At 42.7% G+C, this 143,672-nt stretch overlaps 7 protein-coding genes and 2 long non-coding RNA genes across 16 annotated transcripts in view; 5 read left to right on the forward strand and 4 right to left on the reverse strand.

The window, feature by feature from the left end:
* The first annotated feature begins 22,830 nt into the window (after positions 1-22,830).
* Positions 22,831-41,021, forward strand: LOC134465022 (choline transporter-like protein 1). Of its 2 annotated transcripts, none has more exons than XM_063218411.1 (16): positions 22,831-22,914; positions 24,262-24,348; positions 24,661-24,803; positions 24,929-25,065; positions 25,159-25,243; positions 33,844-34,004; positions 34,147-34,236; positions 34,359-34,495; positions 34,622-34,808; positions 36,083-36,245; positions 36,386-36,542; positions 36,649-36,732; positions 38,172-38,309; positions 38,532-38,768; positions 39,100-39,159; positions 39,285-41,021. In XM_063218411.1, the coding sequence occupies exons 1-16, from the start codon at positions 22,891-22,893 to the stop codon at positions 39,381-39,383; spliced, it is 1,989 nt and encodes a 662-aa protein (XP_063074481.1). In that variant the 5' UTR covers positions 22,831-22,890; the 3' UTR covers positions 39,384-41,021. The 2 variants fall into 2 exon arrangements, with proteins under 2 accessions (XP_063074481.1, XP_063074482.1); XM_063218412.1 differs by having other exon boundaries at positions 39,281-39,399.
* A 540-nt stretch (positions 41,022-41,561) lies between these two features.
* Positions 41,562-50,520, reverse strand: aptx (aprataxin). The gene is made up of 9 exons (XM_063218415.1): positions 50,349-50,520; positions 50,011-50,141; positions 45,725-45,771; positions 45,582-45,635; positions 45,143-45,412; positions 44,981-45,043; positions 44,647-44,870; positions 43,153-43,256; positions 41,562-42,202 (listed from the first exon to the last, which is right to left on the reverse strand). Exons 1-9 carry the CDS (start codon positions 50,483-50,485, stop codon positions 42,054-42,056), a joined length of 1,179 nt encoding a protein of 392 aa, XP_063074485.1. The 5' UTR covers positions 50,486-50,520; the 3' UTR covers positions 41,562-42,053.
* A 15-nt stretch (positions 50,521-50,535) lies between these two features.
* Positions 50,536-59,705, forward strand: dnaja1 (DnaJ heat shock protein family (Hsp40) member A1). Its single transcript, XM_063218414.1, has 9 exons — positions 50,536-50,664; positions 51,754-51,891; positions 52,183-52,375; positions 52,490-52,594; positions 53,007-53,234; positions 54,014-54,128; positions 56,081-56,196; positions 56,565-56,665; positions 57,098-59,705. Exons 2-9 carry the CDS (start codon positions 51,760-51,762, stop codon positions 57,341-57,343), a joined length of 1,236 nt encoding a protein of 411 aa, XP_063074484.1. The 5' UTR covers positions 50,536-50,664; positions 51,754-51,759; the 3' UTR covers positions 57,344-59,705.
* A 110-nt stretch (positions 59,706-59,815) lies between these two features.
* smu1b (SMU1 DNA replication regulator and spliceosomal factor b) lies at positions 59,816-69,369 on the reverse strand. The gene is made up of 12 exons (XM_063220132.1): positions 69,262-69,369; positions 68,564-68,774; positions 68,288-68,440; positions 67,851-67,961; positions 67,287-67,424; positions 66,473-66,592; positions 65,995-66,111; positions 65,562-65,689; positions 63,430-63,556; positions 63,131-63,298; positions 62,040-62,192; positions 59,816-61,320 (listed from the first exon to the last, which is right to left on the reverse strand). The coding sequence occupies exons 1-12, from the start codon at positions 69,285-69,287 to the stop codon at positions 61,222-61,224; spliced, it is 1,551 nt and encodes a 516-aa protein (XP_063076202.1). The 5' UTR covers positions 69,288-69,369; the 3' UTR covers positions 59,816-61,221.
* A 736-nt stretch (positions 69,370-70,105) lies between these two features.
* On the reverse strand, positions 70,106-74,267 carry LOC134465026 (stabilizer of axonemal microtubules 2-like). 2 transcript variants are annotated; one of them, XM_063218416.1, is made up of 4 exons: positions 73,854-73,949; positions 73,262-73,416; positions 71,915-72,117; positions 70,106-71,172 (listed from the first exon to the last, which is right to left on the reverse strand). In XM_063218416.1, exons 2-4 carry the CDS (start codon positions 73,387-73,389, stop codon positions 70,181-70,183), a joined length of 1,323 nt encoding a protein of 440 aa, XP_063074486.1. In that variant the 5' UTR covers positions 73,390-73,416; positions 73,854-73,949; the 3' UTR covers positions 70,106-70,180. The 2 variants fall into 2 exon arrangements, with proteins under 2 accessions (XP_063074486.1, XP_063074488.1); XM_063218418.1 differs by lacking the exon at positions 73,262-73,416 and having other exon boundaries at positions 73,854-74,267.
* Positions 74,268-74,278: 11 nt separating this feature from the next.
* Positions 74,279-81,427, forward strand: rps6 (ribosomal protein S6). Its single transcript, XM_063218419.1, has 6 exons — positions 74,279-74,379; positions 75,668-75,799; positions 76,008-76,218; positions 76,577-76,723; positions 78,997-79,154; positions 81,285-81,427. Exons 1-6 carry the CDS (start codon positions 74,374-74,376, stop codon positions 81,378-81,380), a joined length of 750 nt encoding a protein of 249 aa, XP_063074489.1. The 5' UTR covers positions 74,279-74,373; the 3' UTR covers positions 81,381-81,427.
* Positions 81,428-82,421: 994 nt separating this feature from the next.
* Positions 82,422-85,322, forward strand: LOC134465029 (uncharacterized). Of its 3 annotated transcripts, none has more exons than XR_010038102.1 (3): positions 82,422-83,192; positions 84,115-84,191; positions 84,603-85,322. It is a non-coding gene; the product is annotated as an uncharacterized LOC134465029 (long non-coding RNA). The 3 variants fall into 3 exon arrangements; XR_010038101.1 differs by lacking the exon at positions 82,422-83,192 and adding an exon at positions 83,239-83,393; XR_010038103.1 differs by lacking the exon at positions 82,422-83,192 and adding an exon at positions 83,574-83,594.
* Positions 85,323-88,542: 3,220 nt separating this feature from the next.
* On the reverse strand, positions 88,543-91,331 carry LOC134465030 (uncharacterized). Its single transcript, XR_010038104.1, has 3 exons — positions 90,561-91,331; positions 89,562-89,619; positions 88,543-89,139 (listed from the first exon to the last, which is right to left on the reverse strand). It is a non-coding gene; the product is annotated as an uncharacterized LOC134465030 (long non-coding RNA).
* A 9,833-nt stretch (positions 91,332-101,164) lies between these two features.
* The window catches only part of LOC134465031 (high affinity choline transporter 1-like), a 46,012-nt gene continuing 3,504 nt past the window's right edge, over positions 101,165-143,672 (forward strand). Inside the window, exons 1-4 of one of the 4 annotated variants that reach the window (XM_063218424.1) lie at positions 101,165-101,253; positions 140,411-140,622; positions 141,099-141,212; positions 141,994-142,149. In XM_063218424.1, coding sequence (XP_063074494.1) covers positions 140,439-140,622; positions 141,099-141,212; positions 141,994-142,149 — 454 coding nt within the window. In that variant the 5' untranslated portion in view covers positions 101,165-101,253; positions 140,411-140,438. Of the gene's footprint in view, positions 101,254-135,142; positions 135,423-139,504; positions 139,822-140,410; positions 140,623-141,098; positions 141,213-141,993; positions 142,150-143,672 lie in introns of those variants that run through there. The other 3 variants (XM_063218425.1, XM_063218422.1, XM_063218423.1) reach the window with 3 other exon arrangements.

The following is a 143,672-nucleotide window of genomic DNA, read 5'->3' on the forward strand; positions in this document are numbered from 1 at the left end:
TGAATTTCTCCCTCTCTAGCTCGCTTTTCAAACTACGTGGCTCCTCTGTAGGGTAGACTCTACATGTTTCCAGTCATTATTCATGTAAGCCTTGGTCTATTTCTAATGTGAATTCCCATGGTTTTATTTTTGCTTGCTTTTTTAACTACATATTGTGTGTGTGTGTGTGTGTGTGTGTGTGTGTGTGTGTGTGTGTGTGTGTGTGTGTGTGTGTGTGTGTGTGCGCGCAAGCCCACCCTCGTAGACTACCTGTGGGTGTGAATATTGTCCTCTCGATTAATGTTTAGATGAACTGCACATTGGAGCCTGGTCACATGCAATTTCAGTCTTTTGTTATACTAGGCTACTTGTTCCATAGATTGTTGACAATAATGTACTTAAACTTTGGCTTTGCCCTGGTTTGCCACATACAATAGAGTAAGCATGTGTCAGTTATTTTTGATAACTTTTTCTAACCTATATTGTCTATTTTTACTTGCTTTGGGGACAGTAAAGTGAGCAAAAGTGAGTTGTGAAACTTAACTTATTATTTTCACGTAGTATAGGCCTAATGCACAGTGGCATGGTCACTTGATAATATACTATATATGATCTCAGCTACCTCCTGCATTTCTGTCAGTGTGGTCCGATGTGTTTTTGGATGGAAAACCAGAGATGTTAATTCTTTGTCCAATATGATTTATTAATCTAATAGGGGCCTACTTGATATATCTAAGATAGTCTATAGAGCATACAGAGCTCTGGGTTGAGATTTGCTCCACAACAGTGATCCAACCAAATATTTCTCCAAATACAGGTTTATACTAACATAGTTTTCATAGGCCTATCTTTCATATCATTCAGGCATTCCATCTTGTCCAGAGGTCTCCATTGCCACCCCCTCTCCTCGCCTTTGGGCAGCATGGTAAGTGGTTAGGGCGTCACACTTGTATCCCAGACATTGCCGATTTGACACCTGACCTGGTGGGGGGAGTAAGTAACCAGTCCTCTCCCCCATCCTCCTCCATGACTGAGGTACCAACAACAACAACCACTGGCATACCAACACCCTGTCATGTCCACGTGCTCACAGAGTCTTCACATAATGTTAAACTCATACACACAGAAAAACAGATTTTATTATCCATCATGGTGCTCTTTCCCGAGGACTTTCAGCCCTCAATTTCACCTTCGACCTTGCCTATAAAAAAGTCATTCCCTCTCTTTACACTTTATTTGATTTCACACTTAGGCCATCCGCACACCGGCTTCGCTAAAGTTCGGAGCACTGCTCTGCCAACATTGGATTCCACTGTTTTCTATATAACCCCACATCCTGGTGCAGATACCCAGATATCCACGGACATCTGTGCCAGTGCGGTTGTATTGAAAACAGTGAAATCAAACGCTGGCAGAGCAGTGTGCTCCACACTTTGGCAGAATCGGAATTTGGAGGCCCTAACCATCATATGAATACAGAATCAACCTATGATGTGATACAGTTAGTAGGCTACATAAAATGACAACATGCTTAGTTTATGACAATAACAAGATTAATTTGGTTTGTGACATGAAGACATTACTTATCTCCACCCATTCTGATATAGACTTATTGTATAATAATAAATAATAATAATAGGGCCTACATTTTATTTTTGAGCGCCTTTCAAAATACCCAAGGACACTTTACAATCAAAACAAATACATAACAGTAGAGAAAGTATAACAAAGCTTCAGTGAATTAACAATAGGAGAGTAATTAAAATTCAAAAATAAAATAGAAATAAAAGTAACTTACAATAAAATAAATGTTTTTAAAATAAGAAAAAAATAAGTAGAATGCATTTGAAAATAAAATACAAATGAGGGGGGGAAATAATATGTAAAATAAAAAAGACTGATAATTAAAATAAGTGGAAGTGCCTGTCAGTGAAGTTAAAAAGCAGAAGTGAAAAGGTGTATCTTTAGCTTAGATTTGAAAGTAGATAGTGTAGAGCATTGACGAAGTGACAGTGGAAGAGAATTCCAAAGTTTGGGGCCAACAACACTAAATGCCCTGTCGCCCATGGTGCGCAGGTGTGTGGAGGGAACTGTAAGGAGGAGTGAGTCAGTGGATCGTAGTGTGCGGGTGGGATTGTATGGGGTGAGGAGACTTGTGAAGTAGGAGGTTGCAAGGTTGTGCTGGGCCTTGTATACGAGGAGGAGAATTTCTGTATGAGATTATCAACAGCCTATATCCTCTAGGGCAGGGGTCCCCAAACTTTTTTCTCTGGGGGCCACACTATCGTTCCTGACTGTGATCAGGGGCCGGGATCAATCATGTGGGCTCATGTGGGCTTTATACTAGGAAACTGCCTGTTATAACCATAATTTCTAGCACAAAATAGTTCATCATTACAAGTGATTTGCAAAAAAGTGAGTACTTCACATGTTTTTCAATTTGAAATACCACAGGTATTCCTATTAATTTCTAATGTAAAAGTACCAAGGAAAGGTTAGAAAAATATGGTGATTGACAGTTTATGAGTGATACAATAGAAATGGTAGGCCTGTTTATATTACAGTGAGATGAGAAACTATCAAGACAAGATAGGATTGCTTCTTTGGGGCAGTTCAAATGGTGAGGTGCAGAGAGGTGGAGGGCCGGTCAAAGGGGCGTGGCGGGCCGCATCCGGCCCCCGGGCCTTAGTTTGGGGACCCTTGCTCTAGGGGCCTAGTCTTATGTAGGCCTAGGCTATATTGTTGGCTATCCAGCTATTCTACTCCAAACTTAATACCATAATAAAAAATCATTAAATATTTACTGTGTTACTAGAATATAGAGAGCATGGTGTCCAATCCTTGAGTTTTACAGTTTTATTTGTCTAATAATAACTGTGATCAAATGAATATTTAAATGATTACACCATTCGGCCTACACCAAATTTTGACCCGACAGTAACCACAACAAACCAAGAACTCCCTGTCCCCCTTGAATCATCTCTTTTGTAGGTTATGATGACCAGATCCATGAAGTTTCCTGTGATTTTCCATGGTCCTTGTGATCGGATCGTATGTCTGTTGTCATTTAATTGGTAACTTTGGTAACTTTATCTTCTTGAATAAGATGTTTGTTCATAGTTTCTTCATAGATCGGACTGTGTGTGGGCCCCTGATACAGGCCTACATGGGGCCTGGTGACTCAGTCCCACGACGCCCCTGTTCATGAGGATTTCTTATTGAGAACCGGTTGGGGCCCGATTTCACCAGAGGTTCTTGTCTGTTGTAGGCCTACTAGTGAGGCGCGTGTGTGTTGCCCCTTTAAGAAAAATGTCAATTTTGCCAGTTTTGTCTCATCTATGAAGAAAGAAGAAAAAATGTTGGAGAATTGAGCGATAATACCCTCACTTTTGGTGACTTTATCTTCTTGATTAAGACGTCATCTTCTTAGAAATTAAGCTCATGCCAACTTGTATGGTGGTGTGTAGGCTACGCTATGTTATGATGTTTAGTCTGCTACATGCTGGAGACAGCCAGCCAATGAGGAAACCGAGAACAGTTGCCGAGTAAAACATTTTGAGTGCTTCAGAGAGGCTATTGAGCCAGACCTATATCAAGGAACTGCATGCGCGTCTGAAGAAGTGTTCACCCTGAATTCAGGCTATTCGACTAGTTCTCGGGTATTTAGGAGCTATAGCCAGTTTGGTGGTTAGTTAGATGGCCATATAGCCTACGTCTTGTGGTGTCTCCTGTTCAATCCAAAACCAACCGGCTGCGTTTGCCTGTTTTCTTCTGCATGCTATAAGGGTAGAACATGTATTATAGCCTTCAAGCCTAAAATGATTTCGCTAAAAACAAAGGACTTCACAGTGTCCATGTGGGCAACAGCAATTTATGTCCGATAGTAACCTCGGCGCACGGAGGGGGAGGGGAACGATGGGTTATATTATTAAATTATAGGTCGTTATACGCCATTTGGATCATTTCTGCAAACAAAGAGAGATTTTCACGTATTGCAGTCTATGTGGAGTTTTCATTAATATAAGGAAACACGGACAATGAAGGCTGCTCCAACGAGGCGCATCTCTTGAATGACCGAGAGTAACCTCTTTAAGAGTCGTAGGAACTAGGTGAAAGGCAACATGATGTCACTGCGTTCGAGACTGTAAGCAGCCATCCAGGCTATGTTATGGCTACAAACAGTACTTGGTAGCAGGAAAAGGGTCATGTTTGCACTGGAGAGCTGTCATGTGATCTAGGCTATATGTTGTAGGCCTATTTGATTTTCTGCATATAATCACCGGGTATAACAGAAAGGCAATCATCTGGAGTAACATGATGGGGAAAATATTAGGCCTATGATAGGCTAGATAAAGAATCAGAATCTGTTTTTTTAACGATTTGGCTGTCTTGGAACTGATGCTTTGTATGCATTTATCTGCAGTTTTGTGTGTAAATGTGAGTTAGGCTAGCCATGTTGGTGAATCGCAATTCTTCTACATATAGGCCAATATAGTCAGGGAGTGTTGTTTTACCCCTTTGGAATCAGAAAGAGTCATTTACGTCAAATAGGAATTGGCATATTGCAAAGGCATAGGAAATAAAATCCTGCAAGCGGATGCAATATAGATCTGTGAAACCCTTACTGAGGGTGATCATTATCCCTGTATGAATTGATTTGTCAGGATCCGTTGCTTTCTACAGTGACATCTGATCTTCATTCATTACAAAATAAGATTTAGTCACATTGAAGAGTAGGCTACACAGACATCCTATTCCCATAGACCTATATTTGCAGAGCAAACGTATTTAAAATACAGTTCACTTTCACTAACATGTTCAGCAGTCAAGAAAAACAAATACTTTGCAGCCAGTCATGCGCGTTCTGATGGCGAGTGGCATGTGTGGCTGAATTGCCAACAGCTGACAGGACAGCGGATATACAAAAGACAACAACAAATGGTTTGAAGAGAGCCTGAGTTGTATCCCATGATGGTTGGGGGTTGGGTTGGGGTCCTTCCCTAACCACATGTGCCAGCCACAGTGAAAAAAAGTCATGAGGCATGTCTATGAGGTAGGCAGGTTTTTTTGTGTCAATAGGGGCCTCTAAAATATGCTGACAGAACACAGTGGATAGTTGATGGGTTCCTCTGCAATGTCAGTCATGTAATGAGATGGGACTAGCAAATTAGAAAATGGACCAAACCAGACTGTGAAGTGACTCATTTAATTTGGCAATGACCAAGTAATAGTGCATCCTGGGCCCTGTGTTATGTCATAGTAGAGTAGTACTATGGTAGTTAACTTTTCAATGTCTATTTAGCCTACAGCGTGCTACTGAAGGTATGGCCTGTATTAAGGGGCTACTGAATGTAACTCTATGTCTAACACACATGCATTGTTCTTAATTCAGGTCCAGAAACGTTTCACTGTAATGTTTAAAGGCCAATGTCTAAACACAATGTACAAGTGTTATTTCAACTGGATCATAAATAGGTCAGTGAAATTGTCTATAATGTTCGTTACAGGCAGGCTTCACTTGATGTCACCCACTCCAGAGAGGGCTTGACCCTTCACCTAGACCAGGGATTCCCAGCCTTTTCCAACTTGGGGCCCACTTGAAATTTGCACAAATGTTTGGGACCCACCTCTGGCCCAATAAACAATACAACTCAAATCAGTGCTTGAAGTTGGGGATGATGATTTTCATCATCATCAATCTTGTGCTCTGCATTTTAAAAGTGGTGGGAGAAAAAAGTATACAGTATGTCTTCCTTTGTCACAGCCATGGTCACTATATTTGGTACTGCTGGGATTGTCGTAAAATCAGGGTTCCTGCACTTCCTTTTGGATGGTATTTTCGGACGATCAGGGTTCCTGCGCCTTTTTATTTCCACTTCAAGCACTGACTCAAATAAATAGTCAACATTACCACACACAAATATTACTTGGATTTTTAGAAAATTATTTCAAGGCCTACCTGGAATAGCCTACCTTCAGGGCCCACCAGTGTGAGAAAGTGTGGGTCAATTAAAAGAATGGTGGAAGCCTGAAAGAACTGGCACCTTCTATTGTGCACACTTGCAGGCATTTTGTGTTACTGCACCAGAAGCTATCTGATTATGCGTGCTGCAATTCCGTCCCTTACTGAATGGAACATTTGTGCACATTTTGATTTTGATTAATTTCTGAAGGAAACACGAAACACCATCCATCCAAGCAGCCTTTGGTTTTGACAAAATAAATACCTAAAACACAGTGCCTGCAAGCAACTGCAATTCACTACTCACCATGCAAAATGCATCCCTGTGTGTGTGTGTGTGTGTGTGTGTGTGTGTGTGTGTGTGTGTGTGTGTGTGTGTGTGTGTGTGTGTGTGTGTTGTGGTGTGGTTATTAAAAATGGTGAAAAAAGAGGAGAAGAAATAAACAGGGAAAAACGACAAAGTGCTGTGCAGTGTGGCCCAGATTAGAGACAGCGCCATCCACCGAACAGTGTACGTCTTTCCACAGAGGAGAGTCGATTGATCCCAAAGGACCACCGGAGCATGCTGAACTCACAGGCAGCACGTGATGGGAGGAGCTAACATAGCTGTACATCCCCTTCTTCTCTTTATACTCCAAAACATGCAGTGTCCCATCCCAGTAACCAGTCAACGACTTAGAGTAATGTCTATTCATTTATATATTAATTCAATCACTATAGTTTGGATAATGGTATTATACAAAAATGTTTTTTTGAAGATTATTTGAAAGATACTGGTGGTGTTGTCGTCTGCCTTAGTTAGCCTATATACATGTGTGAATAGGCCCTATAGGGCCTACATAAAACACTGCTTGCTTTTTGAGAGCTTTTACATTTTTATCAACAAATACAATAACAAACATGTCAGTTTAGTATTACTTTAGTATTACTTTAGTATTCAACATTCGATATAAACCAAGACTTATCTTTTATACACCTTTATATACTCTGAATTAACTCCAAAAACACAAAACCTTAACTGACCTTGAAACCATTAACCACCATTAACCACCAAACTATTTCATTTTTTTGTCTACATCAGAAATAACTTGCTGAGTTTGAAGTCTCAACTCGGCAACTTCTCCTATCTGCATTGCTGTCTGTCTGAATAGAGTCACTGCCTTACTATACCCCAAAGCTTTCAATAGATAAGGGACTGAGATGGCTACTCCATGGAGCAGGGGCAGAACACTGGTACAGTATTGTGATAGGGGGCGGGAGATGTGTAAGAGGCCCCCTTCTGACACATGTCGTGATGGACTCATAATGGGCTATGAACAACGTGTATAATTGTTGATAAATGAGTTTGCTGTTCAGCATAGAAATGTGCATGTTAATGGCGTTGGGCCCACGAAATGGGGCCCTGGCAAGATGAGGTGAGGCCCGGTTGTTCCTGGCCCCTATGCCCCTCCTCTGCTCCGCCACTGCCATGGATCAATTCTCATTAAAGCTTTTGGGTTATAAGAAGAATGTGGTAATGTGAGGTGACTCATTATATTGCATGAAGAGTAAAAGGTTGATCCACAATGTTTTTGATTTATTACTGCAGGGCTTGACATTAACTTTTTCGCTTGCCAGCCACTGTGGCTAGTGGTTTTCCCAAGTCACTAGCCATCCAGCTTTTCTACTAGCCACAATTCTTTTTTTTTATCATAACCTCAGAAGATGAGGTGGTTAAAGCAAGAAGATGAGTGCATGGGTTTCTACATGGAAATGAAACCTAGAAACGGAGTAACTGATTTTGAATTGTAACTTCAATACAAAAAACTGATACACAAGGGGCAAAGTACAGAATATACGCTGTTCTGATATGTCATACTATAGAATTAGCTACCTGCCAAATTGGCTAGTGACACTGAAATTGTTACCAGCCACAGCCAAGTTTTACCAGCATTTGGCCGGTTGGCTGGTGCCAGTGCCAAGCCCTGTAGTACTGTACCAACATATGAAATGAGTGTCTAAAATGTTCACATAATTTGCAGAATTCCTCTTCACCCCTTTTTCTTTGCCAAACAGGTCCAAGCTAAGATGCCATCAATAACTCCCTCCCAGTCAGATGATCATCAACAATTTCACCACCACCCTGCTGACATGAAGCAGCAAAGAGGGGGTGAAATCAAATTGCGTGAAAGCTTAGAGACAGATTTCAGGCAGGAAACAGGAAATCAAACACCTTGAACCACAACCTCATTTTCGTGTTAGCTAATGCTTCATCTCACTGTGCAAGGTTCAGCATATTCATGCACATTTATGCTTACACTTAACCGCAAAAAGTAAAATGCAACAACACAGATATTTTGACATCATCTAAAAAAACGTAGTTTTAACACACATTTTACCAGTGTTATATTACAGGTCTATCTTGAATCTGTGCCCTCTTATAGGCCTATCTATATTTACTTAAGTATGTATCCCCTTTCAAAAACTACAGACCACACCACATGAAAATCACTTGAATAGACAAAGCCTATTCTCAGTTATTTCATTAATTAACCCATTATGCAACATGACACAGCGTTATAAAATTGCTGTTACCGGAATGGCAATGACCAAGTCTTAGTGCATTACCTACGGCCCTGTGTATGTCATACTTTGTACATATAATATGTCATATAGTAGCCTATTGTAGTAGCTTACTATGGTAGTTAACTTTTCAATGACCATTACAGTGTGGTAAAATATCAAGTGTTGGCAGCATGTTTGTGTTTGGTTATGGGATGGTCTATGAAGCCTTCTTCTTTTCTAGATCATTTGGAAATAGCAATTCTTTACACCAAAAATGGTAATTTATCACCACCTGCTGGTGTATCAGTGTAATGCAAAGAAAAAACACTCGCACGCGAGCAAAACAATAGCAGTCTAGCTTGCATAACCAAATCAATTACCGTATTTTCCGGACTACAAGTCGCACTTTTTTTCATGGTTTGGCTGGACATGCGACATATACTCTGGTGCGACATATATATGTTTTTTTTTTCTCCACGGGAGAGCACTATGTGCGCAACTAGGCCTATGTTGTGTTGCTTAATACCACTGATAGAAAAAATGTTACAACTTAGGCTACCACAACAAAAAATAGAATTTACAATGACGACTGAATAGAAATATAGCCTACCACCCAAAAGAAGTTAATATAGCCTACTGCTGAGTTCAAGCTGAAAGTAAAGTATGCAGCCGAAAATGGCAATAGGGCAGCTGAACGAAAGTTTGGATGCAATGGAAAACTGTTTGGGGACTGGAGAAAAGCGGAGGAAAATGTGCTGATGAATACAGGACAAATGTGTTCTCGAACAACGCGCGCGCTGCGAGTCAACGGTCTTGTTACGGGCTCCATGACATTGCCAAAGAAATGAATAGGACTTTTGCGGAAGTCAGGGAGCTCGTGGATGTATCGCGTTATGCAATGCAATCCCCTCTCGTGGATTTATTTGCGCTATGCAACGCAATCTCCTCTCTATCCGAGAACGAGCGTCTGTGTTATTAAAGACAGTCAGCCGACTTCCAGGTGAAAATCGGTCATTTCCGCGAGTTTCTGACAAACGAGCACAACGTGACACTACCATAGGCTACACAATACTGGATGAAATCTCCCTCACCTTTGATACCGTCATGGGCTGAAGTCTCAGAAAAGGGGGTAAAGAAAGGCGTGCTCTGGAGACGGAACAAGTTGCCTCGAACCCTCCCACGGTCCAAACGCAAAACAAAGCCGAAAATTGAATGTTGTTCTGACTACAGGGCAACATGGCGCGTTATCACTGTTTATTCCTCTTTTTCTTTTTATGGTTTTATGGCGGTTGGCAAACCATCTTAGTTGGTGCATTACCACCACCTCTGAATGCGTTGCCACTGCTTCAGATGCTGGTTTAAAACAATGCCGTCTTTGAGCAGCAGCTTACCATGCGCCAGTTATCACAACATAGATTCCATGGATAGAATAACCTTTCAAAAATGTGCGACGATTAGTCCGGTGCGACGTATATATGTTTTTTTCATCTTCAAAATGCATTTTTGGGCCGTTGCGACTTAAACTCCGGAGCGACATATAGTCCAAAAAATACGGTACATTTTTCATACAATAATAACAAGCTGATTCTCCCTATCAACAGACATGTTGAAGAGCAGTGTGCAAGGATATAACACAAAACATAACATAGACCATGTCCTTTTTGCTAAGAAAGGGCATCTGGGAGCAAGAGAGAGGCACCCATTTCTCATCCAAACAATTTATATGCCTAAAACAAAAGTGTCTTAACCCGTTAAGACACAGCATAATACATTTGCTGTTAAAGGATTTATCCGGAGTTGGAACAAGTTTGCCTGATTTTTGCATGTTTGGGATGAAATACAGTCACTCTAGAGCAAAATCAAGGCAAAAGGATGCGTTTTGAGAAAGTTTGATAATATCACGTTAGCCTCGTTAGCCATATCAGCTATGCAATATGAAAGATGCGGGCATCGTTTTTCGGCGGTTACACACATTTAAAAAACACAACATTTTAAAGTCTTGCACAGCTCAAAACAACGTCACACTTACCTCATAATATGTTGAGGGTATCCACACATAAACCAAAGTGTCCAAAGTCCTTCATGTATTCTTGAAAGGTCTGCAGAATGTGTTTTGTGAAGCTACTACCTTGAGAATATCTAAATTACAGTCAAGACAACTATTTGACACTAAAGCCCACCAAGTAGATTCAGAGATAATCTCTCTGGTAGATTGCCGAGTGCGTCACACCATCAGCTATGATTATTTCCCATTGAGAGTAAATCTATTTACTGTCAATGTTATTTCCATAGCGAGTAACCACAGCTGATGGTGCGACGCACTCGGCAATCTACTTGGTGGACTTTAGTGTCAAATAGTTGTCTTGACCGTAATTTAGATATTCTCAAGGTAGTAGCTTCACAAAACACATTCTGCAGACCTTTCAAGAATACATGAAGGACTTTGGACACTTTGGTTTATGTATGGATACCCTCAACATATTACGAGGTAAGTGTGACGTTGTTTTGAGCTGTGCAAGACTTTAAAATGTTGTGTTTTTGAAATGTGTGTAACCGCCGAAAAACGATGCCCGCATCTTTCATATTGCATAGCTGATATGGCTAACGAGGCTAACGTAATATTATCAAACTTTCTCAAAACGCATCCTTTTGCCTTGATTTTGCTCTAGAGTGACTGTATTTCATCCCAAACATGCAAAAATCAGGCAAACTTGTTCCAACTCCGGATAAATCCTTTAACAGAGTGGCATTGACCAAGTCGTAGTGCATTAGTAAAGTCCCTGTGTTATGTCAGTATTGTAGTACTACACTCTCAGAAATAAATATACAGAACTCGTCGCTGTGGCAGTACGCTTGGGAGTACCATTGCGTCGCGTGATTGGTACCTCAAAAAAGAGATGACATACACATCGGTCAAATTACCCCTGGGGCAATAAAGGTATATTCATATTCATTCATTCATTGCAAGAAACTGAACGCACCTCTTTTTTGGGGTACTAATCAAGCAACGCAATGGTACTCCCCTTCAGGGTACTGCCACGGCAACGAGTTCTGTACCTTTATTTCTGAGAGTGTATGGTAGTTAACTTTTCAATGACTATTACAGCGTGCCACTGGAAGTACGGCGTGCATCAAGGGGCTATGATAAATCATAGGCCCTACAGAGCTATGGGTTCAATCGTCTTGCCTTGACCAACAAGAAGGCTGTCAATTTGGATGTTTAAGAACGGCACAACTCTTTTAAAAACAGGCTGTACACTAAAACAGTTTTCATATCTAATCAAATGTGATTATGTGTGCATTCAGGCCTTCCATCTTGTCCTAGGTACTCCATCTTTTCCTGGCTCCATGGTCTGGATTGTTGTCAGCTCTCCCATTGGATCTCAGAGATGCAAACACATAGAACAATAGGCTACACAACAACACAGAAGCACCATGATGCAGACATATAAAAACAAATATGCCATGCATACACAGAGTCATACATTCTGCAATCTCATTGCGCTGCCCATAATGACGATAAAGGCCTTCTGTCCTATTTTATTCATACATACTGATACAACATAAAACACTTTGCTATGTGCTTATTAACCCCCATGCTTCCCCATTTCCCCATAGAGCAAGCAACACTGCTCCTCTAGATTCAATTTTATGATTAGGATTAGACACAGACAGCTCCTCTCCAAAAAGCAACTTCTTCCCACTGTCCAACTGTTGTGCTACATATATTCTTATGATACCAAGACTGCAATTCCTTTACCTATAGGTAATAGTTACAGAATTTGAATGATCTTATAGGATAAAGGCACCAGCTATAGGATAAAGACACAAGCTACATGTTAAGTGTAAGTTTGCTTTCCTGGTTGTGACAAGCCTGTGCAAGTTGCCGGTCCGTTGAAGTTGCTCTGTGTAATATTTTTAGCTGATCCTTTCCAGAATTCATTCTGCCCATTCATAAATGTTACTTATTTCACAAATACACACCACACACCACCATAAATGACTGGGAAAATTTATGACTGGGAAAATTGCACTTTTCATACATAAAAAAGGGGATCTTCGCTATTGTCCGCTATTTTGAATGTCCAGAAATAGACCATTTTAGCGGCAAAACGTACTGTACTTTGGTCATACTTGCAAATATTAGTTCAATATTTAGTAAAATAAAATATAACAACACAGTTTCAATGAGCACTCTGGCCACCATCCTACACAGTGCACCTTTAAGTGAAGTGAAGTGAAAGCCCAACTGGGAAACTTCAACTTCCATTGTCATTGTGACACAGCACTCCACAGCACACAATTCTTCACTGCACACAACGGAATTACATTTATGCCTCACCCGTGCAAGGGGGCAGCCCCCAATGGCGCCCCAAGGGAGCAGTGCAGCGCGACGGTACCATGCTCAGGGTACCTCATTCATGGAGGAGGATGGGGAAGAGTACTGGTTAATTACTCCCCCCACCAAGGTTGCTGAACAGGGCCTCACAGGAAAGTGCTTAATGTTCAGTCTCGTTGGAACCGAGGTGCACATAAGAGCAGAGATATCTGAGCACATCAACTGACCAAAAGAGAAAAAATTAGCAGACTGATGATGAAAGTAATAACTAAGTTGGAGCACACTGCAGCTTAGTTTTCAAGACTTTATTTTGTGCATACACCCGATCAACGTTTCGGTGTTGCTACACCTTCTTCAGAGTCACTTTTTTGACTATGAAGGAAGTGTAGCAACACCGAAACGTTTGTCGGGTGTGTGCACAAAATAAAGGCTTGAAAACTAAGCTGCAGTGTGCTCCAGCTTCTCCTTTCCAGTGATGTCTGTCCCACTGTGATGCACCTGCAAGCAGAGTGAGGGATGATGCGTAGAGTCCCAATTCTACTAATAACTCTAAGTGTCACAAGACATTCAGTTCCTTTGACAACTCCCCACAGAGTTCATGCCACACTGCTACCTTAATAACACATGGATGGGCCCTGCCGTGGCCAACCAGTGGGACACTCGCCTGCCATGTGGCTGACTCAGGTTCTATTGCCGGCCAGGGTCTTTTGCCGACCCCTCCCCATCTCTCTCCCAATTTGCTTATGTCCACCTCTCACGCTGTCCTATCAAATAAAGTCGAAAAAGACAACAACAACAAAAACACATGGATGTTCACAATGGAGCAGGTACTATTTATGTCATAGAAGGTGTCATTTAAAGTATATGCATTAGGCCCTGTCATGGCCTACCGGTAGGGCACTTGGTTACCACACCAGTGACCTGGGTTCAATTCCAGCCCAGGTTATTTGCCAATCCTCCCCCATCTCTCTTCCTGTCACCGTCTCCTACTGTCCTATCAAAAATAAAGGCAAAAAGCCCTAAAGAATATATATAAAGAGGTCATGTGTTGGACTAACAAACTCATTTTAGATAGCTGAGGGCTATGAATCATCCAAAATATTGTTTTTATGGTGTAAGTTGCCTCTGCCTTGGGCCAACATTGATCAATCAAACGACCACTCTGAAAAATTGTCTGTGTGTATGTGAATGAATGTGTCCAAGAAATAATTGTAAATTCATGTATGAGTAGCTTAGTTGTGTGTGTGTGTGTGTGTGTGTGTGTGTGTGTGTGTGTGTGTGTGTGTGTGTGTGTGTGTGTGTGAGTGAGTGAGTGAGTGAGTGAGTGAGTGAGTGAGTGTGAGAGAGAGAGAGAGAGAGAGAGAGAGAGAGAGAGAGAGAGAGAGAGAGAGAGAGAGAGAGAGAGAGAGAGAGAGAGAGAGAGAGATTATTACCAATTATTTAAATCTTATTTAAAGGGACACTGTGTGAAATTTTTAGTTGTTTATTTCCAGAATTCATGCTACCCATTCACTAATGTTACCTTTTTCATGAATACTTACCACCACCATCAAATTCTAAGTATTCATTATGATTGGAAAATTTGCACTTTTCATACATGAAAAGGGGGATCTTCTCCATGGTCCGCCATTTTGAATTTCCAAAAATAGTAATTTTTAGCTGCAAAAATGACTGTACTTGGACCATACTAGAAAATATTTGTTTAATACTTTGTAAACTTCCATGTAAAGATCAAATTTGTCAATAGGCAGCCCATTTTCAATTCGCAGCATAGTTGCAGTACCCTTTTTGACCATTTCCTGCACATGGTCCCTATAAATGTTTTTAGTTAAACTGCACATTGGAGACTGGTCAAACGCAATATCAAACTTCTGTGCTAACTGCTAACCCTGTTACATAGATTTTTGACAATAAAATACACTTGAACTTGAACTCTTCTGCTGTCTGCGCCATCCTACCAAAGCTTAGCCTGATTCTCACCATCTGTGTGTGTGTAGATCTGGAATCCCCTGGTGGAACTCCAACACACAAAGAGGTCTGGGAGACTGTAGCAGGATTCCATTTCTACAGTAAAAAAATAATCTGAGCATTTATTGCTTCAATATCAATGACAACTCACATTGAGGAGTCGTAGGACAGATTATAGACTATACTGTCCTACAAAGGAAAGTGCAGTAACTATTCCAACATTGAAACTGAGGAAAGGGCCTTCAAAGTATTGGTATTAGGTTGAATATTGCAGTTACTGCAAATCTGACATAGCAATATCTCAAAAACGGGACATTTTTTGACCATATGGCTTCGTCACGATAGAGGAATTCTAAATCTGACCATTATCAGTCTCTAAACTCAATTCTGACAAAATACGTAGTTTCTGCACTTTACCTTTGTGGGGCAGTACATTGACGCTTAAGATTTCAACAGAAAACGTTTTTGAAGGTATTTGTTGGTGGTAAGGACAGACAGAATGATAGATAAAGGCATGCTTTCTGAAGGCGGAGCCAACGCGGGCTGTCCCAGAAGTAGTGGAGCTCATGAAGCTGCGCGGAACTACAGGTCGGGCAAGAGCCAGGCAAGGCAACTTCAACCAAAAGTGCCTGGGTCATATTTCTCCCCCAGTCCAGCCTGTTGTGTTGATCGTAGGATCGTGGTTAGACCAACTTGCCTGGCAGAAATATAGGTGGGTTCGACGGGGTCTGGGATCACACCTGTGCTGGCATTAACTTTGGTCAATTCAGCGTTAAATCTGTAAGAATTTATTGTATAACTGCACGTTTTGTTAAAAGGGAAGTTCGAGAGAAGCGTAATGAAATTTGGCATGCTATTTATTACCACCTGCACTCTGTTCTCCACGCGAAAAGATACACACGCCTATTTAACCAGCTGCATCTCATTCTCCGCTCTGCCATTTGGTGAAATTTCAGCACACTGGAATTTGGAACGACCCTTAATTAACTACAGCATTTATTCTCCACTCACCTGTCTCCAGTCATACATTTTCTTTCTCGCTCGCACCCACCACTAGCCTGGTCCTAACCATCCCATAACTACCATTTCATTTCGTAGGGGAGCCAATACTGCCCGGCGCCCTGTACTCCCGAGCTCGAGAATGTTTGCTGCATAGACATTTCTCGGCCGTGGCAGTACTTCAGCACCACGGCCAGCGATCTTGCCCAATATCTATCTCAGCTTCTTGAGTGAGGTGGTCCTGACCAAAGAGGCTTGAGACAAAAGGGCTTACTCACGTCATAACAACGTAGTATGAAATGATGGCGAGGGGAGTCCGGAAATGTTATTCTTCTTCTATGGTCAGTATTGGAAGCATCAGGGAAGCATGCAATGACACTTCCAGGAGGGTCGGAGTGTGTAACAGGTCATAGGACAGCGTGAATTACCCCCAGCAATTACTGCTGACCAACAGCTGCCGTTAATTTGGCCACAAATTATCCATCATGGTGTCGCCCCCCACTGACCATGCGCAAGGGAGTACGGAAATTGTATCCATCGCACCCACTGACCAATGACCATGCGCAAGGGAGTTAATTTTCCATCCACTCGTGTCCTCAGGCATCGCCCCCGTACTACACCATGGCCAATGCATTTCCCCAGAGAGATTGTTCTTCTGTTGAGTTCCCTATCGCAGTGGACTGCGATCTAACACATGGGACGTGACGTATGCACGGATCCAATCGAAGCACTTTCTACTCACGCCGAATGGCTGAGAGGCTGTCAGTCATCCCCTGGGCCCGCCCTTAGGGCATAAATAGCTGGGTATGACGCAGCCTCGGCCTCTTTCAATACTTCGATAGAAGTGATCCGTCAAGCAACTAAGACTTTTCTCAGATTCGAGTTTCAACCGTGTGCTTCAACTCTTTCAAGCCGGTGAGTGGATTTTCTCTGGTCACAGGCTTTGGGTGCCACGAGTTGATTTTTGTTTCTTGTATTTGGCTATTAGCTTCTAGCTTGCAAGTGTGCTACCTCTGTTAGCTCTGCTTGCTAGTTGTTGCTACATTAGCTAACTGGAGCATTCACTCGGTAGTTCTCTAATAGTTCGAACCGATTGTGAGTGTTAACTGTTTCTCTTGTGTCTAGGATGTCGAGGCTGCTTTACCCAGAGTGCGGGCAGAGCAGGGACTAAGGGGACCAGCACCGATTTTGCATCGTTTGTCTCGGCAGAGAACACGCCGAGGCAGCGCTGTCGGGCGGTTCTACCTGCGAATTCTGTGCTGAACTGACACTCGCTAAAATCACTAAGCGCTCGGCTTACTGGACTCGCAGAGAGGCGAGAGAAGCTGCTGCCCAGGCTGAGGAGATTCCCACAGCCGAAGGCAGCACAGATCACGATATGGAGGGGCATGACTGTCGCGAGCCCGCCACAGCCAACCCCGCTCCCACCTTGCCATCTGGCGGGAGTTCACGCCACGAGGCAGCAGGGGAGCTAGCTGCACCAGCCCCACATGCAAGAGTGAGGTCGCACCACGAGGCGGTGGAGTTACCGCGTGGCTTCCACGACCAGCCCCTGCCAGAGCTGGTATTTGGGCAGGAGTCGGAGGAACAGCCAGAGGACTTCAGTGATGCAGAGGGGTATTATGGTGAATATGAGGAGGAGGTGGTCGAAGAGTCCCGGGCATCCTCGCCCCCGGTAGGTTCGAGGACACTGGGTCTGCAGCTGCACGAGGTGGCTACCAGGGCAGCTAGCAAACTGGGCCTCCCTCTCCCCACCCCCCCCAGCCCAGAGATGTCGTTGCTGGATGGGGAATACTACGCCGGGCCCCAAACACCGGCGCCCTGCCCAATCCCGTTTTTTCCAGAAGTGCACAGGGAGCTAGTCAAGACCTGGAGCAACCCCTATTCGGCCCGTGCCCCAGTCCCAGGCTTTGCTGCCTACATGCATATGGACCAGGCCAAGGAGTGTGGATATCTCTCCTTCCCACCGGTGGAGGATACGGTGGCGAGTTACTTGTCGCCCTCTTCACCTGCATTGCGCCTGGGCCGCAAACCTCTTCTGCCGTCTCCAGTGGCCAGACTCCAGGCCACTCTCGCTGAAAAGTCCTACCTGGCGGCTGGACAAGCAGCATGCTCCATCAACACAGCGGCGTTGCTGCAGAGATATCAGGCCAAGCTACTCACGGAGCTGTCTAATACGCTGGATGCTGAGAGTGAGTTGGTGGTGGAACTGCGCAGGGCGACTGACCTGTCTCTCCGCCTCACGCGCTGTTCATCTCAGGCAGTGGGCCGTGCTATGGGGGCTGCAGTAGCAACACAGCGTTCTCTGTGGCTGTCCCTGGCACAGCTGTCGGAACGGGAGAAGGCCCCACTCCTAGATGCCCCGGTGAGTGCTGAAGGAGTGTTTGGTGATGCTGTGGGGACAATGACTGCTAAATTTGAGGTGGAGCAGAAAAGCCGGGAGCTTTCATGGCCTGGATGCCACGCAGCAGAGGTGAACCCCGGGGCCCCCCGGGTGGACCAGCTCCAGCTCCTGGCATGAAGCGGGGGAGTGGATCCCGTTCTCCAGCTCTTCCAGCCAAGATGCCGGCAAGGAGAGGATGGCAGCGACACCCGTTTAGGCCGCCGCCCCAGCCTCAGCCACAGGACTCACAGCCAGCACCCCAGCAGCAGCAGCAGAGAGCGCCGTTCGTCCCGCGCCAGACTACTGCCCGCCGTGGTGGTGCGAACAGGACGCGGACCTGAGGATCACGTCCTGAAGAGAGGGGGGGGGGAGGAGTTTTCCCCTCAGCGAAAAAGGACTGCCCGTTGCTCACATGCACCGCTCATGTCAAGCACGTTGTGCCAGTTTCCACAAGCACTACACACACAAACAGAAAATGTTTTGTCCCCCTCTCTGCATCCAATATTAAAACAGCATTCTCTCACCCATGTTTACCTAAACAGTGTGACAAGCTGCCCTCAGAGCTTGACCCCCTCCTTAGACGGTGCGGGAATAAAGCCGAATATAGACAAATTGACCTGAGCGGGGAAAACCCCGACCAATTGGTCTAGATCAAAGATTAAAAGGTTTGGCGATGAGCGGGAGCGTCCCCGACCAATTAAAAGACTCCATGCCATGCCTAGAGGCATGTGTGGAAAACTGGCGCAAATGCGCACAGGCATCACCCTGGGTTTTGAAGACTGTCTCAGTGGGCTACACAATTCAGTTTGCTCGCCCCCCACCAAAATTCAGCGGGGTGACTCAAACAATAGTTCCGGAGGGTCAGGTCCCTTTCCTACAGGAGGAAATAGACTCCTTGTTGTTGAAAAAGGCAATAGAGATGGTGCCACAAGGGGAAGAAAACGCAGGCTTTTAACAGCCGGTATTTTCTTGTCCCGAAAAAAGGCGGGGGATTTCGGCCAATCTTAGATTTAAGGAGGCTGAACAAATCACTCATGAAAAGAAAATTCAGGATGCTGACCAACCGCCAGCTCCTTCAATTTGTGAAACCAAACGACTGGTTTGTAACCATAGACCTGAAGGATGCATATTTTCACATAAAGGTGGTGCCAAGGCATCGGAATTTCTCAGATTTGCATTCAGAGGGAAAGCATATCAGTTTTTCGCGTCTCCCATTCGGTCTAGCCCTATCCCCTTTCTGTTCACAAAGTGTCTGGAAGCGGCAGTCGCACCATTACGCCAGCAGGGGGTGCGCTTGTTCAACTTTCTAGACGACTGCCTTCTTTGCTGCCACTCGCAAGAGTTAGCTGCACAGCAGGCCAGTCTTGTGCAGGCACACCTAGGCCAGTTGGATTTGTGATAAACAGGAAGAAGTGTGTTTCTCAAACCAAAGTCAGACTTCACAGTTCCTAGGCATGACACTGAATTCTGTGACTATGACAGCTCACCTCTCTCAGGAGAGAGCAGCCGCAATCAAGACCTGCGTGGCCCAATTCAGAATAGGCCAATGGGTGTCATCTCACCTCTGCCAGAGGCTGCTGGGAATGATGGCAAGCAGCAGCAGTCTCCCTGCCAAATGGGGCTACTGCTGCGCATGCGGCCTTTTCAAATGTGGTACCTGTCTCTGAAGCTCAACCCCTCCAAAGACAAATACCGCAAAATAGTAGTCAATTCAAAGTGCAGGAAGGCCCTCACAATATGGAGATCCTCCCAATTTCTCAGTGCGGGAGCGTCTCTAGGCATAGTGACGCACCGAGTGGTGATTACGACCGACGCGTCTACAACTGGTTGGGGGGCAGTCTGCAACGGGAGATCGGTGAACGGTCGTTGGTCTGCAGCCCAGGCCAAAGCTCATATAAATGTGTTGGAGCTGCAGACAGTGTTTCTAGCCCTACGGTATTTTTTGTCAGTGGTGAAAGGCCATCATGTTCTGGTGAGGACCGACAACACCACGGCCATGGCATACATAAATCGCCAGGGGGGCGTGCGCTCCCTGGCTTTACACCGGTTGGCGAACAGTTTACTGCTACGGGCAGCAGATCACTTGTTGTCTCTCAACTATGGAGCGGACCTACTCTCAAGGGGCAACCCGCTGGCAGCAGACTGGCGTCTCCATCCTCTGGTGGTCGATCAGGTATGGCGGCGGTTCTACAAAGCCGAGGTGGACCTGTTTGCCACGAGACAGAACACACACTGTCAGCTTTGGTTCTCTCTGGGGGGAGACGACCCACCTCTGGGGGTGGACGCACTGGCACATCCGTGGCCGGGCGGACGTCTTTATGCATTTCCTCCAGTGCCTCTAATTCCTCAGGTGCTGAGCAGAGTCATGGAGGAAGAGGAGAGAAAAATGTTGTTAATAGCCCCCTGTGGCCGAACCGGCCATGGGTCGCAGAGTTGAACAGGATGTCAGTACAGCCGCCGTGGGAGTTGCCCTCACGGAGGGACCTGCTGTCACAGGCGGGAGGATCCATATGGCACCCCCGGCCGGAGCTGTGGCAGCTCAGGGCCTGGCACCTGAAAGGGGAAGGCTGTTAGCATCAGGACTATCTGAGGCAAGTAGTCAATACTATTCAGAGTGCTAGGGCTCCATCAACTCCCTCTCTCTATACGCTGAAATGGCGTTTATTTCGAGCAGTGGTGTATCTCACGGGGTCATGACCCCATCAACTGTGCTGTAGGTGTCATATTAGATTTTTTGCAGCACATGTTTGATGATGGTAAGGCTGCCTCTACACTAAAGGTGTATGTGGCAGCTATCTCTGCTTGTCATGTGGGCATAGGTGGTGCAACACCTGGTAACACCCTCTGGTGTCACGATTATGGCTGGGGTGAGACGGCTCAGGGCCCCTCGCAAACAGCTGGTGCCCTCATGGGATCTGTAGTAGTGTTACGTGCTCTTACTGGGCCTCCTTTGAGCCCCTGAGTGAGGTGGACATGAAGCTTGTTTCCCTAAAGACGGCTTTCTTGCTGGCCCTGGTGTCAGCAAAACGCATAGGTGATATTCAAGCTCTCTCAGTGAGCTCGACTTGTATGCAGTTCTCCGGAGCAGGTGATAAGGTCATTATGCGTCCAAATGCCGCATACAACGCCCAAGGTATATCTACTCCCTTCCGTAATCAAGTCATTGAGTTAGTCAGTTTCTCACCTCCTCCCTTTGCATCAGCAGAGGAGGAGCAGTTGAACAAACTGTGCCCGGTGCGGGCTCTGCGTTGCTATGTGGAGCGCACCAGGTCTTTCAGGCAGTCTGATCAGTTATTTTTGTGTTTGGCACTCAGGCTAAGGGTAGGCCACTGTCAAAACCAAGCCTATCACGCTGGATAGTGGAAACCATTGAGCTGGCTTACAGCAGCCAGTCTCTGGAAGCTCCAGATGGACTGCGCGCTCATTCGACTCGAGGAGTCTCTTCTTCTTGGGCCCTACTGAAGGGTGTCTCCATAGAAGAGATATGCAGAGCAGCCAGTTGGAATTCTCATCACACATTCATTCGTTATTACATGTTAGATGTGAGTGAGCCTAGTTTTCTGCAGGGTGTTCTGGGAGCAGTGAACCTGTGATTACCCAGATTTACAACCCTGTTTGGAAGTGTAACAAATGCATAACATGTTGGTCTCTAATGTGCTTAATCACCACATATTATCCCTGCATTTACCACTATTAATAATAAGCCCATAAGGTGGGTGCTTAGGCCTCCACTGTAATTCACGCGTGATGGGATACGGTCCCATGTGTTAGATCGCAGTCCACTGCGATAGGGAACGTCTGGGTCATGACTATGACCACGGTTCCCTTAGCAGGGACCAGATCTAACACTGCGTTGCGATTACAGTGCCTTGCTGGGCATAATGCTCAGTATTGAAAGAGGCCGAGGCTGCGTCATACCCAGCTATTTATGCCCTAAGGGCGGGCCCAGGGGATGACTGACAGCCTCTCAGCCATTCGGCGTGAGTAGAAAGTGCTTCGATTGGATCCGTGCATACGTCACGTCCCATGTGTTAGATCTGGTCCCTGCTAAGGGAACCGTGGTCATAGTCATGACCCAGACGTTTTTGATCCTGACCCTGCGGACCCCGTGAAGCACTTTAATGATCAGTCCACCGCGTGGATAGCCACTCTCCTACGAATGCGGCACGATCACGAGAACTCCGTCCTTCAGCGCAGTAGGCATAGGCCTACATGCTTATCCAAAGTGAATTAATGAATAGGCCTACAGGTAGGCCTAAAGATCCAGGTCATAAAAGTAAAGCCCTGGGGCAACTCTTTAATTAAGTCCTTTGTTAAATGGAAGAAATACCACCTCAAAATGGACATTACAACAGTTCACAACATGTTTCAGTGCGTAATTAAACGCCACACGCACTGACAAGAACACTGCACAAGTGCACCATTTGAGAAGTGCTGCAAGAACTGTAACACTATAACAACTAGGCAACTTTCATTGAAGTGTGCAAAAAAGCTTTGGTTTCGCGGTTTCCGAACTAGGCTGTATTTCCCATCGTCCTATTTGTGTGACGCATGCTGATATAAAAACATACGCCGTTAGAATAACAAAGAAAACACAGTAGGCTAACCATAGGCCAGTGGTGGCGATGTAGGCGCGGACTTTCCCCCCAAATAAAGCACGAAACTGAAACAAGCGGCGAAGGCGGAAGTGAAGACGCCTATTCTTCCATGTAAGTCATGGGGTGTTTTGGCAGCAAAGAGGTAAGCTATAACTGTTCCTAGCTAATTATGTGTTACCAACTCCTGCTATGTGCAAGTGTAAAGTTATGTTAAGGATTATGAAGTTAGCTGTGCACTGTCTGTTGTAGGCTAACCCATATTCTAGGCTATGTGGTTGGTTGTGGTCGATTGTGGGGAGAGGTGACACCGGCTGAGTGCGGCGGGTGGAAACGAAACGCCCAATATGAATAACCGCATTGAAAATCAAACATTTACTGTCTTGAGCATGTGATTTTTTAACGAAAACGGACCCAGTAAACCTCTTTATTTCTTCTATTTAACTTGCTATTAGGCTACTGATTTATAGCGTTTGTGAAGTTTGTCCACAGTAGGCCTAGCCTACGGGCAAAGTTAAAATGCAACTGACGAGAATAAAGAGAATGTAATTAGAGGCTCCAGACTATGCAACTCTGGCATGTATGAATGGATATCTATTTGAGCAGACTGACGGGGGCTATGCTCATTTCTGCAAACTGAGGCTGGATCTCAAATGGTGCACTTGTGCACTTCGGGCACTATGTTTTAGTTCGTAACTAATACGGAATGCGCACTGAAACATGAACACTAAAGTGCACAAGTGCACGATTTGAGATTTGTCAGTATTTGCTTTCGTTAACATAAAAAGAGCATTTCCAAATTCCGTCTCCATGTTCTGTGACTATAGGCCTACTTTCGCTAAAACTATCCTCACTGTTAACAGTGTTGAATCCACAACCCCCACCAATTCTTGAGTTAGTCTAGGTCTACACAACTCTGTAATTAAATTCAGTTTTTCATTTGATACATGTGCAACTGAGCCAAGTACTTTCCTACTTTCCTTTACTCTTGCACCTTGTAATCTACACCACTTCACTTTACTTGTATGACCATTGATTGTACTTCTGCTGCTGCTTCTCTCTCTCTGTGTGTGTGTGTGTGTGTATGCGTGTGTATGTGCAGTTATTGTCCATCAGTACAGTCTTCTTATTGCACACTGTGTGTGTAGGTAGGCCTATTGCACATGTCGATATCAGTGTGTGAGTGTGTTATGAGTGAATGTGTCATAGAAAGAATGTAAATGTGTGTGTGTGTGTGTGTGTGTGTGTGTGTGTGTGTGTGTGTGTGTGTGTGTGTGTGTGTGTGTGTGTGTGAGAAGAGATTATCCATGTCTTATTTTTATGTTTTAGTTTGACTGCACATTGGAAACTTATCAAACGCAAATTCAAACTTCTGTGCTAAGCATGTTGCATAGATTTTTTTTATTTTTTTTTACAATATAGTACACTTGACTTCTGACTTCAACTCGTCTAGCCAATATGCTCACTATCTGTCCATTCACTGTCATTTCAGAAACGGACTGAATGGTCTCCACAGGAGGAGAAAAGTGTTACTGATATACCATGGCTCATCCTCTTCATCTTCTTTTGTATTGGCATGGTAAGTATGGGAGGCTGACCGACCGCACTAGTAGTTAGTAGTAGCACAATAGTAGTTGTAGTAGCCTAATAGTAGTACATGAACACAATAGTAGTTGTAGTAGCCTAATAGTAGTACATGAACATATACATCCTACTTACATTCGGGATTTGCCCTATTCCTTGGACACAAAAAGAACCACACACATGAGAACAGATGTTTGCACTGTACATAGCCCGGCTTCTGAAGAAGCCCCCTTGCTTGCATACTTTATTTAGGATACATTTTTCTCATGTGTTGTTGTATTTTGGTGTTATTATTGTTGCTTTATAGATGATAGTTGCTGGAATCTCTGTTGTCATGGGTGGAAGCTCCAGACTCATTAATGGATATGACAGCTATGGGAACATATGTGGCAAGAACAACAGCAAGATCCCAAACGTCACGCTAAGTGGCCAAGATTTCACACGCAGAAAGTGAGTCATATCAAGTGGTTCTCAAGTGGTTATTCTATCTACTGCTGTTTTACATCTGGTCATTAAGTATGAGATCATTTGAGTGTCTCTTTTTTAAAATAGAGATGTTAATTTCGTGTCTGTAGGTATGTGTTCTTCCTGGATCCTTGTAACATCAACCCTTTGAAGCTAAAGATAAACTCCATTGCTCTGTGCGTGTCATCATGCCCACAAGAAGAATTGAAAAGCTATGAGGACATCCAAAACTTTGCAGCCATCAATGGTGAGGGAATGGCCATGGCATTTCTTAAGGTCTGACTGTGTGGGCCCAGCTTTGCCAGCGGATGTTTGTTGTAAACACTGTTTCTATTTTTAGGCTCAGAGACTTGTAGATATGACATTGCCCCCAAAGACTACCCCATCAAGAAAGACGGCTGTCCAAAGTTACCAGTGAAGCCCAGGTATGGTACAGAAGATGAAGATTTCACAATGCCGTCATTTCAAAATATTAGTCTGTTAAACTTGTGTTTTCCCCCACACACCTCAGCTGGCAGGTGTGTAGGAGATGACCAATAGGTCACTAATCAGAAAATTTGAAAAAAAAAAAAACTTGCACACTGCACTGACCATTTTGCTGTTTTCTTGCTGTTAATGCACAATGTTTAGGTTCAGGTACATTTGTGTGTGTTAACTGTACAGTATATATATATATATACAGTTGAGGACGATATTATTAGCCCCCCTCCTGAAATTAGACATTTCTCTTGATTTCTCAGTAAGAATTGCCATTATTCACCGTTTCTGTTATTCTGGAAACAAATACACTGATGGAGATAATGTTCAATGAGTTGAATTTGGATTTTTCTATTGTTACGATGAGTTTAGACAAAAAATGGCAAAAATGACAAGGACAAAATTATTAGCCCCCTGATCATTAATAGTCAATATGGCGCCATTTATGAACCAAAACTGACAACAAGCTCTGATAAGTTGCTACCTAGGTTGGCTCGTGCCCCACTAGGGATTTTGGCCCATTTCTTCACTGCAAAGTGTTCTAGCTGGTCCAAATCGCATGGATGCTGAGCATAGACATTAACGTCTGGGTCATGACTATGACCACGGTTCCCTTAGCAGGGACCAGATCTAACACATGGGACGTGACGTATGCACGGATCCAATCGAAGCACTTTCTACTCACGCCGAATGGCTGAGAGGCTGTCAGTCATCCCCTGGGCCCGCCCTTAGGGCATAAATAGCTGGGTATGACGCAGCCTCGGCCTCTTTCAATACTGAGCATTATGCCCAGCAAGGCACTGTAATCGCAACGCAGTGTTAGATCTGGTCCCTGCTAAGGGAACCGTGGTCATAGTCATGACCCAGACGTTCCCTATCGCAGTGGACTGCGATCTAACACATGGGACCGTATCCCATCACGCGTGAATTACAGTGGAGGCCTAAGCACCCACCTTATGGGCTTATTATTGATAGGGGTAAATGCAGGGATAATATGTGGTGATTAAGCACATTAGAGACCAACATGTTATGCATTTGTTACACTTCCAAAAAGGGTTGTAAATCTGGGTAATCACAGGTTCACTGCTCCCAGAACACCCTGCAGAAAACTAGGCTCACTCACATCTAACATGTAATAACGAATGAATGTGTGATGAGAATTCCAACTGGCTGCTCTGCATATCTCTTCTATGGAGACACCCTTCAGTAAGGCCCAAGAAGAAGAGACTCCTCGAGTCGAATGAGCGCGCAGTCCCTCTGGAGCTTCCAGAGACTGGCTGCTGTAAGCCAGCTCAATGGTTTCCACTATCCAGCGTGATAGGCTTGGTTTTGACAGTGGCCTACCCTTAGCCTGAGTGCCAAAACACACAAATAACTGATCAGACTGCCTGAAAGACCTGGTGCGCTCCACATAGCAACGCAGAGCCCGCACCGGGCACAGTTTGTTCAACTGCTCCTCCTCTGCTGATGCAAAGGGAGGAGGTGAGAAACTGACTAACTCAATGACTTGATTACGGAAGGGAGTAGATACTACCTTGGGCGTGTATGCGGCATTTGGACGCATAATGACCTTATCACCTGCTCCGGAGAACTGCATACAAGTCGAGCTCACTGAGAGAGCTTGAATATCACCTATGCGTTTTGCTGACACCAGGGCCAGCAAGAAAGCTGTCTTTAGGGAAACAAGCTTCATGTCCACCTCACTCAGGGGCTCAAAGGGAGGCCCAGTAAGAGCACGTAACACTACTAACAGATCCCATGAGGGCACCAGCTGTTTGTGAGGGGCCCTGAGCCGTCTCACTCCAGCCATAAATCGTGACACCAGAGGGTGGTTACCAGGTGTTGCACCACCTATGCCCACATGACAAGCAGAGATAGCTGCCACATACACCTTTAGTGTAGAGGCAGCCTTACCATCATCAAACATGTGCTGCAAAAAATCTAATATGACACCTACAGCACAGTTGATGGGGTCATGACCCCGTGAGATACACCACTGCTCGAATAAACGCCATTTCAGCGTATAGAGAGAGCGAGTTGATGGAGCCCTAGCACTCTGAATAGTATTGACTACTGCCTCAGATAGTCCTGATGCTAACAGCCTTCCCCTTTCAGGTGCCAGGCCCTGAGCTGCCACAGCTCCGGCCGGGGGTGCCATATGGATCCTCCCGCCTGTGACAGCAGGTCCCTCCGTGAGGGCAACTCCCACGGCGGCTGTACTGACATCCTGTTCAACTCTGCGACCCATGGCCGGTTCGGCCACAGGGGGGCTATTAACAACAGTTCTCTCCTCTCCTCCATGACTCTGCTCAGCACCTGAGGAATTAGAGGCACTGGAGGAAATGCATAAAGACGTCCACCCGGCCACGGATGTGCCAGTGCGTCCACCCCCAGAGGTGGGTCGTCTCCCCCAGAGAGAACCAAAGCTGACAGTGTGTGTTCTGTCTCGTGGCAAACAGGTCCACTTCGGCTTTGTAGAACCGCCGCCATACCTGATCGACCACCAGAGGATGGAGGCGCCAGTCTGCTGCCTGCGGGTTGCCCCTTGAGAGTAGGTCCGCTCCACAGTTGAGGTGACCTGGAATATGAACTGCTCTGAGAGACAACAAGTGATCTGCTGCCCATAGCAGTAAACTGTTCGCCAACCGGTGTAAAGCCAGGGAGCGCACGCCCCCCTGGCGATTTATGTATGCCATGGCCGTGGTGTTGTCGGTCCTCACCAGAACATGATGGCCTTTCACCACTGACAAAAAATACCGTAGGGCTAGAAACACTGTCTGCAGCTCCAACACATTTATATGAGCTTTGGCCTGGGCTGCAGACCAACGACCGTTCACCGATCTCCCGTTGCAGACTGCCCCCCAACCAGTTGTAGACGCGTCGGTCGTAATCACCACTCGGTGCGTCACTATGCCTAGAGACGCTCCCGCACTGAGAAATTGGGAGGATCTCCATATTGTGAGGGCCTTCCTGCACTTTGAATTCACTACTATTTTGCGGTATTTGTCTTTGGAGGGGTTGAGCTTCAGAGACAGGTACCACATTTGAAAAGGCCGCATGCGCAGTAGCCCCATTGGCAGGGAGACTGCTGCTGCTGCCATCATTCCCAGCAGCCTCTGGCAAAGGTGAGATGACACCCATTGGCCTATTCTGAATTGGGCCACACAGGTCTTGATTGCGGCTGCTCTCTCCTGAGAGAGGTGAGCTGTCATAGTCACAGAATTCAGTGTCATGCCTAGGAACTGTGAAGTCTGACTTGGTTTGAGAACACACTTCTTCCTGTTTATCACAAATCCCAACTGGCCTAGGTGTGCCTGCACAAGACTGGCCTGCTGTGCAGCTAACTCTTGCGAATGGCAGCAAAGAAGGCAGTCGTCTAGAAAGTTGAACAAGCGCACCCCCTGCTGGCGTAATGGTGCGACTGCCGCTTCCAGACACTTTGTGAACAGAAAAGGGGATAGGGCTAGACCGAATGGGAGACGCGAAAACTGATATGCTTTCCCTCTGAATGCAAATCTGAGAAATTTCCGATGCCTTGGCACCACCTTTATGTGAAAATATGCATCCTTCAGGTCTATGGTTACAAACCAGTCGTTTGGTTTCACAAATTGAAGGAGCTGGCGGTTGGTCAGCATCCTGAATTTCCTTTTCATGAGTGATTTGTTCAGCCTCCTTAAATCTAAGATTGGCCGAAATCCCCCGCCTTTTTTCGGGACAAGAAAATACCGGCTGTAAAAGCCTGCGTTTTCTTCCCCTTGTGGCACCATCTCTATTGCCTTTTTCAACAACAAGGAGTCTATTTCCTCCTGTAGGAAAGGGACCTGACCCTCCGGAACTATTGTTTGAATCACCCCGCTGAATTTTGGTGGGGGGCGAGCAAACTGAATTGTGTAGCCCACTGAGACAGTCTTCAAAACCCAAGGTGATGCCTGTGCGCATTTGCGCCAGTTTTCCACGCATGCCTCTAGGCATGGAGTCTTTTAATTGGTCGGGGACGCTCCCGCTCATCGCCAAACCTTTTAATCTTTGATCTAGACTCAATTGGTCGGGGTTTTCCCCGCTCATGGTCAATTTGTCTATATTCGGCTTTATTCCCGCACCGTCTAAGGAGGGGGTCAAGCTCTGAGGGCAGCTTGTCACACTGTTTAGGTAAACATGGGTGAGAGAATGCTGTTTTAATATTGGATGCAGAGAGGGGGACAAAACATTTTCTGTTTGTGTGTGTAGTGCTTGTGGAAACTGGCACAACGTGCTTGACATGAGCGGTGCATGTGAGCAACGGGCAGTCCTTTTTCGCTGAGGGGAAAACTCCTCCCCCCCCCCTCTCTTCAGGACGTGATCCTCAGGTCCGCGTCCTGTTCGCACCACCACGGCGGGCAGTAGTCTGGCGCGGGACGAACGGCGCTCTCTGCTGCTGCTGCTGGGGTGCTGGCTGTGGGTCCTGTGGCTGAGGCTGGGGCGGCGGCCTAAACGGGTGTCGCTGCCATCCTCTCCTTGCCGGCATCTTAGCTGGAAGAGCTGGAGAACGAGATCCACTCCCCCGCTTCATGCCAGGAGCTGGAGCTGGTCCACCCGGGGGGCCCCGGGGTTCACCTCTGCTGCGTGGCATCCAGGCCATGAAAGCCTCCCGGCTTTTCTGCTCCACCTCAAATTCATTGTACCCACAGCATCACCAAACACTCCTTCAGCACTCACCGGGGCATCTAGGAGTGGGGCCTTCTCCCGTTCCGACAGCTGTGCCAGGGACAGCCACAGAGAACGCTGTGTTGCTACTGCCGCCCCCATAGCACGGCCCACTGCCTGAGATGAACAGCGCGTGAGGCGGAGAGACAGGTCAGTCGCCCTGCGCAGTTCCACCACCAACTCACTCTCAGCATCCAGCGTATTAGACAGCTCCGTGAGTAGCTTGGCCTGATATCTCTGCAGCAACGCCGTTGTGTTGATGGAGCATGCTGCTTGTCCAGCCGCCAGGTAGGACTTTTCAGCGAGAGTGGCCTGGAGTCTGGCCACTGGAGACGGCAGGAGAGGTTTGCGGCCCAGGCGCAATGCAGGTGAAGAGGGCGACAAGTAACTCGCCACCGTATCCTCCACCGGTGGGAAGGAGAGATATCCACACTCCTTGGCCTGGTCCATATGCATGTAGGCAGCAAAGCCTGGGACTGGGGCACGGGCCGAATAGGGGTTGCTCCAGGTCTTGACTAGCTCCCTGTGCACTTCTGGAAAAAACGGGATTGGGCAGGGCGCCGGTGTTTGGGGCCCGGCGTAGTATTCCCCATCCAGCAACGACATCTCTGTGCTGGGGGGGGTGGGGAGAGGGAGGCCGAGTTTGCTAGCTGCCCTGGTAGCCACCTCGTGCAGCTGCAGACCCAGTGTCCTCGAACCTACCGGGGGAGAGGATGCCCGGGACTCTTCGACCACCTCCTCCTCATATTCACCATAATACCCCTCTGCATCACTGAAGTCCTCTGGCTGTTCCTCCGACTCCTGCCCAAATACCAGCTCTGGCAGGGGCTGGTCGTGGAAGCCACGCGGTAACTCCACCGCCTCGTGGTGCGACCTCACTCTTGCATGTGGGGCTGGTGCAGCTAGCTCCCCTGCTGCCTCGTGGCGTGAACTCCCGCCAGATGGCAAGGTGGGAGCGGGGTTGGCTGTGGCGGGCTCGCGACAGTCATGCCCCTCCATATCGTGATCTGTGCTGCCTTCGGCTGTGGGAATCTCCTCAGCCTGGGTAGCAGCTTCTCTCGCCTCTCTGCGAGTCCAGTAAGCCGAGCGCTTAGTAATTTTAGCGAGTGTCAGTTCAGCACAGAATTCGCAGGTAGAACCGCCCGACAGCGCTGCCTCGGCGTGCTCTCTGCCGAGACAGACAATGCAAAATCGGTGCCGGTCCCCTTTGTCCCTGCTGTGCGGGCACTCCGGGTACAGCAGCCTCGACATCCTAGACACACCAGAGAAACAGTTAACACTCACAATCGGTCCGAATTCTAAAGAAAACTACCGAGTGAATGCTCCAGTTAGCTAATGTAGCAACCACTAGCAAGTAGAGCTAACAGAAGTAGCAAACTTGCAAGCTAGAAGCTAATAGCCAAATACAAGAAACAAAAATCAACTCGTGGCACCCAAAGCCTGTGACCAGAGAAAATCCACTCACCGGCTTGAAAGAGTTGAAGCACACGGTTGAAAACTCGAATCTGAGATAAAGTTGTAGTTGCTTGACGGATCACTTCTATCGAAGTATTGAAAGAGGCCGAGGCTGCGTCATACCCAGCTATTTATGCCCTAAGGGCGGGCCCAGGGGATGACTGACAGCCTCTCAGCCATTCGGCGTGAGTAGAAAGTGCTTCGATTGGATCCGTGCATACGTCACGTCCCATGTGTTAGATCGCAGTCCACTGCGATAGGGAACCACAGACTCTCAGTGGGATTGAGGACTGGACTATGAGCGGGTGATTCCAATATCATGGTTTTAGTGTCCTTGAAGAACCTCTGAACTAATCTAAATGTATGATTAGTTACAATGTTGTTGGAAGACCCAGCAATCCAGATTCAGACCCAGACTCCCTGTGTCTGAGGCTGAATAACAGACTAAACCTGATGCCCTTCCACTAGGTGTAACTGTGGAAACTGCTTAGCCTCATTAGACCAAAGAAGCATTGGACACCTGCCTAGATGATTGTTATTGACCTGGCCTCACCTGGAGGTTTTTTCCCCCCGAAGAGAGACAGTTGTTAGGGCTTGTCATCATATTGGGCTTTGGGGCCATCATCACAGAAGAACCCCTTGACTAAAGGCAGTGCACATCAGAGTGTTATTGAGCTTTGCCTGTGAACATTTGAAAGTCAAAAATGAGTTTTGAACGTCTCTGCTTTCATCTGATGATATTCAATTGCACCTGCTTTGATGCATGAATTCTGCTTCTGAAAGGGATAGGCCTTGAATCGCTATAAGATGGTTTCCACAATTAAACATGGTGGTGTATGCATCATTTTGTGGCAGCCTCAGCCACAGGAAACCTTGTGTGGGTGTACGGCACCATAATAACTGAAAATTATGATAGAATGTGGAAAGTGACCTTGCAAAAATATGCTCATAGAGGGAGTTAAGATCTTCACTGGATCTTTCAATAAGATAATAACCCAAAACTTGCATCCAAAATAGTTCAAATGTTCTTCAAGGATACTAAAACCATGGTCATGGAGTGGTTCAGACCTCAATCCTTTAGATAGTATTTGAAGAGTGCTGAAAATGAATGTCCATCCTCAACATCCATGGAATTTGGACCAGCTTAACTATTTGCAATGAAAAAATGGGCCAAAATCCCTGGTGGAACATGTGCCAACATAGTTAACAACTAATCAAAGTGCCTGGTGTCAATTTTTGTTCATAAATGGCACTGTATTGACTATTAATGATAAGGGGGCTAATAATTTTGTCCTTGCCATTTTTACACTTTTTTGTTTAAACTCATTGTGAAAATGGAAAAGTCCAAATTTAACTTATTGGATACCAGCTCCATGGTGTATTTGTTTCCAGAATAACATACATTTATTAATAATGATTATTCTCAATGATAAATGAAGAGATATGTCTAATTTCAGGAGGGGGGCTAATAATATCGTCCTCAACTGTATGTATATATATATATATATATATATGTATATGTATATGTATATGTATATATATGTAGGCCTATATGTGTGTGTGTACAGTTTATTAGTCTGAGAATAAATGGTGCACGAGACAGTGGACAAGTACCCCCTTAATGCATGTCGTACCTCCAGTGGCACGCTGTAATAGTCATTGGAACGTTAAAGGGGCTCCAGGTAGGATTAAAAGTTTAATTAATCACGGTCCCGAGTCAGCCGATACTTCTGCGAGTCATTAGTAAGTGAACGATGGCTCTCGCGACCACTTCCACGGTCCACTGTCAGAAAACCCCAAATGCAAGGAAGGAATGTCGTGGGAAACACTTTTCATTTGAAAACATCGCTTTGCATACCATATTCAGATTTGTATCAACTGCTGGCATTCAGTGATTACAGCAAGTTATTCAAACAGCGTTTTTTTCATTACGGTGTAGATTTTGAGACAGGCATGCCACGAGCACCGCACAACCGATGTCATCCTACCTTGTGCCCCTTTAAGTACCATAGTACTACAATACTATGACATAACACAGGGCCTTTCATTATGCACTGTGACTTGGTCATTGCCATTCTGGTAACGGCTTGTCTTAACGGGTTAACTGGTCACAAATGCAGAACGTCTGATTTCGGTGTATTCCTGGACATGTGTGTGCTGAGAAAGTAGAGAACATGCGCTCACACGATCGCCTAATGATTCTCACAGTTCTTAACTGGGTGCTGAATCCCACATAAATGAATGAAGTTCGCAAAGGACAGCACTCTTCAGAGGCCTCTGCCCGAAACGTTTGTGGGCGAATAAACAGAGAAAAAATCTGAGGAGTGCTGTCCTCAGCTTCCTTCATTCATGTGGGTGCTGAAGCACTTGAATCTTTGCTGAGCCATTCGCTTCCTCCTCTTCCCTGCAGCAAGCAGCGGTTTAATCGCTGTGTTCCAAAGGACATCAGCTGCTATGCTCAGTTTGCTCAAGCCATAGTGAATTCCGTCAGTGAGAACGTACTTCAGAAGGTTGCAACAGGGATTTTGGCTTCCAAGGAGATCATCTTTGGACTCTGCGTACTATCTGTTGGTATGATCAATACTTCTGTACCTGACTCACTATAAAAATGCTAGTGCATGGAAGAGCACACCTCTTATGATGTTGCCTTAAAGATTTAACAATTGACTATGAAATCTAAACATTCTGTGTGGTGTATGATTTCTCTCCATAGTTCTCTCTGGCATTCTCATGGTGGTTATCAGATACATCTCTGGCGTTCTGGTGACGATTATCACCGTGCTGGTGGTCTTAGGCTGCATAGGTATGATCACCATAGTTACAACCACGCTTACTGTACCTTATGCTTCCATTACATCAAAACTTTATACACCTCAAAATGCCTATAGACCCTGTTGAATTTCTTTCTTCTTTCTGTCTTTTTAGCCGGCACTGCCGTGTTATGGTGGCTGTATGTCGACGTCAGGAAGTCTGCTAGTTCCACTGACCCTGTTGAAAAAGCAAACGCTGAAGACAACAGCCAAGGCCTCCTTGTCTATGCAATCATAGCTACTGTACTCACGGTAAAACGTTTTGTTATCCGTTCTATCGGTTATACGTATATGTACTCTGTTGTTGATGTTGTTACGTTCACCTGCAACCTTTACGGTTACTGTAACTGCCACTGACATTATTCTGATATCTTTTAGGTGGTGCTACTGCTATTGATTTTTTTCTTGAGGAAGCGCGTGGAGCTTACTATAGCTTTGTTCCACGTGGCAGGCAACGTTTTCACACATATACCACTTCTAGCCTTGCAGCCTTTGTGGACCTGCTTTGCCCTTCTACTTTTTTGGGTCTCTTGGCTTGCAGTGTTTTTGTCTATAGGGACTTCAGGTGAGATTCCAGCTTAACTACTGAATATGATCTGTATTGTAATATCACTTATTAAGTTACTCGATGCAATTTCACAACTATGTGGACAAAAAATTATGTAGATCATCGTGTTCGAAGACCACATATGCCATTTCTCACTGTGTGCTTCCCCTGTTATGTTAGTTACACCCCATCAGACACTGTTCCCCTGCATTAGTCACATATGCAACTCTACTGTAGTCTTCAATCTGCTTTTAGTGTTTTGCAGGCGTCTTTGCTTAGTCTGCGACTGGTTCTAAATGCAAAGAAAACAAAGTACATGGTTTTCACGCATACTCGCTCATCATTATCTAATGTTGAAGTGTCCACTGCTGATGGCACCTTGTTAGAGAGGGTTAAAACAAGTACTAAAAGCAAAGTATTTAGGGATTTGGCTTGATGAAAAGTTGAACTAAGTAACACATATTGACCGTCTTAAAAAGCTTAGATCAAAACTGAGTTTTTATTTCCGTTTGAAAAAGTGCTTTAGACTATGGTGACATTGTACATGCACGCTTCAGTTCCACCTCTTTTAGAAAAGCCGGTAGTTTACCATGCAGCGCTATGTTTCATTAGTAATGCAAACATGAGAACACTTCACTGCACACTATATGAAATGGTAACATGGACTTCACTATCACTCGGGAGAAAAAGCCATTGCCTCATTTTTATTGTGGAGCCATTGGTTGGTAAACTCCCACCATACATCAACTGCCCTCACACCAAACCAGTTCCTATGGCACTAGGTCAGGAAAGACTTATTTTAGTCCATATGCCCCACATGGTTGGAATAACCTTCAAAACATTTTAAACTTGGAATCTGCCCCCTCTATATATACTTTTAAAATATTTTAAAAACAACTCAAGTACAGAGGAGTGTCCCTGTTTTTCTGTGTTTGTTTTTATATTACTCTGTGTCAGTTCAGTTTTGTGGTCCCCTGTATTCTTGTCTGTTGTGTGCTTGCTTTTCTTTTTTTACTACTTCGTGCTTGCCTGCCTTGTTTACTAGCCTTTGTCTAGTGTCTATCTGCTTGCACCCATGTCTGATATGTGTATATCTTATGCATATCCTTGCATGTGCTGTTTTGTTTGTCTTTTAAGTCTTATGCATTTGCCTCCTCTGTTTGCTTGTCTTAATGGCGTCTTGGCCAGGACTCCCTGGAAGAAGAGGTTTCATACCTCAATGGGACCTGCCTGGTTAAATAAAGGTCAAACAAACAAACTGTGACCTCATCCTGTCAGCCATCTCTTCACAGGAAGCCCTGTGAGTAACGGAGTAACGGTGGTGTTCAAGCTCTCTGAGCCTCTGCAGTACACAATTTGGTACCATGCTGTAGGACTCATTTGGATCAGCGAGTTCATACTGGCCTGCCAGCAGATGACTGTAGCTGGCGCTGTGGTCACCTACTACTTCACCAGGTGAGGAGTGTGGGATGCAACATTTACTACCAGGATGGGTTTTATATCATGTGGCTCTTCACAGATTTTTTTTACGAAGTTGTTTATCTTGCAGTTCTTAGAACATTTTACTTAAGCTGTCTATGTGTCCTAATGAACAGAGACAAGTCTCAGCTCCCAGAGACACCCATTCTGTCATCAATGCTACAGCTGGCACGCTACCACTTGGGAACTGTTGCTAAAGGGTCCTTCATCATCACTTTGGTGGAGATCCCACGCCTGATTCTCACCTACATCCACAACCAGCTGAAAGGCAAAGTGAGTAAAAAAATAAATTAAAAAAAAGCAGGAACGCTGGAGGGTCCAGTAGAACACGCTCAGCAGGAACATGTTAACTGCATTCTGTTGTGCTGTTGTTTTTCAGGAGAATGCCTGTGCTCGTTGTATAGTTAAAGCATGCATCTGTTGCCTGTGGTGTCTTCAGAAGTGCCTGACGTACCTCAACCAAGTAAGTGGTTATCCATTCTTAGTAGCAAAGGTTTCTGGACCGAATTTTTGTGTATGATAACTAAGCGATTGGGAATCCTTCTTTCCTACAATGTCAAGATAACTTAAAGCAGCATTCATATTCACATACAACTGACAATGCAATTACAAGTAGTTATAGCTATTGAAATTGAAAATGTATATAAATTAGTGTTTTGTTTACGAAACAGACTCCAAAAACGTTGTTTTGGTATGGTCATTTTGTGAATAAAAACAAAATGCGACCATTTTCCAAACATTAAATCCTAGGAGACTTGGACTTGACTTAGCATTGGTACAACTTGAGCTTGGGCTTGACTTGGTTAAATGTGTCTTAACTTAGCTTAACTTGACTCAGACTTGAAGGACTTGAGACTTACTTTTGACTTGCAAATTAGCGACTTGGTCCCATTTTTAAACGGAACTACAGTGTATTGAATGCCAACAAGACCATAATAAAAGATGTTGAAAGATGTTATTACATGAAAAGATTGAATTATCAAAATTGCAGGTATGCAATTCTTTCGGAATGTGAAGCTCTGTAAAAATTAATGTCTAAGTTTATGAGATCATGAAATGCCCATTGTCAATAAACACACTATGACCCTTTAACAATGACAGCAGTTGAAAAATTTACCATATTTCACTTTTTTAATTTAAAAAAAAATCTTGTTGTCGTGTGCACACACTCCAGGCTACACGGAGGAGCTTATATGATGGTAATGGGGTGCAATAGTGCCTTGGTTATGGTCTTCTTACTTTTGTGGAGCATTAAAATGTCTGTTGAATAATGTATACAGATTTTAAACGGCATACGGATAATAAGGGAATAACAATAACACACCTGACTGTGTAATAGCTGAGCAGCCTGCTGCCCTATTACTTTAGATACCTCTAATAGTAGGGAGCACATACTAACACAGTTGCAATTTGTTTTCTAGATTTTCTTTTGGTCTTTTTTTGGACTTTTTTAGTGACAGGACAGTTTGAGAGAGACGGGAAACATTTGGGAGAGAGACACGGGGAAGGGTTGGCAAAGGAGCCGGGCCGCAATTAAACCCGGGTCGGCCGTGTAGTAGACAAGTGCCCTACCGTTAAGCAACGGTAGGGCCAAAACAGTTGCAGTTTCTATCCTGTTAAATTTCTATCCTGTTGGATGCTAACACCCTCAAATTAGCACTGAGAGTCTGCGGTTGAAGCATAGCTTGTTTGAAATCCATTGTGGTGGGGTTGAAAGCCAAAGAAGATGAAAATTGTGCTAATGTCCAAATAGGCTTATTTACGAGCCTAGCTGTACATGACCGTACAAATGCACCAAAACACAGATATAGCCTATACATAGTTCTGCCAATGTTGTGGGACACCATTTAACTTGATACAAAGTGTTCTTGCTTTTCATTACTGTTTTGCTTTACCATGTAGAATGCATATACAGCCACTGCTATCAACAGCACAAGTTTCTGCACATCTGCCAAAGATGCCTTTATTATCCTGGTGGAGAATGCGGTCCGAGTGGCTGCCATTAACACAGTGGGGGACTTCATTCTCTTCCTTGGAAAGGTACTTCATTTTAGTGAGAGAAATTTTGATGTGTGGAATGTATGTTTTGTTGCCTACATAGCGAATAAGTGTCTTTCCATTTGCATTTGCAGGAAGTCTTGTGTACATAATTTAAGAGATCATGCAAGTTCATAGAATGACTTTGTAGAACATGAGCTTTGCTTGCTAAACACATTTTCTTAACAAATAATACTAATAACACTAATAATTTAATTGTTGCAGGTGCTTGTTGTAGCCTGTGTGGGACTGGTGGGTGTCCTTACCCTAAGGTACCAGCAGGAGTACACTCTGTGGGTGGTCCCAGTAGTTATTGCCTGCCTATTTGCCTACATGGTGGCCCACTGTTTCCTGTCCGTATACGAGATGGTAGTGGACGTGCTCTTCCTCTGCTTTGCTATTGATTCCAAGCACAATGATGGGAGTCCAGGCAGAGAGTACTACATGGACAAGGCTCTGATGGTGAGTGGGGGTGGGGGCAGCAGGGGCATATACTATAAAGCTGGTTCAGGAGTAAACCAGGTGAAGAGGTAATTTCCTAAGAAGATGAGGACTCCAGGCTCTTCTATTAGTGATTTATATCTTAACCTAAATCACCTAATAGAAGAGCCTGGAGTCCTCAGGCACTCCTATTAGATGCTTTACCTCTTAACTTAACCTGGTTTACTCCTGAACCACCTTTGTAGTATGGGCCCCAGGACACATAGGCCAACTGCAGTAAACAAGTAAACAAATGTAGCATTGTCTGTTCTGTGTGTAACTGAGAGTGCTCTTTTATTTACATTATGTATAGGAATTTGTGAAGAACAGTGGGAAAGCAATGGAGCGAGATGCATCCGAAAATACACCAATGGTGAGTTTTCCGTTGTGCATGTGGGAGTCTATTCATCAAAATACTATTTCCAATGAAGCTGTGAATATACTGAATATCTGTACAGTTTGGTAACCACATATTTTCTTGTTTGTAATTGTAGGCAGAGAGGGACACATGAGCCCCAGGCACACATCAACTTGCCTTATTATCATCGACTTTCAAATCTCTTCGAGACTTGGTCTGACCAAGAACATAACAGTTAACATTTCCCAAACGGCATGGGTGACCCGCCTCCCTTGGTTTGCTTCTGGTTGTTTGCTTCGCAACAAAGTAGGAGGAGTTCCCGATTTTTGTGCAGCTCAGAAACAATATTTGTATTGCTCCTGGCCTGACTAAAAGCAACGCTGGAGGTGTTACGTCACTAGGAGGGCACAGCCTAGTTACACATCAACCACAACTGCCAAAATTTTGAAGGAAACAAGTAAAGAAATCCATAATTCTTCACATCAGGCAATATTAACACTTGTGCTTTCAAAGCCAGATGAGGCCTTGACATTTTGTAATCATTTTTTATATGTTCACTTTGCAAGAAAGCATTTGTTTTGTGACTTGGCATTTCTTTTTATGTTATTTAAGTTACTTTTTTTACACTTTGAGTTGTTCCCTTATTTTAAGTTTCTTAGTCTAGTGCAGTGTTTCTCAACAGGGGCTCTACAGCTCCCCAGGGGGCGTTGGGAAGTCCCAAGGGGACATTGAGAGGTGGCGGTACTTGGTTGTCATTGGTGCATTAGTCCATGTATATTTTTTTTTCAGGGGGTGTTTGTTCAAAAAAGGTTGAGAACCACAGTGAATTTGTAGCCAACAGGCAAGACAAAAAAAATGCACTGGTCCTTTGCCACAGAGTCTGGGGCTGAGTATCAGGACTTTTTATTGCTCAGTCCCTTGCAATTCCTCATGCCATTAATAACACATAAAATGTTTTCACTTCTTATAGGGTTGCCATAATTGCAACAGACATTCTAATTTTGTTTGTTATGGCATTCCAACATGTACTGTAGCTTGAAACATTCAATATTACAGCTTATTATCATCCCAATTTCTTAAAACCACATAACATATTCAATCTGCATCATGCATGCTTGTTTCCAGTCCATCATGAGGCAGCGTTGTTTTCAAAGCTAGAATTTTCCTAATGTCATTTTTTTGGTCAGCTGACGGTTCAATATTTGGGCTATGTTGTGTCAGTGGTCTTAAAGGTACACTGTGTAGGATGGTGGCCAGAGTAGGTATTGCAACTATGTTGCACATTGAAACTGTGCTGTCTACTAATATTGACTAGTATGACCCACGTTGTACAGCTAAAGTGTATTTCTAGAAATGCAATATGAAAAGTGCAATTTTCTCATAATGGATATACCGGTACTTAGAATTTGATGGTGGTGGTAAGTAATGAAAAAGTTAACATTTGTGATTGGGCAGCATGAATTCTGTAAATAAATAAACTACTGAAAATATTACAGTGTGCCTTTAAATAAGTTGATAGAGTTGTCTTTTAATGAGTTTATGTTGAATTGTTTGGGGTTTTTTTTACGTTGAATTACCATTGGAATCCTACAGAAGTGCTTGAATTTTTATAATTGTTGTAAACTGTATAATACACTGACTGATTGGTTGGCTGGCATGTGCTATTTAAGCCTTGGAAGACAATTAATGCCTCTATGCTGTTTGTTCTGCTTTCTAATTAGAATTCTGCACAGTTAGCAGTTGTGGACTTAACCTTTAACTAGTGTTATATCTTTAGCCAATGTTAAATGTTAAAAACTGCAGCTGTGCCTTTCTGGTGTACTCTACTGTACTCTAGTCATCTCTAGCAGAAATAAACATTGCTCTGACTTCCCCTACAGTCTATTACAGTCTCTGACTCACCACGACCTAGGTCACTGGATCATTTCCTAAGGAGCTAAAGCTGCTCTAAGATTCATTAGTACTGAGGGTGCTACCTATAGTCCAAAGGAGGCGATTTTATATTTATACATTATTGTATTCAGTTTGAATACAGTTGAACCATATCTTAATTGAAATTGTAGTTTTTGAGCTGGAAAACTTAATGTGTGGAACTGACTTACTATTGAATTTACTTTTGTCATTTTATTGTAACCATGGAACCAAATTATAAGGCATTTACCGTATGCATTGACTAATGGCTATCAGCCAAACACGTTTCCCCCTAGTTATTTTAGGTACTCATTTTAAACGATTTTAATGTATTATTGAAGTACATTGATGTTATTTCATGAACTAATTTCAATTTCATCAATATGGCGTGTTCTGCAACCATGAAGACAATTAGTTGCACAAAAACCACATGAGGGCAGCACTGAATCATAACAAGAAAAGGACGTTTCAGCTTGATTGATTTAGGTAGAGTAACCAAATCCATATGCAACGGCCTTGCTCAGGAAGACATAATTTTAATAACAAATGTGAGCAGTAAAAAAAAAACATTCATCATATCCAGCTGTGACAAAACTAATTTAAGAGATAATCCACCCCCAGGTGATAGTCACTTACCGGTACCCAACTTCAGGGACTGCATGCAGTGACTTCACCTGGTGGTGATGTGTATCTCTTAAAGTTTAAGTTCAATGTTAACAATTTACAAACAAAAAAAACTGACATCATCAACCACTGTAAACAATCTGTGCGCAAAATGACATGAAAATGACCAGTTCAAAAAATCCATTTAAAACAATGAATTAACATGAACATAACCTCTGAAGGTTGGTAAATGGCACTTTACAAATAACCAAAAAATATGAATACAAGAAACTCTTAACCTAACAATCAATTGCACGCAGCTGGCGAGCACATAATTCAGAAATATAAACAAACAAAATTAAACAAAATCTGAAAGGGGTAAATCAGGGAATCACTCAAGAGTGGGTTTTCAAATGCTCCTTCAACTTGGGCATGTTGGCTTGTGGTACTCGGCATACATGGCAGCGCAAAGGAAGATTTAGCATCTCAGTCATCCCTTCCTGTACAGCCACCTTTCCATCTCTCTCCAGCATTGCAATGACTTCTGTGGATGCAGACACAAATGCAGGTTCTGATATTATAACAGCGGTGTTCAAACAGTTGTCAATATTAATAAGCTGTAAAACACTTGCTATCAACTGGGCAAATGCACTGCTCCAAAAAAAAATCAAAGGAATTCCAAAATAAGGCAGTGCAACTCCATGTCGATCATACTTCTGTGATATAATATCAGCCTGTCGCCAGACAGTAAGCAATAGTTATTGTCAATCCATTTAGCCTGTTTTGCAAATTTATCAAGTAATGGATAGAAATTAGAGGGAATAACCAAAATAGTTATTCGTCAGGTAGTGCCCACAAACCATTTCTTTTTTTATCCTTTCTGGTAGCCCTTCTTAGCCATATGCATTTTGACAGTTTCACAGCCCTGTAGGTAGCACGAGGCAGTGTCTATTATCCACGGAAGTTGCTCAGGTAGTGCCATTCATCCAAGATGACACATCGATGTGTGCTGTGGCATGGTTTGCCGTGTCCACCAACACAGAGTCCAGAGCATGGAGGAGATGCAGAGGCCATACGACTGTTTACAACCTAGCAGTGGTATTGCCACCTCCTTCGTTGTGCCACGTGACACAGAAAGACCGCTGTCAGAGCCATGAAAAATGAGCTTTGTCACTGCTCTGTAAGCATAGGCCCCACGTGTGGACACCAGTGGGGCCTTTGCTTTAAGAGCGGCACCAAAGCTCCTTTTTCATGGCTCTGACAGTGGCTTTTTTACAACAAATGTTAAATTTGCACAACAGTACGCAAAATGGATTCACAATGAGGGTTCCAAGCTGGACAGGCTCTCACAGAGGCATGATTGACTTGGAGTTGCATTGCTTTGTTTTGGTGTTACCTTTGTTTTTGGAGACGTATATGTTATATGCTACTGGACTAAATCATGAGAGACGAAATCATGTGTGGTTGCAGTGAAATAGTGCACAACAATCTTACCTTGGGATTCAATGAAGTAATCGGTTGTGAATGAATTCCAATGTTTCCGTGTTTTCAGACATGGAGAGTCAAAGTCTTGGCTGATGACATGAAGGTGGACATGGCTGTGAAAAAGGACAGACCATTTCAAACATTACTTAATTAAATACCTACGTATATACATTTCCAACAAGCTAAAAAAATTGTCTCACGAAATAGAACAATTATAGTAAAAATGATTCTGGTAAATATAGAAAGCACCTTCCATTCTTAGTTTAAAAGTGGGGAACTGATACACTGTTACAGTGTAATTGGAACCAAAATAATGATTGGCTTGCAAAAGCAATGACACATACACAGTTTAAAGCAAGGCTATTCAATTAGAACTTAATTTGTGTCACATTTTCCAATCAACAACGTATACTAATAGGTGGTAAATGGTAATAGCACTTTGTATGTTAAATAAAACACCTGTTGAGCTTGAACCTGTTGAACATGAGGTGCAAAACTAAGTACACCCTAAAGTCTCAGGGAAATACATGTAGATACATTTTAGTAATTCAACAAGCATTCAGGTAGTACTCATTAGAGTTCTCCAGCAGATAATTGGCTGTAAAACAATGTTACGTCGTAGAGCACCTTCCTACTGTAAGCAATTACACCATATGGAAGAGAGAGGACAAATGTCTGACAATAAATAAAATAATTTTCTTCACACCAGAATAATCAAAGTTTATCCTTTGATACTTATCAGTCAAAACTATCTTAAGTGGTCCAGAACAGATGGACCTACATCTGTCTCACAGAGACGTCCAGGTGGTCCACAGACTTACCTGGTCCTGAGCTCAGCCTCATTACTGCAGGTGGGAGATTTGTTTTTTAGTCAATATTTTTGTATGGAAGGATTTCACAAACAAATCTCAAACGTGCACACACACCTTACACGACAACATGCAGCAGAGGCATGTCGATATATTAAGAATGTAAATTGAGTTAGGGATTAGAGAGGAAGGGAAACTCCGGTTCTGGAGACTTGCGAATGGGGTTTTACTTTTGAAGCTGGCGGCCGTATCTGGACCGCAAATGTAATACCTGGTTTAATGGGGCACAATGTAGGATGACGTTGTTTACGTGATGCCCGTGGAATGTCTGTCTCAAAATCTACACGTCATGTGAAAATGCTGTTTAAATAAATTCACTGTGAGAATGTTTTTAATCACAGAATGCCAGCAGTTGATACAAATAATACGGTATCTAAAGCCATTTTTCATATGAGAAGTGTTTCCCACAGCACTCGTAGCGCTGTCTAAAGTTACATTTGGGGTTCTCTGACAGCGGACCATGAAAGTGGTCGCGAGAGTCATCTTTCACTTACTAATGACTCAAACAAGCATTGGCTGACTCAGGACAGTCATTAATTAAACTTTTAATCCTACATAGAGTCTATTTAAAGGTTTACTAATAAGTTACTTTTCTATGCATTCTATGTGCATGTGTTTCAGGTCTGACACTCACCTCATGCTTGGGATAGCATGGTAGCCCATGCGGAAGCTGAGGTTTTTCTCAGGGCACTGGTCCACCATCCTTTGGCCAACACGCTGCATGTGCACCAGTAGATCGCTATGTGTCTCTCGAAGAGATTTCAAGTTTGAGATTGCCTCCCATGGTAGCACTAGCCAATGGTACTGTGCCTTTGGGTACTTGTCCTTAATCACGACCACTTGTTCATCCTTATAAACCTGGTAAAAACAAGTGAGCAACCTTTTTACAGTTTCATGTCTTAGGGCACTCAATAACAACTTAATAAGCATCATGGATATTTCCAAAGGGGGAAAAATCATATATATACCTGCAGTTTTGGATTTTGCATAGACACCTTAAGGCCCTGATTCCAAAATCCTCCACGACCTTCCTGTTACATTGAATGGGCATCATATCAATTACCATGAATGACAATGCTATGATCAAATGCACATCAGTGACAATGTTTTAAAGAATATGCGCTTATTACCCCATGGTCATCAGCTGCACTTGGTCCACCTAATTTACGTGGCTCCTTGTCTCTCGGGACACACTGGGCAGCAGTGGGTTTTGAGGGAGAGCTGCTTGCATGAAAGGGCTGCTCTTCTCTGTGTACCTTGCTAGAAGAAACAGCTTTTTCTTCGTCTTCACGTGGCCGCTTTGTGGTCTTGCAATCGTTCCCAAAGTCTTCAGTGAACTTGATCTTGTATGTATAAAACTGGTTTACCATGAAGAGGGTCTGACCAACCTTAATTTTCACCTGACAGCAGAGGAACAGCAGACATTAGGGGCACAGATATGAAAACCACACTTAAGCATAACAGTGTTTGAAGTGACTTTTTCACTTAAACAACTACATGAACATAACTCAGTCCAGCAAAAGTTTTTTAAAAAGCATATATAGATCTATTTTATCGTTTGTTTTTTACCTGATTCCCTTTCCCGATGACCGTTTCATCGACACTGGTAGGATTTGCACCCAGCTATACAATACAATTTCAAAAACAAGTTAAAAATCTGGATGCATGATCAAAAATGTTACTAATTTGATGGATTTGCTGTTGACACTGACCTGTTTCACCATGACATATCCCTTGTTGTTGTCCGCTTTCAGCTCAACTAACGTAGGAGTTAGAAAAATAAAGATTTAGTTAATTAGCCCCTTACTGCAGGACGTACCTCCAGTGGCACGCTGTGATAGCTATGGAAAACCTAACTACCATAGTACTACAATACTATGACATAACACAGGGCCTTTAGTAATGCAGAACGACTTGGTCATTGCCATTCTGCCTACAGCAAATTTATAACGCCGTGGCTTAACGGGTTACGTCCTCGCCAGTGTTCCAATATTGCTAAACAAAAAATAATAAGGGAACACCATAACAACACAGTGCGACTCCAACTCAATCATAACCTCTGATAGATCTAAAACATCAGCCAGAAAGAATGAAAATGGAGAATTGGTTTGTGGATGCAGATCACATGCAGAATGGTTATTTTTATCGTGTCTTGTTATTACCCATCATTTGTACCAGTTGCCTATTGAATCTGCACAACAGTGGTGAAAAAAAGGGATTGGACAAAATAATGGAAACACCGTCATTTTAGTGTGGAATGTTTCATGGCTCAAGTGGACCAGCTTGTTGGCCAATCTTCATTCATTGCACATTGCACCAGTAAGGCGAAGTGTGAAGGTTCAATTAGCAGGGTAAGAGGGTCAAAGACGAGACGTGCATTTTTTTTGTTCCGCACTCATTTAACTATCAAAAAAGTAAATTAATGAATTTTGAATGCTATGCTGATAAACAGCATAGTCTGGTGTCTCATTTCAGTAACATTTAAAGAAAAATAAATGTTAATGTATGTGTTAAATAATCTCATAAAGTGCAAAAACGTCATTCAGTGTAATGGTCCGAACTTAAAAATCATCAATACATCCTTGAATAATTATGCAAAATGACGAACAAAATTCTTTTTTCACTCTCTGAGCATAATTCTAGAAGTGTTCTTGTTATTGTATCAAAAGCACGTTTCATTACCATTTTGTTTTGATATTCAAATCATCTGGGGACTTTTGTCCGGATTTTCAATTCCTTGGATATCATTCAGTGTAATAAGATCAACATGGTGCTTTTAAATCATAATAAAAAGTAATAGTCACACACAATATGTGACATCATCAAAAGGAACCCTAGGGACCCCTTAAGTGATGATGCAAAGGGAGAATCTTGTTCTTCAATAGTCAAAAAATCTGTATTTTTATCTTGTGGTAACAGCGTCCACAAAAACAGATGTCATTCAGTGAAATGTCAAAAAACACTTTTATACTCAGATATTCATCCAAACAAGCATATTTTCTAAATAGACATAGTAAACATTGTGGGTCAAAGTCATTGTCTCATGTAGGTGACTAACTGTGTGCTTGTAAAAAGGTGAAAATAAGGTGAAAAGTATTTGGTCGTCCTTCAGTGTAAGAGATGTCATTCAGTGACATGCAGTGTAAGGGCCATTTCATTCAGTGTAATCAGTTCATGGTTGTATATTAAGAATCAAAACGGCAATATAAGTTGCAATATTACTCTAAGATAAAATAATATGATGATACTACTTGAAATTATGACTTTTATTGCTATTTCCATTATAAACTTGTTATTGCCATGTAGCATCCATATTACTGGGTAGATTCTGGGATTTTGGAAGTTGTACATGAATTATTAGAACACCCTAAGTCACAATCCCCGAAATATGCAGGTTAACAGACAAAATTTTCTTTTTTATTGTTTTAGGCCTAAGTAGTAGCCTACCTCTAAGCTTGTGATCTTGGAAGTTCTTCAAAACACATTTTAATGCCCCAATATTAAGTAAAATAGCAATTATTTGACAACATCTATTTCTGTTGTCACTCATTCAGGACGTTGAGTACTGTAGTATGATGGTAACAATATGATAGCAATGAAAAGTAGCTGTTTATATAGGCTTTTTTGCCAAGGCATCATTCAGTGTAATAGTTGTGGTCATTCAGTGAAATGCACATTTTTATGTTAAAATAAAGTCAAATTCTTACGAAACTTATTTGTTTAGCACAACAAATGCGGGGGCATACAACAAATGAATAATTGTGCATTTTAAACTGATTTTCTCTTCAGTGGAAAAACTTCTTAAAGCCAAATGGGTGAAATGCACTCGGTGAAAGACTACAAACACTGCAAAACTATTTGCAAATGCCTTTTACTAGAAATTTTAGGTTTGATGAAGACCTTAAATATAGGCCTTTACTATGGTATGTAGCTTATTTCAGTTTTTTAACGTCATCTATATGTTTTTTGCATTATCAACTGTTTAACACCGTATTACACTGAATGACATTTTATGGGTGAAAATGGGGTAAAATGCATGTTCCTTACTATTTTCTGAACAGAAAATAATAAACTTAATCACTCTACACTCCAATGTACCCAAAAAAATTGAAGAACGGTGTCAGGGACCAGTTTTATTTTTTGGAGTCCTAAAAACCCTGTTTCGTCTTTGACCCAAGAGCACATTTTTGCTCAAAATGTGTACACAACATTATAGGTGACATGTCAGAGTTCAAAAAGGAGCAATTCTTGGTGCCCGTGTAACTGTTGCACCTTTGACAGAGACAGCAAGTCTTTCTGATGTATCAAGAGCCACGGTATCCAAGGTAATGTCTGCATAGCACAAGAGGAACCTGTCTGAAAGGGATGTTTGGGTGACCAGTCGTGTATATTGACCCTGTGGAGCTCTCGATGGACCGTTCTGGCGGGAAAAGGAGAGCTGAGTTGCACATTTAATTCTAGTGAATTGGATTGCTGTGGTTTTATGTTTTTTGGATACAGTTCGGGTTAGCACCCAAACATCCATTTCAGAGAATTCAGACAGCTTCAGACAGCTTGATACATCACAAAGGCTGGATCTCAAATGGCGCACTTGTGCACTTCAGGCACTATGTTTCAGTGCGTAACTAATACGGCATACACACTGAAACATGGACACTGAAGTGCACAAGTGCACCATTTGAGATTCAGCCAAAGACTTGCAGTCTCGGTCAAAGATGCAATAGCTACACGCGGACCAAGAATTCCTCCTTTTTGAACTCTGATATGCCCCCCATAATGTTGTGTGCATTGCAAAATTTTGAGCAAAAATGTGCTCCAACCCTGCCAATTGAACAGTCACACTTCACCTTACTAGTGCAATGTGCAATTAATGAAGATTGGCAGACAAGCTGGACCACTTGAGCCATGAAACTTCCCACACTAAAATTACAGGTGTTTCCATTATTTTGTCCAAACCCTGTACATACGCAATCAGTGTCGCTTCCTAACTGGACAGGCTAACTTCACAAAATAATAATTGATTTGGAGAGGCATTGCCATGTTTGGTGTTTTTAAGCAGTATACAGGCTTTTTCAGCCATCTTAACATGCAACAAACTTTTGACAACTGCCACCAAGCAACCCGACACTTCAGTTTTGAAGACACTACTATGGCACTGACACCATTACAAAACCTTTTTAAGAGGACATGTCTTTCCAAAGGTATGATACATGTTGGGTATTATGGGGTGTATGTGCTGTCACTTTTTAGAAGAAATTAAGCTAAATATTGTAGTTCTTCAGTATTGCAACAGTCATATTTAGTATAAATACTTCAGTGATTTGGGTCATGTAGTCTCTGGGTACATCCCAATATGTGTCCTTGCCTCCTCCACTTGTGCTTGTCTCCTCGTCCCGCCTCCTGGCCCCTCCTCCGTGGAGAAAACGATAAAGTTTCCCAGCTGTCAGCCTCGCCACAACAACTTTTGAGGGACTGTTTTTCATTCACCATCCCAATTGCAAATGAGAAAAAGACTTTTCAATTGAGCTTTTGCAAAATATTGAAATATAATGCTGTTGTCAGTGATGTCATCATGACGAGAAGCAAGTGGAGGAGGCAAGTGGAGGAGGCAAGGTCACATATTGGGATGCACCCTATGATCATAACATGGTGAGGACACAACCAAAATGGTAAGAGACTGGATTACTGAAATCTCAGTAACACACACACACACACACATCAGGTCTTGCGAATCCCAACAAGTATGTTGAAATACTACAATGTAATACTAACGCCATTTTGAGTGAGCCATTCTCAGAAACTAAACAAGAAACTGAGCTATGTTTTCTCCTATTAGACATGGACTGTTTGGACCACAAGTCAGGGACTGTTTCAACCACTCAACTGATATGGAACAGAAGCAGGCGTCAAAAACAAAGTTGCTGCTAGCTCACATCGATTAACTAGTTTGGTCAAAAACTTTGGTTATGCAATTTGAGCCTATGTCGTTTTCGCGTACCTTGTTCCCTAGAACATTTCTTATCATGGATACGCGTCTCAGGGCACCGACCCAACACCACTGGTTTCATGTGGGGTAAGGAGATGGGCTCGTGACACCCATCTGCCGACACAAGCCAACACGAGGGCATCCTATGGGCAACAAAGAAACGAGTTAACACATTGCACCATAGAGAGACATGCTACACATATTACCGGTAGTTCTAGGCCTACCACTACTAGCCCTCCAACAAGTAACTAGCCTAGGGTAACCGCCGGTTAGCTACAATGCACTTACAACCTCAACGTTAAACGTTGTGTTGTGATGCAACAACCGCGTGTAGATGAAAAGTACATTACTTGCACCGACTGCCTGTTTTTCTTCGTTGACCACGACGGCTTGAGCTAGGACTAGCTGTGTCCTGAAAAAAACAAGAGCAACTACTACTGACTTCGCACACGTGCGTGCATTTACCAAGTTGTTGTATTGTTTTCATTAGCTTGAGCTAGATCATGCTACGTCATCATCAGAAGGCGGTAGTTCGCGCAGACTCGGATACGCTGAGAAAAAAGGGAAAAGGTCGTATGCGGAGTCGCAGGTGGGTCAGAAAGAAGATTCTGGAAATCTGTCACCTCTTTTGTTTGCCAGCGTTGTACTGAACGATCTATTCCACAGGTGAGATTTCTGACAAGCGATATTATTATTACTTTTAATTCTACATCGGTCAACGCTTAATTCTGACCATGAATACCATCGGTTTCTTCCCCGAGTTCGCCGTGGTGTGATGTGTGATGGGTGGCTAGCACTAGACAGCAAGTAGCTAGCTGCTCTCTTTTCAGGCCAGCTCTCTAGCTTCACAGTAAGTTTTATTCGATAAAACGTGTGCCTCATTTTCAGTGACATCCCATCTATTAATCTTACGTCCATCGTATAAAAGATTTTGCTAGATCGCTTAACATTCCATGAAAGAGTCAGTACCACAGGGCTGTGTCAGTACCTACAACATGATTATGCTATATGAAGCTAGTAGCAGATCTACCCAAAGATTAAACATAGTGAATAATTGTGAATTTTGACATTTTGATCATTTTTCAATTTAGCGTCATGCTGCTATATTGGTAAAGTAATATTGTCAATTGGTACTTTTTTACGAGATCAGCAGCCAATGGTTGTTTAAGGTTGTTATGCATATAAGCTTTGAAGCTGGCTAGCAAGTAAGCTGTCAATAGCATTGATACTTCCAGTGTTCCATAGTCATACCCAGGGGGAATGTTGTCTGTTGACATTTTGATGCTCAGTAGGAAGGAACCATTCGACCCACTAAGATAAAATTTGAAACAACATTTATTCTGGTAGATGCCGCCAAGACTCATACATTGTTTTTAATGTGCATAATGGTGCATGTGAAGAATTATCATTCCTAATAATTTGACTAACTTTGGTATGCCATGTACATTTCTATGCAAGTTTTTTTGGTGCCGTATACATTTGAAGAAGGATCCTGCCCACCATAACAATGAAAAACCAATAAAATGATAAAATGACCTGTTGTCATGATCTGTTATGTCAATATTTTAACATCATATATAGTAGACATGGCACTCTTTTCCAGAGGGGCTGGAACCCCAAAACCTTAACTGCCTTATTTTATCTAGTGGCTCAATGTACTCGATGTCATGTCACCATATATAAAGGCTATGGAAAGGTTTAGTTGAACTTCTACTTAGTGACCAAAAAATATGACTGTCCGTCCCTTCTTTTTAGGCTAAGATGGTGAAGGAAACGGGATATTACGATATGCTGGGCGTGAAGCCCAGTGCCTCTCAAGATGAATTAAAGAAGGCTTATCGTAAGCTGGCCTTGAAATACCACCCGGACAAAAACCCCACTGAGGGGGAAAAGGTAAATGCGTTTCTTTGTTGTTGTTTTTCCCCCTCTTTCAAAGTGTAGTAAGTAGTTTAGTAATTCTTAATTCGTAAGCTCTCGGTTGAGATGAAAACTCGTTTTGGGGGTCAATGAAAGTCTGTCTTAATGCATGTTCCACGAACATAAAGGTGCCCAAGCGGCGTAGAAGTACTTTGGAATATGTTTGCCTTTTCCCCCATGTTGACATTTGTGAAACTCAATAAATGATAGCATAAACTTTGTGAATTTGAGAAGGATTTAAATAACCCCATATATCATCTCCTCTAGTTCAAGCAGATCTCTCAGGCATATGAGGTGCTGTCCGACAGCCAGAAGAGGGAGGTGTATGACCGAGGTGGAGAACAGGCTATCAAAGAAGGAGGCAGTGGAGGTGGTGGAGGCAGAGGTGCCTTCAGGTCGCCCATGGACATCTTCGATATGTTCTTTGGTGGAGGAGGGAGAATGCATAAGGAAAAAAAAGGTTAGATGGATATTTACAGTGGGTCCTCTATGATGAAGAATTGCATATTTCTTCTTTGTGTCATTTCAGGTAAACATGACATTTATTTTAACTGTTTTTGTTTTGTTTTTTTAGGAAAAAACATTGTCCATCAGCTTACTGTGTCTTTGGAGGAGTTGTATAATGGAAGCACAAGGAAGCTAGCTGTCCAGAAGAATGTAATCTGTGAAAGATGTGAAGGTATTCAACCTAAGTAATAAGGATGTTTTTACAGTGCATTACTCACACAATGGCTACGTTACATGAGACATTCTATTTGGAATTAGCTCACTTTAATTCTGAATAAAGATTAATTCCGCTTTGAAAACTTAATGTTAAGACTTCACAGTTTGGAATGAAATGAAAGATCAAAGTAAACTCGGCACTATTTAATTCTGATGAATTATTAGTTCAGAATTAAGAATGTCATGTAAACGTAGCCAATGTGTTATGTTGGCCTGCAATTGGTTATCATCACATTATGTGATGCATATACGTAACGTACATACAGCTGTTGTGGTGTTTTCAGGATGTAAAACTGAATCTTGAAACGTAGGGCATGTTCGCTCAGAAGACTCGGCTCATTCCCTGGGTGTTTGTGTTCCTCTGCTAGGCCGTGGGGGTAGAAAAGGAGCCCTGGAGGTATGTGCCATGTGCCGTGGCTCTGGCGTCCAGGTGCAGCTGCACCAGCTAGGGTTCGTTATGTTGCAGCAGGTCTCTGCTGTGTGTGGTGCATGCCAAGGCCAAGGCCAGCGCATGAGTCACAGAGATCGCTGTAAAACCTGTGTTGGGCGAAAGATCCTCCGTCAAAAGAAGATCTTAGACGTCCATATTGATAAAGGTGAGACTTTTTTCTCTTGAGTATATGATCAGCAGCCTAATGCCTGTTTTATATTTTATTATCACCCGGTGAGCAGACGGAACGTCTTCTGATTGGCTTAGCAGGTGTCCATTATTCCCCGAGAACAGGACACCTATGATGTCATGTGGGCGTGCGGGAATCTAAGCTGCTTCTTTTCCTAACTTTCTGACGAACTGCCGTTACTAATTCTAAACTGGCGGTCACTATGGTCAAGACCCAGTCGTTAGTTCCATCGCATTTGGTTGGCAAGTCAAAACCCAGTCGTTTTTCCTATTGCATTTGGTTGTCAAGTCAAAAACCCAATTGTTAGTTCTATCGCATTTGGTTGTCAAGTCGCCCCAATTTTCTACACGCGTCCTTACACACTTCCGATAAGGGCGCGTCTCACTAGATTAGGAAGTGGTGCCCATAGCAACGAACCAACCGCAGTGGTTTACCTACTTTCTCACGAAGCCTTAGATCAACCTATTAATAAACTTATACTTAAATGCTGGCAACCGGGTGATAAGCGGAATAACGGCATTCGAGGTGTTCCGATATCGAGGGAAAATGGACTTGGCTCCGCCTTGTCCATTATTTCCCTTGATATCAGGACACCTCGTCGGCCGTTATTCCTTACATATTAATATTATCTGAACTAGCTTTATTAACCAGTTATAGTTTCACATGTGAAAAAAACGTTGGGCCACTTGATGTGCTGAATCTCCTGTTCACAAGAGCTCTGAAGACTTTACATTCGTCATTCATTTTATGTGTAGGAATGAAAGATGGACAGAAGGTGGTGTTTCATGGAGAAGGGGATCAAGAGCCGGGATTGGAACCAGGTGACATTATAATAGTGTTGGATCAAAGGGAACACCCTGTGTTCACCAGGTAAGCATAAATGTCACAAGTTCTTATTCATCCAGTTAGGGCTGCAACTAACGATTATTTTAATAGTCGATAGATCTAGTCAAGATTAGTCACGATTAGTCACTAAGTCAAAAATACTTGCTCCAACCTCCGACAAGCCTTCCCGACCTCTAGCGCAGGGAAGTGAAAACATTCTTACAGCTCACAATGAGCTTTATATCATGATGGTAACTTATTTACTCCAAGATACAAAGTCCAATTCATACGTGCTGGCCAATTTTAGGTTTCAATAAAGTAATAAAGCATTAGTAAAGGAAGTAAAAAAGCACTGAATTAAATGAAACGATTAGTCGACAATGAAAAGTATTGTCAACAAATTTTTATAGTCGATTAGTCACAATTAGTCGACTAATCGTTGCAACCCTACATCCAGTTCATTTTAATGAAGAGTTTAGTTGTAGTAGTTCAGATCTGTTTATTGGAGAAACCAAACTCAGTTCACAAATACATGGCACAACACAGGAGTGCAAATACAGGGCAGGACTCAGCAGTATATTTACTGATTCAGGAAAGGATACTCTTATTCAAACACACTGGAGTATACAGTTTAGACGGAAGTGAAGGAAATATCATACTGTCTAGAACAGCCGACTTTGAAAAGGAGAGGGGTGCTGCATAATATACAGTTGTCTGCTACCTACCATTCAGCTCCCAGCTTCCCATTTCAATGATTGTAGGGTAGGGCACGTTCTATCAAATAACATTTTCATCACAGTTGCGGGGTAAATATTACGAGTGGGTATCGCCAACCACCTCCCGATACGATGCGCATCCCGCTATAGGGGTCACGATACAATATCTCGCGATACATGTGTATCGCAATATTTTAGACCTTCATTTTTTGTTTTTATTCATTTTTCTAGAAATTAGACATGAAGGACCAAATGTTACTTGCTTTTGTACAGCAACAGTAACACTGTAATGAATGTAAAAGACTGCCTTCATAAAACTGCCTTCATAGGTCTGGCAGTTGCTGTGTAGCTTTCAAAATTCTATTTATGCTATTAAATGAAGTATCGATACTGACACCGCCGATACGATATGCGTATTGTGAAGAGGCCCGTGACGATATATCCCGATACGGATATTTTGAACACACCCCTAGTAAACATGTAGGTGAGGGGTAACATAGTCACGTGTGACCTGTACTGTATTCAAATAAGTAGTAGTCTTCTAGGTTTGCACTTCTTTTTAACATGTAAAAGTAAGCTACTTTCACCAACTAATATACCAACTTGTTTTATATTTTCTTTAAAAGGGAATCCATTTTATTTGTGAGGACAAAGCATAAAACATTTTACAGACATTGCTCAATCATCGCAATGCCCTGAACATGTTTTGGGAGTATGTGAGGCATTGCCTAATTGTAGGTTAAAAGGGCATGCCATTCACTCTCAATTGAGTATGACTGCAAAACAAATATTAGTCTCAGTGTACTTGATCAATAAGACAGGATTTGAATTCTGCTTTGTTGCACACATATCATGTGTGTTTGGAAATTGTCCCAGTTTTGAAGATATTATCAAGACAACAAAAAGTTGTCAGTTATGAGAAGTTTACTTAAATGGACAAGAACAGAATTTATTATGGTTTTACTGGCATTGTCACCCCCTTTTAAATGGGAAGACTGGTCGCCTTTGCTGTTGGAAAGTTTTGCAGGAATTGAGCGGAACTGTTCATTTATCTCTCTGTTTTGTACATGTTGAAAGTTTTTTAACGCCAACATATTAAGCCTGGTAGTTACCCTGAAAAATGTTTAGCACTGGGTCATTCAAATTCTTGGGGCTTCCCAGTGGATTAAGTCTGGGAACCACAGCTGTAGGCTATGCCAAAGTATATCACAAGCCTAACCTGCACATTCACGCCATTGTATTGTGCTGGTTATGTTACTAACACATGCATTTTGATCCTAGACAAGGAGAGGACCTGGTTATGGCTATGGAGCTGCAGCTTGTGGAGGCTCTTTGTGGGTTTCAGAAACCTGTGCAGACACTGGACAACAGGACTCTTCTGGTCACGTCCCATCCAGGTATTTCACCACGCCATGCCAGCCCTTGCCTTATGTGCCAACACTTGAAGGCCTTCCTTAAAACTAATGTCTGGGCAGCATCTTGTGCAGTTCAAAACCCATATATGTCATTCAGCATTAGCTCTAACGCTGCAGAAGAGTAAGAAGGGCTGCACCCCAGGGCTGTACCCTGCAATGGCAGCCTAGAGCTAATGTTCTTACAAGACAATGGCTTGAGGCACATTCTGGATGTCTCGCGGCACTGTGTGACTGAAGCAGTATCTAAACGCTACTGCTGTTAAAGTTTGATGTCTTCTTTTAAAGTGTGTTAAGCTGTAAAGGCATCTGGATGCATGTGTAATGTATGTGTGTATGTATGTGTTCTTTAGGAGAATTGATCAAGCCAGGCAATGTGAAGTGTGTCCTGAATGAGGGAATGCCTCTACACCGCCGTCCTTATGAGAAAGGCCGCCTCATTATTAATTTCACAGTGAGTGCTATTCTTTCATTTCTTCCTTCCGAGAAAGGACATTTACTCCCGCTTCTTGGTTTGATTTACCGGTGACTGGTTCTCTCATATACTATTTATAGGCCGACCAGTTTATAGTGCTGGTGCCCGCCCGCACAAGTTGCGTTCAGGACTTATTACTATTATATCATTTATATTATTATTGTTACCTTGAACAACCTGCTGACGTCCACATTGTCATCACGCAGAAAAGCTTTTTTAAAAAAAAAAAAAAAGATATATTCGTATCATCACAAACCAACTTTGCAGTTCCCGAATACTCAGATTGTTGACATTTTGACATTAGAAGCGGGAACGGGCACCGCCACGCTACGCTAAACATTTAATGCGGTTCTGTTGGGGATGTAAGTTAGGGCATATACTTACATACATAACTTACTTTGACCTATGCAGGTGGTGTTTCCGGTGGAAAACTTTCTACCCTTAAACAAGTTGAAGGAGCTGGAGCGCTATCTGCCTGCGAAACAAGAAGCCGATGAGCCCGAGGCCATGGACCATGACCTGTACATCTGTGCTGATCTGGAGGACTGTGACATGGCTCGGGAGCGCCGGCACCAGCGGCACTACTACTACGTGGAGGACGATGACGACTTCTACCCAGGTGGTGGAGGAGGAGGCGTGCAGTGTCAGACATCGTAGGTCCCCTGCGTCGTCTTGCCAGCATTCACACAACTCCCAGCACAGCACATCTCTGTGAAGCCCCCCCCCGCCCCCCAGCCCTGCTCCTCTCTTAGGCCACCTGGAGTGCTATGACCTGAAAGGTGTGTCAGACCTGACCTTGACTCATCCAGCCATTCTAACATGCCGGTGTCATTTTATTTTCCTTGGAACAGTTCAGATGACTGGTTCTGTAGTGTGATAAAAGGTATGGAAACCGTCAAGTTAAACCTTACTCACTCACTGGTGTGAGACATCTGAATAGCCATGCTGCCTGTCACTGATGGAATGAAATTAACTGCAGTAGTCCTTGACTAAGAAAAGACATTGTGTTGCGATTCATTTTTTTTTTAATGCAAAACCAATTAATTTTGTAAATGCAAACCTGTTCAGCAGGTCAAATTATTAGTTCCACTCTGTGTGCAATACATTCTTTTCTCCCTTCTGCATTTCCCCTTTTTTTGTGTTGTGGTGCCATTCCCGGCTCATGTACCAGTGATGAATTGGGCATAAGCTTCCTCGTGTACCTGTTCATGGTAAAGTATCTTACCCTTCTCACCCATATGTCCATGAGAGACCTAGTGCCAGAGACCTAGTTTGCCTGCCTTTCAACGCATGGCGTTTAAGGGGGCTTGCGTAGTCCACACATCCGACCTAATGCATATGCTTCCACAAGTCTCTACACATCATTGCGTTTTGGTCAGCATTATGTATGGACGCAAATGCATCCTCTTGGGGGGTGAATAACGCACGTTAAAGGACATTGGCTTGTGTTGATGGCGTTGTAAACCCCCTAAGTTTGGGCAGGCTATAGTCTGAAATGAGCCTTCTAGCTGTTCATTAAGAATTCCTGGTGTATATTCACAACATAGTGATGTGCTAGGCATAAACACTATCTGGAATAGCCTGCTTTTTTTTTTAAGAAAAGGAAAATGTGTCCCCTTTCAGCAGAATTTCCCTGGTGTGGGCCATAGAAATGCATCCTTACTTTTTAATCATACTTCCTTGGTTAAAGCATATTCATAACGCTGAATATAATTCATATTACTGCTGATCAAAGATGTGAATTATTCAATGGCAAGACAAACTAATTTACAGTTGTTGCCTGTAGGGTTTATTTGGGCTTAAGTCCACACCCAAAGTTAACTGAAGGAGCGATTTAAAAAAAAAAAAAAAAACACTGCTATGACGCTGTGCTTGAGAATTGGTAATGGTGAATGGCTGCACACATGAGTACTGTAAATTACCCAATTTCCTGAAAATCACCTCGCTTAGTCATGTTGTAAAGTCAATGTATTTTGTATATTTTGCACCAACCAATGACACAACTGTAGGGGTTGAAATAGAATAATCCTGAACCAGTTGTGATCCCACATCAACAATTTCTTCCTCAACATTACCATCACTTCATCTCATATTAATTATATTAGTATATAATATATGCACAAACGACAGAATATAACTTGTACAGTGAGAGTAACCTATTTCATACACTTTTGGACCGCCTTACTCAGTTTAGCATAATTTAGCATCCACCTTTTCTAGGAAGGCCATCAGGCAAATTCAAAGAAAGACAGGGCAGTGGTTTTGTAGTCTAAGGCTTGAGAAGAGTGTAGCCTTAAACAAACTGATTTTGTAAGCCAAATTGATGTCAGTGCTCTTTTTTGCAGTGTTCATTAAAACAAGGGCTTGGTGCCATTATGTGTTTGTCCAATGTCCAGTGAAGTTCAAATCACAGAGGTGGTCTTGTCTGACTGTGATGGTTTTTCAGGCTTTGAAATGTTGCATTTGTTTGCACATGGGTTAACATTTAAAATGTGAATTCATTCATTTTGTGTCACGAATAATGCCCAATGTGGTCTGTTGCCAAGTAGTCTTCAAAATTCGTACGTAGATGCAGACGTAATTTTAACTTCCCCATTTCCATGTTTATACAATACCATGCCTTGTGGACTGCTCCTTTGAAGTATATGAATTTCTTTCTTCTCTAAGTCCAACATTGGTTAAAAACATTATAATATTTATCATTTGGATGATTACCTCAGTTCATTGTGCCTGCGCTGAAGCCTTACTGTTTGCGGTCACAATTTTGAGATGCTCAACGCATCAAATTGAAAAAAAGACATTTTCTTAAAATTGGAAATGAAATTAATTGTTAGTAACATGGCTTCGTACTGAAGTTACTTACACTTTAAATGCAGGGCTGGTTATGCTTCTTTTTCTAATCCTAAAGCTGTGTCGTCTTTCATATGTGTACATGTTAATTTCAATTCTGTTAGGACCAATAACTTATGCATTTATATGTTTTTATTTATAATTAAATGAATTTCTGTTTATACTTGGATTTTTGTGTGTGTGTACGTTCTTTCACTCTATTTGATCCATGTACCACAAAGAAAAAGCACCACAGAACTTAGTAAACACAAAACACAAGGCCTTAAGCTTCAAGCCTTTATTGAGCTGCAGACCTATTACAGTTTAAACCTGAGAGCTTGGGGTGAATTTCTCACGTATATAAAGAGCTTTTAACATTAAATATAACCTGGCTGCTATGTTGACAATACTCCTTGAGAGTAAAAGTCTTACAACAGACACAATGCCCAACATAGTTTCTGTCTAAAGAAGTACACCATACAGTAACTTTACACCATAGAAATAAGAGGTAATAATTACACAAGCCTATCCAAAGTTAAAATTATATACATGCCAGGTGTATACTCTCAGAGCATGTGAATGACCTTGGCCTATTTAGTAATGTTTGGCAGGATAATGAAGTTTGTCACTGATCATCATACCATTAAAGATTGCACAGCATCATTCGGAGTCAATGACTTGACTGCTTATAGGTAATTCCTTCAGACCAAACAGCTGCCGCGGGAAAATAATTTGAAACACACTTGTACTGAATCCAGTCAGCAATACAAGTCAAACAAATAAATGAACATTTGTTGAGACACAGAAGGGATATAGTTTAACAACAACAGGCGAACACTACTGAAGCAGGCACAGAAGTATAATCATCACCTATAATACAGTAGACCTGCGTTAAAAAAAATCTAGGGCACATTGAATCTACACCCATGCAGTACAGATGTGGCATGCTGGTCAACATCGTGATGTCAAGTGTTAAAACACACAGGCCCCTAGCATAGGCAGTATAGCTAGGTTTCACTTAATTCAGCTGTTGTGTCATGCAAGGCCTCAAAAACATAATCAAAGATCACATTATTCTCCAGGTATTAAGGTTGAACATCATTTCTACTTCTCATGAGGGTCCCATTAACAAAGCCATCTTTGGTAGCAAAATGCTACCAAAAGGCAGACAATACTGTAGTAATCTTCACATACCTTTTCAAGACTGGTGGATTTTTTCCCAAGACAATTTTGAACTTTGATATGATGTTAGCTAGTAACATAGTAGTAACATCAGTATTGGCCATTCATAATATTAGGCTCACTTAAGACTCACTTATGTCCAGGTGTGACGATTTCTGAGGTGAAAAAGTTGAATGTTCTCAACCATTTACAGAGTTGTCATAAGCTCCAAGTGATAAACTGTCCACCACACTTGTGAATTCAGTGTACAGAAATAAGCCATCACAGCTCTACTTCATCTCAGAGTTCAGACTTCACAAGGATCACAAGGAACCTCCATATGAGATACCTTTTTGGGAGAGCAGATATTGGATTACATTTTCACAGATTCCGAGTCATAGTTTGGGCTATATCTCAGACACCCACTTGTAGTTGAAGTAACGATTTGAACACAGGAGTTCTCTGGGTCCTGGTTGGAGACACTATCCAAAATGAGTGAGGAAGGGGGCTTTCCTTCCCCAGATTACCCTGCTATTCAAAGCTATTTAGGGCTTCCAAACTTTCACTAAGCCATCCTCACTGTAGGTCGCAATTATGTTCTGATGAGGGTGATGAGTTATGCCAATGACATCTTTATCATGGACCTGTGGAAACACGGAAACACACACACACATACATTTTATGGTTACTCACATAGGGGCATCATTCATTACAGCAGATCTGTGTAATGCTCTGTGCGCTTGGTCTCTTTTTGTTAATTATTTTTTTTGTTAATGGTGCACTGTGTAGGATGGTGGCCAGAGTAGGTATTGCAACTATGCTGCTCATGAAACTGTGCTGTCTACTGCCAAATTTGATATTTGCATGACCATTTATTAATATAAAAAACTAATACTTACTAGTAGGCCTATGACCAAATTAATGTAAGTTTTGCAGCTAAAAATGTCTATTTCTGGAAATTCAAAATGGCAGACAATGGATAAGATCCCCCTTTTCATGTATAAACAGTGCCATTTTCCCAGTCATAATAAATACTTCGAATTTTATGGCGGTGGTAAGTATTTATGAAAAAGGTAACATTTGTGAATGGGCAGCATGGATTCTGGGGGGGGGGGGGGGGGGGGGGGGGGGGGGGGGGGGGGGGGGGGGGGGGCGGGGGACTACAAAAAATATTACACAGTGCACCTTTAATGCAATTTTAATTGATCTAAGCTAATTTACTTTTACCCAATGAATTCTAATTTATTCAAATCAAATTCCTATCTGTTCAATGGAAGACTGTGGCGGCAGGCATGGTAGTGTGAGTGTGTGCTCAGGCTCAGGGGCTCCAGTGTGCAGCCCACGTGCAGCAGGGCTAGCGTACCGTCAGACTCCTCTCCAGCCTGCCGGTGAGCATACTGAAGCAGTACAGCACCAGGTCCTCGCCCACACAGTGGATCCACTCACCACGTGGAGACAACGTGCAGCACACAAAGTCCCCGCCTTCCCGCTTACCCGAGCTGAAACTCCGCACAATCTTGAGGAGGAAATGTGGGAGGTAAGGGGAGAGAATCGGGAGAGAGGGATGATGACAGAGAACATTTTTGACTTGCCCAGAAGGATTGTCGTCGGCGTGGGAAGTAAGGTGCTGTTTCCACGAAGCCGGATATTTTTAAAAGTGGATTTTTTTTCTCCTGTTTAGGTGGAAACGCAACATGGGGATAAAAATAAAAACTCCATAGTAACAGGTGCATTTTAGCCCCCTAAATGGGATATTTTTAAAGTCGGATTTTTGATATGTGGGTTTTAAAGCTCTGTTTACGTGGAAAAGGGAGGCCCAAAACCAATGCGTTTTCAAAAATACCCTGCACGTGGAAACAGCACCTTAGTCTGTCTGGGAATTCTGCTAATGCCCACAGCACTTTGCAACAGAAGCAAATTGGGCTCCTACTGTCATTAATAATACACCAATTTATTTAAAATACTGCATTTGGTTTTATTTAAACCTTCCAGAAATGCAAGTAACACTACATTTCAAATAAAGACAGAAGTATTTTTTAAAATGTTCGCTGCAGAATGTTTATCATGGAGATTTAACACTTAAATCTAAAGCCTGCCACTGTTGTAAAATAGTAATTTGATACAGGTTACTTTCATCCTAGTGTTTGATCAAAATAGAATAGGATTCAAGGATATTTATTTGTCATGTACATAGAGACACTTTCGTGTCACTTGTAATGAAATGCATGGCCGGTGCAAAACAAGTGTGCAGAAGAAAGGTGAAGAAGAAATAAAATAAAAATAAAAGGTGTGTGTGTGTGTGTGTTCAATGAAAGAAATTGGGAGGAATTCAGTAAGAAAATGGCATGAGGAAAAAAAAACTCTTTCTCAGTCTAGAATATCTTTATATTTGTCATTGTCACGCGCACAAGAAACTTAGCATTCCTTGTTGATTGAGGCAAAAAAATAACTCACCTGCCCTTTCATGTTCATGACCACCACAGTGCTGGATCGGTTGCACACCACAAACTGCTCGGGGTTCTTGGGCAGCAGGAACATATTATTTACCATGACATCTACACCCGCTGATGAGCCGGGTGACTTGAAAGTGCTGGTGCATTCACATGTCTTCACATTCCAAATCTGAGCAAAGGAAGGGAAATAAACTTACACATTAATCCCTTCTTCATCAGGCAAAAAATATCCATTTGAGTGCAAAAGATGACATTGTAAGCAGAGCATTGTGACAAGGTAACGTGTGGCAGGAAGCATACCTTTATAATTCCATCTGAGGACGCACTGATGATGTGATGCCCATCCTTTGTAAAAGTGGCTTCACTGATGAAGGACGTGTGGCCCCTGAATTCCTTCAGTGTCTTGCCTGACTTCAGCAAATGAATCCTTTAAAAGTAAAACATTACAGGCTCATGTGCATCCAAAGTATCACAATTAGCATTGGTGGCATGCAGTCACACATAGCATTGTGCAAATGTCAAGCAACAAATGAAATGAAGAGTTCAAATGCAAAACCATTTCTTTTACCACATTAATGATAATTTCTAGGTAATGTCATGTCACACTATTCAGACAAAACTGCTAAACTGAAGATGGACACAGCTTTTCATATATTTCTATATATGAATTGTAAATGTATCTTTCTGGGGGCGTGCATCTGAACTTACAGTAAGTGAATTGGAGGGTTGCTATAGCAACAAGCTCTGTCTTTCCATCCACCCACTAAGTTTAGACATCCCAAAATAATCTGCTGAGAAAGAAGCAACTCCAACCAAATATGTAATACCCATGCCACCTTACACTATTGCTTCATTTTGAACATTCCTTTCACTGGTGATGCTTCATTTACCTCTTCTGCGACACCCATCATTAACCATTACCTATCATCTCTGCTGTCTTGCCAAATAATCATGTTAAATAAGTATATGTTATGGCAGACCAGTACGGAAACGTATCCACACAACACAAATTACAAGGTATCTCTGACAGTTTCAGAATGAGACACTAAAGCAGCTGGGTGCACATGCAGCCTTGCAGCAGTGGCACGTGTCCCTCCGTACTCTGGTTTGGTGTGATTAAGGATGGAGGAGCGCCTGTTTGTCAATAATAACTTCTGCATCTTTTGTGAACTGCTTAGCATGGTGCTCACATCTGCTTTGGTACTGAGCTGGCACTGAGAGGAAGAGCAGCGTCATTATCCACTAGAGGTGCACGTGTCACACCACGCTTCCACCCACTCGCAGCGCGTGCTGCCTTGCAGAAACACTTCAAGAAAGGACAGAGGAGGAGAATAAAGCTGCCATCTTCTCAATAGACTGTGGATTTTTTCCCCCTCCACAACGTAACATCCCATTAGCTTTACAATTTCTGAACTTGTTGATGTAGCGAATCTTTCAGGGCTCTAAATTAACACCAGCCAACAGGCAAAAGGCATATGAAATCTCAGTTCAGCTGGTAGAAAATACCAATCTGCTAGATACTTTCACCCATTAGTGAGTGTGTGTGTGTTAAGAGCAACATCTACTAGCCATTTTGGCTGGTGATGAAAAAAGTTAATTTAGAGCCCTGGTGTCTCTTAATATAGTCAACCATATGTGTAGTTCAATATTTAGTCTCTTTAGTGATACATCAAAAGTCTTTCATAGTGAGTTACAGTCTTGCATTGTTACCTAGGTCACCAACAAAAATAACTTACATCCTTCCAATGTACACTATATAACCTTAAAACCCCTTAGCGCAGCACTATGGCTCTCTGCAATGTCACAGCAATGTTGTTATGATGTAGTTAAGCATGTTCAGCAAGTGAATAGGGTCGCCGGCGACCCCTGCTGCAGTAAGAGGCTACACAAGGCTGTTCAAAGTCACACTAACTACCACCCAACTCTCCTCACCGACAACTGTCGAAACCTACTTTCAACATATTGCTTTTCACATGTGAGATGGCAGAGTGTAATGGGTTAGTCCACACAGTTATGCCCTTTGTACACCAAGAGCGAACTACGCTAACTGAGCGCCGGAAATCATAGAGGGTAAGCGAACTGGGCGACCAGAGCGAATTTGCCAGGGACGAAGCAAACTAAGCGACCAGAGCGAATTTCAACGATTGAAGTCAAGCCAATATTATGGTAATGAGCATAGCTATGACGTGGTTTAGCAAAAACAATTGGAATGTTCATTTCTCCGAATGTCCCAGGCTGTCAAGCCAGAGCCGTTATGTGATTAGCTAAATCAAGCATGTCAATGTCATGTCCAGAACAAATAAAGCAAATTCATAAAGCAAACTTCTTCAGCAACCTCAGCTACCTGGGTCGCGTAGGCCGCCCTTGGTCTACACGCAGCATTACTGAGAGGAAGAGGAACAGAAATCAAAGTATGGTAGTCTGCATTTAACCTGATAGTCTGGTCAAATGAAGCACTCAGTAGTTGGCTGTTGTCCTTGCAAAAGTTGAGACAGGTGACTCCTTTGCTATGCGCACGCTCAAACCTTCGAAGACACTGGCCACTATGAATCCTCCATACCTGCAGTGACAAGGAATATCCACCAACATCAGTGCCAATTTTAGCCTGTCAAATATTACATTATGTACCTCGTAATCAAGCAGACAGTAAAATGTAACACATATGTAATAAGTATATGCTCAGGGCCATATGAACATTTTAAATACTGCTGTTATGACATAAACCGGAAGCATATAATAGGAAACAGGCTTTCATAGTTCATAGTATGCCAAGATTTGTTGTGTCATTACAACAATATTCGCCATCACTCAAAGCTTAAAAGTTTCACAATGTACATTTTGGCATAAAGACAAAAGCAGTCTGACCTTGACCTTTCCATCCTGTGCCCCAGACGCTAAGACTTCAGAGTCATGGCTGAAGGCCAAACACAGCACTGCTTCCTCCATCCTCATGAAGTTGTCTTGGGCCTGGTACTTCAGATCCTGAGGACCACATCCACACTGAGAGATTCAATATACTGTATACCAGCTCAAACACAGCCTACTATATGATTTTATAGCAGCATTTCAGATGAATCATTTTGTTTAACGGTGAATAATTTATCACATGGCCATTTAAGTGGCAAAAGATGTGATCTGGAATGAAGCCTTTGGACTACCTCAATGAACTTTTTTGGCCTTATTTGCCGTTACATGTATTTGCTCTTTATTGAACAAACGTGTTCACTGTATTTTGTATCATTCTTGGGTTTCAGGGGAGGTGGATTCAAACACCATGTTTGATTCAGGTGAACTGGTAGAAAAACAAGCAAACAAAAAAAAGAACACCTCACTCTTAATGTACCTTTCGGATTTTTCCAGTTGTGAAGTTCCAGACCTCGACAAAACCATCAATGGACCCCGTGATGAGGTACTGGCCATCAGGAGAGAACCGCGCACATTCCACATGGGATTTCTGTCCAAACTATAAAACATATACTAAAAACCTCACATGCAGTACATACTAATATTGTATACTGGGGTAAAGGGTTATTTCTGTACATTATAGAAAAAGTTTGAACACAGAAATACCGTACATCATAGACACTCTGCAAAAGTCTGGATTAGGACATGAGAAAAGAGATTCTACCCAACCCTACTTGGGAGAATGATAAGATTTAAGAAACAGATGGGCTAGCTCTATGGTACCCCTCCAGCTCTGAGATCTGCATGAAGAGCAGGGAAGGAGAAGAGCAGGGAAGGAGAAGAGCAGGGAGGGAGAAGAGCAGCGAGGGAGAAGAGCAGGGAGGGACATCCATCAGGAGAAGTGATTACTGGGGGTGGCAGCCAGAGACGCCGAGCAGAACTGCTTCAGGCCAGTAAAGTAATTATACTTAATGTGTGTGTGTGTGTGTGTGTGTTAGTGCGTGTGTGTGTGTTGGTGCATGCGTGCGTGCGTGCGTGTGTGTGTGTGTTAGTGCGTGCGTGCGTGCGTGTGTGTGTGTTAGTGCGTGCGTGTGTGTGTGTTAATGCGTGCGTGCGAGCATGCGTGTTTGTGTGTGTGTGCGGCACTGGCGCACGCCAATGACTGCAGGAGCAATCTATATGCTTGTTGTTTGGAGCAGACATTCAGCTGGGAGAATGACTCAGCTCAGCCAGTGTGGTGTCGAGAGGGTTACCTGGATGTGGCAGATGAGCTGTGTAGGGAAGCGCTCCTCCTCCTTCTCCTCCATGTCCTTCATGGCTGCGTTGCCCTGTGTCACATCAATAGTCATGCCAGGATGCAGCGTGTCCTGCGTCTGTTGATATTTGACTGACTGGGCGCATGATAAACAGAAGAGAGCAGAGGAAGAAGAAAAGGGAAGTAAGAAGAACGGAGAAAGAAGAAAAGAACAAGCGAATAAGCAGTTGGCTTTTACATCTCAATTAAAAATATATACTGTATTTATCAATGATACTAATTGTGACATGACAAGAGATGGGGTGAGGGGATGTGTGAAAAAAATGAAGACTTAGAAATGACAGCAATTTAGCGTTTTAGCTTTTGTTTAACACAGAGATATAGTGTTAGAAGATTCTATTTGAAACAGCATCTTGTTCAGTGGCACTGGAATAGCATATCTACAGTATCTTGGATTGTGATCAAATTTATATGAACACTAGTGATAGGACAATAAGTCCCATTATAATTGTTCTGGCCATTTGACTCTAACACTGAGATGAGGGTGATGACATATACCCACCTGTGAAAGGAGTCCCATGAGACGTGACGGGGGCACCACGCTGACCTCAGCTGCCAGAGCATGGGCAACTGACATCCTCCGTTTCTCCTTGTTACTGCCATCTGGGTAGGCCTATACAGGGACAGAGGGGACACAATCCTTAACAGCAACCTGCATAGCAATGCAAGAAGTACATCTTTTGCGCTGATGCAGATATTCCATAACCTAGAATGACCTAGCCTCTAAGTGCAGATGGGGTCGCTGGCAGGCCTATTCACTATTTGCGGAAAATACTCAACTACGTCATAATAACATTGCCATGACATTACCGAGAGCCTTAAGTAACATATTAAGACATAGCCATTACAATTTCGGTGACAGTAAGGTTATAACATAAGCTCTGCGCTAAGGGGTTTAATGAGACGTCTGACTGGCGGCAGTGAAAAATGTATGCACACCTCCCGTGTGTCAAAGTAAGGCTGTGTTAGAAGGTTCTCCAGGTGGACAAACCGGTCTGGATTAGTCTGCTTCAGGTAGATCATAGGGTCAGTTTGCTGCAGCATTGACTGGGCAGCTCCAAGCTCTCTCATCTCAATGAGTTCCAAAACCACCTGTGGAGAGAAATTCACATTTCTAAAATGCAGACTTACCAAATTTGCACACCGACCGTTAAATATTAGGCTATTCATAAAACTACAGACAATTTCGCCGTAGTTTATCTGTGGTCCTCTTACCTGCTCATACAAGTCAATGAGGACTCTACTGGGTAGTTTCAGGTGCTGGATTGCCAGTAGCACAGAGTCCCAGTGGCCACTGTTGATGTCTGAGACGAAGCTATCGATGCTGTCTACTGTGTGAAGGTACACAGTACTCTCCTCCTGTAGGGTAGCCAGCGTGCGGTGCAAATTGTTCTCTTTCAGGTACTGCATGATGAGACGGACCACGCTGATAGGTAGCATTAACAAACCAAAGACAATGAGCTTTATCATCAGACAACAATACTCATGTTCATTTTGTTCTTTGTTCTACAGCATTCCAAATCTATAGGAGAACCATTATCATCACCATGTTATTATTATTACTTCTACTACTACTATTATTATTATTATTATTATTATTATTATTATTATTAATAATAATAATAATAATAATAATAATACCAAATAAAATAATTTCAAATAAAATTGGAAAATCGTGGGAAAGTTGTTCTCAGAGAGAGGACTGCGTTAATACATTTTAGACTGTAAAAGGCTACTAACCGGGGTCTTCCCCAAAGCTTTAAAGCTACTCAGCCCCGGATAACTCTTGTTGATTCAGAACTCTGTATTGCAAATGTCTCTATAGCATAGCCTATTATTTAAAAATAAATACAATCTCGCAATATAATTTTAGCTACATGTTTCAATTTAAAAAGAAGCATAGATGAACTTACTCCGTCGTTTCAAAATCAAGGGACATGGCTACAGCTCTCCGCAATGTCTGTAGATAGAATTCCAGTGATGCGCAAGACAGCGCGGTCCAAGGCTTCTGTTGATATCCAGACACGTGAACACTGCAAGGATGTGCCCGCCCAATACACGTGTTCTAGTGTTTGACGTTTTGCGTAGACCCCCAAACTCAGCCTCCTTCAGTGCGGAATAGTGGGTTTCATTTGTTCAAGGGAAATTAACTTGTTAAACACACGGCTCCACCAGCGAAATACGATCTGCTGCGCATTACGCATAACATCATTAAAACAATAGGCTACTTACATTGTTTGTATTATTTCATCTCAATTGCATTTTTTGTATTATTTCAACTCAATTGTATTTGTTATAGAGGCTACAGTGGTCTACAGACATCAGATTCAATCAGAGGGTTCGCGTTTTTACACTTTGAGTTCACGTGCTTCAGCTTGGTGAAAGGAATCACTTTTGTGTGATGGCATGGTGTGCACGTGAGCATCCTGCGATTCTTGAGAGACGACTGTCTAGAGATGCCAAAGAGGAGTAATGTCCAAATCATTCACTTATACCACCAGCCATACTTCTGCACAGCTCTCAGACATGGCCAGAGTCAGGCATAGTGATCCTGTGTTGAAGAATGCTTCTGATACCTTGGAATAATCACAGAATTAGGCCTATCAACCGAGGCATGCAAATAATAATGATGCAGCTATTGTTCAGAATAAGATGTTGATTATTATAATAAATGTATTCTTACTCTGTGACCATTGTTTTATATATATTTATTGTAGTTTTTATTTGCTTTTAATTGAACAGACAAGTGAAGTCGAATTGCATTAAAATGGGCGTTAATTTATTATAACCAGTAACCAAATGTACTTGCAATGGTGGGGTACCTGTATCCAGCTACAGCCTACCAGGAGTTGATAGACTGGACATGGGCCTGATATTGCGTTCTCCCAGTGGCCAAGTTTGGCATAGCACAAAGCCATTCTTACCCAAAGACACAACCTGTCCCTCTTGCCGTTGACTGTAAATCCCTGGGAGAGGCTGTGCCTTCTGCTCTTTAAATGTGCTGCGGTAGACTGTGTCACAATCCATCGTAGATGGGCTCATGATACTCCGAACTGGTTTAAAGCTTTTGGCGGGCTCTGTTGCCTTTCCTGTAAACGCAGCCTGGAAAGTGGAGATGCCCTCGAAGGCAGCACAAGGCTGGCGAGCAACTTTAGGCTTACAGGACGTACTCTTCTCTACATCCTTCCAGGCTATGAAATCATCTTGTGCAGTGGTGCGAGCCTCAAAGCGCTTCTTCCTGTTAGGGGATTTATTAATGCTTGGCCTCGCAGATGATGCAGGGCGGCCTGGAGTGCCCTTAAAGTCTCTACGGGTCATGGATGTGAGCTCCACATCACCCGTCTCCGGTAGTGAATATGTTGCTTGTTTGTTAGCGCATGAGGAAGGCCTGACTGCTGCTGTCCATGCCTGAAACTTCTCTTGGCACTCACTTTTCCCATCAAAAGGTGTTGACCTGGGCTCCCAGGCACCCTTTACCTTGCAGCACTTAACAGGTGATGATGATCTTTCACCTGTGAAGTCCTGGCGATGAACAGATGTGGCTTCAAAAGGAGCGCTGCTGGGTCTAAAGGGAACCTTTTGCTTGGGGAGATACTGCTGAACTGGGTGCGGGACATACATCTGAGAATAGACACTCTTGCCTTCAAATGGAAGTGACTCCATCAACTTCGGTTCAGGTTTGAAGCTCTTTCGTCGGCAGTTCTCTTTTGGTCTGTAGTCGGCTTGGAAGACGGTGGTCATGTCAATACTCCCCTCGTTCATTTTCAAATTGTCAACTTGCTTGTAGGGGATCTTTGGTTGTGGCTCCCAGGCATGATATGCATCTTTGAAAAGAGAATTGGCATTTATACTTATGCTTTTATGGCCTGGTTAGTTACTGCATTATGTAACGGATGCCAGCTAGCAGAGTGCAGCGTAGAAGAGCGTTAGTAAACCTCCCTCCCGAAGCTTCATACAGTAGAGCACTGAGCTATTGGTCTGGACCTTTAGCTCAGCAGCTTCGCGCTGTGCCTCCCATGCCCGTATTGGAGCATTGAAAGGTAGGACAATAATCACCTTTGATACATTGTACTGTATTGACAAAATGTAATGTTTCACCTGTGCCTACTAGGGCTGCACAATTAATCGAAAAATAATCAAAATCGTGATAAAATAGGGTAATCGAATTTATGATTTTAATCGTGATTTAATCGTGGCAATAAAGACCTACTTTTGAGAGCGTCCTTGAAGCCAGAACATACTGACAGGCTGGTGTTTCTGGCCAGAAATCTGTCCACTTAAGTTTCATGCTATTGCCTTTACATAATTATTACAATTCATTTTATTTTGCTCATCCCGTATGTAATTAATTCTTGGTTATATTTCATCTTGTTATGATTTTCAAAAAATCTGCAAAAATCAATAATCGTGATTAATAATTGTGATTATGATTTTGACCAAAATAATCGTGATTATGATTTTTTTTCCATAATCGTGCAGCCCTAGTGCCTACTGTATCATAATCGTCTTGTTCCAAACCAGACTCATTTGTTTATGTTTGTGATGACATTTAACATGGGTACTCACCATTATATGCAGTCTGGGTATCCATCTTTGTGATGGGTGGCTTGTATTCATCAACTATGGAGGTGGTGGTGGTCTTAGAGGCAGGATATCCTCTAAAATCCTTCAAGTATGTGGTTTTCAAGAGCATGACTCCCTTTCGCTCATAGGTTTGGACAGGTTTATGTGAGCTATGTCGTTGGACTGGATGAGCAACATAGTCTGACCTGGAAAGCAACGTAGAAGCCACATGGAGTGTTATTAAAGAGGGAAAATACGGTATACTGAAAATCACTGAGTGCTTACATAAACTGCAACTACAGATAGCCTGGTTAATGTTGTACTTCAGCAACTGTGTATAGTCCTTCAAAAATGCAAGACAAGGCCTTCAATACGCCTAACACATAATCCTTCTCCCCTTGCTGTAGCATGGTGCTGTTCAGTGTGTCTTAGATCCATTGTAAATTTTGAACCATTTGTATAATCAGTCATAAGAGGACGAGAGGCCTGACAATCAAACTGAGTCTTTTAAAAAATATTGGTCAACATGAGAAAAAATATCAATGAAAAGATAAAAAACACTATTTGAGGCACTCCTTACTAAAGTTTAAAAAGCCTTTATTAAATACTGGCTACATGCATGTAGCCAGTATTTAATAAAGGCTTTTTAAACTTTAGTAAGGCGTGCCTCAAATAGTGATTTTTATCTTTTCATTGAAGTTTGGACGCCCAAGTTCTTTTTGATGAGCACCCTTTTTTACTAACTGGATACAGGACCCAGTGAAGCATTCCCTTTTCTCTTTTATGAGAAAAAATATGTTGTGGTAGAAATTGGAAAAAGCATCCAAGTGTAACGGATACCAACTAGCATAGTTTGGAGGTAGAACATTAGTAAACCTCCCTCCCGAAGCCTCGTGTAATATATACAATAGGTCCTGGGTTCGAGCCCCGAGTGGTGTACGAGTACTAGCGCAGGATGACCTCAGTTACACAAGGTCACCTGCTAAAATCTCCTAAAAAGGTATAGCATGTGCCTTTTATGTGCCTTATTTTCAGAATGTATGCTGCCCACTTCATAAATGTTTACTATGTGATACTGACCAAAGTACAGTAACTTAAGTTTTCCAGCCAAAGATGTCCATGACATGGGAATTCAAAAATGGCGGAAATGGAGAAGAATCATCTGTTCCAAGTCAAAATGAATACTGATGGTGGTGGTCGTCTAAATATCCATGATTCATAATTGTGAATGGTCTATAGAGCCTATAAATTCTGGAAATAAACTTCAAAATAGGCTACATGGGCCAATTATAGAAAGAGTTTTTAATTCACTATGAAATTACTACACCTGCTGTTGCCACAGAAACTCACTGGAAGGTACTTTTAGTTGATAGTTCCCCCTCCAGAGGTTTGTACTCCTGGGGAACCTTTTTGGAGTTTCGTTTAACAATGGTTCCATCGTAGTGGAACTTGTCCCTGTACTCACTGAGTTGGTACATTGTGGATAACAAGTGGCATGCTGTGGCCTACAGAAGTAGAACAAAAAAACATTTGATTTGATCACATAGATAAATAGGGCCTATGCCATACTCAAACTGGCACACAAAAATACTGGTTTTGGTACATTTGGGATTCCAATATAGGAAAGCAAAAGGCTGCAGGAAATAGCTAGGGCCCATTTAATAGCCCATTAATAACACTGCAGTTATAATGTCATTGTTTTGCTCAGATTATGACCACAAATGCATAGGCCTACCTATAAATTGCACTTGCAGGCTACTTTGTAATTTGATGCATATAAAACTCCTGTATTATCCTTGTCAGATAATGTTCTACTTGCGAAAAGTTTCCAACTGGGAAAACAATGAGTAGCCTACGAAGTGCTTTCTGTAGGCCAAGGGCTATGTCAAGGGGTTATGCTAATCTGGACACAGACTTTCCAATATAGCCCTAGGCTACTTACCCCGCAGGTAGGCCGTACAGATCTCACAGATCTGTCATGAACAGTGGATCTTCATTGCATCTTCTCATTTTTTTCGAAATAAGGCCTCCACCCAACTTTTACTTTCTTTCGGCTGTAGCTCTCCAAACAGACGTCATAAATATAAAATCGTCCTCAATGGCTACTACCATTATTACATCGACACTGTCGCTCAGATTGTCGTGACATTAAATTAATATTTAGGCCTATGTATTTGTTTGATTTTTAGTTTCAAATAGCTTTACACGAAGGTGAATGGATAATACAGAAAGGCTCAAAACAGCTCAGTGCATTTACAAGAGCAATACAACACCGCAATTCGAAGAAAGCGGGAGATTTTGAACAAAACGTCACCTGTGAAACGATAAATAGGCAAATATGATTGACACTGGTTGGCTACCGTGGCTCTCTTCTCGCGAGACTGTGTGTATAATTGCTTATGTGAGAGTAGGGATGCGATATCCGGTCTCTTTTTGGTGGCGGACTTCAGCCTGAACCCAGGATGAAGGTATGGGCCCGCAACTATGCAATTTATTAGCTTTCTGTACCTTTTTGGCCCGTAATATGTTGGTGTATGTTGAAGACGAGCTAAATGGCTTTCTAATCTTGCCTGACTTTTTGCGATATATGTCTTAAATCATTAAGATGGCCATAGATTGTGTTGGGATGTTCGCAGTAGCTAGCATTGTCAGAAACATGGCCGCACAGTGGAGCAAAATGTGCGACTCAGAATATGGGGACCGGCTGCGAACGTGCGCTTTTTAGACATATGTCTGTAATGTAACAATTATGCCCCGTGCTGTGCCAATGCTGCGTTAGTGAATTTTCATTTCAACATTGCTGTTGTGCTATGGTAACGGAGCCGATAAGTTTGCTAGCCAACTTCACGTATCTGAAGTGAAGTGGCTCGCTAGTTAGCTAGCTAACTGGTTTGTTGTTCTGGCAAACAATTCCGGTTATGGACTTTCTTGAATCGAGATTTTGCTACGCTTTTTTTAAATGCAAATGTTCAACCTAAATATCTAGTATTGTTAATTGAATCGTCATGTGTGAGCGTGTTTTATAGGCTAGAGCATCCTTTGACTGTGTAGAGACCACATCACTCCAGTAGCCTACTTAGGTCACTACACTGGCTACCATTGAGCTAGGCTTGTTAAAACCTTTTAAGTGTATTGTTGATGCACAATATAAATTGTGATGATACATTTGGCACCCCAGTAGACCCTTCCTGGCTGTTCCGTAGCCTCTAAGGGGGGACATGAGGTGCCATATAAACTGGATCTAATAACGGATAGCAACTTTAGCCTGACTTTGTGGCTTGGTTGTACTGAAATGCTCCCACATTCTTTACTTTTGCACTACACTGGTTACCAGTGATATTTAGAAATGGGTTTAAAACTCTTCTGATGCCTTACATGGCGTAGACCTTGCATATATTGTAGATCTGATAAACCGGTATCATCCTATGATGTCTTAGGTCGTAAGTGTCCTCTGCTGGTTGTACCTAGGGTCACATCTAGAAAGGGTGAAATGGCATTTAGTCATTATGCTGGTACCAGCTGCCTGTTCAAAGTAGAACTGCTGGAATAGTAACTTGTTCGAAAGAGCAATTAAAAGCAGCATGGTCATGGTTTTCAGTCATTAATGTTTGTAGTTATGTGAAATCGAATGGATGTTGCAGTAGGCCACATTAAAGCCATAGCATTATTCAAGTACTTGTTGAACGCTTGTTGGCATTGTAGTATATTTGAACTTGTTTACTGCACCCACCTAATGTATTCCCCCTTTTCTTTTAGCTGAATATCTCATTCCCAGCCACGGGCTGCCAGAAGCTCATCGAAGTTGACGATGAGCGCAAGCTGCGCACCTTCTACGAGAAGCGCATGGCCACCGAAGTGGCTGCTGACCCCCTGGGCGATGAGTGGAAGGTAAGCAGAATTAAGGTTCTTTGGTGCTCAAGTTAAAGTTCTCTTCGGTTTCGTTTTTTGTGCAGTCCAGGTTGCACGTCTATGGCTGTCACTTGTTCATTTATGACTCCCCGACTTGTTCACAACCCATAACCGGACAGCGTCCCATGGTTCATTTGTGTGCTTTTCTCATGTCTGGTCCATTTGTATCTTTTCCTCATCTTCGTAGGGTTACGTTGTGCGCATCAGTGGTGGCAACGATAAGCAGGGATTTCCCATGAAGCAAGGTGTGCTGTCCGCTGGCCGTGTGCGTCTTCTGCTGAGCAAGGGACACTCCTGCTACCGCCCTCGTCGTACAGGCGAGCGCAAACGCAAGTCTGTCCGTGGATGCTTAGTTGATGCCAACCTCAGTGTGCTCAATCTGGTCATCGTCAGGAAAGGTATGATTTCTTGCTCTGCATCCTGAGCCAGGCTTGTTCAAGCCTTTTAAGTGTATTGTTGATGCACAATCTTAAATGTGATGATGCATTTGGCACCCCAGTAGACCTTTCCTGGCTGTTCCGTAGCCTCTAAGGGGGGACATGAGGTGCCATATAAACTGTGGATCTAATAACGGATAGCAACTTTAGCTTGACTTTGTGGCTGGTTGTACTGAAATGCTCCCACATTCTTTACTTTTGCAGTCTGTTACAAAAGGACGCTGAAAAGCATGTTCAATTGTTAAATAACGATTATAAGCATGCTTGTCTCTTCAAAGCGTACTGTAGCTTGCACAATTGACCCTGCTGTCCTGCACAGGTGAGAATGACATCCCCGGACTGACTGACAGCACTGTGCCCAGGCGTCTTGGACCCAAGAGAGCCAGCAAGATCCGCAAGCTCTTCAACCTGTCTAAGGAGGACGATGTCAGGCAGTATGTCGTCAGAAGGCCTCTGACAAAGGAGGGTAAGGCTTGATTAGTTCTACCTTGTTTATACTCACAGCTCTTGGAAGTATAACCAAGTGGAAATGTGTCTTCCTGCCTCTAATGTTGATGATGCTCAGATGGTTGTAATGGATCAACCATGTAGTTGGCCCTGTTCTGATGAGGAATAATTGGTGCGGCATGTGGCTTTCAACTGACATGATGACTTTGGATATAGAAACTTCTCTTTTTACACAATTACTTTTCATTTTAAAGTTTATGCCAAGATGGGATGGTCAGGATGGCTTGTTGGTAGATGTCGCTTGTTGGTAGATTTGGTTACGAGACCTGTGGTTTGTTTAACATTCCAGCTTCCTTTTTTCTGCCTTTGTTTTGTATTAATGTTAAATGGCTGAAGCTTGAATTGATTTTTGTTGCAGTATGATGAGCACAGTGTCTGAAACACCCAAAAAGTCAGTTTAAGCACTGTAGTTAAGCTTTATTTGGTACATGCTAATGTATGAATTAGACTTTGTAGTTTGGGGCAAGAATGTAGAATCTAACTGGGTGGTGTATGAGCAGGTACTTTGGATTTTTTTGCATGAATTAACACTGGTGTTAAGCTGGCAATTTGAATGACTGCTGAATGTTGGTAACAATTCATTGCTAGCCAGCTGCCAATCAGTCAAGGCAGCTTTTATTGTCAGTTTCTTCACATGCACAGGTCATACAAGAGAAATTAAATTACGTTTCTCTCCATACCATGCAAGGACATACACATGCGCACAGGACTGACATTTACAGACTGACATTAAAGTGTCATCAAGGTGCCAGCTTCACAATTATACACTTACACAAATGTGGCAAGATGTGATTTTCTGTACACCTACAATGCATTACAGAAGTTCAAATTAATGGGACAACTGATGGAATCATTGCCATGTACAGAACTCCACAGGTACTTAGCATGATGTGCTGATGCTAGTCCTGCATTTGAATTAATGACTTGTTCTCAGTCTTAAAACTTTAACATAAATGGTCATTGAAGTGTTCCTCTGGATTTATGGTTTCCTCACACCCACTTTTTTTACGTTGAGCGCTGCTGGTCTTTGGAATTGTTGCAGGTGTCACTACTTTAGGGTACCTTTTTAAAAAAAATAAAAAGTTACCAAATTGGTGTTTTGGCTTAGTTCGCTGTAGTTTTAAAGGTTTTTGGGGACACTTAGTCCTTACCCCTGTGCCTATGAACTTGGCTCCCTACACTTCTGGTTTTATGCTCATCAATGACGAACTGATTTTTTGAAAAGAGAAGCTTTTGCGCTCAATGATTTTGGTGAATTAGCAGATCCACCCAAAAAGTTTATTGCATGTTAATAATGCTATGATGGCATCAGTTGACATGACTGACTACTCCTGAGTTTCACCTCTTTAAAGTTATCACTGTAATGAATTCACCTTCAGTGCAAACAATCTGTGCGAACGAACTCAAGTCAACATGTCGGCCAAAAACTCACTCCTGAAGAACACAATGCTAAAGCTGGCGTTACACATTCAATTGAATGAGAGACTGAAGCTTCGGTTTCTTAGCACCCCAGTAGATCCTTTATGGTTTTCCTGTAACCTCAAAGGGGGGACAGTGTGGTGCTATATAAGCCGTGGAGTTGCTTACCGGATACAACCTGATTACTATACAGGCTGGTTGTAACTTGTTAAGCTCTCTCAATACTAAACTTAGATGCATTTCTCAACCATAGTTGCTACTTTGTTTGCAATGCAATTTTCCTTTGGGAACTACCCAAGTTGCTAACTGGCTAATGACTACGTTTTTGAGAAACAACCCCCTGAATTGGAGGCAGTATGCACTGGGATGTCCTGTCGGGTTTCCACTGCTTATGGATTTGTACTTTGAGCTTCTATAAAGTCACTGCTTCAAGAGTGATGTGTGCTTGGTCAGATAGAAAGGGGCTTTCACACTACTGTTATGCCTCTTCCGCTGCCGGTTTTCTGGTAGGTCTACAGCTTGACAGTGTGACTCGCCTCTTTTTGCTTTTTGAATATGCACGACAAGGCTCAATTGTAAAGCAAAAAGTGGTGGCCGATTTGCGCTGTAGATCTACCAGGAAAACGACAGTGGAAAAGAGGCATTTGTTACCTTAAAAGGCAGACTCGGTACCATCTAAAGGCTGTCTTGGCCATGATGATGCAAGTAGTGCAGTTCAGTTTATAGCTGCATGATGTCTAACGCCATATCGAGGCTTGCAATTGTGGCATTGTGCAAAAAATATTCTAAACCTCACTACAATTTGTGCTTTAGGCAAGAAGCCCAGGACCAAGGCTCCCAAGATCCAGCGTCTGGTGACCCCACGTGTGCTCCAGCACAAGCGTCGCCGCATTGCCCTGAAGAGGTCACGCACCCTGAAGAACAAGGAGGAGGCCTCAGAGTACGCCAAACTGCTGGCCAAGAGGATGAAGGTATGTCTATTTACATTCATAAGGTCTTTACTTGGTGGCAGACAATTCCGGTTATGGACTTTCTTGAAACGAGATTTTGCAACGCTTTTTTAAATGCAAATGTTCAACCTAAATATCTAGTATTGTTTATTGAATCGTCATGTCTGAGCGTGTTTTATAGGCTAGAGCATCATTTGACTGTGTAGAGACCACATCACTCTAGTAGCCTACTTAGGTCACTACACTGGCTACCATTGAGCCAGGCTTGTTCAAGCCTTTTAAGTGTATTGTTGATGCACAAAATAAATTGTGATGATGCATTTGGCACCCCAGTAGACCCTTCCTGGCTGTTCCGTAGCCTCTAAGGGGGGACATGAGGTGCTATATAAACTGGATCTAATAACGGATAGCAACTTAAGCCTGACTTTGTGGCTTGGTTGTACTGAAATGCTCCCACATTCTTTACTTTTGCACTACACTGGTTACCAGTGATATTTAGAAATGGGTTTAAAACTCTTCTGATGCCTTACATGGCGTAGACCTTGCATATATTGTAGATCTGATAAGACCTAAGACATCATAGGATGATATCGGTTTAAGTGTCCTCTACTGGTTGTACCTAGGGTCAAATCCAGAAAGGGTGAAATGGCATTTAGTCATTATGCTGGTACCAGCTGCCTGTTCAAAGTAGAACTGCTGGAACAGTCACTCGTTCTAAAAAGCAATTAAAAGCAGCATGGTCATGGTTTTCAGTCATTAATGTTTGTAGTCATGTAAAACCGAATGGATGTTGCAGTAGGCCACATTAAAGCCATAGCATTATTCAACTAAATCTGTCTCAACAGTGAGGACAAGTACATTGACACACTTCTGATATATTTTGACCTAAGATGCTGTCGTTTCTGAACTGGTTAAAGGGAAGTGGAAGGCTGCCACCATTCTATTGGCTTAAGCTTACATTTATTTTCTAGAGAAGGCTGCATTTATATTCCTGTTAAGGTATTATTGCTTCAGGAATGAGAATCTGTCGGGTCTAACTCAAGTGATGCCTGCTATCCAGAGGCAAATTTGAAATATTCGAAGGCTAATGGTGGTGGTTGTTAGATGAATGTTGGTTGGTTGATCTTTTTGAGTTCTGAAGGAGGGCTCAATTGGCTGATGTGTGAACTGTGATTGGTTGCTGTTCATTTACAATATAGTTAAATTGAATGGATTCACACAAGGATCAGCACTTTGATATGCTCATAAATTTGCATTTGAGCAGCGAAGGATTTGTCTTAATTCTCGCTCAGGAAAAAAATGCACCTGCTACACCACCGGAGTTGCTGATCGGGTTGATTTTTCTGGGTTGTCATATGCTTACCCAACACATTCATCCAAAACAATTTAGTGGCTTAGGTGCAGGGTATTGTTTACGGTCAATGAAAAAATGTGGAGTTGGGTGCCTTGTGAACCTTTAACTTGTATTACAAGGCCATCTCCCTGACCCTTAGGCCACATCTCCCCATTTATAATGATGTGTTGGCAGTATTGCTTTGGTTTGGAAAAGGGCATTTCTGACAATGAAAAGGCCTTTTCACACCAGAACTGCTGCCATTGGCAGGATGGAAGTGATTTTACTGGTGGCAGCAAAAATACATGGTATCAGATCTGTCCTTCCACTCAAACATGGCGGTAGAGGCGTGGAAGATGGCTCAGTGCCGTACTGCCCTTGGAAAATCTAACGAGTGGATTTTTTGACAGCGGTGGTAGGCGGTGTCCCGTTGAAGGGGTGGGGAGGTTGGATTTTGCATACACAAACGTGGTCAGTGTGATAGTCTGGTTAGAACACACCGCGATCTTCTTGCTGCTGCCACGCTCAGATGTGAAACCTGCCCATGTGAACTGGTCTTGATCAGCTGCTTTGCCTTGTCATACTTTGTAAATAGTAATTGGTCCCATTTGTCCACAAACTTCACAATGTGACCTTGATATCTGACAGATCTTCACTGATGTATATTGTGCTTTTAGTAATAAAAGAATCTATGGCATGTCATCCACTAGTAGCGGCAGGTTAGGTTATATTTGTCTGTCCTCTAGCTAACCTGTCATCGCTGTATTGCTCTTGTGTAACAGTATTAACTGAGCCGCTCTTGTTTACTCTTTTTGCAGGAGGCCAAGGAGAAGCGTCAGGAACAGATTGCCAAGAGACGCCGCCTCTCATCCCTGCGTGCATCCACATCAAAGTCAGAGTCTAGCCAGAAGTGAAACATGCACATGTAAATCAGAAAATAAACAACTTGGGTGTTAACAAATTTTTTTGACTTTTTATTTATACAATCATGTCTTTAGCTGTATAGCATTGCTGTCTTAGGCCAGTGTTTTGAACATGGGTCATCTGATGGAGTTTAAGTTTTGGGTCTTGATTTAGGCAGTACTGCAGGTATACCAGCAGGGGGCTCCCTAGACCTGTGGAGCTCAGTTGTATCTTATTATTTAATTGAATTATTCATAAAGGCAGTGATCTGATGTGTAGATTCTTTTACCCATACTTCCTGGAGCTGACAACCATAATACCATTTAAATCCTGGAAATGTCAATGTCAACTCCTGCCAATTTCAATGTGCTGTTGTATTGCTCACGCTACCCTTGACTTGTCAGTACCCGGTGACGCTGCAGTTTTTGGCCCAGCCCTTTCCGAGATATGAGCCATTCTAATGGGGGCAACTTTTTTTTTTTTTTTTAATGAGCATAGGTCTACTCCAAATATTTTCTCAAAAGGAATCTCTGTTTGATAGCCGTCTGCTGATGTTGCATAACCTTTTGGATGTTTTTGGGAAGAAATAATGGTTTTTTTTGTTTTTTTTTAAATGTAAACAAAAGTTTCCCCCATTAGAATAGCTCGGAAAGGGCTGAGCCAAAAAATGCGACGTCACCGGGTACTGACAAGGGTAGCGTGAGCAATACAACAGCACATTGAGATTGGCAGGAGTGTCCTATAAGTATGAAATTCTACATGCGTATTGTGCCATGCCATTCACTTTGAAAGTTAGAAATGGACAAAAATTAGAAGGAACTTAGCTCAAACTAATGGGAATGCTTGAAATTGGTGTTTGAATGTGTGACCCAAGCAAGTCATTGACTTTCCATGCCAATGTAAGTGAGCTGACAACTGTGACACTATTATTATTGTTTGTCAGACATTCTTATGTGGAGAACTGAAAATCAAGTCCTTAAGATGTTTTCCCAACCTTTTTTGGCATGAGACTACATTTTGACATCTTAAATTTCTGGGGACCCCATGCCTATGGAGAGAGATCAGTTTCAATATTAAGAAATGAATGTCACACCACTCACCAATATATTTCGTGATCCACAAACAAATGTAATAACATTCGCAAATATAATTCATACATTTCATGATCCACAAACAAATGTAACAACATTCACAAATATAATTCATGATGCACAAATGAATGTAACCCCATTCACAAATGCCAGCGCAGTTCTATTCATTTGCAAACCGGTCTACATATATTCGCAAACCCTATACATATTTATGACTTCCATTGTATTTGTGTGTGGATTTTTGAGACTGTCCTGACGGTATTTGACACACAAATGTGCTCAGCCAATCACATCAGCCGGCGTTCGAGCGTAAGGTTGAAGACATTGCGCTTCTATTACGCAGAGAAGGTTACTAGTGCGAAGCCACCATAGATCTGTATAGAACTACACCGATCCGAGGAAATAACCGGAAGTAGAGTCATTACTGAAGTGCTCCATGACGTAAACTCGGAAGCGTATGAAGTTACTGACTTTCACATCATCTTTGTACAAATATGTCTGGATCTGGACTAACGTGTGCTGTAATCGGATGTCACAATAACAGCAGAAAGCTAAAAATGTGGAAAAAGAGCGTATGTGCGCTTCATAGTCCACAGTTTAAAGAGGATTGTCCTTGTTGTGTGCCCTACGGTGTACACCGCTTCCCCGGCCGTGCTGAGGATGAAGACATTCGCAAGATGTGGATTAAAAACGTACACCGAAAGGACTTTGCCCCCAAACAAGTATTCAACGGTATGTATTTATTTCTAGGTGGTTAGTGTAGTTAAGTATTGTAAGCCAGTGTCTATGTAACATAAACTGTTGGCAACAATTATTTCGCTTGGCTAGCTAACGCTAGTTACGATTATTTAGCATTCTTTCATTAAGACCTAAGTTTCCCCAGGAGTGGGAAGAGCATCATTAGCCCCATGGTTATCTGTGCTGTGTGTTATGGTACATTTGTGTGCTTATGTTCGATTATTTGTGTATGTGTGCCCTTTGAAATGAAAATGTCACCCTGGCAACTTAGCTAATTATTTTGTTATGTTAGCGAAGTTTTGGCAAGGCTAGCCAGGTTACACTGACTTCAATAAGAAGTCAGGCTAGGTTTTGGTAGCACCATGAGCCCCATGGTTATCTGTGCTGTGTGCCATGGTACATTTATGTGTTTATTTACGATTATTTGTGTATGTGTGCCCTTTGAAATGGAAATGTGACCCTGGCAATTTAGCTCATTCTTTTGTTATGCTAGCGGAGTTTTGGCTAAGCTAGCCAGGTTGTGTGACTGACTTTAATAAGAAGTCAGGCTAGGTTTTGGTAGCTTTTGTTTTGTTCATAACCTAGCCCAATTTTATTTTCATCTCATAAATCGGCCAGCATGTTTGTATTTGTAATAATGTTTGCCATTCTATTGGAAATAAAGTGGTGGGGACAAGCTAGTTTAATCTCAAAAGTGGTAGGCCTATGGACATGTCCCCCAACACCCAGACTGAAAATAACCTTTCCTCAACAAAAGATAATTTTCGCTATCCAACCTCAGTGTACATGTCTTGCTTTGTCCTGTATTTTGTCTAATGTCTGTGAGAATGACTGCAGCCATGGCAAATATAATTTTCTGTTTCATGTGTAACAGTCAAATATATTTTTTATCTCATCTTATTCCCACCCTCCTTAGGTGTGTGGAGTACACTTCCCTGACGGCAGACCAACGCAGGAACACCCATATCCCATAATATGGGATATGAATATAGTGTAAGTTTACATGTATATAACAAATAACTTAAGTGCTTTTTTCTTAATTACCTTAACCATATGTTGTTAAAGTACTTTTGGAGCGATTTGCCTACAGACGTTAGACTCTCTCCCATCTGCCACTTTTTAATCTAGGCTAAAAAAAAATAAAAAATAAACACACACACACATTTTCTTAACTTAGTTATTGACTCTTAGTTGTTATGCTTTCTCTCCTTAAGGCTCTGCTTTTATGTACCTACATTGCCTTTCAACACTTGTCTTATTATTCCATGCAAGAGTCTACATCTGCTAATTGTAATATAATGCAATGTGAAGTGAGATTTAAAGTGTTCTGTAGGACAGTGGCGTTGTAATTAACTGTTTTAAAAGCTGTTGGCGTTTTTTGTTCCTTCTTATATTTATTCTCAGAAAGCACCATCATGTGGAAGACCACCCCCTAAGAGGAGATGTCTCCAGCCCCCAACAGAGAGACTTGGATTAATGTTGAGAGGATTATTGTTCAATACGGTGTAGAAACACTTGGTTCAGTTATATGTAGATATCTATCATCTTTCAAGAAATCCTTCATCCCCTCAGCTGTGACCATACTGAACAAGAGATGAACTGTCCAGCTGCAGCATGCATGTATTGTGTGGTCTTGTCTTTTTTTTTTTGGTCAAGCCTTGTCTAATGTCTGTGAGAATCACTGAAGCCACGCCAAAGACAATTTTCTGTTTCATGGGTGTAACACAGTGTTTCGCAACCTTTTTTTAGGCGAGGCACCCTTTCAGTTCATGAAAAATTTCAAGGCACCCCAAACCAACAAGCCATAACATGGCATTGCATCCCATACCACACAAGCTTAGAAAAGTAGCACATTTGGAGAGGTCACACGACCTACGTTCGAAGTTGCAGCTGACTAGGGCGACCTATATTTACTTTATTGTGTGTAAATGGCAAATGAAAGATTCCACTGACTAGCATTAACTTATGCAATATAATACATATTTGTCTAAATTGATTATTTATTTATCAGCCACGTTTCCGTGGCACCCTTGGGGGTGGCCCGCGGCACCCCAGGGTGCCCCGGCACCCCTGTTGAGAAACACTGGTGTAACAGACAATAAAGTTGTATCTAATCTAATCATATCAATGAGAATCACTGCACCTGACAAAGGTATGACATACTGTATACTGTAGGCTTAAGTGCTGAAGAAAAATGAATTAACCTGGCGGTTTTGAAATGTTTATTTACACAGTTATTAAAATGCATACAGATAGTGCATTTAATATAGTTCAATACTGTGTGCTTACTTGATGGTTTTTTATATGTGCTGAACTGAAAAACAACCTAGCTACTTGTGCCCAATATCCAACTGCAGCATTGTAGTTGCAGGTGGGGGGTGATGGTTGTTCAAATTTGACACACACCTTACATTGGTCCACTTTACAAATGGCCCCATACACTAAATGACACTTGCTGGTGTGTTTTTTACTAGGCAACTTGTTATTAATCACTAATGTTCTTAATGTCATTTCAATGCAGCTCTTTGTGAGAAATCTGGGCAGCCATGGCCTAGTGCAGGGATGTCAAACTCAGGCCCGGGGGCCAAATCTGGCCCGCAGAGTCATTTCATTTGGCCCGCAAGATCATTTCAAATGTGTATTACAGTTGGCCCACATACACCATTAATATATAGCATAATAAGACCTGAACATAAAATGTAATATGTCACAAAAATATGAGTGGGCATAGGCCAGTAAAACAGCTCACACTACTGCAACAGAGTATCTGCAGGCACATTTGAACGACGATGGGAATCTGTTTGTGAAATTTAATGAGATTAAGTGTGTTTGCACAATTTTAGGCCGTTGTAAATATTGAGTTTGGCCCGCGACTTTGTTCCAGATTTGTATTTTGGCCCTCTGTGAGTTTGAGTTTGACACCCCTGGCCTAGTGGTTAGAGAGTTGGTCTTTCAATCTAGGGGTTGCTGGTTCGAATCCCCCACGACCTCTCCCTACACCTCCATCCATGGCTGAAGTGCCCTTGAGCAAGGCACCTAACCCCACATTACTCCAGGGACTGTAACCAATACCCTGAAAAATAATAGTTGTAAGTCGCTTTGAACAAATGAAAGCGTCAGCTAAGTGAAATGTAATGCAATGTAATGTAAAATCTTGCTGCAGTGTGTTGTGGAATAGACACAGGAGCTGACCTGTGGTGTCCAGTCTTAACAGAGAGCTGGTGCCACTGTCACACATTCAATTTAATTAATCATTATCCCCCTTATATTGATTGGGAAATGTTATACTGGCTTTTTTTTATTACCTCCTGACTATACCAGACATCATTTTTATCATTACCTCTGCCATACATATGTGATTGTCTGAGTTTTGCAGTCTGTCTGTTTGTTCATCGCTGGGTACACAGCTTGCCACTAAGGGGCGCCAAATCCTTACTTATTGCTGGAGACGCTACCACAAGGAGAGGACGGGAGGTGATGTCTTCTAAAAGGGCTGTGGTTAAGTAGCCTAAGCAATCAGCTGGTGCAACCCAGTCTTAACACTGCCTCAAAATATCAGTTCTTGAAAGGCACGATTTACATGGTGAAATTAATGACATGTTGAGGCCAACAAGGCTTTATTTTATCAGTTAGAGGGACACTGTGCAGGAAATGGTCAAAAAGGGTACTGCAACTATGCTGCTCATTGTAACTGGGTTGCCTATTGCCAAATTTGCTCTTTTCATGAAAGTTTACTAAATAATAAACTCAGATTTTCTGTTATGGCCCAAGTACAGTCCTTTTTGCAGCTAAAAATGGCTATTTCTGGAAATTCAAAATGGCGGACAATGATGGAGGAGATCCCCCTTTGTATGTATGAAAAGTGCAATTTTTCCAGTCATAATGAATACTTAGAATTTAATGGTGGTGGTAAGTATTCATGAAAAAGGTAACATTAGTGAATGAGTAGCATGAATTCTGGAAATAAACAACTATAAATCTTGCAGTGTCCCTTTGATGACAGAGGTTTAAAAAAAAAAAAAAAAAACACACACACACACACACCTTGCTTTCTGATTAGGCCTTGCCTAGAGAGAGAGAGTTTCCCTATTGCCAAGGCGGCCACCTTGACCTGAAAAGATAAAGATTCCCTCTTGTTAACGTAGGCCTAATTTCTAAAGATAGATATATATATGCATGCCTGGTTTTAAATTAACAACCGGTCAAATGCTGGTGAAAATTCAGGTTCTTAATTCATTCGGCAGTTATATTTTCTTTGTTTTGTTTTTACTTTGTTACAGTTTTTGCCTAGGCTACTGCTTAAACACTATAGGCCGATGACCAAAGTAGCATATTGTTCAGTTGTTGGTACTATAACTTAAACACATGCTGCTTTACCTTAATCAAAAGTCAAGCATTACACTTTCATACCAGCTTTGCAAAGCACTTGTTCCTTTACGCAACACACACACTCCGGCTGTCTGCACACCATTTTATACACAAGACACTTTGTTCAAAAGTAAATTCACAGAGTGTCATTGTGAAAACACGTCTGTTAAAAAAACAAAACACACTGGATGTATGACGAGATGTAGACACAGACAATAAAACACATGCACCGTTTTCAACCATTTGATGATCTGGCTATTAGGCCCATGTCCCGCGGCGCTGTTGAGTTTCAGCAACTTCTAAATGTGTGCTCTGAGTATGGGGTTGAGTTTGATGTAGGCCTACAGTACAATCCAAAAAAAAGTGTTATGTTCAGGATCTTAAGTCTTTCCAACGTTTTACCTGTCAGGGCAATCACTGTGTGTCAAGCAGTACAAAATATCTTGGGCATAGTATCGCTGAAAAGTTGGAAGATGATGCTGACATGTAGGCCTACAGACAGGGACAAGTGTAGTGTATGCCAAACATGTTTGTAAGATTTCAAGAAGGTTACACAGGCCTGCACAAATAGTCAAAATGTCATCAACATGTTTTAATCAACCTGAAATTACATTACTCAAAATTTTGAAGCATTTTAACCTTCTTATTGCACGTTCAACATGAATTCGGACATTGGCGAGACAGCGGGTTCTTGTGACTTCATGTTCTGATAGTTGTGTACATCCACGTGTAAATGCTGGAATAGCCAATGTCACTCCTGGAGGAAGAACATCTCCAATTGTGAATCCCCGGTCTGTCAAAATCTGATCACCAAAAATCAAATGTGACAGAAATCCACAGTTTGTGATAAAAGTGTCACTAGCTCTGCCACCAAACAGTTTTGACACATACATCACAAAACCATTGGGGGCTATGCAATAGAGGAGTTTGTAGGTGTTGTGATGCTTATAGTTGCTGTATGTTTTTGCTCTTTTCCCAGTTCTTCGGTCTTTGGACAAATATTTCAGTGCAATCTATGATGCATGTTGCATTGGGATAGTGTTCAAGAAAACTTGAGGGTCTTACTCTATTCAGAGTGTCTCGAGGGAGCCAAAACATAAGATTTTCCCTTGTGAAATTGGCAAGTGTTGCTCTCCACATTGCGAACATATCACAGGCTGTAGCCAAGCCGAAGCCTCATTAGGACCAGCAGTAGCTGTTCATGGACTGGTAATTTGAACGTCTTCGACTGTGGAAGAAAGCCAATGATGGTGTTCAAAAGTTGCCAAAAGCTGATGATGTCTAGTCCAGTGTAAAAATTTTGACACTTTATCATCCATGTCATGAGCTGACAGTGATGGTGTAGGATCTGTTTGTGTGCTTGCATCTTTTGTTGACTTCATCGAACAATAATCATGATCACTACGCTCTGGCCACTGAGTGCCAACATCACATTGGTGTGGAGACAGACTATCCTCCAAGCTATGCCCTACTTCGGTGTCAGAATCTGTCACAGGAGGCTCATCACATGGTCTCTCTGTTGGGGGCTGGAGACATCTCCTCTTTGAGGTGGTCTTCCACATGATGGTGCTTTCTGAGAATAAATATAAGAAGGAACAAAAAACACCAACAGCTTTTAAAAACAGTTAATTACAACGCCACTGTCCTACAGAACACTTTAAATCTCACTTCACATTGCATTATATTACAATTAGCAGATGTAAACTCTTGCATGGAATAATAAGACACAAGTGTTGAAAGGCAATTTAGGTACATAAAAGCAGTGGCTTAAGGAGAGAAAGCATAACAACTAAGAGTCAAGAACTAAGTTAAGAAAATGTGTGAGTTTGTGTGTGTTTTTTTTTTTTTTTTTTTAGCCTAGATTAAAAAGTAATGGCAGATGGGAGAGAGTCTAACATCTGGACGCAAATCGCTCCAAAAGTACTTTAACAACATATGGTTAAGGTAATTAAGAAAAAATCACTTAAGTTATTTGTTATATACATGTAAACTTACACTATATTCATGGGTGTTCCTGCGTTGGTCTGCCGTCAGGGAAGTGTACTCCACACACCTAAGGAGGGTGGGAATAAGATGAGATAAAAATATAATTGACTGTTACACATGAAACAGAAAATTATCTTTGCCATGGCTGCAGTCATTCTCACAGACATTAGACAAAATACAGGACAAAGCAAGACATGTACACTGAGGTTGGATAGCGAAAATTATCTTTTGTTGAGGAGGGGTTAATACTACATGGGTGTAATTTTCAGTCTGGGTGTTGGGGGACATACATGTCCATAGGCCTACCACTTTTGAGATTAACCTAGCTTGTCCCCGCCACTTTATTTCCGATATAATGCCAAACATTATTACAAATACAAACATGGTGGTCGATTTCCGAGATGAAAATAAAATTGGGCTAGGTTATGGACAAAAACAAAAGCTACCAAAACCTACCCTGACTTCTTATTTAAGTCAGTCACAACCTGGCTAGCTTTGCCAAAACTCCGCTAGCATAACAAAAGAATTAGCTAAATTGCCAGGGTCACATTTCCATTTCAAAGGGCACACATACACAAATAATCGTAAATAAACACACAAATGTACCATGGCACACAGCACAGATAACCATGGGGCTCATGGTGCTACCAAAACCTAGCCTGACTTCTTATTAGTCAGTGTAACCTGGCTAGCCTTGCCAAAACTCCGCTAGCATAACAAAAGAATTAGCCAAGTTGTCAGGGTCACATTTTCATTTCAAAGGGCACACATACACAAATAATCGAAAATAAGCACACAAACGGACCATGACACACAGCACAGATAACCATGGGGCTCATGGTGCTTTTCCCACTCCTGGGGAAACTTAGGTATTAATGAAATAATGCTAAATAATCTTAACTAGCGTTAGCTAGCCAAGCTAAATAATTGTTGCCACCAGTTTATGTTACATAGACACTGGCTTACAATACTTAACTACACTAACCACCTAGAAAATAAAATACATACCCTTGAATACTTGTTTGGGGGCAAAGTCCTTTCGGTGTACGTTTTTAATCCACATCTTGCGAATGTCTTCATCCTCAGCACGGCCGGGGAAGCGGTGTACACCGTAGGGCACACAACAAGGACAATCCTCTTCAAACTATGGACTATGAAGCGCACATACGCTCTTTTTCCACATTTTTAGCTTTCTGCTGTTATTGTGACATCCGATTACGGCACACGTTAGTCCAGATCCAGACATATTTGTACAAAGATGATGTGAAAGTCAGTAACTTCACACGCTTCAATTACGAGTTTACGTCAGGGAGCACTTCAGTAAAGGCGGCCGCTCTACTTCCGGTTATTTCCTCGGATCGGTGTATAATACAGATCTATGGTGGCTTCGCGCTTGTAGCCTTCTCTGCGTAATAGAAGCGCAATGTTTTCAACCTTACGCTCGAACGCCGGCTGATGTGATTGGCTGAGCACATTTGTGTGTCAAATACCGTCAGGACAGTCTCAAAAATCCACACACAAATACAATGGAAGTCACAAATATGTATAGGGTTTGCGAATATATGTAGACCGGTTTGCAAATGAATAGAACTGCGCTGGCATTTGTGAATGGGGTTACATTCATTTGTGCATCATGAATTATATTTGTGAATGTTGTTACATTTGTTTGTGGATCATGAAATGTATGAATTATATTTGCGAATGTTATTACATTTGTTTGTGGATCACGAAATATATTGGTGAGTGGTGTGACATTCATTTCTTAATATTGAAACTGATCTCTCTCCATACATGCACACGACAAAAATTAAAACATGACTGAGCTACATAAGTTGTACGGTATTAAACCTATATACTGTATACACTCACCGGCCACTACATTAGGAACACCTGTAACAACTGCTCTATGAGGCAAAATGCTGATCAGCCAATCACGTGGTGGCAACTCAATGCTTTTTTGCATGTATACATGGTTGAGATGATCTGATGCAGTTCAAACCGAGCATCATAATGGGGAAGAAAGGTTATTGAAATTACTTTGAACAGGGCATGGCTGTCCAGCTGAAAGGGCTTGATTTGAGTATTTCAGAAAATACTGATCTACTGGGATATTCACACACAACCATCTCAAGGGTTTACAAAGAATGGTACGAAAAAGAAATAAAATGCAGTGAGCAGCGATTCTGTGGGCAAAAGTGCCTTGTTGATGGTAGAGGTCAGAGGAAAATGTCCAGACTGATTTGAGCTGATACAACATTAAGTCCATTAACCACTCATTACAACCGAGGTATGCATAAGCGAATCCCTGATTACATAGGACATCAAATCTTGAGGCAAATGGGCTATAGCAACAGAAAACCACATTTGGTGCCACTCCCGTCAGCTAAGAACAGGAAAGAGGCAACAATTTGGACAGGCTCACCATAAACGACACTAGAAGATCGGAATAATGTTGCCTGGTCTGATGAGTCTTGATCTCTACTGCAACACTCAGGTGGAATGGTGAGAATTTAGCTTCAACAACATGAAGACATGGGTCAATCCTGCCTTACATCAACGTTTCAGGCTGGGGATATAATGGCATCAATTATAATGCCATATTTTCTCTGCACAATTTGGGCCAATTAGTACCAATTTATCTTAGTTGGAATGCCACAGCCTACCCAAGTACTGTTGCAGGCAGTTCTGGAGGCAAAAGGGGATCTAAGCCAGCACTAGAGAGGTGTTCCTAATTAAGTCGCAGGTGAGTGTATATATGAAGAGTTCAGATGCAAAACCCCCTAAGTGCCTTTTCAGAAAATAATCTTAATTCATTTTTATTTAATACAAAGCTATCAAAATTGCATGCTTTTTTATTTTATTTTTGTAATATAACTATTTATATGTATTATCAAGTACATGAATGTAAACCAAACCAACAACTGGGTTCTCTAAAAATATAGACGTGCAGGTCTTCAGAAATGGAGTTAGGGGGTTTTGCATCTGAACTCTTCATATGTAGGTCCTTGAAGATAAATGTTGTTTCAAAGACAATGTTGAATAGTTATATTAATTAGTAGTATTTTATCAGTATTCAGTTTTTTCTGACATTTCAGGCGACCCCATTTGAATTCCAGTTTTCAGACGACCTCAAATGGGGTCCAGACCCCAGTGTTGAACAAGCAACCTGCTGATTTTGGCCTCAAGGAGGCACTATTTAGCAGCCCCAGAAAGCCATCAACCATCCACTATGATCTATTAGCTCTGCCTTGGATTTTGTGTTTCAAGTAGCTTAAAGCTGCTCCACATTTTGAAGGTGTAGGTTTTGTCTTTATCTTGTAAAATAAGACCAATATTGGTATCTACAGCTGGATAAAGATACAGAGTATGTGATTGCGGTTCAGTAGCCTATCTACTCAGAAGTGTAGAAGTAGATGCGCTTAGAGTGCAGTATTTGCAGAATAAATGCATATAGGCCTGACGCCAGTAAGTACAAGTGGAGGGACCGGTGAAGTGTAGTGGGAGGGACATTAGGCTATATATTATGCTGAAAATAATGCATTGTATGATTACGCAGAATATGGGGGATAGAATGAGTACATACACTTTTTTGTTTTTCCATTTTTCCATTTTCAAAACACAAGACACTGAAAAGTCTTTTACATAGGCCTATATACCATATAGGCTACATTGTGTCCTTTGCTGTCATGTCAAAAGCCTGACTGAAAGGGCTCAGAGAAGGCGTGTTTAGAGGGGCAGCTCGAGTATCTTGGAAATTAAAAGCAGGTTAGAAATAGACTTATAGTTTTTTAAAGATAACTTGAACAGCACCTGATCTATCAGCCAGGAGTTCCTTTCTCTAGCCTGGGCGAAAGCGCCTGTTAACTCCGTGCGGAGCCAAAATCTTTGGGCGGGGTAGGCCTACATGGCGTTGCCAGGCTATCCTTTCTCTGCATTGTGTAAAGCCTTGTTCAGTGAGCAAGTTTCCTCATCAACATCTGTAACTGAGGGGAGAGTATATCAAGCAGCTATGAGCAGGATTATTATTTTAATACAGCAACAAGGTCATCAGGCAGCTGCAGACAGTTGAAACAACATCCCTACTTAAAACAATACGGTCAGCAAACTGAGTTGTAGTCTGGGGATTAAGTGACAGGAGTAGGCACTGTCCTGGGGGGTTGGATTGCTGCACAGAATTTGCTGAAGGGGCTCTCAACAGGGAACCAAGACAAAACCAGGTCAAGACTGTGGCCCAGGGCCCTGCCGTGGCCTAATGGTAGGGCACTGGGTTACTACGCCTGCGACCCAGGCCCGAATCGAACCCGGGTCATTTGCCAATCCTTCCCTGTCTCTCTCCCCACTAATTTCCTGTCTCTTCTCCAATGTCCTGTCTCCTGTCAATAATAGAGGCCAAAAAAATATATATTTTAAAACAGTATGGCTCAGTACACGAGGACTATGCAGAGTAGAAAACGGCAACAATAAACAATGAAGCATAAAGCTTGTGCGAGCTCACAAAGTGAGTGAATTTCACAAAGTGAAGCTGCACGATGCACGAAGGGTCTGCGTGAGAGCCAGGCTAACCCAAGATATTACTGGTGTCTCTATTACTCTGTACCTAACTGTACTCACAGTCAGCCTACCCTGGGGTACCTTACCATTTGATGTTAAAGCACAAGAGGCAATACCATACAGTCAATTCTATACCTTTTTCTTATTTTTTAAAAAAAAGGGGGACAAGGACCCAAAAATGTTAGTTAGCCTACACGTGCTGTTCTTTTTATTCATGTAAGAATCCTTGCTGCATTTCACATTATTGGAATTCGTTCTGTTGTCTTTTTTATTTTTATTTATTTTTTATTTTATTTGGCCAATGCTGTAACATTAGATTTTGTTTGGTCAAAAAATACTTTTTTAAAACATTTTTTTGTAGATGATAAAGATATCCACTCATACATACACTAATGCATATACATGCTTAGTCACATATCACATATTGTTGGAGGTATTACACATTGTGATTTGTCACTGCTCTTTTAGCAGCAGCAGTAGTGGGTGGCTAGCAAAATACATTGCCTTACACACATGGTGGCTGACAGCTTTGGCCAGAAATCTGCATGTGCCCCTCCGTCAATATGTCCAATCCAATGGGGAATGCATGCACAACCTCCCCCGCACCACCCGCACCCCAACCCCCACCCCCTCCTCAGCATTTACAGATAGCATGTGTAGAGACACACCCTCACACAGCAGCAATCTGGAATGACAGGTTTTATATTGTCCCCTGGGGTTACGCGTCAGCGAGTTAGGAGCTTTTAATAGCAATAGGTAAACACTGTTCCCGATCTGTTGGTTTTGTACATGTTTGTCCTAAACCTTTGCTTGAGGACAGAATGTTGAAATGATGGTGACTTGGGTGGTGGTAGATGTATGTGATCTGTATGTTTTGAGGTACGTTTTTTTAAGGGATGGAGTAGGGTTTCAATTGGATATTCCATATGAAAACACAAGCATGTCTCGAACAAGACTTCAAAGTATTTTCTTGATTATATCTGAATCTGCACTGGAGTCATAAGCTTCTAGCCTGGCTCCTACCAGACCTGTGTGTGTGTGTGTGTGTGTAGCTCTGGATCCCCCTGGTGGATCTCCAACACACACAGAGGTCTGGGAGACTGTAGCAGGATTCCATTTCTCCAGTCAAGAAATAATCAGAGCATTTATTGCTTCAATATCAATGGCAGCTCACATTGAGGAGTCGCAGGACAGATCATAGACTATATTTAAGCTTTAGAGATCAATAGTAAAGGTTTTTGAAGGTATTTGTTGGTGGCAAGGATGGGCAGAATGATGGATAAAGCCATGCTTTCTGAACATAGAGCCAATGCATGCTCTCCCAGACCTATTAGACAAGCTCACGAAGCTGCACAGAACTAGGTCAGGCAAGATCCAGGCAAATAAGCTTCAGCCAAAAAGTAGGAATACGTAGTGATGTGTGAAGACAGGAGAGCACCCAGAGGACAGGTTAACATAGCAGAGTGAATGTGTCATCAGTGTGTGAGCTGTTTATGCCCTTGCAGAACCAGGAAGGATATGTCTGAGTGAACATGTAGCATCATGAGAAGCTTTGTGTTAAACCACAGGCTAGAATGTTGCACTGTGATGGGAAACAGAATGCTGAGAGCTCTCAGATGACAGAAACTCGGGTAACCTGAAAAAGATGATTTGGTTTTCCTAAAGACACCCGTGAGGGCAAATCACTGATTCCCTGGATGTTGCTGACCCATTGTCTCTAACTACGCCTACTGTGTGATAGTATACCATTTTTTTAAAGCAAAAATAAAGACAAATGCATTCAAATATTAATGCCTCACTTACAGTACGTACACGAACGGCAAACATTAGGTAGTCCTGTCTCAGCCATAGGTCTGGATGACCCATTACAGTGCTCTATGTATCTGTGTAGCGGGATCTGTGGGGGGGTAGCACAATGACGACACAGCTGCCTACTACGTACATACTGAAGCAGTTTGAACTTTGAACACCAATCTTTGGTTACACTTCAGCTTTGCCTGTTACAGCACATGGTCTGCCCCCAGACTATACATTTCATGTCATAGTCTGGTTTGTCAGCCTACTATTTTTGTTTTCAGGTGACTTTAAAGGTAGTGTAAACCACTTTGCAAACCGTCTATCTGCATGTCAAAAGCAGCAAGAACATGCCGACGCCAGATCAACTGTCTCCATCTAAATTCCAGCAAAACAGGTGTTTTAAAAACCGGTTTGCAGTAGGATGAACTGCAGAGTAGACAGGAATGAGATTGAAGTATTTGAAAAAGGACTGGGATTAACCCCACCATCCAAACGTTCTGTTTGGTACCTTTTTATGGTTAAAGTTCTGAGGAAAACATGAATCAACTTTGAGCATCCCATGCTCATCACACTCAAAGTTGTGGTGTAGCACCACAGACACGCAGAACATTATTTTAACCTTTAAACCATTCTGCCATATTATCAGCTACCATAAATCTCCCACTAAAGTCTCGTTTTTATCACTGAGGGTCAATCACCCTGGCCTCAATGCCTCTAGCTGTGGCTCTGCATGTCCTCTCCTGTCTCCCTGCCTCTCCATCCTCAACTCTTCTCTGCTGTCTTCCAATAGTGCCTCCTTGAACATCCCACAAAGTCTTCAGGATGCCATTTGCCTATTGATACAGGTCATGGTTACATTTTCATAAAATGATATGTGTGTCACATAATTGCTAATTTTTCCACATTAAAAAAAAAAAGTTAAACCAGTATGCCACTGCTGAAATAATACATATTACTCTCCTATTGTCATTGGCGCACACACACGCACGCACGCACGCACGCACACACACACACCTGTATAAGTGTTTGCATGTGTTTGACTAACAAAGGCAACTCTGATTTCAGGTCCCGCTTGTACCACCATCAGTCAGATTCCTCTACAATACATTACAATGTACATCTGTCACCCTAGCATCCATGCCCATTTATTACCTCATAAACACCATGAAAAATAAACATACTCTATGGCAATAATGTGTATACAATGTCTTTACGACACTCAAAAGCCTACAAACAGGGAAGCTGACAGGGGGGGACAAAGGGGCCATTTGTCCCTAGCCAAGGGAGAAAGAGGGCCCAGAATTGGGTCCTCATATCATTACTGTATATGTTTTGCGTCTAGGGCCCTTTTAGTTGATTTTGTCCTGGGCCTGGTCAAAGCTGTCAGCGGCTCGGCCTACAAATACATAAATGAGTTTGCAGTTTTGATTAGCTGAGGTTTAATGTCCAAAAGGCTACACTGTAATGCAACCCAGGCTGTAACTTTTAATCTAGGCACAGTACAGTACATCCTTCCTGCTGATTTGCTAAAAATGCTGTACATAATTCAGAATATTGTGTCATACATGTTTTTACATCACAGCAGTTGTGTGTACATTTTTGTATTGTGTATTGTGTACCCTGTACACTCATCTGCACAGACGGAGTTGCAGTGTCCTGAGTGTTCCAGACCTCTGACTGTACACTCAGTTCCAGCGCCTACTGGAAGCTAGCAACATCCTTTCTTGCTCTATCTCCGGCCTTTTGCAACATTCTTTTTAAGAGCTGAAAAGACTCCTGTAAGATTCTAAGGAAAGAATGTGAGTGGAGGAAAGGAAGTGAAACTGGGAGCTTTATGCATCAATGACTGGCTTTGACCATTCAATGGCAGGTGTCTGTCCTTCACCTATCGCTGGGGTGGGGAACCTTTTTCATTTCATTTTCAAAAGTCCTCCAAGGGTCGCACTATGAAAAGACATAGGTTCCCCACCCCAGACCTATCGGTTAAACTAGCACTGATTGACTGATCATTTCTGAATTGCAGCCAAAGCACAATTGAAATGTTGTTTGTTTGCCTTCCTTAATACCCCATCACAGAGACATCAGATCATTATACTGATACTGATGCCTCTGTTCTGTTATTTTGATACTCCACTGATGGATGTTCAAGAAGAATTGAAAAATTGTTATCAACTGTATGTACTATCTGGGCACAAATACCCAATGTAGCATAGTCATCACTAATAAACTGTTGAGTATTTTGAACAGACAAGAAGTACCGGTAAGTAGGTCATGGTTGACCGAGCTCAACAGCAGATGCCGTAAATCGTAGAGGTATCCCCCTGACCTCAGCCGCTATTTTCTAGTGTCAACTGTCATACAAGCCACCACCTACTTTCACTAGCCACTGGACCTCACGCATCTATTTCTGTGCGCTTGCAGATATGTTGACTATGTTTTGTGCATCTGAAAATGAAATATATACATATGTATATAAAGTACAGGACAAACATTTGTAAAGACCTTCTCATTCAATGTTTTCTTTATTTTCTTGACTATTAACTTTCCATCAAAATCAAAACTATGAATGAAGTTATATACGGTACTGAACAAAAAAGGTGAAATAACATGTTTTGTTTTATATTCTATCTTCTTCAAAATAGCCACCCTTCTGTTTTCTGTTTGCTTTGCACACTTCGTGGCATACTCTCTATTCAAGGGGTAGTCTCCTGAAATGGATTTTCCAACCGTCTTGAAGAAGTTCCCAGAGGTGTTTAGAGCTTGTTGGCCCCTTTGTCTTGACTCTGCGGTCCAGCTCACCCCAAACCCATCTGGATTGGGTACAGGTCCGGTGACTGTGGAGGCCTGCTGCCTATACTGAGAAGCTGGTTCAGGACACCAGGTTAAGTTAAGAGGTAAATCATCTAATGGAAGAACTTGGCGTTGTAATTTTCTTAAGAAAAGATGATTTGAATGAGGACTCCAGGTTCTTCTATTAGATGATTTACCTCTTAACTTAACCTGGTTTACTCCTGAACCAGCTTCTTAGCATAGGCCCCAGGTCATCTGACGCAGCTCTCCATCACTCTCCCTCTTGGTCAAATAGCCCTCGCACCGCCTGGAGGTGTGTTTGGGAGTCATTGGTGAAAAACAAATGATCATCCAATGAAACGCAAACTGGATGGGATGCCATGTCGTTGGATGCTGTGGTTGCCCTGCTGGTTCAGTGGGCCTTCATTTTGGATGCACCCTTAACAGTGTCACCAGCATAACAGCCCCTCACCATCACACCTCCACAGACATGTGGAATCCATCCGTTCATCTTTTCTGCGTCTCACAAAGACACGGCGCTTGGAACCAAAGAACTCAAATTGGGACTCACAGCACAGATTTCCACTGGTTTAAGGTCCATACCTTGTGTTTCTTGGCTCACACAAATCTCTTCTGCTTGTTGGCTCTCCTTAGCAGTGGTTTCCTCGTAGCTATGTGACCATGGAGGCCTCATTTGCGTGGTCTCCTCTTCGCATGTTGTTCTGAGATGGGTCCAGGGCTGGACTGGCCATCTGGCATAGCGGGCCATTTCCCGGTGGGCCCTGCACCCTTGTGGGCTCCTATTTTCAGAAATGTTAAAAATATTTTTCTTTTCATTTATTTTTTTACATTTCTGAAAATAGGGGCCCACGAGGGTGCATGGCCCCTTTAAAAGGGGCCCCTTTAAGCCAAAAGTGCCTGGCCCCTCATTCTCCCCCAGACCAGCCCTGGATGGGTCTGCTGCTAGAGCTCTGGCTGGCATTTATCTGGTCTCTGATCTGAGCTGCTGCCAGGGCTCTAAATTAGCACCAGTCAATGGCCAGATGCTGGTAAAATTTCAGTTCGGCTGGTAGAAAAGTTAATTTAGAACTCTGGCTGCAGATGCAGCTGTGTCAGTCCTCATGTGTGCCTGTGTCGTTGTAGAGCTTGATGGTTTTTGCGTCTCTATTTGGTTAATTTGCAATTTTACAGACTGACCTTCATTTCTTAAAGTAATGACGATATGTGAAGTGAAAATCATTTCAGGTGACTACCTTTTGAAGCTCATTGAGAGAATGCCTTGTGTCTAAAGCAGTAATCAGAGAAAAGGGTGGCTATTCTGAAGAAAGTAGAATATAAAATGTGTCTTCAGTTATTATACCCATATACATACACATGGGTTCATTCATAGTTTTGATGACTTTAAAGTGAAAGTAATAGCCCACCTGGGACACTACAACTCCCATTGTTATTGTGACACAGCACTCACACCACACAAGTGCACACTGCACACAACAAAATTGCATTTATGCCTCACTCGTGCAAGGGGGCAGCGCCCAGTGACGTCACAAGGGAGCAGTGTGGCAGGACAGCACCATGCTCAGGGTACCTCAGTCATGGAGGAGGATGGGGGAGAGCACTGGTTGAGTACTCTCCCCACCAATCTGGTGGGCCGGGAGTCAAACCAGCAACCTTTGGGTTACAAGTCTGACTTCCTAACTGCTTACCCATGCCATGACTGCCATGAGAATCTGCAATGTAAATAGTCAAGAAAATAATTAAAAACGCACTGAATGAGAATGTATCCAAAGTTTGGCACACTTGTATCTCTCAGTAAACTTGTAGCTTGGAATACCAAGAACAATAGGCCTACCCTACCTGAAGTCCTCGTTTTCTAACCTTAATGGCACACCTGGGCTATCTATTTTCACGTTTATCACTAGGTAACACCATGTTCTTGGAATACCCCCCCAACCAAATGTTTTTGGTTTGGCTACAAATCACCTGCAATTACGCAACTTTGTCTGGGAAGGGCGCCAGTGCTTTGATAATGTCTGCTGATTATCATCGGATTCGGAGCTTTGTAAACATTCTGTCGGCATACAAGTCGAAACTGGCATCACTGGAACATGCTTTTCTGCTTAGCTGTAGCCTACTACATCTACCAGGCTACTACTACTAGGCCCTCTACTACTACTACTACTACTACTACTACTACTACAAATAATAATAATAATAATAATAATAATAATAATAATAATAATAATAATAATAATAATAATAATAATAATAATAATAATAATAACAATAACAACAATAATAATAATAATAATAATAATAATAGCAAAACCAATGTTGATAACATTTAGAATAAGAACTTAACAACATGATCAGGAATATTGTTGCACAATCGATAAAGACCACGTCAATCAAAATAGAACACGTCATAAAGCCACTGAGTCAGACACCTGTCACGGATTGAGTTTTTTGGGCACACTCGTGGTTGGCAGGGTGTCCGAACACCGGAGATCACACCTTCCGGTTCCCGGAGGACGCCCCAACCAACGGGGTCAGCCATTCTCAGGTAGGCCCACGTCTCTGTCAGTATAAATTATTTTCCTTCTTGTTAGCTTCATTGTTGCAACCCAGCTGAAGTTATTATAGGCCTAATCGCAGCGCGCGTTTGCCTGGTTCCAAATGTTGGAGGAGAGAGTACGCCTAGGCTAGGCCTAAAACTGGCTATGCAAAATATTTATTTCAATTTTAGGCTATGCATTATTAGCATTATTAGGCTATGACAAAACAGTAATTGTTCTGCCTCGGGATATGCGGCAATGTCAAAAACTGACCGCAATCTTCCTTCCTCAAAATTATTCTGGCGAAAAAAAGTTTGTAATTTTCCACAGCTGTCTGGAGTGGTTGCTGGGGATAGTGAAAACACAAGTCTTGTCTGTTGAAAGGTGGCATGGTAGGTCTTGGTTTCGTCGGTGTTTTGCTCATTAGTAATGGGGAAACAATAGCACAGGCCTATGGCCTGGCTTTCTCTGGTTGTCAAAGGAGAATATAATTTTAGTGTAGTAAAAAAAAAAAACTCTCGACCATGCCGTTAACAAATTGTTGCTATAAAAAAATTGTAGGCTATAAAATCATTCTATTCCTCTACAAGGCTATTGTAGATTGACTATAGCTATTGTATTGGTTGACTAATTAATTTGAAATTACAAAATGGCTAAAACATCATGAATTTATTTACATAGCACCACAATATCTCACAATTATGAAGTGGACTCAAAGTGCTTGCACACACACATACACACACACACACACACATTCCCACACTGCACAATTGTGCAGTTCCAGCCCTTGAGTCCTTCATTCATAGTTGTTCTGGTTGTCATTTTGATAAGCATATGAGAGGGGCGGGGAAACAGTTGTGTCCGTAAATCTTAATGAAACTTAAGGTGACTCTTTCAGAAGCGGAACAATGAGAGATGAGGGTAAGAGATTGATGATGAGTGGAACTCACGTGGCATTGAGAGTGAACAGCTGTTGGCAGGCTGATAGGGGAGTTTATCTCAGTGCAGCCTCAACCATGAGGCCTGTCACAGAAACGTGTCATGGGCTCTTGAGAGCAGAAGGAACTGTGCAACATGGTAGTGTTGTGGCACGCCATATTATCAAGTTCCACAACACCCTCTTTAACTCAACACACACACACACACACACACACACACACACACACACACACACACACACACACACACACACACACACACACACACACACACACACACACACACACACGTGCGAGCACAGAAGCCTGGGCCTTGACAGATCCATTTCAGTTTCCTCTGTTGTTGCTTTGAGCTGAGGAGAAGGCTCTTCATACAGCGCTTAACTTGACCATGACTAGATATTGAACTATATTGGAAATTGTTGACTCCAGCCAATGACTTTCCCATCTATGGTTAGACTCTGAGGTCAGCTGACAGCCTTTTTAACATCCACTGTGTTTTTTTAAGACCTTCAAACTGTTCCCTATGCAAAACATACAAGTATTTTTGCACTGTTGTCACTTGTGTTTTTGTTGTGAGGTGAACACTCCTTGGCTCTCCACTAGAAACTATAGGCCTACCTGTTTTACTCATTTTCATTTCACCCATTCCTCTCTAATTTGCTGGCCAAATAGCTCAGAGGGTGTTTTAGGCTTAGCTTGCATGTGTGAGTAGTTCTAGTTGTACATTGATATTGTTTCCATGTGCATTCAGAAAATACAGCACCTTGAAAAGGCTCTTTTTTGGTGGCTGTTTAAAAACATTTGAGTTTTTGAACACTATCTAGATGTGTGTTCATATGGTTATCATTCCTGTAAATATTTTGTTACTTGTATAGTGCATTCTAATTCCTGTATTGGTGCCGAGTTGTTTATAGTGGTTCCCATATATCATGATGCAAACTTATGTAATGTCCCTGAGAGCTGCTATGATCACAATGATCTCTTCTTTTTGCCCTTCAGATGAGGTGTTGTTGCACTCCACAGAGGGTTTGAACAGCCAGTTCTCTCAAGTGGACAGTTGGCATGCCAGACCGCTGCTCGGTGTATTTAAAAGGACTCGCTAGTGAGGAGCGTGGACCAATATAGGTCAGACTGGCATAGTATCAGTGGTGTCTGGCCTGTAGCCCTTTGCCACAGTTGTGCCATCAGCAAGCAAGCTGAGCTAATACTGTCCTGGATTTGTCCAGTAATTACAGATTTTACTATTTGATCCTGTTTCCTGGAACAAGCGTTTTTATTATTACCTCCGCCAAGGAGGTTATGTATTCGGTCGCGTTGGTTTGTCTGTCCGTTTGTTTGTTTGTCTGTCTGTTAGCAGGATGGCTCAAAAAGTTATTAACTTAATGGGATGAAACTTTGTGGAGTTGTTGGAAATGACAAAAGGAATGGGTGATTACATTTTGGGGGTGATCCGGATCATCTAACTCGACAAAAAAAAATGCAGTACAAGACTTTGAAAAAGATAGGGTGTAACATAGTCAAATGTTCTATCAAACAGCTTCCTTGGCGGAGGTCTGTGCTCTTTGATTGCATTTCTAGTTTTTCTTTGTATTTACTCAGTTACTTAGTTACTTCACCTACCAGTGAAACAGAAAGAGACTGATAGGGAACGTAAAAAAGGCGCTGTCAGTAAAACAGCATGGGAAGTCTGATTTGTGAAAACCTCAGTCCTGTGTTTTTTTTTGTTGTTTTTTTTTCTTAGGGAAGTGTTTGTGGTTTTAAAAAAAAATGCAACCTTAGTATTACTTGGCTTACTGGCAAATAGTTTTTTTCCATGAAGGATCTACGCAGGTGTGGTTTCATATGTTTACAGTGTTGGTGGCATCGATGAGTGCATTAACATGTTGAGACAGGCTTTGTGACATGACTAAGACCTTTCTTCCTGCCTCAAAGTTTTTTTTTTTTTAAATTGCGCAAGACATAAGACATAAACCTAGTTTCAGAGGTGCTGTCTGCTGCTCTCTTACAGGAACAACTCAATGTTTTAACATAAACAAACGAACAAACAAACAAACAAATAAATAAATGCGTAAAGTGACAGGAAAGCGAGGAAGACCTTGTATGTCAGTCAAGCCATTATTTGTATTTTAAACAAACCCTAAACAGTGAAGTGCAGTGTCATGCACATGCACATGCACATGCACATGCACATGCACATGCACATGCACATGCACATGCAACGGATGTCAGCTAGAAGTGTTCTGCGTTGAATATTGTGCTTATGGTGCATTCTTTTGAAACTCGGTTGTCGGAAACCCCGACCTCCGCCTTGGGAAAGTGCAAAAGAACGGGTACTCAACTCGGGGTTCCGAAACACAAATTCGCAGCACTTCGGTGTACTCCGAGTTCGTTAAACATTAGGGTTTTCGGACATTTGTACGGTATTGTCTCCAGCTGTTGCAATAGAACGCATTTAACAGATGTTGGGAGAACGAATTTGGGTCCACCGACGTCAACCGAGTTTCAAAAGAATGAGACATTAGATGACACACACACCAATCCATGGATGAGCAGCAGTGTGTTGCCTTTCCATTCACTTCTCATTGGATGAGATCATGTGTGCTGCCGTACTGAATTGTGGCCACGCTTACGTTGCGATGAATGTTGCACCTCTGTTTAAAAGTCGAGAAATGTTCTGCTGACGGATCGCACTGCACTTTGCATATGGCACATGTAGGCCTACTGCCTTGACCTCACTTCTGTCAAACACACCCACCATCGTTGCATGGGTGAATGCATGTGTGATCCCAGCCTTGGTAGACTGGATCTAACCCAGTGGTTCTCAACTTTTTTGAACAAATGCCTCCTGTAACTCATCATAAGCCTCCCAACGCCCCCTTGAGCTCATCAAGGAGTTCATCCCCCCCACCCCCCGTAGTATTATAAAATACAATACACTAATACCCCCCTATGTCAATTAAGCACCGCCCCATCTCAGCTGTATCCTTCTCAACCATGGAGGTAGTATAAGAACTGGAGAGAGTGAAGAAGTCCCGCCTCCAGTCATTTCAATGGGAAATGCTAGGCTAGTGAATTCAGCCAAAATTAACGAATTTTTCAGCTTCAAAGATGGAGACATTTCCGCCACCAGTTTACTCAGCCAATTACGTGCCACGTTAATGACTGACTTGCGATTGACCAGAAAGATATATGGAAGACGGGCATTGGATGCATGGAGGTGCCCAACCACACACCTGTATAGTGTGCCCAACACTACACTCGCGCACCCACCAATCGCATCCGCCCTCTTTGAGCGAAGTGGCGTCCGAAATGAGCAAATTTGTGAGAATTGCGGCGAGGAAGTGCTTTGCTAATCGGCAAAGCTAATCAACCAAATCCTGACCCCCTGTTCTCAACATCCACCAGGGCTCCCCAATGCCCCCTGGGAGGCTGTAGAGCCCCCGTTGAGAAAGACTTGCCCAGACTACGCACAGTGACCTCTTTTACACTGGTGCCATGTACCTGGATAGCAATGAGGTTTAGGGGTGTAAGACCAGGTTTAGGGGTGTAAGAGTGACGGATGCTAGAAGATCTTGGCGTGGAACATTAGTAAGCCTCCTGCCCAAAGTTTCATAGTGATACACTATTGACTTAAATATTTGTAGAAGACTGGCTTTTAGCTGACTTTGTAGCGTGTTCGCCTCCCACACCCGAGTTTGCTGTGAGGTTGCGTGTTGTGTCTGGACTGTGTGCTACACTGCTATCTGCGAAAGTTTGTCCTGTAGTTTTGTCCTGCATTTTGTCCTGTTTATCCTGTAGTTTTGTAGTTGTATGGAGGTGCATGTAGAGTGTGACAGAGGTGGTTTGTTCAAACATGAAATTTGACATGCCAATGCGAAAGACCTATAAAATAAAATTTACTCATTTCACGACTAAAATTCAATTTCACAGTGTACACATGGCGTTCATGGCTGTTAGAAATTGATTTGTTGAGATTATAATTAAACTATTGCGCCTTTTGCATGAACAAAGTCACATCTGCCTCTTCCTAAGAGCAAGACATTTGTAGTGGGCTAAAAGTTTTGGTAGAAACATCATTGTTGTATGAAGTAGAAATAGAAGTAGTCCTACAGATGTAAATACAACACTAGTAGTATGATATTACACAATTGAAACCATCTAATATCATACCACTAGTGTTATAATTACATATGTATGAGTCCTTCTACTTTTACTTTATATAACTCTGGGAAACAACATTGCATTGTAGACAACTCAAAATGAGAAATTGCCGACCTGGGGCAATGCTGCGAGAGTGCTTGGGAGAGTGACAAATGTCCAGACGAGAATGCATACAATGCAAAAAAAACTCTTTTGAAAAAAATGCTTTTGAAGTATGTGGAAGCAGTGTTAATTTCGTCAACCACGACGATGACGAACATATTTCGTCAACTCCCCTTTTTCCCTTGACGATGACGAGACGATGACGCACTAAAAATTGTCTCAAGCAAATCAAAATATGACGAAAATAAAAAAATATTTTCGTCAAGGAGACTAAGACGAGACGAAATTTACAAGCCATGGACGAATGGACATTAAAAATATATAATTATTTACAATTAATTCGTAATTTGTAATTGCAATATAGTCCTAAGTGTCTTGAACATAGGTGATTGCGCTCACGCTGTGTTGCCTCGCGTGTATCTGCTGGCAGCCAGTGCATGGCGCGGCTCAGTCAGTAGTTCTGTAGCCTAGTAGTTCAGCGAGTCCATTTTAGTTGAGTTTAGGTCCTAAAACATTCCCAGAGAAAGAGAAAAAATAGCCGACGTTGAGGGAAGTGTTCATTTTGAAACATGTTCAACAACCCTCTTGTCCATGACGAAGACATGTGTTTCTGCAGTAGGTAATGACAGTCACGCCAATCCTCCTCTGATACTGTCATTCTAAACCTCCTCGAGCTTCCACTATTCTCCTTTTCACTTAGGCTGTCTTTGCCCGGCGTTCGTTGTCTGTTCTTTTTTGTAATGTTTGCTATATTTGTTGTTTAACCATATGAGTAGGCAGTTCGCAAGAAAATCATGAAGGTCGGATTTGTGAATTTATTTAAATCAGTCACCGCGGGAGCGCGCGCCAGCAGGGGAAAGTTGGCCTGTCTATAGTAACAGAGGCACGGCTACTGTAGCCTAGTTTTGAAAAGAATCAATGGATGGGCGATCGCTAAGGAGTTTTAAACTGTTGAGATTTGAAACTTGTTCTCGCCGAGAGCAACGCTAGAAGACCCAAGGAAGTCGACAGCATGTCCGTGCGTCTTCAGCGTCTTCCTAAGGTCCAAAAACTCTTTCCAGGTCATGCTTATCGAGCCTCGACATCCCCGACAAACAAAACAGCATTAGTGTTTAAATGTTTGTATGTGCGTGTCCTTTCTATCGTCCAGTCTGCATACCCCTGCTTAACTATGTTTCCTGGGACTTTTGCAGGGCATACGAAGTGTGCTCGCGCAATCTATTTAAGCCCATTCACATGCCGCTCGGGTCATTATAGTTCTTTGCTCGCATTGCCAATTGAAAACAAAAACCGCTAACTTGCATAGTCTAACATCAGCAGTAGCCTATTTTATCTGACTCGTGGTCATCGGGAAGCCACTATCAGGGAGACTTCTTGAACTTCATGCAGACTAGGGATGTCTGGTCTTCCCACTGCCGGCAATTTGCAGGCTTTAAGTCCACGCGGTCAGGTGAAGAAGAGCATGTAGCTTCCTCCGTGATCAAACTCAAAATCAAATATAATATGCAGCAGCTTCTAATGCACGAGAGAGAGAGAGAGAGAGAGAGAGAGAGAGAGAGAGAGAGAGAGAGAGAGAGAGAGAGCGCAGCCTGCACCTGGATGTGTGTGTGTGTGTCAGAGCATGGCAACCCGACCGAAGCCCGACGGGCCGGGTCGGAACCCGACGGGCCGGGCCGGACTCGGACAAAAAAAATAGAATATCTGTCAGACTCGGGTCGGACTCGGGCTTGAACCAAACAGACATTGTGAAAATTGTAAGCAATCAGAGGAAACGTTTTCAGTTCATGCAAACGGCAGTTTTGTGATTAAAAAATAAGTAATTGAATATGCATAAATGAAAATGTTGGTAGGCTACTCGTGCGAGTGATTATTATTGGCTGTATGCACGCGCCAGTTACCAGTGGCAACATGGACGCTCACTCCCAGTCAGCCGAGCAGGAATGCCGAGTCAACTTGCTTTCTTAATAAGCGCCAAATACAGTTGTCAGTGAACGCGTGGTCTTTTGTTGTAGGCCTAGTGTAGGCCATGTTTTAGCATGCCTTCGGTGCTGTCTTAAATGTTGAACATAAAATGACGAAGTTTGTCACTGCATTGCTCGCCAAGGATTACATTTCCAGCAAGGGGTAGCAAGGAGCATAATATGGATTAAAGAAGACGCACACGCTACGTGGAGTTGCCTAAGGTAGGGGCGAAGAGGTTTCCTGTTACTACTTTGTCCGCTGTGACATTTCATGTCCTTCACGTAGGTTCTTAATTCTTGTCACTTTTACAGTAGCCTACAGTTGTAACTATGCGCGTGCAACCTTTCCTGATTTTATATTGACCGCATGGACATCAGGGGAAATGACATTCTCTTGGAGGGCCGAACAGGCTACTGTTCTTCGGGGTGAATTTATAGCCCATCCTTCTTAACGACAAGGAGTGGCATCTTCACCGGCTCGCGGGGATTTATTTGCACTAACAGTAACGTAACAAATGCGTCCATAGCCGCGCTGACTGCATCCAAACCGTATTCGTTAGTTTTCGCCTTTCTTATCCTCTCACGCCCCTCCCATGCATTTGATCACAGCACCCAACATCTCTGGTCTAACCGAAAGAAACATAAGGTGCGCTGTCACATGTATGCCTGTGTTTATACTTACTATGCGTGCGTAACTAAATTAGGCTACAGCAAATTGCCTCATCCTAGTTGCCTATTCTGGCTATTTATCACGTGCTATTTTGAGTATGAAGGAGGCCACATAGAAAATATTGCTTGCGCACAGGTTCTGTTGTTATTACAGTGGTCTCGGGCTTCGGACGGGTTCGGACACAAACATTTTAATTAGTCTCGGGCTCGGGTCGGGGTTGATCACTTTTCTGTCGGCTGAGGGCCGGGCTCGGACAGAAAAAACCGGCCCGAGCCACGCTCTAGTGTGTGTGTGTGTGTGTGTGTGATGCTCTTTTGCTCTATGATGTTGAAATGACTGATTTGGGTTTTGGTGGAAAATGACCAAGTAACAAGGTGAATATTTGCTGCAATAGGCTATATTAGTAATACCTAATGTAGCAACCCTGCTACTTTGGATTTTAACGCAGCACTATCTAGGGATGATTACTCACTTCAGCAGAGACCGGGGGTAATCTATGAAAGTGGACCACCTGGTTGAATGCGTGTTTAAGATATCGTACTCATGAGCCCCCACTCTGAATTACATCAGAGACCGTTACCTCGGTTATTTACACTAGGTTACACATACACAGGTTATCACAACATTAGAAAAGGGAAGGTGAAACGTCAAGGATAAAATATAAACAATAACCATTTATTTAAAATCCATTTTAAAATGGACAAACCCAGAGATACCTGATGCTGTCAACAGACAAACATCAAACCAGAAGAAGAAAATAAAAGAATACCCGGCCGGGGTTTAACAAAATAAACAGTTGTAAGGGCCCAGTTGGCGCGCGGGTGGAGCTCATTCGTAAATCCAGTTTCTTTACTCACGACCAGTTTCGTTCCTCGCATACCCACACAGCACTGACTGTAAACGTCCAGCGACGATCGTCCCCCTCGTTACCATCCACGTGTACACCACCAGAACATCTCCGTGACACCGGTAATCCTCTCTCAGGCGTCTCGAGATGATGATCCACTCAGCACCGAAACGAGAAGGCAGTCAGTCAGTTAGCCGCCGGCTTAGCATGTCCCAACCGGCAACCGCAGCAGCAGTTCTTTCCTCCGATTTGCGACAACAACGGTAGACTTAATTCAGTCCAACTACCGGGTTGACACAAGCATGTCTTGTCTCCGCTGGCCCTTACGGTAGACTCTATAAACTCATTCACGAAAATGAATAAAAGTCTGTTGTTCTCGAAACTCAGACCAACTCGCCAACGTCCCTTTTTTCCCTTCCCTTCCAGTCTCTCGTTCCCATGACAACCCTCTCCCAATCAAACACCAGGGATCGAGACGATCGCACAGTACAAGCATACAATATGAAAGCATACAATATGAAACATATGAAAGTCAGTAGAATAAATAACTATTATTAAGTCAAAACATACATGTTATTAATACTCACAAAATAGAATACATTTGGCAAATGTCAGGCGGGTTACCATTACATTAGAAATTATTAACTCTCATAACATCAAATATATACCATACAATGAACTAGGCATTCCCTAGAGTTCAGGTGTGCTACACTCTCCCCCTACCAAGAAAAGGTCATGTCCTCATGACACAGGCAATAGAGGGAACAATGTTAACCAAACCCAAAAAATACCAATACCCACAAGTCATACACCATTTACACTAAGCTACCATACTTTTAGCGGGGCCTAGGACCTATCCATGTAAATAAGGTACTAACATACCGTGTACCAGTGGGCGGGACAAAATCTGACCTATTCACTACAGGACAGAGGGACAGGGAGGTTACTGAGGTGGGCTGCCCTGGGGAGTCATATGCCAGCCTTACCGGTGCCCTTCTCACCCTCTGGGGTCTTGGGGCGTCATGGGAAGACCTCTGGTGGCATACTTGGTTCTCCGAGTCATCAGTCCTCAGCTCTCGTAGACCATCCGTTGGCTGCATTTCCTCTTCAGCACCGGGCAGAGGGGAGTCGTGACTTGAGTCAGTAGTGGGCACATCCTGAGCAGACGCGAGGCTGGGAGCAGAGTGACAGGGCGGGGAATCAGGGTAAGGCAAAGGGATGTCTGCACCAGAGGAGTTTGGTGACAGGTCAGGGGACTCAGCAGTGGGCACGTGCTGAGCAGACAGCAGACTGGGAACAGAGTGACTGTGCGGGGAATCAGGGTAAGGCAGAGGTATGTATGGACCAGAGGGGTTTGGTGACAGGACAGGGGCATCAGCAGTGGACACATTCTGAGCCAATGGCAGGCTGGGAGCAGAGTGACTGGGTAAGGAATGAGGTATGCCTGCACAAGGGGGGTTTGGTGGCAGGTATGAGGAGTTCCCATGGAGGATTGAACTAGCACGAACAGGGGAGGCAGCTTCTCGGTAAAGAGCAGGTGAGTGCGAACCAGACTGACTTGCCAGAGGATCTGAGTCATTGGACACTGCAGGCCAGTCTCTTTCAAAAATGAATGTAATGGGAACATCAGAGTCACCGTCATCTGTCTCTTGGCCCATGTGTGGATAGACTGGAGTATGAACATCCAGCTCCTCTCCTTCTGACTCAGACGTGGACGGTCCACTGGCCAAACTGCTCTCCACAATCTCAGGCACCAGTGCAGGCTTCCTTTTCAGCCGTCGGCTTGCCCTTTTCTTGGGCTCGCTCCTCTCAGCAGTGTCACTGGACTTCAGTTGTACGTCATGCCCGAGGGGTAGCAGCAGGTTGCGGTGAAGAACTTTGTCAGGGCCAACTCCACTCTCTGGTCTCAGCTTAAACACAGGTAAGTCTGGCATTTGACTCTGTACGATGTAGGGGGTCTGAGCACCAACGATCTGCTATCTTATGCTTCCCTTGTAGACCAACGTTTTTCAGTAAGACTCTGTCGCCAGGAGCAAGTGGACAGTATCCGGACTCTCTGGTCATATCTTTGCCTGTTTCCTTCATTTCTCTTTCCAGCCATGCCTTTCCGCAGTCCGATAAGCAGCTTGAAGGTCTCGTCTCATGTTGCCGACATACCTTGCATAAGACTTGGGGATGAAGTATCACTGGACACGCGAAGCATACATCAACTGGCAGCCGAGCCTCACGTCCAAACATCAAGAAGTAGGGACTGTAACCAGTGCTGTCATTCTTCGTACAGTTGTATGCATGGACAAGGTAGCTGATGTGCTGGCTCCATTTGCCTTTCTCTTCGGTGTCAGTGTGCCAAGCATATTGAGCAGTGTCCTGTTGAAACGCTCAGGCTGCGGGTCTCCTTGCGGGTGATATGGGGTGGTTCTTGACTTCCTCACTCCAAGCATGTTCAGCAGTTCATGGATGAGACGACTCTCAAAGTCTCTGCCCTGATCAGAGTGCACTCTGTTGGGTAGACCATAGTGGATGAAGAACTTCTCCCATAACACTTTGGCTACAGTTGAGGATTTCTGGTCTTTGGTGGGAAAAGCTTGTGCATACCGGGTGTAGTGATCAGTTACAACAAGCACGTTGCATATATTCTTTGAATCTGGCTCAAGAGACAGGAAGTCGATGCAGATAAGATCCATCGGCCCATCACTGCTGAGGTGGTGGAGTTCAGCAGCTCTGGCTGGTATGGTCTTTCGCTGGATGCATCTATCACAGTCCTTGCAGTGCTTCTCAATATCTGCCTTCAACCGGGGCCAGTAAAAATCTCTCTCGCACAAGCCCATATGTCTTCTCAAATCCTAAGTGCCCAGACTGATTGTGTAAAGACTGAAGCACTGTCTCTCTGAACTCGTGTGGGAGTAGCAACTGCTGACGGGGTGGGGCATTAGGGGGCTTTGACACTCTGTAGAGGACAGAGTTCTTCAATTCTAGCTTGTCCCATTCTTTCAGCAACAGTGGGATATCTGCATGCTTCTGTCTGTCAGCACAGTGGTAGTCTTTTTGAGAGACAGCTTTCCACACCTCCAATGCATGGGTCTGCACGCTGGGACCGTGCAAGATCAACTGTGCTCAACCGGGGGAGATTGTGTGTGGTCACAGCTGAGACATTGCAAAAGGCCTGCGGTACAGCTTGCTTGGGGGCTCCAAAGAGGTCTATGGCTCGATGAGGCTGAGAGTGTTTGGAACAGCAGGCATGGGACACTTGGCACACAGCTCTGACACCAGCCGATGAAATCTGACGACGTGACAGGGCATCCGCGTCTATATTCTCTTTCCCTGGTCGATACTTCAAGCTGAAGTCGTAAGTCGACAGTGCTGCCAGCCAGCGGTGTCCAGCTGCATCTAACTTAGCTGTAGTGAGGACATAGGTGAGTGGGTTGTTGTCAGTATGCACTTCAAACTTCACCCCATACAGGTAATCATGCAGCTTCTCGGTAACAGCCCATTTCAGTGCCAGGAACTCCAGCTTGTGAGTGGGGTAGTTCTTTTCAGACGGGGATAGACTCCTGCTCACAAAGGCAACTGGACGCAAGCCACCTCCTTGATCCTGGTACAGCACGCCTCCCAAACCTTCATGGCTGGCATCCACATGAAGGGTGTAGGGATACTGTGGGTCTGCAAACGCCAGGACAGGTGCTTCTGACAGGGTCTGCTTGAGCGTCTCAAAGGCTACTTCACACTCTGGACTCCATCTGGATCCGAACGGTTCTGAAGAGTGGAACATTTGCTGTGGCTCTTGGGTGGGCTTTGCCTGTGTCGCAACTTTGCCTTTTCTGGACTTTGTGCAGGGCACGCCAGCTGGCATGCAGCCCTTCAGCAGCTGGTTAAGTGGGTAGCAGATTCGTGAGTAGTCTTTCACAAAACGCCTGTAATACCCACTAAAACCAAGGAAAGAGCGGAGAGCCGAGATGTTGTTGGGGCGTGGCCAGGACCTCACAGCCTCCACTTTAGCAGGATCTGTGGAGACACCCTCCCTGGAAACAATGTGCCCCAGGTAGTTCACAGAGGTGCAGCAGAATTGGCATTTGTCCAGCGACAACTTCAGCCCCTCCTCTTTCAGTCTGTCTAGAACCTTCAGCAGCCGTTGCTCATGTTCTTCCAGTGTTCTCCCAAACACTATCAGATCGTCAAGGTAGACTAGGACTTCAAGCAGGTTCATGTCGCCCACCATTCTCTCCATGGCACGCTGAAAGGTTGCTGGAGCACCAGAGATTCCTTGGGGCATTCTTTCAAACTGGTAAAAACCAGCAGGACATATGAATGCAGTCTTTTCTTTATCAGCCTCACTCAAGGGTATCTGATAGTATCCACTCCTCAGGTCGAGCACGCTGAACCACTGGCTTCCACTCAGGCAGGCAAGTGCATCCTCAACTCTTGGCACTGTGTATTGGTCAGGGATAGTACGTCGATTCAAGGTCCTGTAATCCACACACATGCGTATGGTGCCATTTTTCTTTCTGACTACCACAATGGGGGATGCATAAGGACTTCTGAAAAGTGAGATGACGCGCTTGCTCTCCTTCTCCGTCTCATCACCCTCAGCAACGCCACCGATCGTCTCACAAAGACCCAGCCCACAGGTACAGGGGGGAAGACCGGCAAACGTGCAGAGAGTACGACAGGACACAGCTGATGTTTTCTGCTACAAGTGCGGGGAAGATGGCCATTTTCAACGGCAATGCCAGAATGCAGAGAACCTCAGGAAAGTTAACCAGCGCCTCATAAAGCTCAGACGGCCGACGGGAAACGCCCCAGGGACCCAGTAAGGGAACGAACTGGTGTCCCGGTGATGACACGTTCCACAAAGTGCAAACCGCTGCAAGGAGAGAAAGCTACACTACCAGCAGGCCTTGTTGGCCCTAGCTCAGTGGTATCTGTTCGAATTGAAAACATATACGCCAAAGCTAAATCCCGGACGAGCCCCCACGTGTAGCAACCCTGCTACTTTGGATTTTAACGCAGCACTATCTAGGGATGATTACTCACTTCAGCAGAGACCGGGGGTAATCTATGAAAGTGGACCACCTGGTTGAATGCGTGTTTAAGATATCGTACTCATGAGCCCCCACTCTGAATTATACATCAGAGACCGTTACTTCGGTTATTTACACTAGGTTACCTATACACAGATTATCACAACATTAGAAATGGAAGGTGAAACGTCAAGGATAAAATATAAACAATAACCATTTATTTAAAATCCATTTTAAAATGGACAAACCCAGAGATACCTGATGCTGTCAACAGACAAACATCAAACCAGAAGAAGAAAATAAAAGAATACCCGGCCGGGGTTTAACAAAATAAACAGTTCTAAGGGCCCAGTTGGCGCGCGGGTGGAGCTCATTCATAAATCCAGTTTCTTTACTCACGACCAGTTTCGTTCCTCGCATACCCACAGCCACTGACTGTAAACGTCCAGCGACGATCGCCCCCCTCGTTACCGTACACGAGTACACCACCAGAACATCTCCGTGACACCGGTAATCCTCTCTCAGGCGTCTCGAGATGATGATCCACTCAGCACCGAAACGAGAAGGCAGTCAGTCAGTTAGCCGCCGGCTAGCATGTCCCAACCGGCAACCGCAGCAGCAGTTCTTTCCTCCGATTTGCGACAACAACGGTAGACTTAATTCAGTCCAACTACCGGGTTGACACAAGCATGTCTTGTCTCCGCTGGCCCTTACGGTAGACTCTATAAACTCATTCACGAAAATGAATAAAAGTCTGTTGTTCTCGAAACTCAGACCAACTCGCCAACGTCCCTTTTTTCCCTTCCCTTCCAGTCTCTCGTTCCCATGACAACCCTCTCCCAATCAAACACCAGGGATCGAGACGATCGCACAGTACAAGCATACAATATGAAAGCATACAATATGAAACATATGAAAGTCAGTAGAATAAATAACTATTATTAAGTCAAAACATACATGTTATTAATACTCACAAAATAGAATACATTTGGCAAATGTCAGGCGGGTTACCATTACATTAGAAATTATTAACTCTCATAACATCAAATATATACCATACAATGAACTAGGCATTCCCTAGAGTTCAGGTGTGCTACACTAATATAATTGTAGGTTATTTATTTTACACCACAATATTGACTAAAATGACAAAAAATTGAAATGTTGACTAAATTTTGAAATATTGACTAAAATGACTAAAATTTGACTATGACTAAAATTGATTTTCGTCATTTTGACTAAGACTAAGACTAAATTGGGAAGGCAATGACTAAAATATGACTAAGACTAAAATTGATTTTCGTCATTGTGACTAAGACTAAGACTAAATCAAAAAAAGCTGACGAAATTAACACTGTGTGGAAGAACGGCATTGATGAGTGCTGGACCATTATTATTGGGTCAGATAATGCTTGTTTTGGCTCATTCCCAGACTCAGTAAAATGAAGTGGGACATGAGACCTCACCTTCCTGCATTATTCAAGCTCTCACCTCAAGACATTCCAGGCCACAGAAGTGGGAGTTCTACAACCATAGCAACCGTCGTGATTTAACTGACTTTAGCGAGATCTTTTAATATGAGCCAAAAGACCCAAAGTAATGATTATTTCTGCAGTGTGTTACATTTATGTTGATACAATATCACGCTATAACATGAAGATGTTCAAATGATTGTGTCTGCAACCACACACACACAGATATAAAGTTAAGATTATTTATTGACGTTTTAAAAAGTGGCTCCATGGGCGCCATCACTATCCTGATCACTATTTAAAGGTCGGAGTAGTGCGAGTTCCCTGCAGTTTCCTAGTAGGATGTCCCACTTTGACTGGCGTAGGATGTATATCCCACTAGCCTTGACGGGGTCTGCAATGCACCATTTGTCCCATAACTTGATTGTCAACTTGTTGTGACTTTACAAGTCTGCGGTTTGCCATTCTCAGTCAAGCATGCTGGAAATGACTGGGTGGAAATGGCAATAAAATGCTAATATGACAAACTGAATCCACAAAAAATTGGTGTCCAGTGTCAGGTCAGGTGATTCATGAAGAACTAGGTTATTGTTTTCCTGCAAAACTGCTAAGAGTAAATTCCCTTTATTAGAGCAAAACTTGCTGCATTCCAGACCCGATCCCAACTAGTGGGAGATGGGACTTTTCCCACCTCCTACTAGGAAAAACGCGCTGGAACGCCAGTCAAAGTGGGACCTCCTACTCCCGAACTGGAGGGACATCGCTGTGCTCCCACATCAACAGATTGAAGTCGGAGGATAATGGCGGCGCCCATGGGCCAGTTATTTAGAATGTCAATAAATAAGCGAAACTTAGGTGCTGTTTCCACGTATCAGGATATTTTTTTAGCAGGGTATTGTTTTCTCCTGCTAGGTGGAAACGCAACATGTGGATAAAAAAAATCCTCCATTGTAACAAATGCGTTTCAGACCCCTAAACAGGATATTTTTTTCTCCTGCTATTTTTTTCTCCTGCACCTGGATTTTTAAATAGCTGCTACGTGGAAACGGAAGGCCAAAACCAATGCAAAACCAATACAAGCAGGAGAAAAAAATATCCACATATAAAAATATCCAGCTACGTGGAAACGGCACCTTAATTTCTCTCGCGTGTTGGGACACTTGGTATTTTGTCAATAAAAACGAAATGCTGCCATTTTCAAAACATTCCATCCATGTACAAGATAGAGAAAGGATAGTTCATACTTTGTAGTTGTAGTAATATATCAGCTTTTCATAACATAATAGTTTTTAAAGCCAAGGAAAATTATTATTTTAAGGGAATACAATACAATACAATACAATATCTTTTATTTGTCATTGTGACAAGCACAACGAAATTGTGCATTCCTTGTTGAAGCAAAAATAAATAAAAATAAAAATAAAATAAAAATAAATTTAAATAAAAAATAAAAATGGAATAAAAAGAATGGTATGTATATTAAAAACTATGCTTTTGAAGCAAAATTCATTTCTGTGATGGCCGCTGCATAGAAACTGTTTTTCAGTCTGTTTGTCCCTCTCTTCGTGGACCTGAATCTCCTGTCCGATGGCAGCAATTCAAACAGACTGTGACCTGGGTGGGATGTGTCTCTCAGAATGCACTTGGCCCAAAGAGGGTGGAGTAATAAAGAGGCTTCGAAACCCGCCCACCCAATGCAAAAGTGTGTGCTCAAGTTGGGTCTCCTAAGGGGGCGTTGTCCCCTCCTTCTTCTTCTATTTTTGAGGTGTTTGCACAAGAAATGCGCTACCGCCATCTACAGTGCTAAGGGGACTCCCTTTATTCTCAACCTGAGGACTCCGAAGGTCTCCTAACCGAAGGTCTCCTAAAGGGGCGTTCACCCTACAGAAAGTGGATACCAGAAATGAACTGAAATGACTTATCTCTGTCTAGAGTATCTCTGCTTGGCCTTTTTTAGGCAGCGGGTGCTGTATAGGCCCTCCAAAGATGGAAGAGGGCAACCAATGATGTTCTCTGCAGCCTTTATGACCCCCTGGAGATCTTTCCTCTGTGCCACAGTGCAGCCTGGGAACCACACACAAAGACAGTGAGTGCATATTAATATGCGACCTTGCCTCCTCCACTTGCCTCCTCCACTCGCTTCTCGTCATGATGACATCACTGACAACAGCATTATATTTCAATATCTTGCAAAAGCTCAATTATAGAGTCTTTCTCGTTTGCAATTGGGAAGGTGAATGAAAAACAGTCCCTCAAAAGTTGTTGTGGCTAGGCTGACAGCTGGGAAACTTTATCGTTTTCTCCACGGAGGAGGGGCCAGGAGGCGGGGCGAGGAGACAAGCGCAAGTGGAGGAGGCAAGGTCGCATATTAAGACGCACTCAGTATGTCAACATGCTCTCCACTGAGCAGCGGTAGAAGGACACAAGCAGCTTCTGACAGATGTTGTTTTTCCTAAGTATTCTTATGAAATAAAGTCTTTGCTGTGCCTTCTTCACTAGCCCAGTGGTGTTGACACCCCAGGTCAAGTCCTCCCTGATGTGAACGCCCAGGAAACGGAAGTCTGACACCCTCTCCACACACAACCCCTCAATCATAAGTGGCTGGATGGCAGTCCTCTTCCTCCTGAAATCCACCATCAGCTCCTTGGTCTTGGCTGTGTTCAGGAGCAAGTTGTTATCTCTGCACCACCCCACCAGGCGCTCTACTTCATCTCTGTAGGCAGACTCATCCCCCTTTGAAATAAGTCCAACTACTGTGGTGTCATCAGCATATTGCACTATGGTGTTATTAGTGTAGACTGGGGAGCAGTATATGAAATATGTGGTCATTTAAAATCTAGCCTGGTCCTGACCATCCCATAATACTACCATTTCATTTCGTATTTATGGTCTGGAAGTTGTGTGATCTAACGCGATCGCGGGAAATTTGCACTCAATTACGGTTTGAAATGATTGGACAGCTCTCACCCAATCGCAGACAGTTACTCAACAACAACATAGCGCAGACCAGAGCCATTGGCGCAGACGTTTTCGTCATCGTCACGACAGTCCTCCCCCTTTCTCCCCCACGTGGGGCGCTTATTCGCTTATTGGCTGTTTTCTGATTAGATTAGATGCCTTTATTGTTCCCAAGGGGAAATCTGTGGGAGGGTGTTGCGAACAAAATCCCACCGCTCTGGACACTCCACAGAAGAGCCAGACTACCGTAGTGGAGCCCATCCATTGGCGGAAGTACGTAGGATGGCTCGCGAGGCTATTTAAAATCTGCCCTATGCAACAAATCTCAAAAATATTGGGACAGGATCCAGCCTGATCTCCAAAAATTCTGTGCTCCTGGACACGGATGTTAAGGACACGAAATCCGTGTCCAGGACCACGGATTTTGCCAAAATTCCGTGCTCCTGGACACGGAATTGTTTTCCGTGCTCCTGGACACGGAATTGTTTTCCGTGATGGGCACACGGAAGTGCTTTCTATAGGCTATTACCACAGCACTGTGTTAACTCTATCATTAGAAAATACATACCAAATGCTAATCCTAAACAAAATAATGCTATAGAAATTTAAGTTGTGCCCTGACCAAAACATTCCCTAACCTTAACCTGTCATTAAAGACATATTTTTGAGAAATACCTTTTCCAGTTGGTTGCTAGGCTATCAAACTCATATAATGAATGAAAGAAAACTAGCTGTGCCCAGACCAAAACAATGCCTAACCCTAACCTGTTTTTTGAGACAAAATATTTGAAATGAGAAAAATCCTGAGAAAACACAAGACTGTGGAAATAGCCTATAGAAAGCACTTCAAACAATTCCGTGTCCAGGAGCACGGAAAACAATTCCGTGTCCAGGAGCACGGAATTTTGGCAAAATCTGTGCTCCTGAACATGGATTTTGTGTCCTTAACATCCGTGTCCAGTAGCACAGAATTTTTGGAGATCATGTTGCAGCCAGCATCAATATAACTATGTAGCAGTTAGATAAAGAAAAAAAAGCAATGACATGATTTTAAAATGAATTACTGTATATTGAATGACATGAATAAAAGACCATTGCCGATCGGCTGTGTTATTCAGCAGCAAAGATGTTAAAGGACTTTTTTATTACATAAAAAGATTGATCAAAGATGAAAATTGCTGGTATACACTATATTACCAAAAGTATTCACCCTCCCATCCAAATGATCAGAATCAGGTGTCCTAATCACTTGTCCCGGCCAAAGGTGTTGAACGAAGCACCTATACATGTGGACGGTTTTTTTTAAACAAACATTTGTGAAAGAATGGGCCACTCTCGGGAGCTCAGTAAATGCCAGCATGGAACTGTCATAGGATGCCACCTGTGCAACAAACAAATTTCCTCACTCTTAGGTATTCCACACTCAACTGTCAGCCAGCATTATTATAAGAAATTTGAAGAGTTTGGGAACAACAACTACATAAACAACAGAAGTGTCCGAACAGTGTCCCAGTGCCCATTTCACACACTGGAATTGTTATTTGAACTATTTGGTGTTTTTGTCAAAGTAGCAGAAGGGCAATGGCACGTGAATGCTGTACTGCTAAGCTTTGGAAACAACTTCCACACGGTGTAAGCTTAGGCCTAAGAAAAATGCTACTATTGTTGGTAGTTTTAAATTCTGATTTAAGACAAAGCTTTCTTTTAACCTAAAGCTTTGAACTGACTGAATTTAATATTTTTTTTAATCTTTTTTTTTGTTTATGCGTCATTCTTCTCTCACATGCTGTTATTTTTATGAAGCACGTCATTGAACTGCTTCTGTGTATGAATGAAATGCGCTATACAAATAAACGTTAATATGTGTGTGTGCGCCTGTGAGAGAGGGTGAGAAAGTGAGTTTGTTGTTTAGTCTATGCAGCGTATCAGCTGTACTGCACTATTATCTGGCCCTTATCAGTTGGCACCCGTCAGTCTTTACTCCGTCGTCTCATGTTGAGGCAAAAGTCAAAAGCTGTAGACTAGTCTTCTTAGCCTTGAAAAGGGGGATTGATGCTGGTTGTGCTCACTTCCCCGTAATCCTAATTCGCAGTAAAGATAACAAGCGGCCACAGGGAGCCTGCAAGAATCTCAAGACAGCGTAAAACAATGGATGAGACGCAAGGCCTATGAAACGTTTTTTATTTTTATTTTCCTTTAATCACCTTGGTTTCCTGCCCACAAATGGCAGCAGCGGTCACCTTGATTGGCCTAATAATGACTGAGTTGTCGGCCTTGTTAGGGTGATTTATTAACTCAAATAGTTACATAGTCGCCTTTAAATTGTTTGAGATTACTTTCCAGAATTGACATATTAATAGGAATTTTGTTTTCATTCAAGTAGTTCAGTTAAATCTGTCAGTTCACACTGACTGGGGTCCAGTTATGGGTTTAGGACATGCGCCACAGATAACCACCTGAAGTCCACCCAGGAAGGCATGGTTAGGCAAAGATGTAGTCCCTGAAGGACCCCCAGCTTTAATGTTTCTGATGTTCTTACCACAGGCATTGTAGTGGGGAATCATTTGAAAGGGTTCTGTGTTTGTGTGGAGCGGATCTGGGAGGTCGGCACTCATTCAAGCCTCTGTTCTGTGATTTCCCATGCCATTGTTCCGCCACACAATAGCCATTTGAGAAAACCACACATACACAAACACGTATTCCTTGAACACCTGCCTGTGCTGCATGACTCTCAGGCCTGTGCAAAACATGTTGTGTATAAACTTTTGGCTCCTGGTGTAAAGTTCATACTTATAGGCTACATGTGGGAAAGCAGGGTAGAGTACACAAAAGTGGCAAAAGGCCTCTTTCTTTCTTTCTATTATTATCTATCTTTCTTTCTTTCTTTCTTTCTTTCCTTCTTTCTTTCTTTCTTTCTTTCTTTCTTTCTTTCTTTCTTTCTTTCTTTCTTCGTTATTATAACTGGTTCTGTTCCTGTCATTTGACAGGAGGAAACAATTATCCAACTAGGCAGCCCTGGGGAAGGGGACTAGGGGCTGCAAATGCACGAAAAACAACTTGGCTGTCCTGACTATTATGTGGGCCTCAACTGCTTCATGCTCTTGACTGCTTCCTTACTGGCATGCACCACATAGTGTGCCTTGGTGTGTGCTGCTTATGCTACTTGGAAAAGAGGTTTAATTTTTTAAATTATTGTTGTGATATTATCCACAAGAACACATTGATTGTCCATAGAGAAGATGAGATATTAGCTACTATCACATAGCCTAAAGGTATCTTACCCATTAGAGATAAAGGTATAATCTGTAGCAGTCTCATATGTTATTTTGTTTTGTAGAAAAAGGTTGAATAGAAAAAGAGGGTCATTTCACGTGAAATGGTGAGGGGCCGACCAACACGCATTTGAATACAACTTATTATGCGTTTTTACCAGGAAGAACCCTAGAACTGCATTTGCACAAATCTGGTACTGATGTTCAGAGAAAGTCATCTTAGAGATAATATGAGTTGAAGGTTGAAATGAGTAATAGAGTAGACTAGAGCAGAATAGAGCAGTAATAGCAGAGAGAGTAGAGAGAGAGAGGTTCCTTTGGCCCATTGTTTCCTGGTTCTATTATGCCCCCCCTTAGGCAGACCTAGGCAGACCTAAGGACTGTTCTATTCATTGTAGGAGCATTATGACACGCCCCTTTAGGCAGACCGGAACCTGGTCGTGTTAGGTGCCCATAGAAACCTATTATGTTGGCATATCTCTATTAAAGAATCTCTGGTTATAGCGTAGTAGCGATTACCCCACCTGGTGTGTTAAGTTACCTCAACTTAGCATTAGAATTGGTATTTTGGGTGGAGTAGGCCTACCTACCTATCTGCCAACTCTAGGCCGCACCCTTGAATCGTCTATGCTAAAATCACCTTGAAACGATCAGAGAGAATGGTGGCGGATCTTCCTTTAGACTATCTGGTCTGGTGTTGACTAAGTCAATTGAGGAGTTGTCATTACTTGGGAAATCAGTAGGCCTATTTTTGGATAACACAGGACTACTGCATGATTGAAGTCGCCCGTCAGTGTGGTAAAGAAATATGGTAGAATATGGTTTCCAGTGTCAGACATACTTCAATTATTTTTTTTAAATATATATATATATATAGCAGTAGCCCCATGAGGCACACCGTATCATTTGAGGCACGCTGTAATAAAGGTTAATTAGCCTACCATAGTACTACTCTACTATGACATAACGCAGGGCCTTTAGTAATGCACTTCGAATCGGTCATCGCTATTCTGGTAACAAATTTATAACGTTGTGTTATAACGGCCTAGAAACAATCCTCCCCTTTTCCTCTCTGTTAACCCAAAAAAGATTTTCATGGTTCAGTTTAATGTGTAGGAACTGAATGATGACCAGGAGGACTAGCAGAATTCAAGGGCTTTTTTTGTATCATGCATTAACAGCATCATCACCTCTTCATACAGCATATGGCTAGATTTAAAAAAAAGATTTTTGGGGGTTTTTACACCTTTTACACGGGGGAGGATCGGGAAATAACCTCAGATCGGGAATTGAACCCGGGTCGCCCGTGTAGCAGTGCAGTGCCCCACCGTTTGAGCTACGGCGGGGCCGCACATGGCTGTATGATGACACTGATGGGCAAACTTGCTTCAATGGCTTTTAAACCATGAAGAGTCATGGAACCTGATGCGCCAAGTGCAGACAATGAATTGTGTGTCCTTTCATTTGGAGAGTGAAAGTCAACATTTCTACTCTGAAAGATCATATGCAATTTGGATATAGCAGTCATTGTGCAATTATCTAGCTGTTGTGCTGCTGATCTAATCGCGGCTCACATTGACACTGTACTCGCGTCACAGTTTGCACAGCGTACCAGTAGGCACAATGTCCAATGCATCAAGCACAATAGTGCCTCCACTCCACCCAGGCTCAGGCTATTGAGGGACATGCATAACTCTGCTCGTTATCCCATTCTTAACTTCAAAAAAGGCACGCCTAATTGCCAAAGCTCCTTCCTTGCCATGACCTGTTTTGACAACAGAGATACCACCAACAGCGGTGTGTACCCAGCATGGAACGCTTTCTCCGCTGGATTTAATGCAGATTCTCAGTATTGGCCGTGACTCCTGGAAAAACACTTGTCGGTCTGGTTCAACCAGTTATGTCACGTGGGTCTAATTTGTCTTTACCATTCTTCTCATTTTTAAAGTGTCACACATACTGTAGCTTTCCAGGAGAATCTGTCATGCGTTTGGAGATGTCGCTTTGTTATGTAAGAGTCAATCTAGACTTTTTAAAGCAGTGTCTTATGTTATTTTTGTTTGATGTAATCATAGTAAATAGTATGCTTCCCAAAGAAGTCAGCATTGTCATGTCACCTGTTACCAGTATATGGTAATGCAGCAAGCTTCACACAAAATCTGTGTGTGGCTATTGTAATGTCCATTGTTGTTCTTTTTAATACTTCTTACATTTTTGTTTGTCTGTAGTGAGTAGGGTGCGGTGGGGGTGAAGGTTGGGGCATTTTGTAGTTACCTGCATGAACTATGGAAGAGCCCTCTGTCTCCGTCTCCTGCAAAGACTCAGATTCAAAAAGCTGAGGCAAGCTACGGCAATGAAGTGATCAGTTCAGCAGACAATTTTGCAACTATTTTAACACGTTAAGACACAGCGTTATAAATTTGCTGTTACCAGAATGGCGATGACCAAGTCGTAGTGCATTACTAAAGGTCCTGTGTTATGTCACAGTATTTCAGTACTATGGTAGTTCATTTTTCAATTTCTATTACAACGTGCCACTGGAGGTACAGTGTGCATTAAGGGGCTACAGGCAACTACCTTACTTGGCAGTACTGGCAGAAGCATGACATGACACTGTCATAACCATTTTATGATGCAGTCATGAAAGTGCCATAAACATTATCAATGTCACGAATTTTACATTTGTCATTTGGCTATTGTCATGACTAGTTGGCATTGTTTGGGCTGGGCAGGCTCTGCAATAAAGGGTCTGCACAGCCCAAACAGTTTAAACGTGTTATGACAATAGCTAAAACAGGACACTTAATGAAACTTTATCACAGTTGGGCAATTCCATGTAGATGTCAACCAGACCATGGTTGACATGGGACGACAACAACATGCAATAGAAAAGAAAAAAAATACACTTTCAAAATACCATCAATGTCTATTTCATAGCAATAAAAAAGGTAAATTTACTTCGATTATTTTGCTCCACAGAGTTTGATGCAAAAGTGTAAGTTAGTCACCAAGACGTGCTATTTTTTTCTGTCACATCCATAACACATCCATTTCACATCCTTTACCTGTCATTTTTTATACCCTGTGTGTAATATGGGAATTGGTTTCCCCCCATCACTTGTCCTATATTGGGGTACCCTTATATATAACACTTTGCTATTTGAGTTCAGATGTCATGCCCATTCCCCTGGAATTGCTCACTTATGACATTGACATCATGATTGTCACTTTCATGACTATCACAACACTGTTGTGACACTGTTATGTCATGTCATGTTTTTGAGGTCAAGTATAAGTATGTAGCCTAGCAAGTAACGTGCTACCATTTTAAGTAAATATTGCTGATAGATTGTGAAGGATGCTGTTACAACAGAGAGCCTAGAGCTTGAAGCTTCTGCCTCGACTCAAACACGTTGGAATGTCCTTGTGCAAAGGATTGTTTTGGCATGAGGAATACGTAACGTTTCACTGAGCAGTTTAGGGCAAAGAATTACTCCCACTGCTGAATCTGTGCAACTCCTTTGAAACTTTAGATGCAGATCCAATCACTGGTAGTGTAGTTTCATCGACATAATTAGGCTGTTTTGTAGTTTTATTCCTGGACGTTAAGTTTTGTGTTTAAAAATAATTGATTCAGAATGGGAATTAATAATACAAAAATCGTACACTATCTAGGCATGTTGTGTTTCCATTGTAACAACATTACAATCCATGATGTATCCCTCTTTCTGGGAAACGTATTTTGAATTAGAATGAAAGTCTGTATCAACAAATATGATGATCTACTCTGTCAGATGGTGACTCTGCATTTGGTTATATCAACACAAAGCCTCGGTGCTTCATAGGTATTGATGCATAAATGGGAGGCTAAAAGCTAGACCGTTGTTTACAAAGTTTTAGTGAACTTAACAAGGTTTTGGTAAAATATTCTGGCATGTGTTGACTTGGACTGGGTGAGACTAGAGGACTTATATGTTGCAAATGGATGCATATGACTCGTCTTAGCTGTCAAAGAATGTAGTATTTAAAAACCGTTTTCCAAATCAGTTATTAATTTACACATAAGGCTATCGTTGACGAGTCTTAATTTTGCAATAGCAAAGACCTGAAGTTTCATTTTATGACACCATTTAAGCTTACAGAGGGGATAATTTTGTATTGTCTCTTACAGTGTAAGACGATAAAGAAGTTCTGATTTCCTTTGGACTCACTCATTTCACTTGTGAATGATGGCCCTTGTCTTCTACTAGTGGTCATGTGGACCCCTCCTGCACTGGACGGCTTGATGCATCCCTATCCATGTTTTGCATGCTCTAGGTATCTTCATTTGGGGAGATTATTCCCAGTAGTCCCTAGTTTGCCTAAGGGATTTATAACTTCATTCATTTCATTTAGAAACTACGCTATTATATTCCTGTACTGCAGATTGTGTCTTAAAGTGTGCGTGTGTCTGTGCGTGCGTGTGTGTGTGTGTGTGTGTGTGTGTGTGTGTGTGTGTGTGTGTGTGTGTGTGTGTGTGTGTGTGTGTGTGTGTGTGTGTGTGTGTGTGTGTGTGTGTGTGTGTGTTTGTGTTTGTGTGTGCATGCGCACCACTGTGCTTGAGTGTCCTGTTTAGGAATTCTTTCACTGGTTTCACCAGTGGCATTTCTTTTTTTTCAGTTGCTATGGTGCCATGACGCTTTACAAGCATTTGGTACCAAATAGAAGAAGCCTAAAGGGATATTCCAACTTGAAAGCAAGAATTGATTGCACACAAAGCATAGGTCTATTACGTAAACCAAAAGTGTGCACTCTTTTCAGCCTCAAGATGTGAACAAATGCACATACAAACTATGATCCCTCATAGATGTCCACAGATAAATATACTGTACATTTACATAACCTAATCCCTGCCCCAAACCACACAAGCATAAGAAATGCATCCCCATACCAACACCCAGGACAAGCTGTCATGCCTGAGTGAAAAGAACAGAGCATACTTACAGAAATGCACACAATGCAAGAGACACAGACACACGTCTCTAGTACTTGCAAAAGCTCAGCAAACGTCAGTCATTTCCCATTGTAGTCTGGGCTGGGGTTCTGAACAGCACAGTATAACCCTGTTTATTTTTAATAGTTAAGTTACTATGTCATATTCAGCCTGTACACATACTGAATAGCCAACAGTAGGCCACTGTTATACACTATATGTGTTATGTTATACATTTTTTTTTACGGATGACAAAAGGCCACAGGCATACATTAGCCTCGTTTTTTAGTGAAGAGTGAACACCTTGGTTTTTTTTTCTTATCCTCTGACCATGTCTGTTCACTTAAAAACTTTGAAACAGCCAGGTTGCATGTGTGTGTGTGCGTGCGTGTTCATAGTTTTGTCACAGAATCCCCTTGAGAAGAATAGGTAATCTTACTGGTAGTTTAAAAGTGTACTTTATGACATGTTTGAGTAGGAATAGCTATGTCATGCTCAAAATTACTGGTTGAACCAGCAGTTGCCTGGTTGGCCCACGGCACTCTCACAACATAGAGGCACCAGAGGCATAGATAGAGAAGAGATAGAGCATTGCCATAGGATCCAGCGGGAACTTACGCCGACAAAACTGGTGGTGAAACTGACCATATATGATCAAATATGGCTGACCTCGCTGTCCCATTCAATTTTGCAGACTCATCACAGTGTTCCAAATGTAGCGCTCGTTTCCATAGAGTATCATTGGGGCCTCTGAGAAGAATTGGTATAACAACCATTTTTGCACATTTCAAAGCACTCAATTTCAATCAACGGACTGTGTAATCACTTGATCTAGAATGGTAATTTGTGTCATAACAAAAGCAGCATGGCCAAATTTGTAGAATCAGTACACGTAACCTAGCCATGCTAACACAAACCTATGGCAGAGATGCGTTTAGCTGGAACCACCGAGGCTAGCGTAAAACCATGTGACCAGAGATTAAAGACTGCATCAACTCTTCTCTATCTACGGCTCCGAGAGGGGCTGCTTACTATCTTGGTACATAGATTGACTCTACTGTACATCACAATACCATTATCCATGAATGAACACCATTGGTCTCCAAAATGTAGTCGGTTAATAGTGTAATGACACAAGATTTGTTGAAAATACATCCATTTCTGTAGCCCTATAATGCACACCTTCCACCAGTGGAACACTGTAATAGTAATTGAACTACCACAGTACTACACTATGGCATAACACAGGGCCTTTAGTAATTCGCTATGACTTGGTCATTGCCATTCTGGTAACAGCAAATTTATAACGCTGTGTTTGAATGGGTTAAAGGTTGTCAGACTTGCGTACAACCGGTCGATCGAAGAACAGAGTGCCTCCAACTCAGCACCTTTAACGGGCGGTGACATAATTCCACATAGCAAATTCTTGACAGTGCAATACACCAACACCTCCCTCCTACAAACTCCCTACCCCCCCTGTCCAAACTCAACACAAGAGAACAGGTGGCTATTGTCGTCCACAGCCAAGCCACAGATTGTAACTTTAGGAGTACAGCTCCTTCATGGGGCCGCTATCGAAACCTTTTAAGACACATCAATTGTCACTTACAGGTGCCTGTGTGTGTCTCACTTATCTCCCTCAGAGAATTGAGGCTATGTAAATAGCTATTTGTTCTTTCGGTCAAACCGTACAATACAAATTGTGTCTCTGGCCTGGTCTTACGAGTCTGGAAAGCCAGACATGAAAAGTATAGTGTTGGCCAAGCTGTTGAGCCAACAGTTGGCGTTCAAACTAGTTCAAATTGTTTAGCTGCACAAAATCGGCCAGCACAGCCAGGTCATCGCCTTGGTAAGCCCTCCTCAACAACTTGCGACACAGATTATTGCTTTAGGATCATCTATGATGGGGCAGTACTTGACCAGCTTGCCTGGCGGAAATATTTTCTGCCACTGGGTGATCGAGTGCATTCTAGTTTGCTTGTCTATGGTGTTACCATAACCTCATGCTAACTTAATTCATATGGAGGGTCAGAAACAGTCAAATTGAGAAACGATTTCTGGTGGAAAGGGGTGAAGTTTGAGATGTGCATTTGGTGACAGAGCCTTCTGTGTTGCTGCCCCCACTCTTTGGAACAGTCTACCTCTCCATGTCCATCAAGCCCCACACCAGCTATGTTCAAAAAGCACCTAAAATCACACTTATTCGCTGAGGCCTATGGTCCTTAACCACCCTGCCCCAACCCCACCTCTACCCCCCTCCTCTCCTCTCTCTTTATTCCCATGCCCATTTTCCTTTTGTTTGGGTTACTTGAAAGGTGCTATATAAAACCAAGTTATTATTATTATTATTATTATTATTATTATTATTATTATTTAGCCAATCTCTCACGCTTTCGAACAACATCAAAACCATCTCTTTGTGGCTCAAATTGACTGACATAATCAAGGATGAATATATAGTGTCCTACCCTATTAACAGAGATTCTTTAAGTATATATGTCTCTCTACTCTCTCTGCTATTAACTTAATTGTTCATAGTCAGTGTATCCCTTACAGTGCCAGATTCATGCAATTGCAGTTCTGGGATTCTACCTTGCCACTGAAAAGGCACACCAAGTTGTATTAAAATCTGTGTCGGTCGGGTCCCAAAGTGTCTGATTTCACGTGAAATGACCCCATGATGTATGCTTGTATGGCTCATTTTTCGCCCCGGGCCTCGTCCCTACCCTTACGAAAATCGACCTTGGCTTTTTTGAGCATGGATCGGCATGGTTTTTGGTTTGACTATGGTTTAACTTCAAAATTAACCATGGTTTTACTCTAAAAACTAACCATGGTTTTACCACGGTTTATTCTTATTCATTAAATTACACTTAGCTGCCGCTTTTTTTATCCAGTGCACAGGTGACAGTCATTGGAGCAATGTGGGGTTAGGTACCTTGCTCAAGTCATGGATAGAGGTGTAGGGAGAGGTAAGGGTGGGATTCGAACCTGCAACTCTGTGATCTTACCATTACACCACTTTTGCGAACAAGTTTTCATGTTTTTTGGGGTGACCATGAAACCCACAATTAACCATGTTTTTTTTTTAAGCGTGGTTTGTGATTATGGTTAAACCATAGACACAAACCAAGCTGAAAAAAATCACGAAAACCATGAATAACCTATAACCATGATCCATGGTTAGTCAGGAACCACGGTTTTCATGATTACCCAAAAAACACATGGATAAGCCATAGTACTAGTATGGCTAGTTCAGAGTACTCAGAGAAACCATGGTTACTACAGTAAAACCAAAGCCCATTTTCGTAAGGGTACCCTGTTCCTGTATTGGTTGTATGACCCGATGTAACATTTAGACAAATAATTGAACAGATGGCAGATGGCAAGACCAGCATATGGCCTTTATGCCCAGAGCCAAGTCAGTGCAAATAAGAAGTTGAAATAAAGCTGAAAAGGGCTACAAAGCAGTTGCTATGAATGGGCATGTGAGTACTTGTATGATTGTATGGTGCACACTGTTGCACAATGTCTCATACCCACACCTGGTCTCAGATCAGCAAGCAAAGCCAATGTTAATAAACTATTAAGACAGGACTCTTTAAAATCAATACAACTGTGCAGGTTTTTCACAGAAGAAAAGTTTGACAAACCACCATAGTTCAATGTATTAGCTTGGACCTGCCGTTGAACTATTTTGGGATGTACACGTAATCTCATGTAAGTCACTTTTAAGGCATCATTAACTGCCACAAAAGAAAACGGTTAGTTTGCAAGATAACTGTTTAATGAGAGGATGGGGTAACACTTTCTATGAAGCCCATATCTATAGATTCAAGATTCAAGATGAGTTTATTACGTCTTATTATAGGTTTGAAGCCTATAAAGAGTAAAAATTGTTGTGTTTTTCTTGTGTCCTCAAAAAGATTTAAAAATAAAAAAGAGAGGGGTGGGGGGAGTGCAAAGAAAGTGCCTTGTTGTCTTCAGCATGAATTCAGTAATCTAACTGCTTGGTGGAAGAAACTTGGTGGAAGAAAAGCGCGTTATGTGCACATTTATAACAACTTATAAAGCGCATCATAATCAATCTTAGTGCATTATGACAGTTATAATGTATTATAAGCCCCTTCACTGCCTGTAGTTAATAACCATTCATGAGCAAAACGCCCTAAGATTTATAATGCATTATAAGCTAGATTTATAGTTATTCATGACTGATGATATGCTCCATCATGAAGCGTTATGAGACTAGTCATGATGCACTATGATTATGATGCGCATTGTAAGTTGTTATAAATGTGCTCATAATGTGCTATAGATATGGGCTTCATAGAAAGTGTTACAGAGGATGGATTTGCACCAAATCTTGTGGTCATACTCCATACAGGGCCAGATTAAAGCACGGGCTAGATATGGCTGCAGCATACGGGGCCCCACCTGCCCTGATTGACCAAAAGAAAAAAGAAAAAGAAAAAAGGCAGAAATGTTCATCTGTCATGTTAAAAACAGTTTGTAGACATAATATCCTTAACTCCTAGCTTATAATTGTGACACTGTGAAACTTTGTACATTTGTCATGAAATTTGTCTTCTGGGTGGGGGGTGCCCACAGCAACCTGTCGGCTAGGGGCCCCAGGCCATCTTAATCCTCCATGGTAGGCACACAAGTTTAAGGAGATTAGGGGGCCAACACCTTCAATATGGCCGTCTTTCAACACTTTCTTGTCCAGTTCCACCTACAGTATTTTCATTGCGGGCTTAAGGCTAGATGACTAAACATAAAGGAACAACTTCACAAATGGGTGATTTAATAAGGCTCTGTCGGGAGAACCTTGTCAAGAGTGTGACTTACAGTTGACTTATGTGTTTTCTTCTGCTCATGTACTTTTTTAAATGGCGTGACATAAAGTTCTGAAAATATGGCAACATTTTGTTGAGATTCATACCCACAAGCCACCATAATTTAAGCAGTACAACTCTTGGCTGTCAACTCACCCACTGAACCATCCCTTAAAATCAGAACAATGCCATCACAGCACCATGTGCTTCTATGCATTTAGTGTGTTAATGAATTGTGTGATTGGTAAGACGGCAATTATTGCAGCCATCTAGCTGTGAGATGATACCAAAACACCAAGTTCCAGAGAAACACTCTATTGCATTACAGGCAAGAAACCTACAGTATCCATTCTGGGATAGGGTTTATGTCGAGCATCCCTTTCCATTCCTGCTCTTTTCATTCTAATATATCACGATACCATGCTTTCATGCTTCAGTTAGTCAGCATGTACTTTATATACTCTGTATGGCTCAGTAACAGTGTAGGGTCCTAGAAGAGTCAGTTTGCTCATGTGTTTTGAAACTGCAGCCTATCTCACTCAGAGTGCAAGGAACAGGCACCACGGAAATATGGAAGGAAGCTTGCAGGAATTTTGCAGGAGGGAGAAGGCCTCATGAAGAACTTGGGTGCTGGGGCTATGTGTCAGTGGAGATGTGTGCCTAGCCTTCTCCGGCTACTAATGGCTTGCCTTAGGCTACCAGCACAGGTTGGAATGTAAGCACAGCACTGTTAAAGTTACGCTGAAACAGTGCAGCTTTGAAACAGCTTGAAAATGCATTCATCAAGTTGTTGGTAGTGTTGCACCAATACCATTTTTTGGCCCCAATACGATAACCGATACCTGGCTGTGCAGTATCGGCCGATATCGATACCACCCTATTTGAAATGTATATGAAGGGCTGTAGTGCATACTACTTGGATGTAAAATCATTGCATGGCTTTGTCAGGCTGCTGCCTACCTTTGTGAAACAAGTAAAAGACTAATACAAAGTGAATCCAGCAAAACCTTTTATACTTTTTAAATACCTCTATGAAATAACTAATTTCAAGGCTGTTTAGGTGTCATACAAGCACCTGTAAATGGTATCGGTGCCCTATTTGTTGGTACTCGGCGATACCAATACCACCATTTTAGTGCCGATCCACCGATACTGGTATCGGTATAGGTGCAGCACTAGTTGTTGGCATTTGAATGTTCTTGATACTTTGGTACAAAGTACTTGCATTGAACTATTGTGAGAAAATAACAGTGAAAACGCAGCAGACAGGGAATGCAAAATATATGACAGAAAGCAGGAGTAGGCTACCTAGGCCTAGTGAGAAAGCACTGGCCATCTCCCTCTCCTGTTCTGACGTCACCCCACCTCCACCTCCACCTCCACCCCACCTCCACCTCTCTGCTGCCAGAGTACAGCAACACAGGAAGGGGCTCCTTAAAGGCACATACACTGTTTTTGAGCAGGACGCTTGCCTCTGGGGCTGAATTTCCTCCAAACCTCCCCCTTTCTTTATCTCAAGTTCGTCAAGTGTTAAGTTTGGTAAGTGTGTGGTTGTTTGAAGTAAGCGCACGTTTGCCCGGACTTTTGGGGTTTGTTTGGGTTTAAGTTGACTTTGTATGCTCTGAGTGCCTAAATCCTTCTCTTTAAGGTCTTCTGCTCTTCTTCTGTGACGTTGGCATCACAGACACTTCTAGAACATTTCTGTAGTGTCCCGAAAGTATGCTTTGTGTTGGGCTGTTGACTCATTCAAGGTCTTTTTTCAAACTACAGCATTTTATCTGATGATACCCTTGTGACTTTTCTGTTCACATATTTTGTTTTTTTTCAGTATTTTTCATTGATTTAAGTTCACAATATAAGCAGACTCAAGGCCATGTGCGGTGTTGTTGCCTGCTGTTCAGCTTAAACATACTTTGAGAAAATAGTCATGAGTACAAAGGCTTTCAATAATTTTATTTGTACTTATCAATAATGTAATTAATGTTTGTGGTTGCTCTAAATATCTTTTCTTTTCTTCTCCTAGCATGTTATCATGAATGGTATGTCAGCCATCACTCATATGGCTCATCAGTCATGCAGTATTTTCCTCAAAGGATGCATATACAGTAATCAACATATTGCATTCTGTTCATCTCTGTGTGATGTTGGGCTTTCTCCTTTATTATTGTGTGGTGCACTTTAAAGTTCAGAGCACATACTCTTCCCTGTGTGAACACTAGTAGTGCCTGTTGCTGTCAACAAAGGCAGAGAGAGGGCAGGCGGGAACAGGAAGGAGGCAGAGAGGAAAAAATGAAGGTGGGGGGTGTTTTTCAGCTGGTGCGTTAAGAACACTTTAAACTGGAACTAGAGGTAATTAGCAGTAAACCAAATTATAATATCACACAAAATGGAAGGATACCAAATAATGACAAAGGAAAAAATATGAGATCTTATTGTTTATTTTTATTTTTTTTAATCTAGATATTTTGTTTTTCAAACCAAAGGTAATGTGAAAGGTGCTATGTTTTCAAATAAGAGCAAATATGAGTTTTTGTAGATGTACCTACTCAAAGACATATCATTCATCAAGAGGAAAAATCCACTCCGTGTGGCCGTGATCTCTGGGGGTGTAAGTCCCACGTTTAATTGGTGAAGGCAAACAAGGAAATTGGCAGGAGGGCCAATCAGCAGGGCTCAGGGACTTGTATCTTTTGCCTGGTGCATTAGTCCCGCCCACGAGCAGCATATATAGCTCCATGGCTGCTGGTCTTCTAGAGCCTTCTGTGTTGTTTCAGTGGTAGTCGCCTATCAGTGATCTGTGGCCCCTGAAGAGCCTCTCTGTGAGTCTGTGTGTGAAACCCTCTCTGCTGCCTGCTGCCTCTACCTGGCCCCCCGTGGATTGAGCCTCCGCACTCCCTTCTCTGACTCTGACTGACTGCTACTCTCAGACCATTGAGCACAGTAGGACACTCTCTTTAACTCCTAGGTATGTATGTGTATAGATATTTACATTATAGTAAATAGTTGTTTTGTTTTAAGGTCTGCTCCTCCCCTCTGTCCATGCTGAGGAGACTTAAAGTGCGCCATTACCACTGGTGAACTTTCTTACACATGAGAGCACGGGCCACATGTGTACTTCCAGACAAGAGACTGTTTTAATTAGCCTGAAATGCTGAGAGTGGTGCCTGAGTGGTGCAGTCAGACAACAAGCTTGTTTTTCATTTCGGCTTATAAAAGTTTGAATCAACCCCACAGAGACTGAAATCATATACAATTAATCACTGCTTTGTTTTGTTGTCTAGTTTTACTCTTTGTATGCTTTTGCTTTCTTTTCTTTTTTGTAATGACCTTGACAACAAAGTTATACAGTGTTCAGTGATTGTTGTTTATTTTTGTGTTGTCTGTAAAAACTTTCTTGAAGTTTGTGTTTTATTCAACACTTAGACTTTAACTCATTACAGTATCCTGTGTTCACCCTGATTGCTTGTGTGTGTATTTCTTCCCAGAGAGAGAGAGAGAGAGAGAGAGAGAGAGAGAGAGAGAGAGAGAGAGAGAGAGAGAGAGAGAGAGAGAGAGAGAGAGAGAGAGAGAGAGAGAGAGAGAGAGAGAGAGAGAGAGAGAGAGAGATCTTTGTGTTCTTTTTGTAAGTCAATGTGGGTAATGGCTGGCACATTGCTTATCCTGTTTGGGCAGTGATAAGAGGAGCCTGAAGAGAGGGGGCCCACAGAGTCGAGTATGTTTGTGTTAACAAAAAAAAAGTCTCTCAGAGGGTCTCCTAAAAGGATGTTGTTTGTTTTTTGGGAGGTGGGTTGGGGTGGGGGGGTGATGTGACACCACAAGCACGTGTCTGTGTGTGTGAGCAGAGCCCTTCCCCTTTTTTCACTTTACTGGAGTTCCTATGGGGTGGCCTTTATGTATATAGAGGTTCTGCTAAGTTGGTATACACCAGATTTCTCAGGTGGTATGTTGAGAGTTGCCTTGCATGCCATTTGTGACTTAACATATTCAAAGAGATGCAATAGAATCATGACATCAGAGTCAGGCATAGTGCTCTTAATGTTTTACGTAGTATGTCTGCCAGTGAATCAGTGTTTGGTTTTAACATCCCATAAGTCTTTAAGTAGTTTCTTGGAGTGCTAGTGGGATTTGACAAGCGAGAGGGAAGAGTGAAGCAAAGAGGCCGAGAGAAGTGTTTCAGTACTTTTCCATTAGCATGTGAGGCACCGTGCTCTTTGAGGAAGTGAAGGTCCTGAAGCTGTTTTTTTGCTCTCCCCCTGTGGCAAAGGTGTACAGTCTATAACTGCATTTGACTATTTTTTACATGCCTCTCTCTGTGTAAATGTCAACATATGCACAATTAACACTGAACCGTCACAGAGTTTTTGGCTGTTTTCGTTTTCTCTGTATGGGTGCCTGTGTGAGTGAGAGTGTGTGTGCCTCTGTGGATGTCTGTGTGTGTGTGTGTGTGTGTGTGTGTGTGTGTGTGTGTGTGTGTGTGTGTGTGTGTGTGTGTGTGTGTGTGTGTGTGTGTGTGTCTGTGTGTGTCTGTGTGTGTCTGTGTGTGTCTGTGTGTGTGTGTGTGTGTGTGTGTGTGTGTGTGCGCGGGGAGGGAGGAGGTTGGAGGGTTGGGGGGTAGGCAGAGTAATGTGATCGTTCTGATCCACTCTGTCAGTAACCTGGATCAGCTGTCTGAATGGAATAATAGGCTTGCTAGGACATGTGACAACAGTGTTGAACTGGACTATCGCAATTGGAAAAGTACTGAAAGCTTCTCCTTGAAAGGCGCTTTTGTTCAGGTGTTAAAAATGGGAAAATCCAGCTAACCTCCCTGGCCCCAAAAAACAATATAATGGCGTAATAACCAACCTAATATAGTCAATCAGGAGTCATAATAATTATAAAATTTGAGACACATAATTGTGAGGTGTGTGTGTGTGTGTGTGTGTGTGTGTGTGTGTGTGTGTGTGTGTGTGTGTGTGTGTGTGTGTGTGTGTGTGTGTGTGTGTGTGTGTGTGTGTGTGTGTGTGTGTGTGTGTGTGTGTGTGTGTGTGTGTGTGTGTGTGTGTGTGATTGAGTTACATATTATAAGTGGATGAGGGAGACAAGACAGATAAACAAGAACAGAATTACACAGACACAGGGTTCTCTTGTCTGGATAGTAACTCAAGTAAATGAGCTGAACTTGAAGGGTTAAAGAAAAGGCAGACCTTCGTAGAGTCTGGCGTCAGTCCACAGTTCCCTGGAATGACCACCACATTCTAAGAATTTTCCACTTATCGTTTGTTCTCTAAGATTTTTGTAAACAACTGAAGCGGCAACAGCATATTACTGAGGTCAAAGGATAGTCGTCACCCCCACCCCCATTTATTCACTTCTTAAACATTATCTTCCTTATTAACCGTTGAACAATTCAAAGAAGAAAGCCTTCACAAGCCTATTTCTCACCCTTTCCTTCATTCTTGTGAGAAATATCAGGTCTATGAAAGATTCATCTGAAATGTTTGCCCTCCAAAAGTGGTCCATGAGATGTGTAATGTGTAATATAGTTGTGAAATGTGTGCTAGGAGGGTGGGAGAAGAAAAGTGACAGTGATGGAGAGAGATGGATCATCTTATGGCCCAGTGTCAGATGACGAATGGGAATGCTACCTGTCTAGGCCAAAACTAGGACAGCTGTGTCTCGCTCATGTGTGCCTTGCCATTTGGTTCGAGGATGAAAACATTTTGGCACCCACTCTCGAGGACGAATCATGTGGGGGTTTTTGTGTGGGTTTTTTTGCCTGAGCCAGACCACAGGAATCCTCTCAGAATCTTTTATGCCATGCCTTCGGGTCTACAACTCGCACCCATCTGGGGAATATCACCCAGACACCAGAACTCCCACTGCCAACGTGAGCTCACACCTTTATTACATTTCACACTTTGGTGGGCTTTCACTGCCCCTCTCCAGGGCATGGTACGTGGCATTGACTGGCCTGCTGTATTGACAGCGGGCTCTCAGGATCATCTACGTGTGAGTGTGGTTGTTTTTTGGCTATTGGCAACGGCAACCCTGATGAAATTAAAGTGGTTCACAATATTTCTATGAACATTCTACCAGGATATGGTCATACACTCATTCGCACCAAATGTAGACCTACGTGATCACTAGAAAATACTGTGAGTTGCACTGAAGAACGCACACCATTGTACAACATTCAAGCATGGATTTTTGTTTTTTATTGGTAAACCTCCAAGCTTTTCCTCAAAAAATGACTGATATTAAGAGTTAGTTATTAAAACCTACTATTGCATGCGCCACAGTAATATTTCAATCAAGGAGGTTTTGATTGTTTTCTGTGTGAGACGTTTGCCTGCAGTGAAAAAAGTGGACTGAAAACGGATGGGTCGAGGGGGTAAGCCATCGTGGTTATGGTATGTGAGCTATTTGACAAATGCACCTTGCCATATGCACACTCTCATGAACAAAGGGGTAGTTTTACATCTGATGAGAGCAAAAAAAAGGCTATTTCACTACATTCTTGTCTAATGCACACACACAAAACATAGCCTACACATTGTCACACAGATTCCTTACTGAATCACAGTTTTCCTTATTTCGTCTTTCTTCTTGTCAAACCGTTTTCTCTCTTTCAATTTTGAGGGGTGGGGGGGATGTTAATTCCTATAGAGTCTCTTTTTTGCAGTGTGAGCCAATCTGTCCACTGGGCGGTGGCCTTCATGGCTACAGAGCCACTGGTAAATGTAGTTCTTAATGTGTCACAGCGGTGAGTGCACTGTTATCTTTCCGATTCATTTCTCTTCTTCTGTTAAACCCTACATTGATCGCCTTTAACATTTAAAGAGGAAAAGAATCAGTTGACCGTACATCATTTCTTGCTTTCAGTGACTTCGTAAGGAAATGTTATAGTAAAGTTTTGTATCCTTATTTGACAATTCCAGTTTTGTTATGTCCAGGGCGCTTTTCTTTGGTAGCGACTTACTTTTCCCAAGTCTTCAGACCTTCTCTGTCTTCTACCTTTTCAAAACCCAAAGTCACACACACACACACACACACACACACACACACACACACACACACACACACACACACACACACACACACACACACACACACACACACACACACACACACACACACACAGCCAAACGCACACACACAACCAAACAGACATAGAAAGATATACTCTCAGTTATTCACACAACCTTTCTCTGTCTCGCTCCTATTAATCTGATTTGTCGTAACTGACTTAATGTGGCTAAAACATTTTGCTCTGCAAGTCTTGCTCACGGCCTCTCCTCAAGGTCCAATCGAACCTTGAGCCGCCAGCCGCCCCTCCTTCGAAGAGAGGCCTCCACCATTTTACCTCCACTGTCGTGGCGCTGGTGAGACCCCTCCCACTCCCCAATTCGCCCCAAAGTGCTTTTCCCTTTCCCCCCCATCATTAGAGGAGCTCTTCCATACCAGACTAGCTACTTCTGTCTCCAGCAGCACACACTCCTCTCATTTTTTTTCCTTTTCAACCTAGGCCCATACCAAACCTGCTTTGACTTTTGCACAGCAACTTCTTCTAAAAAAACAACCAACTTTGTTTGTTCATTTGTTTTTGTCGTTTGTTTGTTTACATGTTCTTAATTTACTCGTTTTGCTTGGTAGTTCTTGCACGTGTTGAATGAAATGCAGCCAACTGTTGGAAACTGATTACTTTGACTTCAAGGGCAGTTTTTTTTTTTTTTTCAACGCTAGCTCATGCCTTCCTTGGTCCTAAACTTACTTTCATATCTTGCTACTCTTTCATGGACCTGAAAGTGCCAAAGCACAGGCATCATGCCTCTTGGTGGCAAGCCATATTTGTACAAAGCAAATGATAAAATTATAATGTAATTTGTCAAACTGCTTGCATGTTTAATGCATGTTACAAGCACAAGCTAACTTGTTTATGTTTCCATATCTTTCTTTTTTGCCAACTTTTAGATAAGATCATTTATCCAAAGGAGCAACCATGACGTTGAATGTCCCTGGGCTAGTAGTCATGGCTGTGTTTTACCTGCTCATTTTGGGCACGGGTATCTGGGCGTCCATGAGATCCAAGAAAGAGGAGCGCAAATGTACAGGCGATGGCATGGAGATCACACTACTGGCTGGACGAAATATCAACTTCATGGTGGGAGTTTTCACACTAACAGGTGGGTCTTCGGCTAACTTGAAGAGGCCATTACAATTGTTTTGACAAAAAAAAAAAAAGTTTACCATTTCATGTACAGTAGTCTACTACTTCCTCAAGTGGAATGTCAGAAAATCTTGAAATATAGGAATTTGCAATAGATGGATTTTGTTTAGTGCATTTCGTTTGGCTAAGACTGATTTACTAGTCTGCTGTGTATCTCTGTAGTCCTATCTGTGTTGTGACCCAGTGGCTACCTTAGTCTACTTTGACCGCCTTCTACTTCACCTGCATCTATTATTCATATAGGAAGAGTTAATGATTTAGGTCATTGTCACCGTTTGTCTGTAGGACTGTTAGGCTTACATAACCTCAGGAATTCACTGTGCTCCCTTTTTTTTACCAAGTTGTCTGGAAATGCACTGTCAATTGTTTTTTTTTTTCTTTTTTTTTCTTTTTTCATTTTATGTGACGTTGTGTGGTTGGCCTTTTTTGCAGCTACCTGGGTTGGCGGTGGTTTCATCCTGGGCATTGCAGAGGCTGTGTATAATCCTACTCTCGGCCTGGTGTGGGCATTGATGCCTGTGCCCTACGTACTGACCTTCTTCTTGGGTGAGTGTTTGAGCCCACGGTCACAGAAGTTGATACTGAAGCTGAAACCATTTTACTTTTTTTTGTACGTTGGAAAGAGAGACTGAATGAATTCTGACCAAGACATTGAGAAAGAGGTGAATGGACTCAATTCAGAGTGGGGGTTGGAAAGAGAAAGAGGGAGAGAAAAGGGGTGCCACAGAAATGTATAATTCCCTCTGGGTCTGTTCAGTATGCGGCCCCTCTTGGGATGCTTCTAAAATAAGCTTGAAGCAATCACCAGGGTCAAATGACTGCTGCTTTTAGGGTTTAAGTAGGGGGAAAAATGTCCTGACTAAACAGGTGCAAACTGTAACTGACAGAATCCCCCCACCCCCCCCCCCCCAACACACACACACACACACACACACACACACACACACACACACACACACACACACACACACACACACACACACACACACACACACACACACACACACACACACACACACACACACACACACTCTAAGAAGTAATGATAGAGACAGAGAAAGACAGACTGAAATTAATTTGCAGTCAGTGTTTTCCATCTGTTGTTGTTCCTCCATCAGTTCTGAACAATTGGACCCCCCCCAGACTCCCCCATCAGAAGCACATTATTTTGGTTTATTAGTCAGTCACTCTTTGTGTGCTTCTGTTACTTTGTTTTTGACTTCAACAGTCCTCTATTTACACAGGCAGTGCAGAGGAAACACCAGCTAGTACATAATGTTTTTGATTTTGCCTTCAACCCCCCCTTCCCCTCTTTTGTCTCTCCCAGGTGGCTTTTTCTTTGCCAAGCCGATGAGGGCAAATAACTACTTGACAATGATGGACCCCTTCCAGCTGAAGTATGGAAACGTTCTCAGCAGCCTGCTTCTCTTCCCTGCCCTGGTTGGAGATGTGCTGTGGGTTGCACGCACGCTGGTCAGCCTAGGTAAACAACTTTTAAAATAGTTGAGCTGCTCTCTAAACATAGGGCGTCATGAATGTATGCCTTCAATTCATGGGAGACAAAATTGGGAAAAGATATGCAAACAACCCAAATGCACAATATTCGCATGCTTCATAAAGTATGCTAAAAGAAACACTACAAATATGTGACGACTGTTTTCTATGAAAACAAAATGCCACATATGAATTCAACCCAAAGTAGGGGGAATGTTTCCCACAGTGCCCGACCCACATATAACTATAAAGTCTCACCAGTGGCTGCTGTGTACTAACTTTAATTGTAAAAGAATTCCTGTTAAATACGCTTGAAGTTTTAATGAAACCAAAGTACACACTTACAGAAGTATCTGTGGGTTGGATCAATTCCACATTTGTTGGTATGTCTGATTGGGAGGTGTGTGCGTGCGTGCATGTGTGTGCGTGTCTAATGTGCCAAATTGCTTGTTTCACAGCGTTTTTTAACGTAACAATAGTAAATGAGCAGCCTGTTGATTGTGAAACATTTCCTATTTTCTGTGTCAGGGTTGTTTTCTTACCCTTTTGTCTCTGATGTGTCTGTTTTGTGAATAGTTATCTGTCTAATTGGCAATATGTTTTTGCAGGTCTAGTTTGACTTTTGGTCATTTTTGTGTTCGGACGATATGCGTTAGAAATTATAATGAATTTCATAGTGTCTGTTCATAGAACAGCAGATAAAGTAATAAAAACACATTACAAGCATATTAATTCAATTACAACAGTTAATTATCAGAGAAGTATTATAACATGTTCAAGACAAGAACAAAAATAAGGATGGCTAGTAGCCTTTCTGGTGCTTTCGAGTGCCTTCTTTGCTTGGCAAAGGACTCTACTTGAGGAAAACATTTCCTCGTGTGACGCCCACCATGTGCAATCAATAAAGAACAATTATGGGTTATCAAATTTCTGCTGCTATAGAACAGAGGGCCTCAGTTGAAGAGCAAAAACAACCAAGAAAACAAAAATAATAGCAGGGGAAAGATTAACAGGGAACATTGTTAATTGTAGTAAACCGCTACATATTGACAAGCTCAATTTCTTTCACTCTTTCTCTCTCTAAACGTCCATAGTCCAGATATACAACCTCTGCCCAGTCTGATGAATTCCCTTTGCTCTTTTATATTTTGCTGGTTCGGGCTGCTAAAGTAAGACAGGTGGAGTCCCTTTCCATAGACTCAGACAGCACACCTAGTGAAACCTTCTATTTTTCATTTTATTCCTGACTCTCAGGACCCACCCACAACTCACAGGACGTCATTGGGTTTTTTTTAGTGTTGATCTGCTCAGAGGTTCTACTCTTCTGCACGTTGTTGTTGTTGTTTTTTTTGTCCTTTCACTTCATCTTAGTTAGTTTTTCTTTTATTTAAAAAAGGGAGCCCTCACCCCCCACCCTCTAGCTTCAGCTGTTAGCGACTTTGCCCATCTGATACTTTTCTGTTCAAGGGGCCTTGTTTTGGTGCAGCTGCGTCTGAGCTGGCGGGCATCTTG

The sequence above is a fragment of the Engraulis encrasicolus genome, chromosome 16 (genome assembly GCF_034702125.1).
Source record: "Engraulis encrasicolus isolate BLACKSEA-1 chromosome 16, IST_EnEncr_1.0, whole genome shotgun sequence".
Classification (NCBI taxonomy): Eukaryota; Metazoa; Chordata; class Actinopteri; order Clupeiformes; family Engraulidae; genus Engraulis; species Engraulis encrasicolus.

Excerpts from the sequence above, each read along its gene's own strand:
- LOC134465026 (XM_063218416.1), bottom strand. The coding sequence starts at position 73,389 with ATGTACCAACTCAGTGAGTACAGGGACAAGTTCCACTACGATGGAACC. Across the intron at positions 72,118-73,261 it reads TCAACTAAAAGTACCTTCCA|GTCAGACTATGTTGCTCATC; the intron begins GTGAGTTTCTGT and ends GTTGCTTTCCAG. Across the intron at positions 71,173-71,914 it reads TACCCAGACTGCATATAATG|ATGCATATCATGCCTGGGAG; the intron begins GTGAGTACCCAT and ends CTCTTTTCAAAG.
- aptx (XM_063218415.1), bottom strand. The coding sequence starts at position 50,485 with ATGAAAACAATACAACAACTTGGTAAATGCACGCACGTGTGCGAAGTC. Across the intron at positions 45,636-45,724 it reads GATATGTCATGGTGAAACAG|CTGGGTGCAAATCCTACCAG; the intron begins GTCAGTGTCAAC and ends TGTATTGTATAG. Across the intron at positions 45,413-45,581 it reads TCATCGGGAAAGGGAATCAG|GTGAAAATTAAGGTTGGTCA; the intron begins GTAAAAAACAAA and ends CTCTGCTGTCAG.
- LOC134465022 (XM_063218411.1), top strand. The coding sequence starts at position 22,891 with ATGGGGTGTTTTGGCAGCAAAGAG. Across the intron at positions 34,809-36,082 it reads TTTGTCTATAGGGACTTCAG|GAAGCCCTGTGAGTAACGGA; the intron begins GTGAGATTCCAG and ends ATCTCTTCACAG. Across the intron at positions 36,733-38,171 it reads GCCTGACGTACCTCAACCAA|AATGCATATACAGCCACTGC; the intron begins GTAAGTGGTTAT and ends TTTACCATGTAG.
- smu1b (XM_063220132.1), bottom strand. The coding sequence starts at position 69,287 with ATGTCCCTTGATTTTGAAACGACGGA. Across the intron at positions 66,112-66,472 it reads CAACTGGAAAAATCCGAAAG|GATCTGAAGTACCAGGCCCA; the intron begins GTACATTAAGAG and ends TGTGGTCCTCAG. Across the intron at positions 63,557-65,561 it reads TCATTTGACCAGACTATCAG|GATTCATTTGCTGAAGTCAG; the intron begins GTTAAATGCAGA and ends TTACTTTTAAAG.
- rps6 (XM_063218419.1), top strand. Across the intron at positions 75,800-76,007 it reads CCCTGGGCGATGAGTGGAAG|GGTTACGTTGTGCGCATCAG; the intron begins GTAAGCAGAATT and ends TCATCTTCGTAG. Across the intron at positions 76,219-76,576 it reads TCTGGTCATCGTCAGGAAAG|GTGAGAATGACATCCCCGGA; the intron begins GTATGATTTCTT and ends TGTCCTGCACAG.
- dnaja1 (XM_063218414.1), top strand. The coding sequence starts at position 51,760 with ATGGTGAAGGAAACGGGATATTACGATATGCTGGGCGTGAAGCCCAGT. Across the intron at positions 52,376-52,489 it reads AATGCATAAGGAAAAAAAAG|GAAAAAACATTGTCCATCAG; the intron begins GTTAGATGGATA and ends TTGTTTTTTTAG. Across the intron at positions 54,129-56,080 it reads GAACACCCTGTGTTCACCAG|ACAAGGAGAGGACCTGGTTA; the intron begins GTAAGCATAAAT and ends TTTTGATCCTAG.